This window comes from Prionailurus bengalensis, chromosome B1, assembly GCF_016509475.1.
Source record: "Prionailurus bengalensis isolate Pbe53 chromosome B1, Fcat_Pben_1.1_paternal_pri, whole genome shotgun sequence".
Lineage (NCBI taxonomy): Eukaryota > Metazoa > Chordata > Mammalia > Carnivora > Felidae > Prionailurus > Prionailurus bengalensis.
Genome location: NC_057344.1, coordinates 156,984,093 through 157,128,271, shown reverse-complemented (window position 1 = coordinate 157,128,271; position 144,179 = coordinate 156,984,093). Strand labels below are relative to the sequence as shown.

The window sequence follows — 144,179 nt, the reverse complement described above, 5'->3', positions numbered from 1 at the left end:
TGGGACAAATGTGAGGACTGAGGTGGTAATGATGTTGTCCCAATTACCAAAGTACTGGAATGCAAATAAGAATTCAACAAATAGGACCTGGAATGGTTCAGGAAATCCAATCTGTGTTCATGGAGTACCAGGCCATGGAGAATGGATCACTTGTAAAGATAGATGTAAAAGCTGCAGTGGAAGGAAAAAAAAAAAAAGCTGCAGTTCAAGAGAAGATTTAGAAATTCCTATTAACAAAGGCATGAAAGATGGCCAGAAGATAACATTCCATAGTGAAGGAGACCAAGAAGAAGCACTGGAACCAAGGGATATTATCATTATTTTAGACCGGATGGACCATGATGTTTTTATTGAGCAAGAAGACCTTTTCATGTGTATGGATATACAACTGGTTGAAACACTGTGTGACTTTCAAAAGCCAATATCTACTCTTGACAACTGAACCATCCTCACCACCTCTCATCCTGGTCAGACTTTCGAGTATGGAAACATCAAGGATATGCTAAATGAAGGAATGCCAATTTATCATAGACCATATGAAAAGGGTTACCTAATCATGCAATTTAAGGTAAACTTTCCTGAGAATAACTCTGTCTCCTGATAAACTCCCTTATCTGGAAAAACTCCTACTCGAGATGAAGGAAGTAAAAGAGATTGATGAAACGGAGAAGGTGGAACTGGTGAACTATGATCCAAATCAAGAAAGGAAGTGCCATCACAATGGAAAATCATATGAAGATGATGAACATCATTCTAGGGGTGGTGTTCAGTGTCAGACCTCTTAATGAGGCCAGTGAATACCACTGCTGGCATTTTATATGTAGTGGTGAATGAGTAAAGGATTATAATCATAGCTCACTATTTGTTATAATTTTCAATATTCAACTATAGTTTTTAAGTTAAATGAAGAAAAAACTCAAATATATAAGCTAAAAAATTTTAAAAATTAAAAATTAATAAACACATAAAGGAACTAATTGATCATGATACAATAATAGTAGATTTTAACACCCCACATACATCAATGGGCAGATCATCTAAACAGAACATCAACAAGAAAAAAATGGCTTTCATTGACACACTGGGAAGAATGGTTTTAACATATATATTCAGAAAATTCCATTCTAAAGAAGTAGAATAAACATTTTTTTTCAAATGGACATGGGCCACTCTCCAGAATAGATCACATAATAGTCCACAAAACAAATCTTGACAAATTTAAGTAAATAAAAATCATAACATGCATATTTTCTGACCACAACACTATGAAACTAGAACTCAACCACAAGAATGAATCTAGAAAGATCACAAATACATGGAGGTTAAATGGCATGCTACTAAACAATGAATGGGCCAACCAGGAAATAAAAGAAGATATAAGACAAATCAAAATGAAAACACAACACTCCAAAACCTCTGGGATACAGCAAAAGCAGTTCTAAGATGGAAGTTTATAGCAATGCAGGCCTACCACAAGAAACAAGAAAAAGCTCAAATAAACAACCTAACCTTACACCTAAAGGAACTAGAAAAAGAACAAAAAAAAAAAAACCTAAAAACACCAGAAGGAAGAAAATTATAAAGATTTGAGCAGAAATAAATGGTATAGAAACAAACAAAAAAGAAAACAACAACAACAAAAATAGGACAGATCAATGAAACTAGAAGCCATCTCTTTGAAACAAAATAAAACAAAAAATTTGATAAACCTCTACCCAGATTTATCAAGACAAAATATAGAAAGGACTCAAATGAGATAACACTGACGCCACATAAATACAATTATAATAGAATATTATGAAATACTATATGCCAACAAATTGAACAACCTAAAATAAATGGATAATGCCTGGAAAAATAGAAAATACCAAAACTGAAACAGGAAAAAATAAAAAATTTGAATAGACTGATTACCAGCAAGGAGATTGAATCAGTTATCAAAGCACTCCCAACAAACAAAAGTCCAGTATCAAATGACTTCACAGGTGAATTCTACTAAACATTTAAAGAAGAGTTAATACCTATTCTTCTCAAACTATTGGAAAAGAATAGAAAAGAGGGAACACTTTCAAATTCATTCTATGAGGCCAACAATATCCTGATACCAAAACCAGACAAAGATACCACTAAAAAAGTACAGGCTAGTATCCCTAATGAACACAGATACAAATATTCTGAACAGAATATTAGCAAACTGACTTGAACAATACATTGAAAAATAATTCACCATGATCAAGTGGGATTTATTCTTCTGTTATAGGGTGGTTCAGTATTTGAAAATCAATCAATGTGATATGTCACATCAATAAAAGAAAGGATAAGAACCATACGATCATTTCAATAGATGTAGAAAACGCTTCTGACAAAGTATAACATCCATTCATGATAAAAACCCTCAACAAAATAGACAGGTTTAGGCAGCTGAAGATGGCGGCGTAGGAGGACGCTGGGCTCACTGCGCGTCCTGCTGATCACTTAGATTCCACCTACACCTGCCTAAATAACCCAGAAAAACGCCAGAGGATTAGCAGAACGGAGTCTCCGGAGCCAAGCGCAGACGAGAGGCCCACGGAAGAGGGTAGGAAGGGCGGCGAGGCGGTGCGCGCTCCACGGACTGGCGGGAGGGAGCCGGGGCGGACAGGCGGCTCGCCGGCCAAGAGGAGCCCCCGAGTCTGGCTGGCAAAAGCGGAGGGGCCTGACGGACTGTGTTCCCACAACAAGCGCGACTTAGCGTCTGGGAGGTCATAAGTTAACAGCTCTGCTCGGAAAGCGGGAAGGCTGGAGGACAAAGGGAGGGAGAGCTGCTGAGCCCCCTGACAACAGAGCTCAGTTTGGTGGGGAACAAAGGCGCTCGCCAGCGCCATCTCCCCCGCCCATCCCCCAGCCAAAATCCCAAAGAGAACCAGTTCCTGCCAGGGAACTTGCTCGCTCCGCGCAAACACCCAACTCTGCGCTTCGGCGGAGCCAAACCTCCGGCAGCGGATCTGACTCCCTCCCGCTGCCACAGGGCCCCTCCTGAAGTGGATCACCTAAGGAGAAGCGATCTAAGCCTGCCCCTCCTGCCCCTGTGCACCTTGCCTACCCACCCCAGCTAATACGCCAGATCCCCAGCATCACAAGCCTGGCAGTGTGCAAGTAGCCCAGACAGGCCACGCCACCCCACAGTGAATCCCGCCCATAGGAGAGGGGAAGAGAAGGCACACACCAGTCTGACTGTGGCCCCAGCGATGGGCTGGGGGCAGACATCAGGTCTGACTGCAGCTCCGCCCACCAACTCCAGTTATACACCACAGCACAGGGGAAGTGCCCTGCAGGTCCTCACCACGCCAGGGACTATCCAAAATGACCAAGAGGAAGAATTCCCCTCAGAAGAATCTCCAGGAAATAACAACAGCTAATGAGCTGATCAAAAAGGATTTAAATAATATAACAGAAAGTGAATTTAGAATAATAGTCATAAAATTAATCGCTGGGCTTGAAAACAGGACAGCAGAGAATCTCTTGCTACAGAGATCAAGGGACTAAGGAACAGTCACGAGGAGCTGAAAAACGCTTTAAATGAAATGCATAACAAAATGGAAACCACCACAGCTCGGCTTGAAGAGGCAGAGGAGAGAATAGGTGAACTAGAAGATAAAGTTATGGAAAAAGAGGAAGCTGAGAAAAAGAGAGATAAAAAAATCCAGGAGTATGAGGGGAAAATTAGAGAACTAAGTGATACACTAAAAAGAAATAATATACGCATAATTGGTATCCCAGAGGAGGAAGAGAGAGGGAAAGGTGCTGAAGGGGTACTTGAAGAAATCATAGCTGAGAACTTCCCTGAACTGGGGAAGGAAAAAGGCATTGAAATCCAAGAGGCACAGAGAACTCCCTTCAGACGTAACTTGAATCGATCTTCTGCACGACATATCATAGTGAAACTGGCAAAATACAAGGATAAAGAGAAAATTCTGAAAGCAGCAAGGGGTAAACGTGCCCTCACATATAAAGGGAGACCTATAAGACTCGTGACTGATCTCTCTTTTGAAACTTGGCAGGCCAGAAAGAATTGGCACGAGATTTTCAGGGTGCTAGACAGAAAAAATATGCAGCCGAGAATCCTTTATCCAGCAAGTCTGTCATTTAGAATAGAAGGAGAGATAAAGGTCTTCCCAAACAAACAAAAACTGAAGGAATTTGTCACCACTAAACCAGCCCTACAAGAGATCCTAAGGGGGACCCTGTGAGACAAAGTATCAGAGACATCACTACAAGCATAAAACATACAGACATCACAATGACTCTAAACCCGTATCTTTCTATAATAACACTGAATGTAAATGGATTAAATGCGCCAACCAAAAGACATAGGGTATCAGAATGGATAAAAAAACAAGACCCATCTATTTGCTGTCTACAAGAGACTCATTTTAGACCTGAGGACACCTTTAGATTGAGAGTGAGGGGATGGAGAACTATTTATCATGCGACTGGAAGCCAAAAGAAAGCTGGAGTAGCCATACTTATATCAGACAAACTAGACTTTAAATTAAAGGCTGTAACAAGAGATGAAGAAGGGCATTATATAATAGTTACAGGGTCTATCCATCAGGAAGAGCTAACAATTATAAATGTCTATGCGCCGAATACCAGAGCCCCCAAATATATAAAACAATTACTCATAAACATAAGCAACCTTATTGATAAGAATGTGGTAATTGCAGGGGACTTTAACACCCCACTTACAGAAATGGATAGATCATCTAGACACATGGTCAATAAAGACACAAGGGCCCTGAATGAGACATTGGATCAGATGGACTTGACAGATATATTTAGAACTCTGCATCCCAAAGCAACAGAATATACTTTCTTCTCGAGTGCACATGGAACATTCTCCAAGATAGATCATATACTGGGTCACAAAACAGCCCTTCATAAGTTTACAAGAATTGAAATTATACCATGCATACTTTCAGACCACAATGCTATGAAGCTTGAAATCAACCACAGGAAAAAGTCTGGAAAACCTCCAAAAGCATGGAGGTTAAAGAACACCCTACTAACGAATGAGTGGGTCAACCAGGCAATTAGAGAAGAAATTAAAAAATATACGGAAACAAACGAAAATAAAAATACAACAATCCAAACGCTTTGGGACGCAGTGAAGGCAGTCCTGAGAGGAAAATACATTGCCATCCAGGCCTATCTCAAGAAACAAGAAAAATCCCAAATACAAATCTAACAGCACACCTAAAGGAAATAGAAGCAGAACAGCAAAGGCAGCCTAAACCCAGCAGAAGAAGAGAAATAATAAAGATCAGAGCAGAAATAAACAATATAGAATCTAAAAAAACTGTAGAGCAGATCAACGAAACCAAGAGTTGGTTTTTTGCAAAAATAAACAAAATTGACAAACCTCTAGCCAGGCTTCTCAAAAAGAAAAGGGAGATGACCCAAATAGATAAAATCATGAATGAAAATGGAATTATTACAACCAATCCCTCAGAGATACAAACAATTATCAGGGAATACTATGAAAAATTATATGCCAACAAACGGGAAAACCTGGAAGAAATGGACAAATTCCTGAACACCCACACTCTTCCAAAACTCAATCAGGAGGAAATAGAAAGCTTGAACAGACCCATAACCAGTGAAGAAATTGAATCGGTTATCAAAAATCTCCCAACAAATAAGAGTCCAGGACCAGATGGCTTCCCAGGGGAGTTCTACCAGACGTTTAAAGCAGAGATAATACCTATCCTTCTCAAGCTATTCCAAGAAATAGAAAGGGAAGGAAAACTTCCAGACTCATTCTATGAAGCCAGTATTACTTTGATTCCTAAACCAGACAGAGACCCAGTCAAAAAAGAGAACTACAGGCCAATATCCCTGATGAATATGGATGCAAAAATTCTCAAGAAGATACTAGCAAATCGAATTCAACGGCATATAAAAACAATTATTCACCATGATCAAGTGGGATTCATTCCTGGGATGCAGGGCTGGTTCAACATTCGCAAATCAATCAACGTGATACATCACATTAACAACAAAAAAGAGAAGAACCATATGATCCTGTCAATCGATGCAGAAAAGGCCTTTGACAAAATCCAGCACCCTTTCTTAATAAAAACCCTTGAGAAATTCGGGATAGAAGGAACATACTTAAAGATCATAAAAGCCATTTATGAAAAGCCCACAGCTAACATCATCCTCAACGGGGAAAAACTGAGAGCTTTTTCCCTGAGATCAGGAACACGACAGGGATGCCCACTCTCACCGTTGTTGTTTAACATAGTGCTGGAAATTCTAGCATCAGCAATCAGACAACAAAAGGAAATCAAAGGCATCAAAATTGGCAAAGATGAAGTCAAGCTTTCGCTTTTTGCAGATGACATGATATTATACATGGAAAATCCGATAGACTCCACCAAAAGTCTGCTAGAACTGATACATGAATTCAGCAAAGTTGCAGGATACAAAATCAATGTACAGAAATCAGTTGCATTCTTATACACTAACAATGAAGCAACAGAAAGACAAATAAAGAAACTGATCCCATTCACAATTGCACCAAGAAGCATAAAATACCTAGGAATAAATCTAACCAAAGATGTAAAGGATCTGTATGCTGAAAACTATAGAAAGCTTATGAAGGTAATTGAAGAAGATTTAAAGAAATGGAAAGACATTCCCTGCTCATGGATTGGAAGAATAAATATTGTCAAAATGTCAATACTACCCAAAGCTATCTACACATTCAATGCAATCCCAATCAAAATTGCACCAGCATTCTTCTTGAAACTAGAACAAGCAATCCTAAAATTCATATGGAACCACAAAAGGCCCCGAATAGCCAAAGAAATTTTGAACAAGAAGACCAAAGCAGGAGGCATCACAATCCCAGACTTTAGCCTCTACTACAAAGCTGTCATCATCAAGACAGCATGGTATTGGCATAAAACAGACACATAGAGCAATGGAATAGAATAGAAACCCCAGAACTAGACCCACAAACGTATGGCCAACTCATCTTTGACAAAGCAGGAAAGAACATCCAATGGAAAAAAGACAGTCTCTTTAACAAATGGTGCTGGGAGAACTGGACAGCAACATGCAGAAGGTTGAAACTAGACCACTTTCTCACACCATTCACAAAAATAAACTCAAAATGGATAAAGGACCTGAATGTGAGACAGGAAACCATCAAAACCTTAGAGGAGAAAGCAGGAAAAGACCTCTCTGACCTCAGCCGTAGCAATCTCTTACTCGACACATCCCCAAAGGCAAGGGAATTAAAAGCAAAAGTGAATTACTGGGACCTTATGAAGATAAAAAGCTTCTGCACAGCAAAGGAAACAACCAACAAAACTAAAAGGCAACCAACAGAATGGGAAAAGATATTTGCAAATGACACATCGGACAAAGGGCTAGTATCCAAAATCTATAAAGAGCTCACCAAACTCCACACCCGAAAAACAAATAACCCAGTGAAGAAATGGGCAGAAAACATGAATAGACACTTCTCTAAAGAAGACATCCGGATGGCCAACAGGCACATGAAAAGATGTTCAGCGTCGCTCCTTATCAGGGAAATACAAATCAAAACCACACTCAGGTATCACCTCACGCCAGTCAGAGTGGCCAAAATGAACAAATCAGGAGACTATAGATGCTGGAGAGGATGTGGAGAAACGGGAACCCTCTTGCACTGTTGGTGGGAATGCAAACTGGTGCAGCCACTCTGGAAAGCAGTGTGGAGGTTCCTCAGAAAATTAAAAATAGACCTACCCTATGACCCAGCAATAGCACTGCTAGGAATTTATCCAAGGGATACAGGAGTACTGATGCATAGGGCCACTTGTACCCCAATGTTCATAGCAGCACTCTCAACAATAGCCAAATTATGGAAAGAGCCTAAATAAATGTCCATCAACTGATGAATGGATAAAGAAATTGTGGTTTATATACACAATGGAATTCTACGTGGCAATGAGAAAGAATGAAATATGGCCTTTTGTAGCAACGTGGATGGAACTGGAGAGTGTGATGCTAAGTGAAATAAGCCATACAGAGAAAGACAGATACCATATGGTTTCACTCTTATGTGGATCCTGAGAAACTTAACAGGAACCCATGGGGGAGGGGAAGGAAAATGAAAAAAAAAAGAGGTTAGAATGGGAGACAGCCAAAGCATAAGAGACTGTTAAAAAGTGAGAACAAATTGAGGGTTGATGGGGGTGGGGTGGGGGGGAGGGTAGGTGATGGGTATTGAGGAGGGCACCTTTTGGGATGAGCACTGGGTGTTGTATGGAAACCAATCTGACAATAAATTTCATATATAAAAAAAATAGACAGGTTTAGAGGGAACATACCTTAACATTCTAAAATCCATATATGAAAAACCCTTAAGTAAAATAATCCTTAATGGGGAAAAACTGAGAGCATTTCCCCTAAAATCATAAATAAGACAAGGATGTCTATCCTCAACACTTTTATTCAACATAGTACTAGAAATCCTAGCCACAGCAATGAAACAACAAAAGGAAATAAAAAGCAACCAAATAAATAAATAAAAAGTAAAACTTTCACTATTTCCAGATGATATGATACTGTATATAGAAAACCCTAAAGACCCCACCAAAAAAACTGCTAGAACTGATAAATGAATTCAGTAAAGTTTCAGGATACAAAATTAATGTACAGTAATATGTTGCATTTCTATATACCAATAATGAAGTAGAAAGAGAAATTAAGAAAACAATCCCATTTATAATTAGACCCAAAATAACAAATCCCTAGGAAAAATCTAATCACAGAGGTGAAAGACCTCTACTTTGAAAACTATAGTATCTTGATGAAAGAAATTGAAGATGACACTAATGAATGGAGAGACATTCCATGTTTATGGATTGTAAGAATATTGTTAAAACGTCTGGGGCATCTGGGTGGCTCAGTCAGTTATGCGTGTGACTGGCTCAGGTCATGATCTCGCAGTTTGTGAGTTCGAGCCCCATGTCAGGCTCTCTGCTGACAGTTCAGAGCCTGGAGCCTGCTTTGGATTCTATGTCTCCCTCTCTCTCTCTCTGCCCCTCCCTCACTCACATTCTGTCTGTGTCTATCTCTCAAAAGTAAATAAACATTAAATTTTTAAAAAATGTCTATAGCACCCAAAGCAACCTACAGATTTAATGCAATCTTTAGCAAAATACCACCAGCATTTTTCACAGAGCTAGAATAAACAATCCTCAAATTTGTATGGAACCACAAAAGACCCTGAGTAGACACAGCTATCTTGAAAAAGAACAAAGCTGAAGGCATCACAATTCTGGACTTTAAGGTATATTACAAAGCTATAATAATCAAACAGTATGGTACTGGTAAGTACCCATAGTAAAGTATGTAAATAGAGTACTGGTAAGTACCCATAGTAAAACAAGTAAATAGACCCGTACATCAATAGAACAGAATATTAAAAAAGAAGTCCACAACTACAATGTCAATTAATCTTCAACAAAGCAGGAAAGAAATCCAATAGGAAAGAGACAGTCTCTTTAACAAATGTAATTTGGAAAACTCAACAGCAATATGCAAAAGAATGACACTTGACCACTTTCTCACACCATCACAAGAATAAACTCAAAATGGATTAAATACCTAAATGTGAGGCCTAACACCATAAAAGTCCTATAAGAGAACACAGGCAGTAATTTGACATTTGCTATAGTAACTTTTTTCTAGATATGTCTCTTGAAGCAAGGGAAACAAAAGAAAAAATAAAGTATTGGGACTATTTAAAAATAAAAAGCTTCTGCACAGGGAGGAAAACAATCAACAAAACTAAAGACAACTTATGGGAGAAGATATTTGCAAATAACATATCCTATGAAGAGTTAGTATCCAAAACATACAAAGAATTTATAAAGCTCAACACTCACTAAAAATGTGCAGAAGTCATGAACAGACATTTTTCTAAAGAAGACATCCAAATGGCCAACAGACACATGAAAAGATGCTCAAAATCACTTATCATAAGGAAAATGCAAATCAAAACCACAATGATATAGCACCTCACACCTGTCAGAATGGGTAAAATCAAGAAACCACAGGTGTTGATGAGGATATGGAGAAAAAGGAGTCATCTTACACTGTTGGTGGGAATGCAAACTGGTGCAGACACTCTGGAAAATGGTACTGAAGCTCCTCAGAAAATTACAAATACAACTACCTAATGATCCAGCAATACTACTACTGAGTATTTACCCAAAAATACAAAAACACTAATTTCAAGGGATATGTGCACCCTGTGTTTATAGCAACATTATCGACACTAGCCAAGAGTCTATTGACTGATGAATGGATAAAGAAGATGGGGTGTATGTATGTATGTGTGTGTGTGTGTGTGTGTGTGTGTGTGTATCTATAGGTAGGTGTGCAATATATATATATATATATATATATATATATATATATATATATTCCACTATATATACAATGGAATATTATCCAGCCATAAAAACAAAATCTTGCCATTTACAAAGACATAATGCTAGGTGTAAAAAGTCAGAGAAAGACAAATACCACATGATTTCACTCATATGTGGAACTTAAAAGAACAAAACAAATAGCAAAGGGGAAAAAAATAACAGAGTGAAAGAGACACAATTCAAGAATCACACTCTTATTTACTGAGAACTGATGTTTACCAGAGGGGAAGGGGGTAGGGTGATGGATTAAACAGGTGATGGGGAAAAAAAAAAAAAAAAAAGAAACAGGTGATGGGGATGAAGGAGTGCCCTTGTCATGATGAGTACAGGGTGTCGAATCACTGTATTGTATGCCTGGAACTAATAACACTAATAATATTCTATGTTAACTAAGTGGAATTAAAATAAAATCTTAAAAAACTAATCAACAAACTTAAAAAAAAATCATAGTATCCTTACGATGTGTGCCAAATATTTTAGAGAGCTGTTGAATCATTATATTTTACACCTGAAAACTAATTTAACACTATGTTAATTATGCTAGAATTTTAAAGGATAAATAAAAACTACAAAAACAGAACTTCACACTGGAAGAACTAGGTTAGAGCCACACAAGTTGTTTTCTCTGAATGACACTCTAAAGTCACTTTAGGTAGCAAATCATATAATGGACCTCTACACTGTTTCACCAGTGCTAACACTACCTGGACATTTCCTTGTACCAGTCGAGAGCAGAAGCCCCATTGGCTTCCTTTGGATGGGGTATGGAATGCTGATTCCAGTCTTCTTTCTGCCTATTTTCATACTAGAGAGGACTGTGTGATTAGAACTGGAAGTCAACTGGTAAAAATTATATTCATCTTTCTTTTTTTCCCCCTTATTCTATCTGCCCTGTCTATAGAGGAAAACAACTAGAAATTTCTCCTTTAATAAAGAGAAACTATAACAGTACTATTTTACCTAGTTTTAATTTGTAGACCCTGACAACTCTCATAAATTCCAATGATCACAGGAGAGGCAAACTTATTTCTTGAGCCTAAAAAGAAAAAACTATTAGTATTTCCCAGAATATGAAAGTATGTATATAATCTTTGATAATTCACAATTGGTATAAATAAAACTGTCCTCTTTCCTTTAATGGTAAAACTAAACATTCACATAAATATTCAAATGCAATGCATTACATATATTATACTAAATATGCACATTTTATAACACATATTTGACTGGTTGTACAATCAACACAGAAGACATAATGATACCTATACAAAAATAATACAGTTTTATTACAGTTGTAAATATAACTGTAGTAACTCTTAATTTTATGTCAAATTGGTTATCACTATTCTTTGTTTCTTTCTCAATACTATTATAAAAGTGACTGCTGTTTGAGAAACTGTTATTCAAAACACTGGTATAGAGCTTTTCTTGATTTCCTACCACAGAATCCACTGCCCACTCTATTTATTACCCGATAATTTTAGTAATAAATACACTAATGCAGATTAGTGTACCACATTGAAATTATAGATATGCCCTCAATACACTTTTTGACTGAATGCCAAATAGTTGAATGTTAAAATCAATATTTAGGGGAGGCCAACTAAAACCATCATAGAATGAAGTGATGAGACTTTAAAATTTTTTCAAATTTCCCTAAGTGATAATTATAATTTCACTCCTAACCATGTAAATTTCAATTCAAATAGTTTGAAATTTTAATTTGGAAAACTTCACTCACTTTCAGTGTGGTTGGTAGGTGTGCAATTGTTTTGGGGATAATTCTGTCAATGTAGTATACTGTTGATGATAATGTTTGCCACTAACTTTGAAAGTCTTTTATCATCTAGGTAGAGATTTATCAGCTCTTCAATTCCTGTAATTTCATCAAGTCAATTTCTCAAATTGGAGTTGTTTGCACTGCTTAAAGAAGATTCTGCCTATTTTCAGAAGACTTAAAAATGTCTTCACATATTATTTTATCAGGAATATTTTTGCTTAGCTGTTGTTTTACACTTACTGCCTGAGATAAAATTTCTTTTAATCTTGGATCTAAAAATATAGCAATGGAGAAATTTAATTGGTTTCAATATAACAAACCTCCAAATTCCCACATGCATCTCAGCTTTCATTCCATGCACATTAATTTAGCATGTTCTGTGAAGCAAACTTTTGGGACACTCCTTATAGCAGACAGAATGTAAGAAATACTTTTGGTCTCAAGTCACACTCATTTGGTTATTTCTTTAGCAGATTCCAACAAATAAACTATGTTCTCTATAAGCAAGCTGTCTTGAAAGTTGGCATTGTTATTGGCAGAGTATGGTGTTAAATCTTTAATTCACTCTTCGTTAAAAAATGTGATCACTTCTATTCCATCTTGTTTGAACATCTGATATCTGACAAAGCAGTTCCATCATCTATTTTATATCTTATAAATGTGTCTGGATTAAGTAGTGCTAAGTATTTTCCTGCTTAAGGGCAGTACTTTTGTTACATGAGAATGTGTTATAATTACTCTAACATACAATTGAAGAATGTGAAAAAATACTCATCATCTGTTTATTTACATGTCACTCCTAGGTTTTACCACATTTACTTCATTGTCAGTCACAGTTGTATGACATTTGTTTCACTGATTTTCCATTCGATAAATAGTTCATCAATCAGATTCACGCAGTTGTTAGCTATGTGAGACCTAAAAGTTTCTTACCAAGTAAACGAGAAGAATTAAATACTTCACAACTCAGCATAATAAAACTTAAAACATATGTATGGTTGTATCTTTATGTCTAAATTTGTTATTAGGAAAATAAGAAAAATACCAATTCAATAATATTTCTCACACTTTGTTGGTACATACAGCAGAATGTGAATCAAGAACTAGTGTTTCTGCACCAGTTTCAAAGATAGAGTTCTGTTACTTGGAATTTATAGCTTGGGTTAAACTAAAAATTCTTTGAAATTCATCCACAGAAAATGATTGACATTCTACTGCACTCAGTTCAATAAGATTTTGTTCAAAATATTTGACTTGATAGGCTTAAAAACATCAGAAAAAAATATTTCTAAATCACTTGTGGAAAAAGTTTCAAGTTTGATAAGTGAAAACAAAATATGTTTTTTAGTACATCATTTTTCTCTAATTTAAATTTTCTTCTTACTATCTTTTGTATCAGATGATTTATCATAGATGTTTTGGAATCTTTCTTCCTCACGATATTTTATAGTGGCATTCTGCTCTTAATTCATTTTCTCAACTTGTATAGAATTCCCAAAAAGGAATACTAAAGCCAAAGCAAAATTTTCATGCTTCCACAAATACATATTTATGCAAATACTCTCTCACTAGACTATGAGAATCATAAAGGGACTGCATTTTATTTCTCTCTCATTGTCAAGAATAGAGCATGATAGGCACTAAGCACTCAATGAACACTTGTTGACTAAAAAGATATATATGTTTAAAATGATACAGCATGATGTAATAGAAAAATATTACATTTGCTATATTTTTCCCTTTGCTAGTGTTGTGATATCGCACAATTTATTTAATATCTCCAAACAAATATTTCCTCATGTGCAGAATATTCCTGAAACTCCTTGAGTTGTTGTGATATTTTTAGTTATTTTAAAACACTAGCACAATTCTCGCCATCCAGGAGGTGCTCAATATGGCAACTAATAAGAAGGAAGGGGGAAAAAAATGAAGAATATTAATGTCTGCTTTATTAAAGAACTATTTGATGCCCAGTATATAAGCACATATTTAAGAATCTAATTTACTGAACAGAATTTATTAAGCTGAAACAAACAAACAAACAAAAACAGTATTCCTCCATTAAAATGAAAACTTTTTTCTTTGTCACAGGATAGCTCAGGATTACATATCAAACATCAGATATTTTCTAAGAAGTCTCTTGAAGTTTATCCATTTAACTCTTTGGTATCAAAAATTATCAAATCTCATGAACCCAAGACCTGTAAATGAGTGTTCTGCATTTGGGTCATGTTTCTGCCAAATTATTAGGAAAGCCCATAAATCATTATATTATCTCCTCACAGTCTCTCTTATTTATAATAATTAGTAGGGCTATTTCTTAGCTTGCAACAGCAAACTCAAAGGAATCTTTCCATTTATGTGAGTTCTGCAGTCTTCTAGATTTATCTGAGAAATGACTTTAATTACTCACATTCTTCATTTTTCCAATTCCCTTAAGTATTGCAAAAGGACATTAGAACGATGTTCCCAATATTAATATACCTATCACTCATTGCAATTTCCTCAGTCTTCATTTCTGGTACCAATCACTTTTTGTATAAATACTAATTAGATTCAGGTACAAAAAATATGCAAATATCTAAGTTAATGAGACCTGCTATACAAAGCCTCTAGTAAATATTTCCCTATTGATATTTCAGTGGGTGATTTTCCCACCAAATATATATGTAGCTCCAAATTATTTTGGGTGAAATTTAGGGCACTAGATCCCCAGTAATCTAACCCTATACAATTCAACAACCACTTTCAATTGTCAGCTATTTTAATTGCCTAATATTTATACAATCTAAACAATATGCTGATGTTGAGGATTGCTCAATTTTATTTTTTTATGAATTCTTTTAAAGTTTATTTTTTTATTTTGAGAGAGAAGGAGGGAGGGAGGGGCAGCGAGAGGGAGGGAGAGAAAGAGAGAAACAGGTTCCATGCTGCCAGCACAGAGCCAGACACAGGGCTCAAGCTCACAAAACTGTGAGATCACCACCTGAGCCAAAACCAAGAGTCTGTGACAGTTCACCAACTGAGCCACCCAGGTGCCTCAAGGATTGCTCAGTTTTAAAATGTCATTTGTTTCCTTAATGGTAGAGACAAATTAGCTCTCTTACAAACACTCCCTCAGTACTCTTCTTTGCATTCTTCAAATGTGTATATATAAATATCTACATAAATATATGACAAAATTATGTTAAATTGTTGGTTAATATTTACATTCTTTGACTATGGAAGTATTGATTGATATTTTGGTTAGGTAATATTTTCCCCATAATTCTGACACTGATGCTCTCTGTATTTCTAATTTCTAGATATAGCAGATGAGAATTTCTAGTATCAGGTTCATGATAATTTATATGAACCAGTTTTTTTTTCTTCCTGAAAACATTTAGAATCTTCTCCCCAGGCTCTACTTTCTACAATTCAAAAGATTTTTACCAATTTTCCATGATCTCATTTTCTAGAACTCTTAAAACTTGAACATATAATATTCTGAATTGATCATTTAATTTTTCTATCTTTTCTTGAATTTGTTTCTATTTCATCTAGTGCATTTTTATTCAAAACTAATGCATCTTCATTCAAAACTATTACTAAATGCTTGATTTTCACTATTTTTTTTCAAATTGCTCTTTCCTGTTTTGATTCTATTTTATAATGTGTAAGTCATTTATGGGTGAAAGTCTAATTCTCTATCTCCTCAAATGGATTTTTTTCTTTATATTCTGAAGTTCTTTTGCTGTCTCTGTTATCTATTTACTCTCCAGTTCCTTTAATGTGTATGTTTGTTTCTAAATAACTCACATCTAGAAAACATAAAGAATTCTTACAAATCAGTCAGGAAAAGAAAACACTAAATTAAAAGTGGGTGAAATACTTGAACAAAAACTTCCAAAAAGAATATTCCCAAATAGCTAATAATTATATGACTAGTGTTCAGTGTCAATCATGAGAGAAATGAAAAATAAAGTTTCTAAACCTCAGTGTGATACTCCTACACACTCCCAAATACCAAAAATTAAAGGTTGACAATAACAAGTGTTGATAAGAATGTGTAACCATATAAACTTGCAGTAGAATAGCTTCCATTTTGGACAGCCATGCCACACTTGACTAAAGCCTACAAGATGCTATTTAAAACTTTAATTTTTTTTTTGTCTACTTGTTTTATGTTGCAGGAATGGTGGTAGTCAGGCCCCTACTGCTAGTGTATATAATCACTTCTTTTTTGTAGTGTTAAGAGTTTTTACTTAACATGCTTTGATATGTCATTTAGCACACTGGCCACTAATATCTCCAGTATAGACTATTCCATTTATTATCATAAAATAACCCTCTTTGTGTTGTCGATTTCTTTCTTTCTCAAATACTTTATCAGATACAAATGTTGATCCTGTTGCTTTAAGCATGAATGTTTGCTTATTATTATTTTGTTCCTTTAAGTTTTCTATGTTCATTTGTTTATGTGTCTGTCATTTTTTAATGTTTATTTATTTTGAGAGGGGGAATGAACAGAGAGGGAGAGAGAATATCAAGCAGGCTCTACACTGAGACAAAATCAAGAGTCAGATGCTTAACTAACTGAGCCACGCAGGCACCCCTGTGTCTCATTCTTAACATAATCTGAACAGTCTTTTCCTTCAACCCCTTTATCTTTATTTTAAATACTCACTCAACTGCCAATTTAAGTATCCATTCACTAGCCTACCCACAAACACATAACCAAACAAAACATTGCTCTGGAGTCAGATCTCAGTGAGATCTTTAGACTACATTTCTTAATAAGAGATTACAATATCTTGTCCTTTTACTTTGTTTGTTTTCTGCTTTCTACTTAGAATCTTTTTTTTTCCAACAATTTGGAATAGGCAACTGGAATTGAACTAATTCTTTGGCTAGGAATTCAGAATATTTCATGATACTGCTTTCAGTCTTATTTCATCAAGCCAGAAGAATGGTACCAACATAACCAAAGTGAGACTGTTAAACATGGTACTTCACAAAGAGTGACTTTAGCGTCATGGAATCGTAAGTCATTCCTTTTTTCTCTCCCCTTTTTTTGTTAACAATTACATCCATAACTGAACAAAACTGCCTCAGCAAATTACACTAAGGGACTTAACAGTAGTCTTGCTCACCTGTGAATCTGAAAATAAATAAGACCTCAGTAAGGGCTGTGGACCCAAGGGAGTTGACAAACCTGCCCCACCCCTACTTGCAGCAATCAGGGGAAAAAAACCTGGACAGACACCCATAGGTGAAAGAGAAATTTTAGAAGTTCATATTGCCTGAGAAGAGATTCCAACATGACACTGGTGTGATGAAAAAAAAAAAAAGTCTAGATACAGAGGAGAGAGATGAACTCTCCAGAGCCACCCTTGCCCAGGGTGACATTTCAAGGACGAAGCTGTTTGGCAGGTAGCAGCAACCTCTCCCATAGAGGAGGTGGAAAGTGAATTGGTAACTGCTTGGTTATCCAAGTTGTGTGGATTGTGGCTGGGAAAAAAAAAAACATTTCTCTTTAGCAACACCCTGATTTCTGAAGAGCAACCACTGTAATTGGGGGATAGGAGAATAAAGAGAAAGAAGTAGAGAAAAGTATCAAAGGATATTAAAGGAACCCATTTTCTGCTGTCTGCTTCAAGACTTCAACAGGAAGTCTGCTCACAAACCTCTGGGAATGCCCCACTAGAAGATCTCCTCACCAGGTCTGTTGGCACCCCTAAAGTTCCACATAATAAATGCACATCTCCCTACACTCTGGGGACAGCTCCTTATGTATTCTACCCAATGCATTCAGGAGAGGGAGTGTTGGTAGACAGGGAGCTTATTCAGAAAATAAGCAATGATCAGTGGCCAAGGAAGAAGCCACAAACCTGAGCTATAGTGCTACCTTTTGGAATACAAAAGAAAGGATTCTTATAGCCAGCCTGATGAATTATAAGAAACAAAACAAAAGTTTATTCAAGAAAATATCTATTCCAGGGGCGCCTGGGTGGCTCAGTTGGTTGAGCATCCAACTTTGGCTCAGGTCATGACCTCACAGTGTGTGAGTTCGAGCCCCGCGTCAGGCTCTGTGCTGACAGCTCAGAGCCTGGAGCCTGCTTCGGATTCTGTGTCTCCCTCTCTCTCTGCCCCTCCCCTGCTCATGCTCTGTCTCTCTCTGTCTCAAAAATAAATAAGAACATTTTTTAAAATCTTTAAAAAAAAAAAGAAAATATCTATTTCAAATGCAAAAACCAGAGCACATAGTGACAAACAATATTTAAAAATCAAGAAAATATGGTATCACAAAAAGAATATGATAATTCAACATGGATCGCAAACACATACACAGACTAATAAAGAATTCAAAATAGTGGTTATGAAAAAAATTCAAAAAGCTACATGAAAACTCAGAAAAACAATTCAATGAAATCAGGAATAAAATTAATGAATAGAAACCATTCATTATCAAAGAGATTGAAATGGTAAGAAAGAGCCATATGGATACTGGAGCAGAAAAAAATCAATGAATGAAATGGAGAATGAGAAAGATTGCATCTGTATCAAGGCAGACCAGATGGAAGAAAGAATAAATGACTTGGAGTATAGGAATAAAGACAATTCAGTCAAAAGAAGAACGGGAACTAAGATTTTTAAAAGCCTATGAATACTATCAGATTCAATCAAAAAGAACATATCACAATAATTGGAATTCCAGAAAAAGAAGAGAGGGAGAAGACATAATTTAAAGAAATAATAGATAGTACATCCCAAATCTGGGGGAAGCACTTGTACATACAAGTCCTCTAAGCTAATAGAGCACCTCATTATTTTGATGCAAAAACATCTTCCCCAAGAGACATTACAATGAAACTGTCAAAAAATCAATTTTAAAGAAAGAATCTTAAAGGCAGCCAGGGGAAGAAAAAAAGAAAGTAACCTACAAAGGAACCCAATTAGTCTATCAGCAGATTTCTCCACAGAAACTCTACCCGCTAGGAGAGAGTAGAATGACATATTCAAAATGTTGAAAGATGTTGGTTTGCAAACTGGTTCCTGTACACAGAGGGAGAGACTTAAGAAATGCAAACCACTCCAGATTGGTAGGTGACAGATTTAATATGCAAGGAAACTTATGTGTCTTAGGTGTCTGCAAGATGAGTAGATCTGCACACCTGCCTACCAGAATCTTTTAAGTTTATATAGAAGCCTTAACTGAGTTCAGTCACATATACCATCTAGAGGGTCTCCAAACATAATGCTCTCTCAAGGGTGTGTCCTTGAAAAATGGTTCCCTCTGTGGGAACAGCGGGCAGAGCATACATTCTAAGGACAGGGGAGATAAGGAGCTTCCAATTGCCCAGGTCCAGCTCAGAGGTTAAGGAATAGTCACACCTTCTCAATTATTCCCTCCGATAGAGGAAAAAAAAGTTGCCAACACTGGACCTGCCTTGCAAGAAATGCTGAAAGGTGTTTTTTAAGCTGAAATGAAAAGACACTAATCACTGACACGTAAATATGTGAAAGTGCACAATAAGGTGAATAGACAGTCAAAAAACTGTAACACTATATTTGGATGGCATGTTAATTGCTCAACAATAGTATAAAAGTTAAAGAGTAGTAAAAATAACTATAGATAGTATAAATTATTAATGAATGTACAACATAAAATAGGTGAACTGTAACATAAATAATATAAAAGGGAGAAGTAAAAGGGTGGCATCTTTATAGCTGTTTGAAGATATGTTGCTACCAGACTAAAATGGACTGTTTTATCTATAAAATGTTTTATGCAATCCACAAGGTAACCAGAGAGCAAAAACTGAGAGTAGAGCCACAAAAGACAAAGAAACAAAGTAGAACACACCTCCACAAAAAATAACCAATTTACACAAGTAGGCAAAGACAGAGGAAAAAGAAACAATGGAAATACAAAATAATCAGAAATTAATAAGATGGCATTAGTAAGTCCTTACATATCAATAATTATTCTAAAGTAAATGTATTGAATTCACCAATCAAAAGGCACAGAGTAACTAGATGAATTAAGAAAAAAAAGGGCCCAATATATGCTACCTACAAGAGACTCATTTCAGCTTTAAAGACACACATAGTTTCTAAGTGAAGGAATAGAAGAAGATATTCCATGCAAATGGAACCAAAAGAGGTAGTCATACTTAAACAAAATAGACTTTACTAGACTTTACACCAAAAATAGCAGCAAGAGACAAAGGAGGTCATTACATAATGATAAATGAATCAATACATCAGGATATAATAACTGTTAATATATACATACCCAACATCAGAGCACGTAAGTGTATTAAGCAAATGCTAACAGATATAAAGGAAAAATAGACAATAAGAAGAAGAAGCGACCTCAGCAATGGATAGATCACCCAGCAAAACAACAAGGAAATGCTGGATTGAATCATACTTTAGACAAAATGGGCTTAGATATTTACAGAACATTCCATGCAACAGCAGCAAAATACACATTCTTTTTAAGGGCAAAAAAAATATTCTTTAGGATAGATTATATGATAGGATACAAAACAAGTCTTAGTAAATTTAAGAATATTGAATCAAACCAATAACTCATTATGAACACAACAGTATGAAACTAGAAATGAACAGCAAGAGAAAAGCTGGAAAATCTATAAATATGTGGAAACTGAACATTACACATCTGAAAAACCAATGGGTCAAATAAAAAATTTTAAAAAAATCAAATATCTGAAAAAGTGATGTTGTAAGAGTTTTGAGAGAAGAGTTTAAGCTATAAATGTTTATATTAAGAAATTAGAAAGATCCCAAATGAATACCCCAGCTTTACCCCTCAAGGAAGTGGGGGAGGTGGGGAGAACAATTTAAGTCCAAAGTTAGCAGAAAGAAGGAAATAATAAAGATCCAAATGGAAGTAAAGAGGGAGAAATAAGAAAAACAAAATAAAGTATCAATGAAACTACGGGCTGATTTTTCAAAAAGATAAAATTGATGATCCTTTAACAAACTAAAAAAAAAAGAAGAAGAAGAAGATTCAAACACATAAACTTGGAAATGAAAGAGGAGACATGCTGTAATGAGAAATCTATAGGATGATAAGAATCTACTGTGAATAATCATATGCCAACAAATTAGACATAAATTCCTAGAAATGCACGATATACCAAGATTACATCAGGAAGAGATAGAAAATCTGAACAGACCAATAATAAGTTAAAAGACTGAATTGGTAATTGAAACATCAGAGCCCAGAACTGCAGGGCCAGACAGCTTCACAACAGCTATCAAACATTTAAAGAAGAATTAACACTAATAATTTTCAAACTCTCCTCCCAAAATTGAAAAAGAAATACTTCCAAACTCATTCTATCAGACCAGCTTACCCTGATAACAAAGAAAGATAAGGACAGTATAAGAAAACTATAGACTAGTATTCTTGATGGATAGAGACATGAAAATTCTCAAAGTATTAGCAAACCCACACATTAAAAGGATTATATACTATGACCTCATGGAATTTATCCCTGGGATGCAAGGAGGATTCACATATAAAAAATTAATAAATGTGATACATCATATCAATAGAAAGATAAAAATCACATGATCATCTCAATAGGTACAAAAAATGCATGTAATAAAATACAACATCCTTTCATGATTAAAAAAAACAGGAACAAATTGGTTATTAGAAGGAACATAATTCAACATAATAAAAGCCATATATGACAAACCCACAGCATATACAATGGTAAAAAATTGAAAGCTTTTCCTCTGTGATCAGGTCCAAGACAAGGACTCCCACTCTCAACACTTTTATTCAGTACAGTACTAGAAAACTAGCTAGAGGAATTGGGGCAAAATTGTCATTATTTGAGGATAATATGACTTTTACATAGAAAATCCAAAGTCTAAGCCAAAACCTGGTAGATCTAATCGATGAATTTTATAGAGTTACAGTATATAAAATCAACATACAGAAATCATTTGCAATTCTCTATGTTAATAATATCTGAAAAAGGAACTTTTTTTTCATTATAGCATCAAAAACAATTAAATACTTAGGAATAAATTTAACCAAGAAAGAAAATGCTCTCTATGACAAAAACTACAAGATTTTTTGAAATAAATCAAAGACAACACAAACAAATGAAAGGACATTCCATGTTCATGTATCTAAAGAATTAATATTGTTAAAATGCTCATACTACCCAAAGCCATCTACAACTCAAACACGAATTCCAACAACATTCTTCACAGAGATAGAACAACCAATCCTCACATGGGTATGGAATAACCAAAGACCCTCAATACCCAAAGTAATTCTGAGAAAGAATAACAAACCAGAAGGCATCACACTTTCTAATTTCAAACTATGCCACAAAGCTATACTAATTAAAACAATATGGTACTGGCATAAAAATAGACATGTAAGTCAATGGAACAGAATAGAGATCCAGAATTAAACTCCCATATATAATGTCAACTAATATATGACAAGAGAGATAAGATCAACCAATGGGGAAAGGATAGTCTCTTCAACAAATGGTGCTGAGAAGACTAGCACATGCAGAAAATAAATTTGAATCCTTATCTTACACTACTCATAAAAATTAACTCAAAATGAATGAAAGACTTAAACATAAGATATGACACCATAAAATGCCTAGAAGCAAGCACAGAAAAGAGGCTCCTTGGCATTAGTCTTGGCAATCGTTTTTTTTGGATATGACACTAAAAGCACACACAACAAAAGCAAATATCAACAAATGGGACTACAATAAATAAAAAGCTTCTGCACATCAAAAGATATGATCAACATAATGAAATGGCAACCTATGAAGTGGGAGAAAATATTTGGAAACCATATATCAGTTAAGGGATTAATATCCAAAATATATAAAGAACTCATACAACTCAATAACATAAAACAAAAACAAAAACCTGATGAAAAAAATGGGCAGAAGACCTAAACATTTTTTTCCCCAAATGACCAACAGGTACATGAAAAGGTGCTCAAATTCACTAATCACCAGGAAAACGCCAATCAAAATCACAGTGAAACATTATGTTACACTGTTAGAATGGCTATACTCAAGATAGCATGAAGTGAGGATGGACAAAAAGGGAACTTTTTGCTTGTGCACTATGGGAATGTAAACTGGTACAGCCATTATGGAAAAAAATATGGAGATTCCTCAAAACATTAAGAAAAAAAAGAAACTATCATGCAATCTAGCAATTTCACTTCTGGTTATACATGAAAAGAAAATGAAAACAGGACATGAAAGGGATATATGCACCTTCTTTGTTGATTTCAGACTTATTCACCATAACCAAGATGTGGAAAAAACCTAAGGACCCATCACTGTGTGAATGGATAAAGAATTGTGCTATATATATCCACAATGGAATATTTTTTAGCCATGAGAATGGAGATCCAGCCATTTGTGCCAACATAGATGGATCCTGAAGACCTTATGAGAAGTGAGATGAGTGGAACAGAGAAAGACAAATACTATCTGATATTACTTATAAATGAGGCCTAAAAAAGCTAAACTTGTAAGAACAGAAATTGAAATGAGGTTACCAGGGTCTTGGGTGTGTGACAGAATTGGAGAGATGTTGCTTAAGGAAACGAACTTGCAATGAGTAAAGAAATTCTACAGACCTAATGCATTAGTAGTGAAAACAGACTACAATTTTGAATTATAATCATTAGACTTGCTGGGACTAAATCTCAATATTTCCAATGACTGAAAAGAAAAAAAATCAAGATGTGACTGAAATACTAATTATTGCTACATTAACAATCATATGACACTATGTAAATGTCTCAGGTCAACATGTTGTACACCTTAAATGTATACAAGGTCATACATCACATATATTTTAATTGAAACAAAAACAAAAACTTGGCACCTCAGCACAGGACAGAGCCCTTCTCTCATGTCACTTTTCTAGTGAAGGTAGTCAATCAAAACTGCAATGTTAAAACATCCCTGTGAAATAATAGTTTTCTATATCTAAAGGTGTTTTGTGAATATGTGTCAGAGATGGAAGATGATGCTCTTTTGTCCTTTTTTCCTACCTAGACAATGTCCTTTTATTCCTTATCCATGTTTGTTTATATTGATTTAGATTATAAAAATGCTGAAATAAATATTACATATATATTTTGCACATTTGTGTGAGCATTTCTATAGGATAATTTTGAGAAAATTGTGGGTGTTCCCTTCACCAGTTTTTTATACTAAAATTATACTAAAATTGGAAGGATATGGAGAAGATTAGCATGCCCCCACACAAACTCGTGAACTGTCTATATTTTTTTATAAGACATAAATTTTTAAAAAGAAAGAAAAAATTGTGGGTGATAGGGTATATATATATACTTAAGGCTTTTAATAGATTCAAACTGGCCTTTCATTTATCCTTTGAGGGTCCATGTAGGAGTATCACATTGAGGTGTTATTTTGAATTTATTTTGCTTTTACAATTCTGCAAAGCTTTCTTTTTACCTTTATCAATGACATAAAAAGTACTTTTTGTGTGTGTCTGATTTAATTTTATGAATTTACTTAATATTTGCCCTAATGTTTTTTGTTTGTTTTTCAATGACACAAAGACAAAAGAGAAAGAAAAAATCAACTACCAACTAGATTTGACATTACAAATAGAAGTTTGGATTTAATACACCTAGGGTGTCAGAATTAGAACCATATAATGCCCAGGCCCTACTCTCAATATTCTGATTCAGTTGTCTTGAAATGATGTCTAACCTTCAGTAGTTAAGTTCCCCAGGTAATTCTAATGTGAAACCTGCTCTAAAAATCACTGATCAGCTCATGCTCCATCTCTACTCTCCAAAGAAAAGTGGTATTCTTGATAATGATAAAGGATCTTTGAGAGACAAAAGAGCTACGTTTGAAAAAACTACTTGATAGAAGATATTGAACGAGTACTTTTAGATATTGGGCAAGTAATTTAAGCTTTTTTGGTCTCAATTTTTATCTATAAAATCTAAAATATATTCAATGCCCACCTCATTGTTTGGAGGTGTATATAAGGTAATTTGTATTATATTTTTGTTGTACTGATAGCTCTTAGTTATAGTCTATTCGTTAAATCATGTTTTTCTATTACTTCCCTAAGTATTGAGTACTTACTATATACCACATATTACTGATTATTAGAAAACAAAATGAGCCTAATGCCCTTTGAGAGCCTAGATTCTAGAGTTGGGGAAAAAATTAAAAATAAATAAATAAATAGATAACATAATGGTAGGTAGCATTAAGTGCCATGGAGAAAAAATAAGCAGTGGGAATAAAATTAAAAAGTGAGAGGGATTATCATTTTAGTTTGGATAATCAAAAAACTGTTGTGGAGGTAATATTTGTATAAAGACCTCAACAAGTTGAGGCAATAAGCCACTGGGATATCTGCATAGAATGTTTCATTCAGAGATGACAATGAAAAAGCCCTGAGGTGGATGTTGTTTCTGTTGTTTGGTTGGTTTTTGGTTTTGGTTTGGAGTTCTGGGTTTTCTTGTTTTGGTTTGTTTTTGAGATTAGCTAGTAAGCTAGGAACCTAATGTAGCCTGAAAAGGAATATTTACACTGCTTTTTATTAAAAGTAGAAAGAAATCACTGCAGGTCTTTGAAAAGTTGAATAATGTAAACCAACTTTCCTTTTTTTTTTTTTTTAAGTATTATGGGAGTGGTGTAAAGGGCAAGAGGGCATAGAGTTAGAAGTCTCTCACTGTGTTATTTTGACTAGAGTAATATTGGGGAAGGTACTGAGAAATAATTTCAAAGGTATATTCTGAAACGAGAATCAACTTGCTTTGCTATTGGATAAGATACATGGTTGAAAATAAAAAACCTGACAAATCCCAAATTTCCTAAAACTCCAAGTTTTATAATATACTAAGGAATAGACTTGATTTACATACTTATCCCAATGTTAAAATAGCCCATCAGATTCAGTCACATTACGCCTATTTTGCAAATTAGGAAAGATTTCAGAGAACTTTAGTTTTTGTGCATCACACAAAGCATGAGTTGTTTGTTTCATTTTGTGTTTACTCCACATTCTTGATATTATGAGGAGTGATAAAACTGTTACTGTATTTTAAATGTTATTTTCACTTTGCTGATACTGTTTTCAACCTCATTTTCAATGATGTCATGAGGTGGTAGTAAGAATGGGGAAACTCAAAACCAGGTGAGATTATAAACAGAAATTCAGATCCAAGAGGCATAAGAAGTAGACAGATAATGATCTGTACGTTGTTGTTTCTGAAGTGTACAGAGTGAGTTACGTGGTAAACTCTGAAAAGATAGGCTGGGGCCTCTGGGAGAGATTTGTCCACCATAATGAGAAACATAGACTTGGCCTTTGCACCAGTTATTCTCTCAAAACCAAAATCTTTTGTGGTATATATTAAGGTCAAAAGTCTTGAAATTGCTAACTGCTTGACAGACTAGGAGAAATCACAAAAAAAATGAGTTAATTATTTAAAACTATGTATATTACAACAAAAAAATCACTTTAGAACTTACCAAAACGAATCACAACTATTACAAATATTGCCATTTGTTGCCCAATTTAAGCTTCATTTTTTTTATCCTTGGATTGATATAATTTACTGAAGAAAAATTACCTTTCTTTGGTATTTCAAAGGTCAATAATTAATTGTTGTGGATTAATACATAAATTATAGTCCTTAAAAGTCTACCAGTTTCAACTTTTTTATGTTTAAACAGAGAATCTGTTTTAACTTTCCAGGAATCTGTCAAAACTTTGAGTATGGTTTAACTACCATGGTAACTGGCAACCGAGTCTGCTAATATAAGTCAAAAAGTTACAACTAGTTGCTTGAAGAAAATATTTGACTCTTTCCTCTCTTTCTCTGTATCTCCATAACTTTAAATTTTTCTGACAAGCAGCACATAATTTCTTTGGAGTGGATACTCCTTATATAAGGAAATCACAGTAAAGAACATGAAAATAGTTGACAACAATGACCAGATTTTCACACATTCCATCTATTTTAAGATTGTTGCTAAGTCTCAGCACACCTGTTTTTCCAGAGTATAAAGAAATAATTCACCATTCTCATGCTATTGATACACTGTACCACTCTCTTTTGCTGTCCAAATGAACTTAAGTCTTCCATGTCATGGGTTGGTATAATAGCAAACCTCTATTTTGGCCTCTGTGTGTTACACTTTATGAAATACTTTAGTGTTGTTTGCTTTGGTTTGGTCAGCTGTCTTCTACACTTAAAAAAAGGAATCGCAAAATAAGTGGTATTATTTATGACTTAAGAAGCTTGGCTTCTGGGATACTTATTAACATGAAAAAGTCAAGTCTGTTAACAAAGGAGAGAGTTAAAATAATTGTTCATTGTTCTGTTGTACACTGAAAGTTTTCCTCAGCTGATCACCTGTATCGCTATTATTTTAGCACAGTGTTATGGACTTGCAGCTAACTCCCCAGTTCTGATAAAGTCTGAGGCATTAGCCTATGCTAAAATATAAAGCTATTTCATATTTTAGGTGTTATTTTCATTCTTGTCATTTGATACTTTTAAGCTTTGTAATAGGTCGTATTGTCTCTCTCTCCTCCATTAACACCTCATTCCATGGAAGTTTTATTAGCTATTTTGAACCCAACTCATAATGGAATATGGAACACTGGAGTGTTATTGTTACAAAATGATCTCAAAGTGGCATCATGACATGCTCTAATCCATCTCTTGGGTTCTCTGGAAATGCCCCTAAGTGAAGGGGACTGGCAAAACCCCTCACAGCATATACAGGTACAAAAGAAGGATGTGTGAAGAAAGCATGACCTCTCTCCCAGGAACCAAAAGTTTATGAGGCTGAACCAGTATATGACAGAGATTATTATAAGATGAAACTAAAGAAATAAGCTGGAATCAGAGCTTGCAAGATCTAACAGTGCATACAAGGAAACCTCAGATGTCAGGATTTGGTCCTAGACCACTGCAATAAAGCAAATTACACAATAAAGTGAGTCAAATGAATTTTTTGGTTTCCCAGTAAATACAAAAGTTACATTTACACTATATTGTAGTCTATTAAATATGCAACAACAGCATTATGCCTAAAACACAATATACAAACATTATTTTAAAAACATACTTTATTGCTAAGAAAGGCTAACCATCATCTGAGCTTTTAGCAAGTTGTAATCTTTTTGCTGGTGGAGGACCTTGCCTCAACATCAATGGCCACTGAGTGATCAAAGTAGTAGTTGCTGAAGGCTGGAGTGGCTGTAGCTATTTCTTAAAATAAGACAATGAAGCTTGCCACATTGATTGATTATTTATTTAACAAATGATTTATCTGTAGCATGAGATGCTGTTCTTTCACCCATAGTAGAACTTCTGTGAAAATTGGAGTCAATCCTCTCAAACCCTGCCACTACTTTTATCATCCAAGTTTAGGGGATATATTAATCCTTCATTGTCATTTCAATAATCCTCACAGAATCTTCAGCAGGAACAGATTACATTTCAAGAAACCCCTTTCTTTGCTCATCCATGAGAAGCAACGCCTCATATGTTCAAGTTTTGTCATGAGTTTGCAGCTAGCTATTCAGTAACATCTTCAGGCTCTGCTTCTAATTCTAGTTATCTTGTTATTTTCACCACATCTGCAGTTACTTTTGTCACAGAACTCTCTAACCTCTCAAAGACATCCATGAGGGTTGGAATCAACTTCTTCCAAACTCCTGTTAATGTTGATATTTTTACCTTTTTTCTAGGAATTAAGAATGTTCTTAATGGCACCTAAAATGGTGAATCCTTTCCAGATGGTTTTCAATTTACTTTGGCCATATCCATCAGAGGAATAACTATCTATTGGAGTTATAGCTTCATGAAATACATTTCTTAAATTACAATATTTGAAAGTCAAAAGGACTCCTTGATCTACGGACTGCAAAATGGATGTTTTGTTAGGTATGAAACAACATTAATCTCGGTGTACCTCTCCACCAGAGTTCTTGAGTGCCCAGGTACATTGTCAACAGCTAGTAATATTTTGACAGACTTCTTGTTTTACCTGAGCAATAGGTCTCAACAGTGGGCTTAAAACATTCAGTAAACCATGTTGTAAAGAGATATGCTATCACTCAGGCTTTGTTGTTCCATTTATAGAGCACAGACAGAGGACATTCAGCATAATTCTTAAGGACCCCAGCATTTTTGGAATGGTAAGTGAGCACTGGCTTCAACTGCAGGTCACCAGCTGCATTAGCCCCTAACAAGACAGTCAGCCTTGAAGCCTTGAGAGTCCCTTGAAGCTTTGAAACCAGGAATTGACTTCTCTCTAGATATGAAAGTCCTAGATGGCATCTTCCAATAGAAGGCTATTTTGTTTACATTGAAAATCTGTTGTTTAGTAGAGCCACCTTGATTAGTTGCCTTAGCTAGATCTTCTGCACAACCTACTATACCTTCTACATCAGCATTTGTTGCTTGATCTCATACTTTTTTGTTAGGGAGGTGGATTTTTCCCTTAAACTTCATGAACCAACCTCTACTAGCTTCATACTTTTCTTCTGTAGTTTCTTCCTTAAGTCTCTCAGCCTTTATAAAATTGAAGAAAGTTAGGGCCTTGCTCTGGATTAGACTTTGGTTTAGGGAATGTTGTGACCGGCTTGATCTTCTGTCCAGATTCCCAAAATATTTTTTTCCATATCAAGAATATAGTTGTTTCACTTTCTTATCATACATGTGTCCACTGGAACAGCACTTTTCATTTCCTTCAAGAACTTTTCCTTTGCATTCACAACTTGGGTAAGTGCACAAAAGGCTAGGTTTTTGGCATTATCTTGTCTTTCAACGTGCCTTCCTCACTAAGCTTAATAATTTCTACATGTTGATTTAGAGTGAGAGATGTGTGGCTCCTTTCACTTGAACACTTAGGGACCACTGTAGGGTTTTTAATTAGTCTCACTTTAATATTGTTGTGCCTCAGGAATTACGGAGGCCTGAGGAGAAGGAATGAGATGTGGGAATAGCCAGTTGATGGAGCAATCAGAACACACCCCGTTGATTAATTTCACTGTTTTATATGGGTGCAGTTCATTGTACCCCAAAACAGTTAACATAGTAACATATAAGATCACCGATACAGCTCACCATAAAAATATAGTAACTATTAAAAAGTTTGAAATACTGTCTCTTTCCCTATAAAGAAAAAGAAACACTGCTCCCAATAAATTAGCAAGGAGGATAAAGAGAAAAAAAACACTGAGATATTGTGAGAACTAACAAAATGTGCCACAGAGACATGAAAGAGCAAATGCTATTGGAAAAATCATGCTAACACAGTTGCTCAATGCAGGGTCGGCACATAACTTCATTGTTTAAAAAAAACACAATATTTACAAAGCACAACAAAGTGAAACACAATAAAATGAGATATGCCTGTATTAAAGATTTTTGTATTATTCTCAGAATATCAGGAAGCCACCAAAAGATTTCAGACTGAGAGACACATGATCTCAGTTTAGTTTTGGAAATGTCATTTTGGTTTTAGTGTAATAGGACAAGAGTAGTTGTGAGACAGTAATAGTCCAAATGAATAGTAAATAAAGCCAGATTAGGCCATTTTTTGGACCAATATAAAGTTATTTCATAGCAATCAAAATCTTCCTACAGATTGAATTTTGAATCTACAGTCAAAAGAGCATCCTTTAACTTTAAGGACTTAGCATACACTAATATACAAATATAGGAAGTATAAGAGTTGTGGCTTAATAAATATATAGTTTTGTTCCAGGATAAAAAGTGTTCTAGAGATTACCTCACAACAGTGTGAATGTACTTGACACTACTTAACTGTATTTTTTTTTGAAAAAAAAGGTAAGATAGTAAATTTTATGTTATGTTTATTTTACCAGAATTAAAATTTTTTAATCAAAAAAGGGGAGATATTTGTGAGTCACTTAATTTACAAAACACTTCTATGCATTGCTTTTTATATTTGATCTTACAAAGAAGGTAATACTAGTCTCATTAACAGATTAAATACTGAAACTCAGAGCAGTTAAATAAATTGCCTGAAGTGAAGTAGATTTTTAAGTGGAAAAACTCCATTTTTTCCAGGATCTTTCATATATAATTATGTGTTGTTTCTACTATCATAAAAAAGTTCTGGAAACATTTTTTGGTTTGAGGAGAGGGTAGGGGAAGGTTTTACCATTGATTAAAAGTTAGAAAGCAAAAAAAAAAAAAAAAGGAAAGGAAAGGAAAGGAAAGGAAAGGAAAGAAGGAAGGAAGGAAGGAAGGAAGGAAGGAAGGAAGGAAGGAAGAAAGAAAGAAAGAAAGAAAGAAAGAAAGAAAGAAAAGATTAAAATGTTAAAATTCAGGTAAGAATGAATAATTGTAAGTCTGGGAGTCTTGAAAACAAATTCATCCATTTAAGGTCATACTTTTACATGTGCTCCTCCCTGCCTGATATAATATAATCCCATTAAAAAAATTTGTCTAGGAAGTGCCTGGGTGGCTCAGTTGGTTGAGTGTCTGACTTCAGCTCAGGTCATGATTTCACAGTTTGTGAGCTTGAGCCCCACTTCAGGCTCTGTGCTGACAGCACCATGCCTGGAGCCTGTTTCACAGATTCTGGGTCTCCCTCTCTATCTGACCCTCCTCTGCCCATGCTCTGTCTCTGTCTCTCTCTCAAAAATAAACATTAATTTTTTTAAAAAACAATGCCTAGTGCTGACCCCAATACCCAAACCAATCTTGAGAAAAAAGAACAAAGCTGGAGGCACCATGTCCCTTATTTCAAACTATATTACAAAGCCATAGTAATAAGAACAGTATGGTATTGGCATAAAAACAGCACATAGACCAATGGAATAGAATAGAGAGCCCAGCAATAATCCTATGTATATAGGATTAATTAATGACAAAGGAGACAAGAAGACACAATGGAAAAGGATAGTTTCTTCAGTAAACAGTGTTGGGAAAACTGGACAGCCATATGCAAAAGAATGAAACTGGAACAATTTTTTTCATCATACACAAAACTAACTCAAAATGGATTCAAGACTTGAGCATAAGACCTTAAACCATCAAACACATAGAATAAAACATAGGCAATAAGCTCTTTGACATAGGTCTTGGCAATAAATTTTTGGATTTAACACCAAAAGCAAAAGCAACAAAAGCAAAAGTAAGTAAGTGGGACTGCATCAAACTAAAAGGTGTCTGCACAGCAAAGGAATTGATCAACAAAATGAAAACACAACCTACTGAATGGGAGAACATGGTTGCAAATCATATACCTGATAAGGGGTTAAAATCTAAAACATACAAAAACTCATACAATTCAATAACAACCCAATTAAAAAATGGGCAGAAGTTCTGAATAGACATGTTTACAAAGAAGACATACTAATGGCCAACAGGTACATGAAAAAGTGCTCAACATCACTAATCATCTGAAAATGTTAATCAAAACCACAATGAGAGATCATCTCACACTTGTTAAAATAACTACTATCAAAAAGACGGGAAATAACAAGTATTGGTGAGAATGTGGAGAAAAGTGACCTCTCATACACTGGGAGTGGGAATGTAAATCGGTGCGGCCACCACAGAAAGCAAATGGCAGTTCCTCAAAAAATTAAACATAGAAGTACCATATCGTTCAGGAATTGCACTTCTAGGTATTTACCCAAAGAAAACAAAAACACTAATGCAAAAAGATACATGTACCACCAAGTTCACTGCAGCATCATTTATAATAGCCAAGGTATGGAAATAACCTAAGCATCCATTGATGAATGAATGGATATAGAAAACGTGTTTCACACACACACACAAACACACACAGTGGAATATTATTCAGCCATAAAAAATAACAAAATCTCGCTATTTGTGACAACATGGATGGATCTTGAGGGCATTATGTTACGTGAAATAAGTCAGACAGAGAAAAACCAATACTGTATGATTATCACTCATATGTGGAATTTTTAAATGACAACAACAAAAAGCTTGTTGATACAGTGAACAGATTGGTTATTGCCAGAAGTGGGGGCTCAATGGGTGAAGTAGGTCAAAAAATACAAAATTCCAGTTATAACATAGATAAATCCTGGAGATGTAACATAGAAAGAGTGGTGTCACATGGTGACAATAGTTAATACTGAATTGTGTATTTGAAAATTGCTAAAAGAGTATATCTTAGAAGTTTTCATCACAAGAAAAAAAATTGCAACATACTACATATAATGATATATGTTAGACTTATTGTGATGATCATTTTGCAAAATATACAACTATCAAATCAATATGGCATACACCTGAAATTAGCATATGTCAATTATGTTTTAATTAAGACAAAAAAAATACTTATTACTGAAGAAATACAAAATCACTTTCTTTATCATAAGGAAAATTATAAAGACTAGTGAAAGGAAAACAAATCAGTCTCAGGAAAAGAAGTAAAAAGCCTGTGGAAACAATGAACACCATTCAAATGAGAACAAACAGAGGCTAGATTTTCAGAGCTTGCTGTAGAAGAGAGTCAGCCACTGTCACTTACTTTTGACAGAGACTCAAATTCAGGGAAGAGAGTGGAAAAGCTTTAGAGTGACAAAAAGAAAAGAAAAAAGAATAAGGCTCAAGGTGTTTTGTGAATGAAAGTTGTTGGCATAGGAAACTTGATGAGGGCTACCTAGAAGTGGGGCATTGCATGTTCCTATGTGATTAGTTTGGGAGCATACACAGCTTTTTTTGGTTGATCCTGAGACACAAAAACTGGGGGAGATGTCAGTCACTAAGTCCTGAATATTCTGTCCTGTTTCAAAGGCTGTGATTTGGCTTCTTGGACTATGACATTATAGGTTCAAGTTCAACTGTCACATATGGTCTGTTGTATACTCATCCTCACAATCATATGGAAAATAGAGATTTCACATGAGAATAAATGTGAGAAAGTGAGCACACTACAAGTTTTTTATGTAGTGGGAAAAGTTTCAATAAGATCCAAATTCCAAGGTGACCTCAAAAGCCAATTGTGATGCCTATAATACCTAGAATATTTATAATTAAATAATGCTTTATTAAAACCAAAGTACACGGTCTTGGTCTAACAAGAAAAAAGGGAAAAAATAGTATCAGCAAGAAAATATATGGCTTTTATAAGTTATCCATATTTTATTAGAAGCAAGAATTCCAGCTTCCCATTCAAATGCCTGTCAAGTTCTCAATTTCTGACTACTAGAAATTCCCACTATTAATTTAAGGAATAAATCTTCAAGTGTACACGATTTACAAAAAAAAATATTATGTAAAAACTTAAGTTGAAATACATTCAATAGATTTCTAATATGAAGTTATTTTATGAAATATGTAGTCATTCAGTTGTCTCAAACCAACTTAGCTGCATTTTTCTTTACTGTTCAATGAGTCAATATATAATAAAAGTAGTTAAGAAACTTTTATAACTGTTATTGGAATATCATGTTAAAATCATTCCGGCTTAAGAATTAGTTTAAAGGAAACAATTTTTCTTTATATTCTCCATTCTTCCTCTATCCTGTTTTCCCTGTTCCTTCTCTCCAGTTACCTCTTTTTCTTTTCCTCTTTCATTTACTGCCTTTTATTTCTCACTTATTTCTTCTTTCTTTGCTTCTTTTATTCTATCATAGAAACATTTTCCTTCTTTGTAATTACATTGGTCATGCTTTTTATGTTCTGTATTTTCTGATGTTTTGACATCTTGGGCCCTTGCTGACACAAAGAAACTGACATTCTTGAGTCTAGTCAGTTTCTACAGCTAGCAATGGATTTGCCTGGGAGAGGGTCTTTCACTTGCAAATCAACAAGTCCAAAGCCTGTATCCTAACCATCTCATTTGTCTAGTTCTCACAGAGCTCCAATATTGAAGGACATTATCTCCCTGTCCTAATCACCTCAGGACAGGTGACAGACACCTAGAGACAGTCTTTATGCCTCAGAACCTGGTGAAATTATTCAAACTTGTCAATCCTAAACCTATTGACTTGTCTTCCCTTGCTTTTCCTGAAGAAACCACAAGAAAGGCCACTGTTACATCTTCTTCCTGCCCCTTCAGCCTCCTGCCTGACCCGGGTGTTTCCCCATGTGGTCCTGTATAGCATGGAGTGTCTTTCCTTTTGGTACCTGTGGGTAGCAAACTATCTCTTCAGTGGCAGTTGCCTCCTGATCTGTTGGCCAAATAATACCTGATTAATAACATCTACGTTTTAGAATTGTGGTATCTGATGTAAGAGGTGGCAGTAGATTGCTGAGTGAGTGGAAAAGAAGCTCACAATTTTTTATAGAATTTCTTTGAGTTCAAACAACTGATTGGTTTTCTGATGAATTCTCAAGCTGTGCATGTATATAGTCCTTAATGAGCACTAATGCCCTGACCTTGTTTGAAGAAAGCATTTTGAAGTGAATTTATGGTAGATAGAAAATTACACTTAAAGCATCTGGAGCACTTTTAATTTTCTTATACTCAGAAAATAATAGAGAATTACCAGACTTGCCCCTACAACTAGTTATGCATTTCTTCAGAAGAAATTGAATAGTCTCATTCTTCATAATAGCCAAGCTAGAGAAGTGCCCAAATAATTAAACCTCCTCCCTAAAAATGAAAAATTAAAGGCAAAGACATTTCACAAGAGACACATACACAAGAAAAGCATTCCGTAAGATTACCCAGAATAAACAGCATGTTAATAGAGACCATAAAGTTGGCTGGTGTCTAAAACCAGTATTCTCTAAACATTTTTGATGGCCTATATCCTCAGTACAAAATCTTAAGCACATATATAAACTTCTTTCAAAGTATAAGCGTATGTACCTCTGTCAACTGATAAACAATAGCGAGGCACATTTTTTTTTCTAGACCAACACAAATAGGATTTATTATGTTCTTTTTATACCTCAATGCATCACTTATGACAATTCCTCCAATGGACATACCTTTGTTTAGAGAATTTTTGTATAGGCAAATTATAGCTTGCTATCTAGTCCAGATTATTGAAATAACCTGCTTACCTTTGTCCCTCACTCTCCAGCCCCCCACCCCATCCTCCACTATCTTTCCTCACACAGCAGCCACAGTGATATTTTTGAAACATTAGTCAGTTTTTGTCCTCCTTTATAGATTCCTCCCAAATCTTCCAACTGTCAGAGTTTCAGTTTCCCAGATGTAGAGTGTAAGATGAGGTTTGGTATGCAAGTGATTTTGTAAGAAAAAATTCCTAGGGGAACTAATGAGGAAGTGTTCCCAGGGGAAACTGGGAGAACAGAACAGAAAAAGAGAGATACAGGCAAGGATGTGATCACAGGCTAAATCCCAGAGAGGGCTGAGGGTTGTTTCAACCTAATCTCAACAGAAAAACTCTGGAGAGGAAATTACCTCTCAGGGTTTCCTCAACTTGAAGCTGCACTCATGAATTACCTAATTATTGGCTGAGGGGTAATAGACATAAATTGTCAGATATTTCTCTGCTGTAGGGACAAGGCGGGCTCCAGCCAGTGAAAGGCATTCCTCCAAAAAGGAGTGGCAGGCACTGGCTCTTAGAAGAAAAGCATACTGAAGTTGAAATATGCCCAAAAATGGTCAGACAGATACCAGGGAATTTGAGACCAATATTTTCCATTATACTATTCTCACTTACAAAAGAATCCAAACTACTTACCATGGCTTATTGAGATTTAGCCCTATTTCTGCAACCTCATCTTATATGGCTCTCCTCCCCAACCCTCACCATAGCCAAACTAACCTACAGCCAAGTTTGATCCATATGGCTTTATTTCTGTTGCCTGAATTCTTTGACCCCCTTGTCCTAGACTGACTCTATTGTATGATTCTCATTTAAACTAAAATGGTTTCTTTTCACAGAGTCCTTTCTTTATCACTAGTTCCAAAGAAGTTTCCATACTCCCATACCCCACAGACTCCTGGTCATATGAATTTATTTTCTTTACAGCACTTACTGCAATCTGAAATTATCTTATTTGCCCTATTTCCCCTCATTGCAGTATTTCTCTTGTTCATTCTTTCATCCCCACCACCCAGAGCAATACCTGACATCTGGTAGGTGACCAATATATATACATTTTTTTTGATAGAGGGTTACACATGACTTACTTATACCTTGTTGTCTATACCTTCACCTCCTTGGATTCCTATCTTCTATTACTAGGGCGGTTCTTAGGAAATGGAGAGTGTCTAACCAAAAATTAATGAAGGAAAGAATTTAAGAAAAAGTTTCTCAGCATAAAATGAAGCAGCTATATAAGCTATCAGAATGCACTGCCATGTTGTTCAAACTGCCTGTTTGTGAATCTTAATTAATGAATCTTTGATTGATGTCACTGAGGTCCCTTCCCTTGAACTTCACAGCTTGGACAAATATAAGAAACAATTTCTGTTTACACAACCTGTATTCTAGAAGGCAGCAATATACCTGTACACAACAGGAAAAGAATACAGTCTGAGATTTATGATATATAAAATGGCACATGTGGATGTCAAAATTTAACACAGTATTTCACATGTACCAAGAAAAATATGCCTAATTTAGTTTGCCTATAATCTATGATTTTTATTCCCTGAGATTCCATTCACATGTATGAGGATACACTTTCACTCTGGATGTTTTTGGTTTAAAAGTTAATCCAATTCGGCATGCCTGGGTGGCTCAGTGAGTTAAGCGTCCAACTTCAGCTCAGGTCATGACCTCATGGTTTGCGAGTTTGAGCCCCGTGTTGGGCTCTGTGCTGACAGCTCAGAGCCTGGAGCCTGCTTCAGATTCTGCATCTCCCTCTCTCTGCCCCTCCCCTGCTCACACTCTGTCTCTCTCTCTCAAAAATAAATAAACATTAAAAAATTTTTTAACAAAAAAAAACTTAATCCAATTCAATAAGTTAGAGTCTATTTAATAATTTAAATAATTTAAATTCAAATCCATGATTTAAAGACTGCATTTAGATAATAGTCTTCTCACTAGAAAAACTGCTCAGTCGCTCAAGAATATCTCAACTATCTACCTCTTTCCCCAGATTTTGATAGAAATGTATGGAAGAAGGACATGTCTTATGTATATGTCTGACCTTAGGAGAGACTTAGGGCCCTTTGCAATCATATCCTCTGGCTTCATCCCAGGACAATGTCCCTATTCTATGCCTTGGCTACTTCTCAATAGATAAAGTATGCAGCACTAAAAAGTCTCTCCCTTTAATTTGGTCTACATTCTAAGGTATTCTTTAATTATAGGTAAAAGATACAAAGGTATAAATAGATAATTTTATAGAATATGTATAAGTCTATATTTATATATGAAATGGGATAATATTAATAAAATCATAAACAATATATTTAATAACATAAGTAAACGTAAATATAAATGCCTTAATAAAATCATAAATCATATTCTGTATTTTTTTCAATCTAATGTGCATAAGGAGTCAAAGTTATTTCATTTATATTACCATATATAATTTTTTCTCTCCTGTATTTTTCACACTCAGAATTCTAACATTGTACAACTGAAAAGAGTTTTGGAAATCAATATTTTAAACTCTTTATTTTACAAATGAAAAGCAAAGATACATAGCCAGGCTATGGGACTTTTTTCCCCAAGTCTCAGAAATCTGGGCGTTTTAATAGTAGAATCTGGGTCCCAATTCCCAGTATAATTTATTTTGCTGTATTCTACAATGTTAAGCATCAGAGTCCATGCATTTTCAAAACTGATCTTAAAATACAGGGAACATTACTTAAGTCACTCTCTGATTTCTCCTTGATATTTGACAGCCTTGACAACATCGTCTTTGATTTTATGCTGCTACACGTTACTGCATCTGCTCCGGTATTAGGTCATTTTTCTTGTTTTTAATGCTTCCTTTTCTTTTCTTCATTCTGAAATTTAACTAAAGGAACACCTAGTTCTCACCAAAGCCATTATCTGTTTTATAATATCTCTTTTTTCTCAGGACTTTCTCTATGAGTCATTGATTCTATCTTCTTAGTGGTTACCACTAAGTAGATGATTCACAAATCATCTTTTAAAAAATCTATTTCAACTTCCTCTTGTCATTTCCCACCTACACAAACTGAATTCCTTTCCAAGTAATCACATTCCTGTCAGTAGAGAGCAATTTTTCCACTATTTTAGTATCTGGTATACTCTAGTCACTAGCTTAACAGTGCATTCAGGATTAAAATTAATATCTCAACAGATATTTTGTGCCTGAGTTCTTACAGCTCTTTTTTTTTTCCTTCTGGTTCAAAGGAAGTAGGCATTTCTGGTTGGAGTGTGTGTGTGTGTGTGTGTGTGTGTGTGTGTAAAAGGCAGGGGCACTTGCAACTGTGAACAAATCTCACATGCTAACCACACTGGAAAGAATAGAAAAATTCCATTTTTATTATACCTGTTCATAAGCCTCCTTTTTTATGTAATTGTACTTTACATTATAAAGTCACATTCTCCTTTGCCACAGATATATGATCATATGACGTCCAAACTCAAAATTATGAATCACCAGCTTCTTAGAAAAATTAACAGGTAACTTCTATTTGGACTATACAGAGGTTGATCTGAGACTAGTAATTGAAGCTATGATATCATGTAGCTATTGAATTATGTATTTCTAGAGACTATTTTTAATGTTGAGTATTTTTTAATGTTGGAGAATATTTAATATTATGGGAAAAGCATAGAATAATATCTATAAGAAAACCTGAATGAAAATATACCAAAATTGTAATATACCAAAATATACCAAAATTGCAAGGATGTGGAAGCAGTAGGGGACTACAGTTTTCTTTTCTGATTCTCAAAACTTTTTTTGTTAAATGTTTATTTTTGAGAGAGAAAGAGAGAGAGAGACAGAGCACAAGCAGGGGTGGGGGGCAGAGAGAGAGGAAGACACAGAATCTGAAGTAGGTTCCAGGCTCTGAGCTGTCAGCACAGAGCCCGATGCGGTGCTCAAACTCACGAGCCATGAGATCATGACCTGAGCTGAAGTCCTATGCTTAACCAACTGAGCCACCCAGGTGCCCCAATTCTCAAAACATCTATCCATTTTCAGTTAAAAGAAATTATTACTCTTATTATCAGAAAAAAAATTTAAAAACAAATGAAAATACATGGTTAATATGATTTATTTTATTTATTTATTTATTTTATAATTTTAGGGATTTTATAAAAGAAATTGCATTATTGCATTAATCACACATTCTTTGTTCATTAACCTCTATTGGGAGTTCAAGAATTGTCTTTGGACTTATTTATTTGCACCATTTTATTCTGGCATATTATAAGTCTTCTGGAGTATATGCTTTTATGTATGGCTGCTTCATGTGTATTTGTATTCATTTATATACTTAGTGCTATGCTACAAAAATAAGTCAGTTTTTTACATGCTTCATTCAGAAATATGCTTTAAATATTTAGCATGTTGCTTTGTGTAAACCCTACCCTATCAGCTGCACATGGATTCCTATATCCCTGCATTCTGCCAACACTTTTTCACAGTTAACTCACTCTGTTTTGGACCTTATCAACTGCATTATTCTATTTTTTTCTAGGATTGGATATTATTTCCAGTTTTCAATATTACTAAACATTTTCTATACATATTTAGTAATTTGAAATACAATTAAAGGACATGCATTCTAGTATATTTGTAAATATTATCATATTCAGCATATACTTGATTTGCTATCAATCTTCCTTATCATAACAATTGAGATAACTGTGAACTGTCGGACAGAAGAAAAACCCAATTAACCAACAGTCATATATATGATCCTCCTTTCATTAATCTCTGACAAAGCAATCTTTCTGGATCATTTTCAGAATAACTTTGAGACATTTAATAATATGGTGCACTGCCCTCCCCTAACCATGTACTCCTCATCCCATTCATTTGGAAGAAACCCCACTGACTTAGTACTAGGCATCAGGAAGTGGAAACACATTTGTTTCTTTCCTAAAGTTTTTTTCCACATAAAATGATCATCCATTACAGAAACAGTCTCTAGCCACGTATATACTCACTTTTTCTCCAAATATCTGACCTATCTGATTACAGGACTTCAGAGAATTTGATAAACCTATAACATCTAGTTTCTCCATATCTGGGATCTGCGTGGCAGCAGAAGTCCTGCCCTTTGTCCTTCATCTCAATTGATCATTAAATTTGGTTAAATATGCTCTGATCATAGCATTAGTTTTTCAGTAGTAAAATATAGCTTCATTCTCAAATGAGTGCCATACTTTTCTTAATAAATAATAAAGAAGGGGACCTATAAGAATATCCTACCTACTTGTATTTTAGTAGATAAACAACTCAATGAAATGATTGGAAATCCAAACACTGAGGAAGTTCCTACAAAATCTGTGCTTGGGATTTTCGAGTTTAGAAATAATACTTGTTCAGAGGATCAATGAGAAACTGGATGATTGGAAAATCACAGTTTAATTCTCTCATTAGGTAAACAAAAAAAAAAGCAAAATAATTAAAGCATAAGAAACACCAATTGTTCTGAAAAAAGAGAGAAATTTCCTCCAGGGAAAAAAACAATCTCAGAAATATATTAAACAGATATAAATTGGAAAATGATCTGCTAGGCCAGGATAGAGAGATGCAAAAGGGAAAATGAAGTATAGCTGAATGTAACTGCTCTTGAAGAGAGGATCAGGAGAGAGAAATGTTGTTCTAAGTTGTGATCAACCAGGCAGTAAGGTTTTGGCCCCTAAATGTTAAAAATCACAGAAACACTAGAATGACTTACCAGACAAGATTCAGGATCCAGGGAAACACTGAAATTTGCCACCATTACATGCAGTTAAATTGGCTGAGATAAGAGTAACTAAAAACCTGCACCTAAGGATTGCTACAGGGATACAATGTGTTTGCAGAAAACTTGAGGAGATTTTAGAGACGACCAGAAAGATTACTATAATATGCTACAAGAATAACTGAGTGGGTTCTAAAGTGATTCCTTTACTAGTGGGTGAAGTACAGGATTACCTGTGCCCTGGACACATAACTGAAAAGTGTATTGAATTAGAATCCCAGTCAAAGGTAGAGAAAACTTTAAGCAGGGCCATTACTATCCCATAAGGCAAAATTGTGCAACTAAAATATGTTGCTCTGTGTTTCAGCTAGACAGTACCATATAAGGGCACACGGCTTTCTGATGGGGATGCCGACTGAATACCTCCTTTTGCAGCTCACCATGTAAAAAAATAAACATAACAGTTCTGAAATTAGCCATACCAAAAGGAAGTCAGGAAGAACTATAGTAAATAGAATTCAAGCTTGAAGTAGATGTTAGTTTGATGGGAAAATAGCTTACAGATAGGATTAACCAATTTAGGGTGAGTCAGAGAAACAAGACTTTTTGAGCAGTGGATATATTTCACAGGCCTATATTTCTCACTAAAAGAGACTTTAACAATCTAGAAAAGTATGTTAAAACAAACCAACATACAGTGAAGAAAATGTAAATCAAAAGTAGGCACACAATTCCAGTAAACAATATCCTTGCATGTGTTAAGAAAAGGAAAAGAATCAACCTAAGGAGCCGGTTAAGATGTTAAGAACAATCATTTGATCCTTCCTAAAGGAGTAGGGAAGTGGTTTTTAACACTGCACATACTCATGTACCTAGGGTACTTTAAATAATAATTAAGGCTCCTATGCTAGCTCAGATCTATTGTTTTAAAAACGGGAAGTGAGGCTTTTTTTTAAAGAGCTAGCCTACTGTTTTCCAAGGACAGAGTCCAGAGGCACCGGACTAGAGGCATATTCTACTACTGAATAATGGTATAGATTGGAATTCAAAACAAGGTCCACCTCATCCAAAGCTGGGAAAAGACAGTGTCTTGAGACATACATGATAAAGCTATTGTTCACTGCTGGGTCCTAGTGGAACACCTTTGGACGGATTAAGAGTTCTCTCAATTTAGGGATCTTCTGGGAGAAATTCCACAGCAGAAACAGTTATGAGTACTGGGGGCAAAGTTTTCTGGGAGGCAAGTTTCCCAGGCATAAGCAATTCCACAGCAAGAGACAATAACATTAGCCAAGTGGCAGAGGACAGAAAATGCCTCATGATGAGATAATAGAAAAGCTATGTCACCAGGCAGAACTCACACTAGGGAGTTGCACTAGGGAAACAGAGACATGGAGATTTAGGGGGAAATAAAAATTAGTCATCTTAAAATATTCTATATTGAAACCTATATAGGGTCTGGGGCAGATGACATTGCAAATGTCTTTTATTAGAGGGTAAAAATGATTCAAATGCCATTCTCTGAAAGAATCTAGTAGAAGTTATGTTGTACATTTTAAAACTAACCACACTACTGAAACAGGGCAGCAATACAAAATGAAAACAAGAACATCAAAAGCTGTTTTTCCTATTGATGATGCTATCACTTCTCCAGTCTTTGTGCATTGCTTATGAAATAAACCAGAAAAATGGCTTCCTGCTCGTTCAGATGGCCTTTCTCACTCTTTTTCTGCTTCTCACTCTTTTGTGAATGCTTGTTCCAGAAACTTAAAATACTGAAGGCCAGAATTCTGCCCTTCCTTCTCCTGTAAACCAGTCTTCTTCCCAATCTGTCAATGAACCACATCATGAACTGGTAAATCAGCAGATTTAAATTAACTTACATTTGTCTTCCTTCTCCAGGCTTTAAATTTCTTCTCTCATTTAAAAATGTAATAAAATCCTTCCCATGATATGAAATGTAGGATCTAAAAATTTAATCACGTAAAATGCTGGATCACATTTTTGCGAGGTTAATGAAATGACTGGGGTAAGCCTGTCTAGCTCACTGGTCAGGGAATCTGAGCCTGTGAAATCCAAAACCATGTAAGTCCTGCCTGCATTTTGGTGCCACCTGGTGGCAGTTGTCCACTCCAGCTTAAAATATGAATGGTGATAACTCTATCCTGTGACAGGCTGGCACTTCTGAGACAGAAGCAGTGATTCCAAGTAATGGACCTGATTGGTTGACCAAACCTGCAGGGATTGGGCCAGGAGAATAATGAGCATATAAGGATCCAACTTCTTAAGATGTAGGTGTTTGCCATTTCCCTGGTTGGCCTCACATCTTTCCTCTAGACAGAAAAGACTAGACTGCTCCCATTCAAGAATAGAGTTTGATCAAAAGATGGGAGCTAATCATTAATTCCACTATTTACAAACTTGGATTAATTAAGAGTGAACCATTAGAGAGTTCTTCTGTATTATGTTTCTGGTTCATGCCTTTTTCCAATTTTGCCTTTTAGCTTCTTTGTCAAGACAGGTCATACCTCTCCTAAGCAATCATAGCAAACTCTCAGCATGTTTTCCTGAGTCTTCAAGATTTAACTCAAATATAACTTTTTTCTAAATGTTTCCCAGTGTCCTTCCTCTGGATTTCTTTCATGCGCTTCCTTTTCTGCCTCCTTAGCATCCTGTATAAACATTTATGTAGGACATATAAGCCTCTCATAACTCATTGCTTAGTCATTTGCCCTCTTGATCTTGAGTTACTTTAGAATAATCTTGTAATCATTTGATTCCCAGCATTTACCACAGTGCCTAGAAAATTATGGACAATTATCTCAGTGTTACTTTAGATATTCCTCCATTTTACACATTCATAACATTACAGATCATTTCTTCATTGGCCCTCCAGTACTTGAAATATTTTACTCACGGCAGCAGAATCACAGCTTATTTGAGCATACACTGCAAGAATCTTTGTCAAAAACTTTAACATTTACACTGTTGATTTAATATAGAAGCTAAATATTAACTCCAGGATATTAATTTTAACATTACCACTGTCCAAATAAAGTAATCATACCCTTTAACTTTCCCTCTTCCTCCTTCTTCATCAGTGTCAGACAGTTATTACTCAACAAGTATTTTTTATGCATCTACTATGAGCAAGACATAGTCCTGGGCAATGTGAACGTCAAAAAAAATATGGTAGGAGCTCTTCTCATCCCCTTGGAACTAAAATGAAGTTAGATAAATGAAGTTTAAAATGTTGAGAATTATAATAACAAAAAACCATCATCTTTTAATAAGCAGAGTATGCACCAGGCATTATATTGTTTTATAACAACCTGACAAGGCATATAAACATTTCCTACTCCATCGTTTATCAAATAAGGGAGGCAGGAAGACACCCCAAATCTGTCCAAATGTATAGAGTAAATTAATGTAAAGCTAGTATTTGAATTGGAATTTTTAGATGGATGGCCACGCTCTTAACCTTGACATTACTTATTTACATGTTAAAAAAAAAAAACAAGCAGGGTAGAAAGTATTGATGTGGAAGATGAAAAAGAAAAATTTACCTTCAGGTAAACTATAGGAAAAGTTTCACAAAGGAAGTAGGATTCGAAATAGATACTGTAATCTATGGAGAGAGTAGTCGCAGAGTGAATTAAGAAAATGTGTCTGGGAAAGAGGTGACTAAATATTAAGCTTTATATTGCAAAATTCTAAAGGCAATTTTTCTTTTGTTTTAATAAAGCTCCATTGTTTTCCTTCTCAATATGGTATTCAAATTAATTTATTGTCCCAGTAAAGATTTTCAGTGCATAAGGGATTCATCTTTTTTTTTTAATGTTAATTTATTTCTGAGAGACAGAGAGACAGAGAGAGAGAGAGAGAGAGAGAGAGAGAGAGAATGCAAATTAGTCTCTGGACTCTGAGCTGTCAGCACAGAGCCCAACATGGGTCTTGAACTCACGAACCATGAAATCATGATCTGAGCCAAAGTCGCATACTTAACTGACTGAGCCACCCAGGCACCCCAAGGGATTCATCTTTTAACTAACATTTTGCCAGGAGCCTTTACGAAGGTAGGAAATAATTATTCTACATGAGGTCTAGTCTGTGATTATGAGGTAGACAATGTAACTATAGAGATCAAAAGTAATCATTTATACTAGTCACACTTTTACTACTCACTGAAAATTTGTATACAGAAACATCTGTGTTTCTGCATATTGTTTTTACTTTTAAGATCAGATAGTTTAAGAAGTAGTATGTGTCCTATTTTCAGTTAGAAAAATAGTGGAACTTTTTTATGGTCCTTAACATAACAGCTAGAAAAGTTTTCGGCTGCCTTTTCATTGTGCTAATAGGTCACACAGAGCAAAAGAATGACCAGGATAACAGAAGCCTGTATTAATTATAAGCCAACTGGAGAAGAAGTAGGAGTATTAGAGTCATCACATTTTGATATATACATGTGAGATCATTTGTTGCTCATAAAATATGCTTTACTGGGAAGGGGTATTAAGAGGAATAATTATGTCCCTTTTAAAAAAAACTTTCACAAAGACATCTCAAGGTTTCTTTTTTTTAAGATTTGCTGGATTAGAGAAATATTTTTCAAATGCAATGTCTAGTTAGTAGCAGTGACTGAAAAACAATTCAGGCAGAAACCACAGTTTTACTTTTTACATTCCAGTGTAATCGGTTTTGTCAACGCCATTTACCATTTGCCAGGCTGTGTTTTTACTCTCTGTAAGAACAAGGTGTCCATGACCTTTTACCAAAATGAGAAAACTTCTTTCTGCTTCCTTTGTAGTTTATCTACCCAAAACCTTCTAGCAGTCTACACAACTATATGGCTGAATCAAAGTTATTCTTCTTTTTTTTTTTTGGTCCATGAATCATTTTTCAAATGAAGTTATAGATTTGAAAGTACTCTGAAACTGAATGGTGATTGAGAAGTGTATGATACTGTTTTTACTATTATTTATATTATCTTCCTACTATACAAAGTTTCCTCCAAGATATCCAGTAATCATTGTTTCTCAAAAAATGTAACAAGAATTCTCCTGTTGAAATCTCTGTTCTGTTGGTTTTGCTTAGAAACATCTGTGTCTAAAATGAACATATTCTGCCATTTCATTTTGACCTCAAACATATCCCCCCCCAACACACACACAGCCAAATTGTGTGTGCAGGTCAAAGTTTCACCATGCCAACACAAGTTTTTTAAGTTATCATTTTCCTTGTCTTTCTACTTCTGTAAATACATTTAATAAAATATATTCACTGGAACATTAATTTCTCAGAATATTAATAGATATTATACTATAAAGGGTTCTCTGGTTTTAAAAATGTATTAAATTCAAGTAGTCATTTAAGTGTGGTAATTTTAATTTTAATGGCTATAATTTCTTTAAGTATTTTCTAGAGAAAATTTAGCATGAGAATAGCTTTAGAAGTACTTTCTCAATCTTTCCATTTTACAGATGACAAATCAGAAATTTATCTAGAGCCTTCACATAAATGTTGAAAGTCACAGTTTGTAGCAGAACCAAGACCTGAATCAAGACTTTTCTACTCATTCTGAAACTTTTTATATTAAAAGAATAATTTATATGTTTCACTCCAGACAATCTTAACATCATTAGTATGTTAGTATGTCAATGTATAACATACTGTATTATTCCAGGTTCTACAGAGAACAAGAATCAATAGAAGAGGGGCATGTGTGTGTGTGTGTGTGTGTGTGTGTGTGTGAGAGAGAGAGAGAGAGAGAGAGAGAGACAGAGACAGAGAGAGACAGAGAGAGAGACAGAGAGAGACAGAGAATGAGAGATATACAGAGAAGTAAAGAGCATGAGAATAAAGAATTCGTTCACATACTATAGATGCTGTGAAGACCCAAGATCCACAGTCAAAAGCTGGAGACCAAGAAGAACTGAGGGTGCAATTCCAATCAACTTCTGATTCCAAAACTCTGAAAACCAGGTATATCAATGGTGTAAGTTCTAGTCCAAAAGCCAACAGGTTTAAGACCTAAAAAGGGTCAGTTTCTCTGAGTCCAAAGGCAGCAGAAAAATCCATGTCCCCGCTCAGAAAGACTGCAGGAGTTCCCTTTTAGCTTTTTTGTTCCATTCAGGTTAGTTGGATGATAAGTGCCCAGTTAATTGGATGAGGCTCACCCACACTGAGGTGGGCTATCTGCTTTATTCAGGATACTTATTCCAACACTAATCATATCCAGACACATACTCACAGGTGCACACCGAATAGTGTTTGATCAAATGTCGGTGCATCCTATGGTTCAGTCAAGTTGACAAAGAAAACTAACCATCACACATCCTCAGGACTAAAATGGGGTGGACATATGAGTATTTTCTAAACATTTTTATGACAAATTCCATCTTTGTGAGGACCAATTCCCAAGACCAACATTCTAGTCAACATATTTGAAATTTGTTGCTCAAGACTTTAGAGTCCATTATTACACATCTCACTCCCTTCATAACCTTTGAAAGATTTGTTCTTCATTCCTTTTTGAATCAATATTTCCTCAGAAAGCAATAAAATTAGTAGAACCTATTATAATGGAGGGGCTTTCTCTTTTAAGTAACTATGGTAGATTATTGCAATAATGGCCTCAAATTTGTTCATATTTCTCTCTACCAATGCCCTCAGGAGGTCCCCTCACACACTGACACTAGATTTGGGCATGTTACTTTCTTTTACCAAATAAGCAAAAGCCAGGAGACACAAGAAAATACTTAAAAAGTGATTGAACATTGGGATTTTCCTTGTTTTTCTGATTTTGGAACCTTTCTGGGTGATACAGAGTATGCCCGTCTTATCCTACACCTAGGCTGATAGCTAGCCAACCCTCAGAGCTGTGACATCTAGGTGACCAGCAATTGACTGCAAATGCTTAAGTAAGCCTGGCCACAATCAGAAGAATAACCACCCAACTGAATCCAATCAGAATTGCTCACCTCCAAGGCAACCATGCTGTTTTAAGCCAGTAAGTCTTAAGGAGACTTTTTACCCTTTTTACCAAGAGTTTGGAACTAAAAGACATTGTTCTACCAAGTTCTGGCTATGTGACTCAGCTTCTGAAAATCTTGTTTCTCCGTCTTTAAAATTAAGACAAATTTTAAAAAATACTAAATAATGTTGCCTAATAAAGCACATCATGAATTTAGGGACTGTTTTGTAAGTCCTAAGTCCTATACATATCAGTTATTATTTTGTAACTCAGCTTCTGAAAACCTTGTGAGATTTTACCTGTTGTTATTATTAATTATCACAATGCTAGCTATCATTGGTATTATTTGTATGATGTCATTTGTTTCCAGTCAACCAGTCCTAAACAGTTATGTAGATTATTTGGTCCCTCCACCAGACCTATATAGACCTGGCCCCTAGAACAAGGCAAAAAAAAAAAAAAAAACAGTTAAGAATGGACATAAAACCAGAATTTGGTGTGCCTTGTCCAGTGAGCCCCTTATGTTGTTCACATGGATCTTTGTTCAACATCTTCAGCAAGCCCAGTAAATATAGAAATGTTTGCACACAATAAAGAACTCCAAGGACAGGCCCTGCCAGTCTCTCTACTACATGGGAGAAAGAGAGGCCAATATGAGCAATCTCTTGCCATATGGTATGAAGAGTGTCCTGCATATGTTGATTTTTCTCTGCTTCTGTTTCTTCATCTACTAAAGCAGGAAAACTATTGCATTGTATCATTGTGAGGAAGATATTAGCATCAATATAATGATGCATAAAACTAATTTGTCTCTAGGTTCCAACCTCCAATTCTTTCTTAGAATTCTAATTTTAAAATTACACTTTTAGGGGCACCTGAGTGGCTCAGTCAGTTGAGCATCCAAGTATTGATTTTGGCTTAGGTCATGATGCCAGGGTTGTGGGATCAGGCCTCATGTGGAGCTCCTTTGCTTAAGATTCTCTCTCTCTCTCTCTCTCTCTCCCTCCCTCCCTCCCTCTGTCCCTCCTTCCCTCCCTTCCTCCACCTCTCTCCTGTTCATGCTCTTTTCACTCTCTCTAAAAATAAAAAGTAAAAAAAAATTACATTTATATTATAGTGCACACTGGACACTAGGAAAAAGCATTAAGCCAATTTAACTTTTACTTTACTTTTTTAATTTACTGACACATCCATCTCAGAGAAGTTATTTACTGACATAGCTTTGGAAAAGTAGATTCTTTAAGATGCTGAGGTTGCCTCCAAAATGGATAATTGAACACTGACTGATTTCACTATCAAGATAGCCAGTATGGTAGTAGTAATGGAAACTCAAAGGTTGTAAATAGATTTCCAATATAGGATACCTCATTAAGCTTATTTTCTTTTTACATTACCTGACAACAAATGGAAAAAAAAATACTGATTTCCCTGGTTGCAAAATTAATCCAATTATTCTATAACAAGTCAATTTGCATATAAAAGAAGAAAGGGCTATGAAATGGAAAAGTTGTTTATATAGTGGATATTGTAGTATGAATTTAGATTGAAATTTAACACAGATTTTAAGGGAAGAAAATGTACATAAAATGTACATAAATCATTACTTACATACATAAAAACTATCCTGATCTTTTTTTAATTTTAGTTCCATTATAGATAACATATGGTGCTATGTTAGTTTCAGGTATACAATACAGTGATTAGAACAATTCTATATATTACTTAGTGTTCATCATGATAAATGTACTCTTAACCCCCCATCAACTATTTCACCCTTCTCCCTACCCACCTCCCCTCTGGTAACCACAGGTTCTTTCCCCTATAGCTAAGAGTCTGCTTTTTTGGTTTGTCACTTTTTTCTTTTCTTTTTTAAAATTCTGCATGTGGGTGAAATCATATTGCATTTGTCTTTCTCTCACAGACTTATTTCACTTACATTATAGTATCTAGGTTCATCCATGTTATTGCAAATGCCAAGATTTCATCCTTTTTTATGGCTGAATAAATGCTCCATTGTATATATACCATTTCTTTATTCATCTATTGGGCATTTGGGCTACTTATGTGATTTGACTATTGTAAACAATAATGCTGTAATAAATACATGGGGTGCAAAACTTTTTTTAATTAGTGTTTTCATTTCTTTGGATAAATACCCAGTAGTGGAATTACTGGATCATATGGTAATACAATTTTTAATTTTTTGAGGAACTTCCATACAGTGGCCGCAGTTTCGTGACAACCAATAGTGTACAAGAGTTAATTTTTCTCCACATTCCTACCAACAGCCACTGTTTCTTGTGTTTTTTATTTTATCCATTTTGACAGATGTAAAGTGTATCTCATTGTGGTTTTGATTTGCATTTTCCTGATTGTGGGTGATACTGAATCTTCATTTGTCTGTTGGCCATCTGTATGTCTTCTTTAGAAAAATGTCTGTTCATGTCTTCTTCCCATGTTTAAACTGAATTATTTGTTCTTTTTGTATTGGGTTGTAACCCTTTATTGCCTATGTCATTTGCAAATATCTTCTCCAATTCAATAGTTTCTCTTCTAATCTTATTAATTATTTCCTTTGCTGTGAAGATCTTTATTTTGATGTAGTCCCAACAGTTTAATTTTGCTTTTGTTTCCCTTGCCTCAGGAGGCATCTAGAAAAATGTTGCTATGGCTGATGTCAGAGAAATTACTGCCTGTGCAGTAATTCTAAGCCTTTTATGGTTTCAGTCCTCACATTTAGGTCTTTAACCGATTTTGAGTTCATTTTTGTGTATAGTTTAAGATAGTGGTCCAGTTTTATTCTTTTGCATGTTGCTGTGCAACATTCCAACACCATTTGTTGAACAGATTGCCTTTTTCCTATTATGTATTCTTGCCTCCTTTGTCAAAGATTAATTGTCCACATAATTGTGAGTTCATTTCTGGGCTTCCTATCCTTTTCCACTGATCTATACGTCTATTTTAGTGCCAGTACTGTATTGTTTTAATTACAACAGCTTTATAGCATATCTTGAAATCTGGGGTTGATACTTCCAGCTTTGTTCTTCTTTTTCATGATGTCTTTGGCTATTTGAGGTCTTTTGTAGTTCCACATAAGTTTTATGATTAGTTGTTATAGTTCTGTAAAAAAATGTTGTTGGAATTTGATAGGGATTACATTAAATCTGTAGTCTTCTTTAAGTAGTAGGACATTTAAAAAATATTTCTTCCAATTCATGAGCACTAAATATCTTCCCTTTTGTGTTGTTTTCAATTTCCTTCATTTTTGTTTTAGAGTTTTCACAGTATAGGTATGTCACCTCCTTGGTTAAGTTTAGTTCTAGGTATTTTATTTTTTATGCTATTGCAAATTGTATAGTCTTCATAATTTCCATTTCTTCTGTTTCATTATTATTGTATAGGAATGCAACAGATTTCTATGATTCATTTTCTTATTTTGTGACATCACTGAATTATCAGTTCTAGTAGTTTTTTGGTGAAGTCTTTATGATTGTCTATATATAGAATATATATTCTATATATAGTATTATGTCTGCAAATAGTAAAAGTTTAACTTCTTCCTTACCAATCTGAATGCCTTTTATCTATTTTTTCTTGTCTAATTGCTGTGGCTAGGACTTCTAGTATTTTGTTGAATAAAAGTGGTGAGAGTGGACACTCATGCCATGTTCCTGATCTTAGTGGAAAAGCACTGAGGTTTCCCCATTGAATATAATGTTAGCTGTCTGTTTTTCATATGTGGTCTTTATTATATTGAGGTATAGTCCCTCTAAAACTCCTTTGTTGAGCCTTTTCATCATGAATAAATATTGTACTTTGTCAAATGCTTTTTCTGAATCTATTGACATGATCACATGGTTTTTATCTTTTCTCTTGTTGATGTGATGTATCACATTGATTGATTCGTGAATATTGACCCACCATTGCATCCCAGGAATAAATCCCACTTGATAGTGGCAAATGAAATTTTTAATGTATTATTGGATTCTTTTCTGATATTTTGTTGTGGATATTTGCATTTATGTTCATCAGAGATATTGGCCTAGATCGCTTTTTTTGTAGCATCTTTATCTGGTTTTGGTACCAGGTTAATCTTTGCCTCATGGAATGAATGTGGAAGCTTTCCTTCCTCTTCTATTTTTTTTTTTAAATAGGAGTTTCAGGAGTATCAGTATTAAATCTTTAAATATTCAGTAGAATCCACCTGTGAAACTGTCTGGCCCTGGACTATTGTTTCTTGGGATTTTTTTTTGGTTACTGATTGAATTTCATTGCTGCTAATCAGTCTGTTCCAAAAGTCTACTTCCTGATTCAGTTTTAGGAGGTTATGTTTCCAGAAATTTAGCAATTTCAATATGTTGGCATAAAATTTTTCATAATATGCTCTTAAAGTCATTTGTGTTTCTGTGTTGTTTGTTGTTATTTCTCGCCTTTAATTTCTGATTTGAGTCTTTTTTTTAATGAGCCTGGCTAAAGGCTCATTAATTTAGTTGGTCTTTTCAATGAACCAGGTCCTGGTTTCATTGATCTGTTCTATTGGGTTTTTGTTTTTAGTTTCTATTTCATTAACTTTTTCTCTAATATTTAGTATTTTCTTCCTACCATTGGTTTTGATATTTGTTTATTCTTCTTTTTCTACCTTCTTTAGCTGCAAAGTTGGATTTTTTTGAGGGTTTTTTTTTTGTTTTGTTTTTCAGTTTTGGTATTTTGGGGTTTTTTTTGCTTCTTGTTAGGCTTGTATTGCTATAAACTTCCCTCTAAAACACCTTTTGCTACATCCCAAAGATTTGGGACCATTGGGTTTTAATTTTCATTGTCTTCACATAATTTTAGATTTCCTCTTTAATTTCTTGACTCATTCGTTGCTTAGTAGCATGTTATTTGACCTCCATGCATTTGTGCTCTTTCCAGATTCTTTTTTTTTGGGGGGGGGGGCATTGACTTCTATTTTTATATTGTTGTGGTCTGACAAGATGCATGATTTGTCTTCAATCTTTCTGAATTTGTTACAACTTGTTTTGTGGCCTAACGTGTGATCTACTCTGGAGAATGTTCCATGTGCACTTGAAATGAATGTGTATTCCACTGTTTTAGGCTAATGTTCTGAAAAATATCTGTTAGATATATCTGGTCCAATGTATCAAAGCCACTGTTTCCTTGTTGATTTTATGTTTGGAAATCTATATTTCTGTTTCCTTCCCTAGATTTGGGAAGTTTCCAGCTATTATTTCTTCAAAATTTCTGCCCCCTTTTCTTTTTCTTCTCCTTCTGGCATCCCTATAATGTAAATGTTATTATGCTTGATGGTGTCACTGAATTCTTTTAATCTATTTTCATTTTCTCTCATTATTGGCTTTCTGCTTTCCATTACTCTGTCCTCCAATAACTAATCTATTATTCTGCTTCCTCTAGTCTGTTTATTCCATCTAGTGTATTTTTAATTTCACTTATTTAGTTCTTTTTTAATGTTTTCTAAGCCTCACTGTGTTCCTTCACTCTTTTCTCAAGTCAATTATTTGTATGACCAATACTTTAAATTCTCTACCAGGCATATTACTTACTTCTGTTTCATTTAGCTTTATTCCTGTGATTTTTGTCCTGCTCATTCATTTGGAACTTATTTCTCAGTCTTGTTTTGTCTAATTCTTCATGTCTGTTTCTATGTGTTAGGAAAGTCAGCTTTGTCTCCTGTTTTTGAAAGTAGTAGCCTTCAGAATAAAAGGACGCATAGTGCCCTGCATTAAAATATTTCCTGTTCAGTGGAATCTGGAACTTCAGGGATATTTCTTCTATGTGTTGGAAGTGCCCTACTATTGTGGCTGAGCCACTTTTGCCTACAGTCCAGTTGTCTGCAATTGCTCTCTTTGCCTGTTGTGGGCAGGGTTGGATCCCTGTGTTAGTGAGGCAGTCTGGGGCCACCATGGGCTTGAGTTGAGTCAGACCAGGTGTTTGCCAGTGATTTGGCAACACCAAGTTACAAAGAGCTCTCTCTAGGCATCATGGTAAGCTTTTAATGGTGGGCAGGGTCTGCAGTCTGACCAGATGTCTGCCCCCAGCTCCCTGTTGGGCCAAAGTTAGACTGGTGTGTGTGTTTATCTTCTCCAAGGACAGGTGTCACTTTGGATTGGAGCTGGCCACTGTCAGAACTGCTTGCACATTGCCAGGCTTGTGGAACCACTTTCCATGGGCTCTAGCCAAGGGCATATTGGAATATTATATCCACTGAAGAAAACGGGGATGGCCTTGCAGTGTTACCAAAGTTTGGCAAATCTGCTGTGGGAAGGGATCTGGAGCTTCTTTACAGAACTCCTGCTACAGCTCTGGAGCAGGGGTTGGGGGGTGGGTAGTGCAGGAGAGTTGCAGCAGGTGTTGAGTGCAGTAACAGTAATGTCCACAAGGGTCTGCTGCAGGAAGAGACCTGCAGCCACCTGGTTAACCTTCTGCCATGGCTGACCACATGGAAAGGGCAGATCCACAGAAGCTCGCAAGAGCAGAGAATGCTGTAAGCAAGAGAGGTGTATAGTGTTGGTACTGACCTGGTTCCCACACATGTGTGTGTATCTAGGCTGTGGCATTGGAAGGGAAACGGTGCTACCAGCTCTTTTGGTGTTGGAGAAGTCTCCAAAAGATCCCCTCCCCTTCAACATATGCTCTGTGATTGGTTAAGAAAGCTCCTCCCCAGTGTGCCCTAGGAGTTTTTCAAACTGCTACTTCTATACTACATCTCTCTCGTGCTCTTGGTTGTGCTTTCTCTTTAAGGGTGGGAACTAAATTTTCCATGCCCTCCAGGTTCTCCCAGAGCCAAGTCTGCTGTTTCTTTTGAAAGTGAGAGAAAAAGAGAGAGAAGTCTTCTGATTTTTAGTGTTCCAGGTGTTAAGTCCCTGATTATAAGAACCCTCAAAATGAGGCCCCTCTGGTTGTCAAAACCAAATGTTATGGGATTCATTTTCCCCATGCCAGAGGTACCTGGAGTATGAGTCTGTTCCTCACCCCTCTCTCTATACCTGCCCCATCCCTCCTCCATTACTTTAAAAGATGTGTAAGAGAATCATTATTTTTGTTTATTGGATTTTCTCTATTAAGAAATTGGAAAGAGTATTTTTTAATGGAGCTAAATTATTTCAGATGAAGAGAAGAGTCAGATTTTTTCTTTTGCTGTTATTTGCATGAGGATTTCTATTTTTTCATTCATAGTCAATATTGGGTTCATGACTTTTATCATGTCCACAAAATGTTATTTATTGATGAAGTTAAATAGGAACATAGCATTAATATATAGCAAAAGAAATCACACTACAAAACTCAACATGTTATTATAGAAAATACTATATCTATCAATATTAAACTGTATCCACTAAACAAGAAGTTATCAAAGAGAATAAACAGTAAAACAAAAATAACATAAGCAAAAAAGTTTTTTTTTCTTACCAGATATCATGAATATCCAGTTACTCATAGGATTAATCATGTAAGAAGAGATAAGCCAGTAGAAAAAGAGGCTAACACAAGTGAAACCCAAATAATTCCACCAAAATCTAAATAAGGCCATGACACTGTAGTTTCCAGAGATGGAGAGTTAGAAAGGGACAGAAAATGATTCATCACAGGTACAGGAAGAGAAAAGAGCCAAATGAGTGTATTGACCATTTTAAGCAGGAAGGCAGTAAGGAAGAATATAGGGTACACTTTATTCAGAATTTGGTGGAGAAGCAATTTGCAACAAATGGAGAAGTCATAATCAAGGAATTTGACTTTGAGTGGAAAAGCTGGAAGATACTATGACAAATGGAGGTAGCAATTCTAAGGGGTCCCTTTTTAGGCATTTGGAGAGTCCTACGCTACAAAAGTTAAGAACCATAAAGAAAATGATAACAATGTGGGGGATGCAATTAGAAAAAAATTAAAATACAATTTAAGAAAATGACACAAGCAAGGGAATTCTTTGAGCAGAAAGAAAAGGCCATAACTAGAAGAAATTATGAAAGGAAAAAAATTCACAAGTAAAGCCAAACATATAGTGAAGGTAGTAGATTATCACTTATAAAGCCAGTATGTAGGTTAAAATACAAAAGTAGTAAAATCAATTATATCAAAAAATTCAGTCAAAAGATACACGAAATAAAAAGATGTAAAAAATGACACTATCAACAAAAAACATGGAAGAGAAACTGAAAATTTAGTGCTTTTAGAATGCGTTCAAACTTAAACAACTATCAACTTAATATAAACTCCTATACACATAAGATGTTACATATAAACCAGATAGTAACCACAAACCAAAACATAATAGTTACACACAAAAATAAAAAAAAAAACAGGAATTCACGCATATTACTAAAAAAGCCATCAAACCACAAGGAAAGAGAGCAAGAGAAGAAAGGGAGAGAAAAGAACTACAAAAACAAGCAGAAAACAATTAACAAAAATACAGTAAGTACATACCTATCCATATTACTTTAAATGTAAATAGACTAAATGCTCCTAATAAAAAATGTGAGGTAACTAAATGAATAAAAAATACCACCTATATGTTGCCTATAGGAAACTCACCTTAGGCCTAAAGACACATAGACTGAAAGCAAAGAGCTGGAAAAAACATATACTATGCAAATGGAAGTGAAAAAGCTGGGATAGCAATAGTTAATACCTGACAAAATAAATTTAAAAACAAAGACTGTATCAACAGACAAAAGGGCACTACATAAAGATAAAGAGATAAAACCAACAGGAGGACACAACAATAGTAAATATCTATGAACCCAACATAGAGGCACCAAAATACATAAAGCAAACATTAGCAGGCATAGATGGAGAAATTGACAATAATACAATACTAGTAGGGGACTTTAAAGCCCCACTGACATTAATGGATAGATAATCCAAGTAGAAAATCAACATGGAAATAGTGGCTTTGAACAACACATTAGACCAGCTGAGCCTATCAGGTATATATGTAACACTCCATCCCAGAACAGCAGAATACATATTCTTTTCAAGTACATATAGAACATTCTCCAGAATAGGTCACATGTTGGGCCATAAAACAAGTCTTAATAAACTTAAGAAGACTGAAAACATACAAGCATCTTTTCTGACCACAATGGTATAAAACTAGAAATCAATTATAAGAGAAAAGCTGAAAAGAAAACAAATACATGGAGGCTAAACAATATGCTTCTAAACAATGAATGGGTCATCTGAGTAATCAAAGGGGAAATAAAAAAAATGAATGGATAAAAATGAAAATGAAACACAATGCTCAAAAATCTTTGGGACAGAGCAAAATCATATCTAAAAGGGAAATTTATAACAATGCAAACCTACCTCCTCAGGAAACAAGAAAAATCTCAAATTAGCAACTTAAACTTATATGTAAAAGAGCTAGAAAAAAAGAACAAAGCCCAAAACTAGTACCAGGGAAGAATAAAGATTACAGCAGAAATAAAGGAAATAGAGACTAAAACAAGAATACAAAAGAACAATGAAACAAGGAGCTAGTTCTTTGAGAAGATAAATGAAATTTAAAAGCCTTCAGGCAAACCCATAAAAAAAAAAAAAAGACAGGACTCAAAATCAGAAATGAAGGCGGAGAATGAACAGCTGACACCACAGAATATAAAGAATTTTAAGAGAATATTATAAAAAATTATATGTCAACAAATTGAACAACCTAGAAGAACTTGTTAAACTCCTAGAAACACATAATATTCCAAAACTGAATCAGGAATAGAAAAATTGAACTGATCAATTAATAATGATGAAATTGAATCAGTAATTTAAAAACTCCCAACAAACAAAAATCCAGGACCAGATGGTTTCACAGGTGAATTCTACCAGGTATTTAAAAAGTTGATACTTATTCTCCTGAAACTATTCAAAAATAGAAGAAAAGTTTCCAAATTCATTCTATGATGCTGGCATCACCCTGATATCAAAATCAGATAAAGATCCTACAAAAAAAATTACAGGCCAATATCTCTCATAAACATAGATATAAAAATTCTCAACCAAATATTAGCAAATGGATCTGGCAATACATTTAAAAAAATCATTCACCACAATCAAAGAGGATTTATTCCAGGGATACAAGTGTGGCAGTGTTCACAAATGAATCAATGTGATGCATCACATTAACAAGGGAAGGATAAAAACCATATAATCATCTCAATAGATGTACAAAAATCATTTGACAAAATACATCCATGCATGATAAAAAAAAACTCTCAGTAAAGTGGGTTTAGAGGGAACATAATAAACATGATAAAGGCTGTATATAAAATTCCATAGCTAACATCATACTCGGTGGTAAAAAACTGTTTCCTCTAAGATAAAGAATAAGACAAGGATGTCCACTCACTGCTTTTATTCAACATAGTACTGGAAGTTCTGCTGCAGCAATTAGACAAGAAAAAGAACTAAAAAGCATCCAAATTGATAAGGAAGATGGTAAACTGTCACAATATAGAAAATCCTAAAGACTCCACCAAAAAACTATTTATTAGAACTGATAAATACATTTAATAAAGTCAGAAGATACAAAATTAATATACAGAAATCCATTGCATTTCTATACATTCATAACAAAGTTGCAGAAAGAAATTAAGAAAACAACCTAATTTACATTTGCACCAGAGATAATAAAATACTTAGGAATAAGCTTAACCAATGAAGTGAAAGACCTATATTCTGAAAGTTATAAAACACACATGAAAGAAATTGATGATGACATAAATAAATGGAAGGATATTCTATGTTCATGGATTGGAAGAATCAATATTGTTAAAATGTCCATACTACTCAAAGCAATCTACAGATTCAATGCAAGCTCTATTAAAACACCAAAAGCATTTTTCACAGACCTAGAACAATACTAAAATCTGTATGAAACCACAATAGACCCTCAATAGCCAAAGCAAACTTGAAAAAGAATAACAAAGCTGGAGGTATCACAATCCCAGATTTCAAGATATACTACAAAACTGTGGTAATCAACAGTATGGCACTGGCATAAAAATGAACACATAGATCAACAGAAGAAGATACAGAGCCCAGAAATAAACCCACACTTATGTGGTCAGTCTATAACAAAAAAGGCAATGGGGAAAAGATCATCTCTCCAACAAATAGTGTTGGGAACATTGTACAGCAACATGCCAAAGAATGAAACTGGACTACTGCCTTACACCATATACAAAAATAAATTCAAAATGGATTAAAGACCTAGATGTGCAGCCTGAAACTACAAAACTCCTATAAGAAATATAGGCAGTAATCTCTTTGTCATAGGCTGTAGCAAAAATAAACTATTGGGACCACACACACACACACACACACACACACACACACACACACACTTTGCACAGCAAAGGAAACCATCAACAGAATGAACAGAATGATAAGGCACCCTACTGAATGGGAGAAGACATTTGCAAATGATAAATCTGATAAGAGGCTATTATCCAAATACAGAAAGACTATTCAACACACACACACACACACACACACACACACACACACACACACCCATAAAAAGTCTATTAAAATTGGGCAAAGAACCTGAATAGATATTTTTCCAAAAAGACAGACAAATGACCAACAAACATATGAAAAGATGTTCAACATAATGAATTACCATGGAAATGCATATCAGAACAATAATTATCACCTCATACTTATCAGAATAGCTAGAATCAAAAGGGCAAGAAATAACAAGTGTTGGCAAGAATGTGGAGAAAATGGAATCCTAATGTACTGTTGGTGGTAATGTAAATTGGTGCAGTCACTGTGGTAAATGGTATAAAGGTTCCTCAAAAAATTAAAAGTAGAAATACCATATGATCCATTGATGCCAGTACTGGGTACTATTGTGTACCAAAAGAAAACAAAAGCACTAATCCAAAAAGATATATGCACCCCTATCTTTACTGTAGTATGATTTACAATAGCCAAGATATGGAAGCTACCTATTAATTTTGCATATATGATATTTCCATCTGATTAATCTTGTAGTGTTCAGCTTTCATTCTCACTACTGTCTCTGATGTTCTTTGCCATTTTACTTATCAATAATTTAGAATTTTTCTTCTTTATCAATTTGATCTTCCCTCAACATATTAATCAGTATTTTATATGGTCATTGGATACATATAGCACAGTCATATTTCCTTTTCCTAAAATCAGAATTAGGAAAATAAACATTCAGAAGCATACCAGCTCTTATAAGCAATCGCTACCTATCTACCACCATCTGGTGTCAAAACCGATAAATATTTCTGAGTTTCATGGATGCTTGCATGTTTTGTTTGGCTGGAGTACCACACCAAAACCACACTTGGCTGAAGGTGTTAACACACCCGCTAGAGACTGACTCACTGTATTCTCCCAAAATTCATAGGTTGAAAATCTAATCCTGAGGTAATAGTATTCAGGATATAGGGCTTTGGGGGGTGATTAGATCAGAAGGGTGGAGATCTTAAAGATGGGATTAGTGATCTAATCAAAGAGGTCCCAGATAACCCCTTGCCCCCTCCACCATGTGAGCTCATGGCAAGAAATGGTAATCTGAGACCCAGATGATGGTCTTCACATGAAAGTGATCATGCTGGCACTTAGCATGCTTGGTCTTCCAGACTCCAGAACTGTGCGAAATAAATTTCAGTTGTTTAAAAGCCACCTAGTCTGTGGTATTCTGTTCTAGCAGCCCAAACGGACTGACATAATACTTAAGAATATTATTAATGGATAAATCAAGTCGACACATTTTTTTTATTTTTGTGTAAGTTATAACTATAGTATGAAAATGAACCTTAATTTCATTAATGAATGAATGGGACTTAATTCTATTAATTCTAAATTCTGAGTATGTTTCCACTAGGCTGTTAAAAAATACCAAAATATTTTGATATTGTCCTTCTTTCAGTTTTTGTATTTGGTTCTTATTGCTATGTAACAGATTACCACAAACAGAGGTACAAAATAACATGCATTAATTACCCATGGTTCAAAAGTCAGGGGTCAGCTAGCTGGGACCTCTGCTCAGGGTCTCACTGGTTGAAATCAAGATGTCAGCTATCCTTATGTTTTCCTTTAAGGATATTCATTCTCTTCTAATCTTACTGGTTGTTGTCAGATTTCAGTTAATTGTAATTATAGAACTTGAATCTCTATTTTCTTCTGGATAACCACTCTGTCTTACAGACCACCTTCAATTTCTTGCATGCAGCCATCTCAATAAGCAGTTCACAGTATGGATTTCCCCTCTTCAAGGTCAGCAGAAGAAACCTCTTCTGCTTCTAATCTTTCTGACCCCTTTTAATGGCTCATATGATTAAATTAAGCTGAACCAGGATAATCTCTCATTTGATTAGCTCAAAATCACTGATTAGGAACCTTAATTACATCTTTAAAATCCCTCTGCTATATAATATAACATAATCACAGGAGTGATATCTCATCATAGCACAAGTCCCTCTTAAAGGAAGAGATGTGATGCAAGGTACGTATACCAGCTTGGTGGAATCTTGGGGGCTAATTTAGGATTCTCCCTACCAGTGCTTTAATCTGGATGTTTTGAAATGCTTTAAAGCATATTTATTTATTTTGAGAGAGAAAGAGCACATGTGCACACAAATAAGAAGGGGAGGGACACAGAGAGAGGAGAAAGAGAATCCCAAGCAGCCTCCATGCTGTCATCACAGAGCCTGATGCGGGGCTCGATCTCATGAATCATGAGACCATGACCTGAGCCAAAACCAAGATTCAGATGCTTAACCGACTGAGCCACGGAGGCACCCAGTGGATATTTTGAAATTTTAACTTGGATGTTTATTATAACTATTAAGCCACACAAATGCTCATAGTTTCAAGAACAAACATTTATCTTCTAACTCGTACTCAGAAATTGCCACCTATACTGATCACATATGATTTAATTGGCTGAAGCAATAAAAGATGGCTATTTTCTGAGTATATAAATAAAATTATTAGCATTTTGTTCAATTGTCTAAGCTACAGATGTTTATATTGAGAGTCTGGTTAAGCATCTGGCTACATAAATCTTTTGAAGAAAAATATGAGACTGCAGATTTTAGTTCTGACAATGTAAAAAGATTGAAATTTCTGACATGTAAAAAGACTGTCATTTCTTATAATAAAAATCTGAATAAACTCAAAGTCAATGACTTTTTTATCCTATCAGAGAACTGAGGTCTCAGGGAAACTTGTCACCCCAAAAGCTGGCTAGGAAAATACAGAGTTACAACTGAGATGTGCTTAACTAGAACAGAAGATGCTGGAGCCACAGATTGGTAGGAACACGTAAATGGCTATTCAATGAACTGCTGGAGGCTGAACATGAGACTAGCATGTGAGAGAGACAGTCCTGGACACTGAAGTCTTAGGGAGCTCTTCACCATTTCTTAGGTTTTATCTGCAGATTCAGTTCTAGGATCTAACAGTGAAGTGTCAAGAAAGATCCCCTAGTGGCTCTGGAAAGAGAAGAAAAGACTAATTAGGAAACATACTCAGAGCATTTTCCTTAACGAATACCTACTCTACAGGGAAAATGTATGAGGACCTTATCTTGGGTGGGGAAAGAGAACTCATCCTCTCCATTACCTGTAAGCTCCCCTATCTCACCAAAGGAGTAGGAGTGTGGGGGTGGGGGTGGCAGATAATGTATACTGGAGAAACACTTGTGAAGTTCACGTGAATCTAGAGACACAAACCCACTAAATAAATGAGGTTTAATCAGAAAATTATAGGACACTTTCCTTCCCCAACACCATACCACAACACCAATGGGGTTATATTAAAATAACACAGGATTACCACTTATCCAACTACCAGATAAGCCCTTTTCCAAATAATTCCAAAGTCAAGAGCAAAGACAAAAAAAAGAAATACAAAGCCTCTGACACCTACACCTACAGTAAATATTGAACACAGCCCAACTCCTGGCCAGGTTAACATAAAACTGCATGCTATATACGTGCTTACTTCAGTTTTAAATTTTGTGATTTATCCAGATTTAAATTTCGTGATTTACATTCACCAAGATAGAGCATATTTTGGACAATAAACAACCAAACATAAAATTAAAAATTAAAATTAAATAATTAATTCATTAATACTAAAATTTGGAAGAATAGAAATCATACCAGGTATGTTCTCAGGAAATTGTCCAAATATTTGGAAATCAAAGAAAGCATGGATCAAAAAAGCAGTCTGTAGGGAAATTCAGAATAGTGTGAGCTAAATGATGATGAAAATACAACCTATCAAAATTTGTGGAATGCAGTGAAAGCTGTGCTTGGAAGAAAATATATAGCATTAAATGCATGTATTAGAAAACAAGAAAGATCTAAAATCTGTGACCTAAGATTTCATCTTAGAAAACTAGATAACACAGAGCAATTAGCTTAAAGGAGGTTGAAAAAAGAAAAATGTCAGCAGAGAAAAATCGATGGAATTGAAAACAAAAAATAGAGCAAACCAACAAAACTAAAAACTAATTATCTGATAAACAAATTGATAAACCTCTTGCCCGGCCAAGCAAAACAGTGAGAAGAGAGTAAGAGAAGTTCCAATATCAGAAATGAAGATGATACAATCATACAATAATTCAGCAATAAACAAAGAAAGGATTTTTCAAGCCACTAAAAGACACAGATGAATTGTAAACACATATTGCTAAATGGAAGAAGCCCGTCTGAACATCTTAAATATTGGGTGATTCCAATTATATGAATTCTGGAAATGGCCTTAACTAAAAAGATGGTAAATATATCAGTTGATGGCATTTGTTTAAATTGATTTAAAAAGCTGGGGAAACTTATTTTTTAGGAGAATAAAGCTATTCTGTCTGGTACCGTAATGATGGATATGTAACATTATGAATTTGTCAAAACCCATAAAATATTATAGCACAAAGAGTAAACCTACATGTATATAAACTTTTAAAAAGTTGTTCAGGAGACTACAGGACCCCATGATGGAAATTAGTATATGACAAACCAAATTCACTATATTATAAATGTATGAAACACCTTCACAGAAAGGGATGGTAAGAAAAGTTGCTGACCAAATTTTGAAAATCAGTAAAATATGTAAAATAAAGGTAAAAGGAACTGTACATAGCACTGAATTATAGTTGATAGAGTTGTTTTCTACAGAGGTATGGGTTAACAATTCTGATACCTCTATACATGTATAGTAGTATGTAATAATTAACTAGATGCATAGAATATGGTGAGAGTGAGGTTTCCCACTGACTACTGGAGTGAAAGATTACAAACAAGCAAGGGGAGAAGACTAGAAAGCTCCGCGTGGTAATTGATTAGAGTTGGAGATACTGATATGAACTTCAGTTTAGTATTTATTAATATGTATCAATAGATATTTATAGATGTGTATTATTACATGCGTGAATATATTTCCTTGTTCTCTCAGCTGAGAGGGCCTGGAATCAGCAGCACTCCAGTAGCAATAAGCACAGCTAGCACCCAGATCTTGGTTTCTAATACCATTCTGCAATAAAAGGTACAAAGTCTTCTTGGAAGATGGATGGTTTTAGGGCTGGGTCAGGAAATATATAAATACAGCCTAAAACATCTTGTAGTGCCAGGGAATAAGAAATTACTAAATTAAAAAAGAAAATAAAAAAGAATAATGGGAGTATGTCAAAGAGACACAAAAGCCAAGTAATTAAAAGAGCTCCCAATGGTCAAAACTATAACAATTTGAATGACAAAATTAAGTAGTATTAGATTATAATAAAAGTATAAAATAATTGTCCATGAGTATATACTGATATAGATGACTAAATAAATAAATTTAGAAGAATTCTAAATAATTTATGCAGTTACTTTGCTCTCTAAGACATGGAGTGTAACTCCCCACTCCTTAACTGTGGAGGCAGTGAATAGCTTCTTCCTCCTAGAAAACACAGTATGAAATGGAGGTGAAAGTACCTGTGCGGTGGAGAAACCTGACAAGCACTACACAGCTAAGTGATCAAGGTTATCACCAATGATGCCACATTGATACTACACACACTTTGTGATGTGATGAAAATAGCATTTTATCTCTGTGGGCTTCCACCCACAAATGCATAACCCCAGTCTGATCATGAGATAAGCATAAGAAAATTTCAACTGATTCTACAAAATACCAATTAGTACTGTACGTCTCGAAAGTATAAGGGTCAACAAAAACAAGGAACATCTGAGACTGTCATAGCCAAGAGGAGCCTTATGCAAAATAATTACTAAAAGTAATAGGATATTCTGAATGAAACACTGGGATCAAAAAAGAAGAAAGGCAGTGTTAGGCAGTTAGGCATGAGGGAGGAGGGATAAAGCAGATTCTCATCACATCCTCAGAGTCACCTCTAACGGCTAACAGAACAGGAAAGGCCTAGCCACAGAACTGGCTCAAAAGCCACAAGGGGCCTTCTAAGAGCTGAGCATGCACACAAAAGGTGCAACTTGCCCTTAAGGTCAAAGCAAAAGCCCATTAGAAACTCATAAATATACAATACAAAAATAAATACAACTGTAACAGACTGCATCATAGGTAGGCACATGCGCAGAAGCCAAAATGTTACACAACCACCAGCTGTCAGTCAAAACTGTCAATCAGAGCCAAATTTACACATGCAGAAAGCAGGCTTAAAAGGAAGCAGCTAAAGCTTCTTGGAGCCACTGTCACTCTTGCTCCAGCATTGGCTCACTTTCTGTCTTGAAAGGGTACGACACTTTTCTACTCAATACACCATTTCCCCATACTGGTCTTGTGTCTCCAATTCTTTGCTACCTCTGGGACAAGAACTTAGCAACCTGGGAGGAAGGGGGGAAGGGAGTGAGTGAGGGAGGGAGGGAGGGAGGGAGGAAGGAAGGAAGGTAGGCAGGCAGGGAGAAAAGGGAGAGATAGAGGAAGAATGAAAACAAGGTAGGTAGTAAAGATATATGGGTAAAGTATGGACTTAATTAATGTATAAACATTAATTCATTAATTGTAACTAATATACCTTAAGATGTTAATAGTAGAAGAAACTCAGTAAGAGGCATGTAGGTATACTCTATACTATCTTCACAATTTTTCTTAAACTTTAAAATGTTTTAAAATTTAAAACTTTTTAAAATGAAAAATATAAAGAATTATCGACTGCTTGTACCACCCCACCCTCTAAATTCATATATTGAAGCCCCTACCTCCCAATGTGATTGGGTCTTTATGGAGGTAGGTAAGGTTAAAAGAAGTCATAAGGGTGTGGCACTAATCTCATGGGACTGGTATTCTTATAAGGAGAGGAATAGACACCAGAACTCTCTTCCTCTCCCTCTCTCCAAATGCACACAGAGGAAGGGTCATGTGAAGACACAACAAGAAGGCAGCCATCTATAAGCCAGAAAGAGAGGTCTGTCTAGAAAATGATCTGCCAACCCCTTGATCTGGGACTTCCGACCTCTAAAACAATGAGAAAATAAATTTCTTTTTTTTTTCCTTATGTTCATTTTATTTATTTGAGAGAGAGAGAAAAAGAGTATGTGAGTGTGCACAGGTGGGTGGAGGGCACAGAGAGAAGGAGAGCAATAGACTTCCAAGCAGCTCCTCCTGGCTAGCATGAGCCCAACGTGGGGCTCCATCTCACAAATCTTGAGATCATGACCTGAGCCGCTACTAAGAGTCAGATTTTCAACCGATTGAGCCACCAGATGCTCCAGAAAATAAATTTCTCTTGTCTTAGTCTACTCAACCTGTGATTTTTATTATGGCTGCCCAAGCAGATACATACACAGTCATTTGCAGTGATATCAATTTAAGTACAGTAAGTTTGGAAAGAGATGCCAAAGAAAACTTAGAGGACTAGAGGAAATATTCATTAAATATAAATATATTTGAGTTTATTAATGGATATGCTATTTGATATACAACATAAAATAAAGTAAAATGCATGTGCCTGTTGTCAGAAAACTGATTTTTCATTATGAATAAGCTTAGCATTCAAAGAAAAAACGTTGTGCTTAGGCAGCAGTCCAAACAAACTCACCCACACTCTAGTGTTTGTGGGTTTTTAGCAATTCGAGGTGATAGGGGTTGTATTTAATATATTGCTCCATTCAAACAAGGCATGTTATTTTTTAAAATAAAATAACTGAAGTTAGCAATAACATGAGCCAACCTTTGTAATTAACCTTTGTAATCTACTTAATTTGGAGATCAAATTATTACCCCACTTGTGATTTAGTGATTTTTTTTCAAAGTAGGGAATATTTCTATGTGTCTGTACCTTTGGATAAGCCTCTCATCCTCCTGCTATTTTGATCTGGATGAATACTCTTAAAAGAGTATATGAAGTAAATATAGTCTCACCACCACCACTGCCACCATCATTATGCATTTAATTCACAATTCTCATTTATGAGCAGTTACACCCTAGTGAGAGCAATAGCCAAAATTGTAAAGTTATACTAAATTAATATGTAATAGTTTTGCTGACTGCAAATTCAAATAATGATGCTTGGAGGTATAGTGACTGTCCTTATTAAAAATATTAAATGCCTGCCCTCCTTTTTTGACTTAATTCAACAGAATTATCAAAATAATTTTCCATCACTTTAGAGAATATATTTCAGGAAGAATTTCCACCCACTCCAGAATCAACATTATTTGGAGGGTTTGCAATCGGAGTTTTAATTATAGCTCTTCTCAAAGAAGAATGAAATTACATAAAAAGTTCATTTGACTAGGAACAATATAAAGCCATTAACTCATTGGACTCTGCTCACTGAAGGCATGATTCTTAATAATCTTAGTTAAATATCAGCATTCTTTTATTAAATATAATATCCAATAATTGGGGCTTGGAACACTAAAATTATTCATAAAATATGTACACTTCTGAAAAAGTAGATTACAGTTCACCATTTTATGTCCGGGCTGATACTTTTCTGAACTAGAACATAAGTTCTTTGGTGGAAGGGATCTTTGTTTTATCCACTACTCTATCCTTAGCCCTTGAAAAGCACTGACATACAATAGCCATTCAGTAAATACTTGCTTAAAAAATTAATGTGACCATTATGAATTTTATACACAAAAAAATAAACTTGAAAATTATATATTTTTTTCATCTGACTAGACATTTTTCTAAAGAAGACATAAATTGCCAACAGTTACATGAAAGTTGCTCAACATTACTAATCATTAGGGAAATGCAAATATAAACCAGAATAAGATACCCCCTAGAATGGCCATTAACAAAAATATAAGAAATAACAAGTTTTGGCAAGGATATGGAGAAAAGGAAACCCTTGTGCACTGTGGGTAGGTATGTAAGTGGGTATAGCCATTGTGGAAAATAGTTTGGAGGTTCCTCAAATAACTAAAAATAGAACTACCATATGACCCAGGAATGTCTGGGTGGCTCAGTTGGTTAAGCATCCGACTCTTGGTTTTGGCCCAGGTCATGGTCTCATGTTTCATGAGTTTGAGTCCCCCATTGGGCTCTGCCCTGACAGTGTGGAGCCTATTTGGGATTCTCTCTCTCCCTCTCTCTCTCTCTCTCTGTGTCACTCTCTGCCCCTCTTCCACTTGTGCTGTCTCTGTCCCTCTCAAAATAAATAAATAAACTTAAAAAAAAGTACCATATGACCCAGAAATCCTACTCCTGATTATTTATCCAAAGAAAATAAAAATAAAGACACTAACTCAAAAAGATATCTGCCCTCCCACAATGTGTTCATTGCAGCACTGTTTACAATAGTGAAGACATGGAAACAACCAAAGTGTCTACTGATGTATTGATGGATGGATGGATGGATGGATGGATGGATAAAGAAGATGTGATATATGTATATGTATATGAATGTGTATATTTTCATATATACACATGTATATTTATTTATAAGATTGTATATATGTATACACACACACACATATAATACTATTCAGCTATATAAAGGAAGAAAATCCTGCCATTGTGACAACACAGATCAATTTTCAGGTTACTATTCTAACTGAAATAAGTCTGACAAAGAACAAATATACTCTAACCTCATTTATATGTGGAATATTAAAAAAAAATATCCAACTCACTGAAACAGAGAACAGATTGGTGGTTGCCAGAGGCGGGGGTATAAAATGTTAAGTTTTTTTCCATTTCATTTTTTTCATTTTCATTTCAATATCTTGAAAAAAATTCCATAACACAGATAGTATAGATCCGTATTATTTTGTAGCCACTAAAGGTAAAATTGTAAGCTAGATCAAAAACAAGGCTAGGCTCAGATCATAGTTTGTCTGTCTTATTATGTTCTTTGAAAATCACTTATAAACTGGGAACCACTTTTCTAAGATATACAAAAATCAAAGGTAGGCAAACAGTACAATGAACAATCTAGAAATTTACCATATGAAGATTTAGCTCAACTTAAATTGTTGAAGGATTGTCATGTAGCAGTGAATATGACTTACTCTTTGTTGCTCCAGAGGGTATAACCAATTTTAGAGGCAATTTTGAAATCAATATATGGAATATTTAACAGCAATAGCTGTAGATTTATAGAGTACCCACTGGTAGAGGAAGAGTCCCTCATACTGGATTTAATCAAGATATGTTTGACAAGGATGCTTGATAGAGACTTGATAAATATTCATGAAAAACATTTGTAGCCCTAAAAGCCCATGAGACTACATTTCTTTCCACATATATACAAAAACCATCTACTTTGCTACTCTAGAGTCAGAAAAGCACTATACTTTGTATGAGATATCTCAAGTTGAAGTATTTACTCTGCATATTAATTTTGAGATACTGGATTAGTATTGCATCTGGAAAGGTTTATACATTCTTTGGAGAATAGTGAGTGAAAATTAAAATATATAAATTCTAAAACAGGATATAAATTTTACATATAATAAAATGAACTATTTATTAAGCATCTATGTACAATTTTACCTTATTTTCCAAATATTTAGTATGGCTACTTGAGACCAGGTAACAAACTGATCTCAAGAGATACAGCGATGAACAAGTACAGTACAACCCTCATAGATCCAACAGATTGTCATGTGTCCTCCATGATCCAGTCAATCTAGTAACTAGTATACAGAACACTAAGGTTCATAGCATGTAATAACTTGCGACTACATAGCTATCTGGTAGAACAGCCAGATTAAAACCAGGTTGACAGGGGTACCTGGGTGGCTCAGTCAGTTAAGCATCTGTATCTTGATGTCAACTCAAGTCATGATCTCATAGTTTGTGGGTTTGACCGCATGTCAGGTCAGACTCTGCATGACAGTCCAGAGCCTGCTTGAGATTCTCTCTCTCTCTCTCTCTCTCTCTCTCTCTCTCTGCTCCTCCCTGACTCTCCCTCTCTCTCAAAATAAACTTAAAGAAATAAAATTTTGAATCAGGTAGATATAGTTTCAAAGCCCCTCTATGTAAAATTTTTCCAAAAATTCCAAAAGTATATATATTTTCATTTTTTTAATTTTCACATAATTAATATTATATAGGAAATTATTTCTATCACTACCTCTATTAAAAAGATAATAAACTTTAACTTCTTGGGAGTTACTATTTTTTTCCCATTATCACTACAAGTCTTTTTACAAGGTTAGTATTTAGTCAGGAAAGTTTTGTTTAAAAGCTCCATAGTCTTAAGGTGCCTGGGTGGCTCAGTTGGTTAAGCATCTGACTCTTGATTTCTGCTCAGGTCATGATCTCATGGTTTGTCAGTTCAAGCCCCACATAGAGCTCTGAGCTGACAGCATGGAGCCTGATTGGGATTCTCTGTCTCCTTCTCTCTCTTCCCTGCCCTCTGTCTCTCAAAAATAAATAAATAAATGTTTACAAATAAAAAATAAAAAAAAAATAAAAGTTCCACAGTCTTGCCATTATATTTAGAAGCATGATTGTCAATTTTTCATGAAACAAGGACTTACAAGTCTGTCATAACCTCATCCTGGCTTATGAATTATCTCCATTTTTAATGGGGAAAATTATTATAACCAGTTAATTGAGTAGGCTGAACTCAGTAGTGTGTAGTCAGGAAACAGCTTTTTTTTTCCTGGAAAGATAATATGCACATAGAAAAGTAAATGTATTGTGTGTGTACAACTCAGTGAATTTTCTGACTGTCAAGGACTGCTTTGCCAAGTAAAAAAAAAAAAAAACTTAATATTACTTAATATTACCAAAAAGAGCTCCTTTTATCCCCTGCCAGCCACAATACCCCCGCTCTTAACGATAGCTGCTAGTCTCACTTTTAACAACATAGAGGTATTTCACCCTGGATTTGTATGTTATACAGCTCAAACCATGTAGTATGTATTCTTTTATCTCTGTCTTGTTTTGCTCAACTTTGTGTCTGTAAGATTCATTTCATTGTGATACCACAGTTTTTCTTTTTTTTTCTATCCTACTGTCTATGGATATTTGCCTAGTTTGTTTTTGCTGATTACAAATTTTGTTGATAGAAAACATGTATCACACTGTTAATATTTCAATTATATTGTGTTATGCCTAATAGATGTCTGGTTCTGAGAATATGTATATGTTTACTTTTGAGAAATATTACCAGATAGTTTTTCAGTGTGGACATAGCCATATCCACTCCCACTAGCAATGCAAGACTTTGGGCATTCTAAATCTCAACAAACACTTGGTATTTACCACCTTATTTTTTTTTAACTTTAGGCAGTCTGATGGGTGTAGAGTAGTATCATATGTCATGTTTATATCCATGACAACTGATCAAGATGAACATGTTCTCATGTGTTTATTGGCCATTTGTATAACATTTATTGTGAGGTGAATAGTCAAGTTTTTGTCCATTTTTTCTACAGGATTTTCAGAACATAGAGTCTCAGGATTTTTGATGATGGAATCTTAATACATGGTACTTGAAATCCAATAAAATATAAATTCCACAACAACAATATTCATTTTTTCTGTTTCCCTCACTACTGGATTCCCAGTTCCTAGACTAGTACTTCTGTTATTAGATTTTCAGTAAATACCGAATAAGTTAGTTAATATAAAAACTTTAATCATATACTTCTGTTGCCATATGTAGTTTAATACATTAAGTTAGGAATTAAATGTAGGAATAAATCTTAAGTTTTAGTCCTTTAAAGAGTTGGCTTTTATTAAAATCAATTGATTATCCAGAAGATGGAACAGGCATATGGTAAGTATATTATTTGTTTTCTATCCACATAGAAAACCTCCAGGGATCCATTTATATTTCCTATCAAGAAGCCCAACTCTATAATTTTCTTCCTCTTTAGAAAACACCTTTGTCTTCAACTTGTATATAATTGTCATATTCAATCACAGGATTAATCACAACAGTATTCTCCCTCCAGCTCTAGCTGCCTTTTCAGTACAAGAGGTACAAAAGAAACATAGCTTCTCTCAGTGCAACACATCAGAGGAAGCTAGAAATCCAATTTCCTGACTCCCAGTTCAGTTTTCTGTCTATTACAAATATAATACCACTGAGTGAACTTCAGCTACTTTATCTACAGAAAGTTCTAACAGTCATAGTCACACATCAACATGTGCACAGTCTTCTTCAAATTCAAAAGGCAAAAACAAAAGAGAACAAGGGAAAAACAAAACAGTTGTAAGGAATGTATTTGAGTGAGGATTTGATTTATAAACTTTCAGTTTAATTTGCTCTTGAACTCTGAATATCCAGTATTTGTGGTATTGTCACTCAAAGTTACCAGGGTGTTTGACTCAGAAAAGACAAAAATAAACAGAACTTCTGGTTAGAAATAAGACACTAGGCACAGTAATAAATAAAGGCAATGCCTGGGGTAAAGGATATAATTGTGGATTCACACACACAACTATACATAAAAATATATAGACATCATATATAATAGCGATAATACCTTTTGAAACACATAATTAATAAATCAGAAACTAAGTCTTCCACTGGCAAATTTTTTCATCTAATAGCAAAATTAGAAATACTAAATCATCAAACCTCATCAAATATTACTGTATAATAAGTATGTTGCATTGAGTTATACTGAAATTATAGAGAACACTGAACAGTATCCAGATATTGCTGACATTACTCACATAAATATTATAAAATAAAATAGCACACCAAGAATAGAAAAAGTCATTTTCATTTAAAAGAATTTTTTTAAGTTGATAGGCCGTGCCATCATTGCTTTTTTTGTTGACTGGTGTGAACTGAAAGCAGGGGTATAACAGAAAACCAGGGAAATCACTGGTAACAGGTTCTAAATTCCTTCTCCCATCACAATATCAACTACACTAAAGAATGGCCAATGATAAATATCAGGACAGAATACTTCTTTTATAATACTCATTTTTAAAAAGAATATTTTTTAAATGCAGAAATACAAAAGTGATAGAAGCAGTGCTCTATCATTTTTTTCTGACTTTTGAATTCTATGTTGGCTTAGAAAATAGAAAAGTTCTCAAAAATAGCTTAAAACGCTTCAAAATAAATCAACAAATATTAACTTAAAATATTTTAATGTATACTTGAGTAAATTGTCTAAAAGCTAATTCATAGGATTTTCTGAAGCAAAACTTCTATAATCTGGTCACATTTACAGTATTTATTGTATTGGCAATATAAGATAATTTGATTTCTGGGATATCAAAAATCAATGTGTAGGGAAAATGGTATCAAATTCATTATTGATGTCTTTCAAGATTCACAGTACAATAAACCAGATAGGACCACAACAAATGAAAAACAAAAGTCCTGTTATGTACTATACAACCAAGAATATGAATAACTTGGTTTTAGGTCCAGAGAAGAGAAAAATGAAAAAAGAGAAAAATGTCTATCAAATAAGTGCCAATCATGAATCCCATTTTGACTTCACTCTGACATTTTTAATGTTATAATTTACCATGGTTTATAGTTTAAATTATAAACTATATTCTAAATTACAAATTAATCTACATTTGTCAGGCTCATGTGCAAATACTCCTTATAATTATACATTATTTATATTGTTTCTATAACTAGTGTTGCATAAAACCAACTTGAATTCAAATAGACTCAATATAAGAAATATTCAAAGATTTACTATACATCAACAATAATGTGGAAAGATGTAATGGAAAGATTATTACATAATAGCTTGCTTCCAATTCTACAGAGAGTTACAACCTAAAAACTCCATTTCCTAGACCACACGAAGCTGAAGTTTTGGATGCAAAATATATTTCGCTAATTAACTGCATTTCTGTCAGATTTGGAAGACAAATGAAGCAGAAGCCCTCTTCCAGGTGTTCCTTCTGATTGCAAGCAACATCAGTAACATGAGTATTGAGAGACAGTTTTAGTGGCCATATTCCACACCTAGTGGCCAAACTTTATAGGGAAGAGGCAATTGTAGACAAAGTAGTAGCATTTTCCTGATCTATGGGTTGCAGGCATGGAGTGTTCTTGAAATCAGGTGGCCCCCGATTCTCACTCCTCCAGCCTTTCCAATCATGCTCTAAGCAATTTTCTGTATAAAATTCCTAATAATTGGGGAAATATGGCAGAGTAGGAGGACCCCTAAGCTCACTCCATCCCGTGTTTACAATTAGGTGTCACTCACATCCACATCAGTAAACTGGAAAGGGATCCAAAGACTTGCAGAACTCTACAACTAAATGTAAAGAAGCCACATTGGAGAAGTTAGGAAGGACAGAAACTGTTGTCACTTGCCCACAGCTAGGGGGAAATCCCCCTAACATTTGGCCTTGAAAACCAGAAGGGCTGACTTCTGGGGGTTTGTACAATCAATGGGACTTGGAGCTGGAGCTTTAAAAATCAGCTCACTCTGCCTAGGCAAGCCCTGAGGGCAAATGATAGACAGGTTATAGCCCTTAAAAAGACAACAACCTGAGGATAAGCAACACAGGAGGGACATCTAGCACAGGGCAACAAAAGGGATCTGTTCATACTGATTTCTGAGCATGTCGGTGTGTTCAGTCTCCTCTGGGAACAAAGGGGCCAGCAGGTGCCATTTTCCTCCCCTGCCTCCCAGCATAAATACAGAGCCACTGTGGGAGGTGATGCTGCACAAACACTTGCTACCTAAACTGCTAGCAGTGAACCACACCCACTAGTTCTTCTGAGGATTCACCAACTCCAAGCCTGCTGGCCTTGGCTCTGGGCTCAGCTCAATTTTTGTTAAGGCGGGGCAAGCCCAACCCAGTCACCTCCACAAGCTGTGCCTGAAACCACTGCACTTCAAAGGACTTGCCTAGGACTAGTGGTTCAGTGCAAATTCTATCACTGTTGCCCTTCCCCCAAGCCCTTCTGCTGTCACACCCCCTCAGAGCCAGCCTGCCTAGATCTTAATGTTATAGAAAGCAGTACAGCCCACAACAAGCAAAGAGTCAGTGCAGATGTCTAAACTGAAAGGAAAAGTGACTCAAACACAATAGCAGGATGCAGGCAACACACATAGGAACTCTCCTTAAGTGCCAGGTCCTGGTAAACGGGGGACACTGCACTGCAGGGCACTACAGGACTTCAGAAAGTCACTATTTTCAAAAGCAGAAGACATAGTGGACTTTCCTGACACACAGACACAGACACAGCAAGGCATACAAAATGAGGAGACAGAGGAATACATGTCCCAAATAAAAGAACATGACAAAAATCACAGCAGATCTAATCAAAACAGAAATAAATAATATGGCTGATACAGAATTAAAAGTAATCATCATAAAAGATACACACTGGACTTCAGAAGAGGGTGGAGGACAAAAGTGAGTTGGTTGACAGAGATAAAAAGTAACGTATCAGAGATAAAGAATTCAATAAATCTGGGGTGTCTGGGTGGTTTAGTCAGTTAAGTGTCCAACTTCAGCTCAGGTCATGATCTCACAGTTCATGAGTTGGAGCCCCACGTCAGGCTCTGTGCTGACAGCCTCAGAGCCTGGAGCCTGCTTCAACATTCTGTGTCTCCCTTTTTCTCTGCCCCTTCCCTGTTTGTGCTGTCTGTCTGTCTCTCTCTCTCTCTCAAAAATAAATAAACATTAAAAACAAGAATTCAATAAGTGAAATTTAAAATACAATAGATGGAATAGACAGTAGGCTACAGGAAGCAGAGGAACATATTAATGACCTGGAGGCTAGAATAATGGGAAGCAATCGAGCAAAACAGACGACAAAGACTGCCTAATGAGAACAGATTTAGAGAATTCAGTGACTCCATCAAGCATAATAGCATTTGTGTTATAGGGATCTCAAAAGGAGAAGAGACAGATGGGGGGCGGGGGGACAAAATGTATTTGAAGACATAATAGCTGAAAACTTCCTGAATCTGGACAGGGAAGCAGAGATACAGATTAAGGAGGCATAGAGATGCCCCAAAAATTCAACCCAAAGAGGTCCACAATGAGACACCTAGTAAGTGGCAAGAAATAGTGAGAAAGAAATAATGTTAAAGGTTATAAGAGAAAAGAAGGCAGTTCTATACAAAGCAAAGCCCATAAGTCTATTAGCTGATTTTTCAGCAGAAACTTTGCAGGCAAGAAGTGCTGAAAGGAAAAATTCTGCAGCCAAGAATACTTCACCCAATAAGGCAATCATTCAGAATAGAAGGACCAATAAGACTTTTCCAGAAAAACAAAAGTAAAAAGAATTGATCAACACTAAACAAATCCTAAAAGAAATGTTAAGCAGGACTCTTATGAATGGAAAACAAAAACTATAAGAAAAATAGGAAACATGAAATAAAAAAAATACTAAATATCTAAAACATGGAGGGGAGAGGATAAAGAACTTGTTTCAAAAACAAGCAACCATCAGCTTAATATAGACTGTGATATGCAGATGTTATATATAAACTGAATGGTAACCACAAATCAAAAAACAGTGATAGATATGCAAAAATACAAAGGAAGGAACCCAAGTATATTACTACAGAAAGCCTACAAACCATGAAAGAGAAAAAGAGAAGAAAATATCAGAGGAAAAACTACAAAAACAACCACAAAACATGCAACAAAGTGGCAATAAATACATATGTATCAATAATTACTTTGAATGTAAATGGAATAAAAGTTCCAAGCAAAAGCCCCAAGGGGACAGAGTGGGGGGAAAAAAACAAAACACCAAAACCAAAAAAAATCTATATACTGCCTATACGTGACTCATTTCAGACCTAAAGATACACAGATTGAAAGTGTGGGGATTTTTATTAAATGACAGTGAAAAGAGCGCTGGGCTAGGCATAATTACATCAGAGGAAATAGACTTTCAAACAAAGACCATAATAAGACAAAGGAAGACACTTAAAGGGGAACAATACAACAAGAAGATACAATTGTAAATATATATGCACCCAGCATGGCAGCACCCAAAAACATAAAACAGTTAATAACAAAATAAGGGAACTAATTGATAATAAATACTAAAGGACATTAACACCCCACTTTTATTGATGAATATATCATCTAAACAGAAAATAAATAAGAAAACAGTGGCTTTGAATTACACACTGAACTAGATGGATTTAACAGACATATTCAGAACATTCCATCTTAAAACAGAATACACATTTTTTTCAAGTGCACATGGAACACTCTCCAAAATAGATCACATGTTAGGCCACAAAACAAGCCTCAACAAATTCAAAATACCAAAGTCATACCATGAATCTTTTCTGACTACAACACGAGGAAATTAGAAAATCAGCCACAAGAAAAAATCTGGAAAGACCAACAAATACATGGAGGTTAAACCACATGCTACTAAACAACGATGAGTCAACCAAGAAATTAAAGAAGGAATCAAAAAATACACGGAAACAAATGAAAATGAAAACACAATGGTCCCAAACCTTTCAGATGCAGCAAAAGCAGTTTTAAGAGTAAATTTTATATTAATACAGCCCTACCTCAAGAAGCAAGAACAATCTCCAACTACCTAACCACACATCTAAAGGAGCTAGAAAAAGAAAAACAAAACCTGAACCCAGCAGAAGGAAGAAAATAATTAAGATTAGAGCACAAATAAAACAAATAGAAACTGAAACAAACAAAACAAAAAACAATAGAGAGGAGCCTCAGTGGCTCAGTTGGTTGGGCCTCCAACTTCAACCTAGGTCATGATCTTGCTGTTCTGGAGTTCGAGCCCTACGTCAGGCTCTGTGCTAACAGCTCAGAGCCTGGACCTTGTTTCAGATTCTGTTTCTCCCTCTTTCTCTCTGCCCATCCCTCACTCATGCTCTGTCTCACTGTCTCAAAAATAAACATTAAAAAAAAATTTTAATACAAAAGATCAATGAAACCAGGAGTTGGTTCTTTGAAAAGGTCAACAAAATTGAAAAATCTCTACCCTCACTCACAAAAAGAGAGAGAAAGAGAGAGGGAAAGAAGTTCAACAAAATCACCAATGAAAGAGGAGAAATCACAATTGACACCACAGAAACACAACTGTAAGAGAATAATATGAAAACTATGCCACAAAATAGACAACCCAAAAGAAATGCATAAATTCATAGAAACATGTAACCTACCAAAATTGAAGCAAAAAGAAATAGAAAATGTGAACAGACTGCTTACTACCAAGGATACTGAATCAATAATCAAAAAACTCTCAACAAACAAAACTCCAGAACAAGATGGCTTCACAGGCCAATTCTAACAAACATTTAAAGAAGAGTTAACACCTATTCTACTCCAACTATTCCAAAAAATAGAAGAGAAAGGAAAACTTCCAAATTTATTCTGAGGCAAGTATCACCATGTAAACAAACCCAAGTAAATGCACCACACACACAAAGGAGAGAGCTACAAGCCAATATCTTTGATGACTATAGATGCAAATATCCTTGAGAAAACACTAGCAAACAGAATCCAACAATACATTTTAAAAAAATCATTTACTACAATCAAGTAGATTTTACTTCTGGGATGCAAGTGTGGTTCAATATCTGCAAATCAATTAATGTGATACATCACATCAGTAAGAGAAATGATTAAAAAATATGACCGTCTAATAGATACAGAAAAAAAAAAACATTTGACAGTGTACAACACCCATTCATCTAGAACCATCAACAAAGTAGACTTAGAGGGAATATGCCTCAATATAACTAAGGCCGTGCATGAAAAACTCAGGGTGAACATAATATTGAATGGGGAAAAACTGAGAGCTTTCCTCCTAAGGTCAGGAACAAGACAAGGATATCCACTATACCTCTTTTATTTAACAGTACTAGAAGTCCTAGCCACTGCAATTAAGCAACAAAAATAAGTAAAATGCATTGAAATTGGTAAGGAAGAAGTAAAACTTTCACAATTTGCAGATGATGCATGGTACAATATGTAGAAAACCCAGAAGACTCCACCAAAAAGTGATTAGAACTAATAAATGAACTCACTAAAGTCGCAGGATATAAAATCACTGGGCAAAAATCTGTTGCATTTCTATACACTAATAATGTAGCAGCAGAAAGAGAAATTAAGATAGCAATCCCATTTACAGTTGCACCAAAAATAATAAGATACCTAGGAATAAACCTAACCAAAGAGGTGAAAGATCTATACTCTCAAAACTATAAAACACTGATAAAAAGAAATTCAGCATGACACAAAGAAATGGAAAGACATTCCATGCTCATGGATGGGAAGAAATAGTATTATTAAAATGTCTATACTACCCAAAGCAATCTACACATTTAATGCAATCCCTATTAAAATATCAATAGCATTTTTCACAGAATTAGAACAATCTTAAAATGTACATGGAACGACAAAAGACCCTAAACAGCAGAAGCAAACTTGAAAAAGAAAAGCAAAGCTGGAGGCATCACAATTCCATACTTCAAGTTATAGCACAAAGCTGTAGTAATTAAAGCAGTATAGTACTGGCACAAAAATAGATTCAGTAGAAAAGAATAGAAAATCCAGAAATAAACCTACATTTATATCCCCAATTAACCTTTGACAAAGCAGGAAAAAAAAATATCCAGAGGAAAAAGACACTCTCTTCAACAAATGAAGTTGGGAAAACTGGACAGTTACTTACAAAAGAATGAAGATCACTTTGTCTCACCATAAACGAAAATAAATTCAAAATGACGTAAAGATCTCAATGTGAGACCTAAAACCATAAAAATCCTAGAAGAGAGGATAGGCAGTAATTTTTCTAGCATTGATCATAGCAACATTTTTTCTAGATATGCCTCCTGAGGCAAGGAAATAATAGCAAAAGTAAATTATTGGGATTGCATAAAAATAACAAGCTTCTGTACAGTGAAAGAAATAATAAAATTAAAGGACAACCTACATAATGGGAGAAGATATTTGCAAATGACATACCTGATAAAGGGTATTTATATATATATATAAAATGTAGTATATATTTATAAAATATTTATATATATGGTTGTATATATATAAATGTTGTATATATATAGTATATATACAAATAGTATATATATATAAAATATAACATATAGTATATATATATATATATATATATATATATATATATAAACAAAAAGTGATACAACACCCCAAAACCAAATAATCCAATTAAAATTGGATAGAAGAAATGAATAGACATTTCTACAAAGAAGACATACAGATGGCCAACAGACACATGAGAAGATACTCAACATCACTCATCATCAGGAAAATGCAAATCAAAATTGCAATGAGATATCACTTCCCACCTGTCAAATGGGTAAAATCAACAACACAAGAAACAAAAATTCATCTAAAATGTTTATTGAATAAACATTTATCTATTTAAATACTTTCTAGAAGTAAATGCATCAGAATAGCAGTTGACTGCAGCATTAGGAGTGCTAACTTTATTTACTTTAAACTTTTCTGTATTTTCTGTAAGAGCATACATTGATTCACAATCTAAAAATATAAATAATTTAATCTGTAGGTTAGATATTTTTTGTTTCCCACATTGGAAACAAAGACAGTCTCACGCCTAAAAACAAACAGCTTTGATATGGACTAAGGGGTATTAGAAGCAGAATTAGTGAAGTATCATCACATACACAGTTTAAAAATATTTTGACTGGGCATGATCATTTTTGCTTAAATCATATGACTGGTGTGGAAAAAAACCATTAAATATTTAGAATCTGTCATATTGTACATAATAGGATAAGAATATCAAGTTGAAGGTAAATTTTAAGTTATATACCTTTGATTAATATAAAGTAGATTTAGTCACTTTTGATCAGCAATGCACCTACCCATGCCAGTTCTCTTTCCCGATTTACATCCCAAGCCCCAGGCAGTAGGAACACGTAATGACATTTATATTTCCTAGTACCTGATACTTAATTTTCTCAGCCATAAAATAGAGATTGTAATGTCATCCCTATATTTTTTTTCACCACAAGGTTCAAGATGGACTAAAACATAAGGCAGTGGCAGCAAGAAGAAAACTGAGGAATTTACAATAACAAGACAGTCCATGCCAGATTAAATATTCAATTTACTTTTATAGTGTCCATGAGTTTAAGTCTGAGTATTTATTGAGATGCCTTTGAATACAAGTAACAAATTAAACCCGCACTTTAAGAAGGAAATGTATTGGCTGTGAAACAGAATTTTTCGCTTCAGTGGAAATTTCAGGCGGGCTTGATCCTGGGATGACACAAAGAATGTCAACAAAATCCCAATCCTCTAATTTTTCAGCCCTACTTCATCTGTGTTATTTCCATTCTCAGGCTAATTCTTACATCTAATTGTTTAGAATTTTTGTCTATTTTGTTCATTTCTGTATCCCACATGCCTGTGTTAGGCACATGGTGGATGTTGAATATTTGTTAAATTATATGAAGGAGATGTGGCTATTGTAACCCTAGCTTCTCATCCTCCCAGCTTCAATTCCGCAGAAAACAGTTTGTCAACATTTATTGGTAGCCCCAGTCTCAATCTTATGAGTTTCCTTATGAGTTTCAAACCAAACACGGTGATTCCCTCACCAGGCATGGGCAGAGGCCAACTCCAAAAGGTAACTGACCTACCTCAATCAAGGATAGAGAAATGGCAACTACCCCCAATGAAAATTAAAGTATTGTTACCAAAAGAATGTGGTATCGGGAGACAAGATGGCGGCATAGGAGGACGCTGGGCTCACCACGCGTCCTGCTGATCACTTAGATTCCACCTACACCTGCCTAAATAACCCAGAAAACCGCCAGAGGATTAGCAGAACAGAGTCACCGGAGCCAAGCGCAGACGAGAGGCCCACGGAAGAGGGTAGGAAGGGCGGCGAGGCGGTGCGCACTCCACGGACTGGCAGGAGGGAGCCGGGGCGGAGGGGCGGCTCCCCGGCCAAGCAGAGCCCCCGAGTCTGGCTTGCAAAAGCGGAGGGGCCCGGGCGGACTGTGTTCCCACAGCAGGCGCGACTTAGCGTCTGGGAGGACATAAGTTAGCAGCTCTGCTCGGAAGGCTGGAGGACAAAAGGAGGGAGAGCTGCTGAGCCCCCGGAGGACAGAGCTCAATTTGGCAGGGAACAAAGGCGCTCCCCAGCGCCATTTCCCCCGCCCATCCCCCAGCCAAAATCCCAAAGGGAACCAGTTCCAGCCAGGGAACTTGCTCGCTCCAAGCAAACACCCAACTCTGTGCTTCGGCGGAGCCAAACTTCCGGCAGCAGATCTGACTCCCTCCCACTGCCACAGGGCCCCTCCTGAAGTGGATCACCTAAGGAGAAGCGAGCTAAGCCTGCCCATCCTGCCCCTGTGCACCTTGCCTACCCACCCCAGCTAATACGCCAGATCCCCAGCATCACAAGCCTGGAAGTGTGCAAGTAGCCCAGACAGGCCACGCCACCCCACAGTGAATCCCGCCCCTAGGAGAGGGGAAGAGAAGGCACACACCAGTGACTGTGGCCCCAGCGGTGGGCTGGGGGCAGACATCGGGTCTGACTGCGGCCCCGCCCACCAACTCCAGTTATACACCACAGCACAGGGGAAGTGCCCTGCAGGTCCTCACCACGCCAGGGACTATCCAAAATGACCAAGCAGAAGAATTCCCCTCAGAAGAATCTCCAGGAAATAACAGCTAATGAGCTGATCAAAAAGGATTTAAATAATATAACAGAAAGTGAATTTACAATAATAGTCATAAAATTAATCGCTGGGCTTGAGAACAGTATACAGGACAGCAGAGAATCACTTGCTACAGAGATCAAGGGCCTAAGGAACAGTCACGAGGAGCTGAAAAACGCTTTAAATGAAATGCAAAACAAAATGGAAACCACCACGGCTCGGATTGAAGAGGCAGAGGAGAGAATAGGTGACCTAGAAGATAAAGTTATGGAAAAAGAGGAGGCTGAGAAAAAGAGAGATAAAAAAATCCAGGAGTATGAGGGGGAAATTAGAGAACTAAGTGATACACTAAAAAGAAATAATATACGCATAATTGGTATCCCAGAGGAGGAAGAGAGAGGGAAAGGTGCTGAAGGGGTACTTGAAGAAATCATAGCTGAGAACTTCCCTGAACTGGGGAAGGAAAAAGGTATTGAAATCCAAGAGGCACAGAGAACTCCCTTCAGATGTAACTTGAATCGATCTTCTGCACAACATATCATAGTGAAACTGGCAAAATACAAGGATAAAGAGAAAATTCTGAAGGCAGCAAGGGGTAAACGTGCCCTCACATATAAAGGGAGACCTATAAGACTCGTGACAGATCTCTCTTTTGAAACTTGGCAGGCCAGAAAGAATTGATACGAGATTTTCAGGGTGCTAGACAGAAAAAATATGCAGCCAAGAATCCTTTATCCAGCAAGTCTGTCATTTAGAATAGAAGGAGAGATAAAGGTCTTCACAAACAAACAAAATTGAAGGAATTTGTCACCACTAAACCAGTCCTACAAGAGATCCTAAGGGGGACCCTGTGAGACAAAGTCCCAGAGGCATCACTACAAGCATAAAACATACAGACATCACAATGACTCTAAACCCGTATCTTTCTATAATAACACTGAACGTAAATGGATTAAATGCGCCAACCAAAAGACATAGGGTATCAGAATGGATAAAAAAACAAGACCCATCTATTTGCTGTCTACAAGAGACTCATTTTAGACCTGAGGACACCTTTAGATTGAGAGTGAGGGGATGGAGAACTATTTATCATGCGACTGGAAGCCAAAAGAAAGCTGGAGTACCCATACTTATATCAGACAAACTAGACTTTAAATTAAAGGCTGTAACAAGAGATGAAGAAGGACATTATATAATAGTTACAGGGTCTATCCATCAGGAAGAGCTAACAATTATAAATGTCTATGCGCCAAATACCGGAGCCCCCAAATATATAAAACCATTACTCATAAACATAAGCAACCTTATTGATAAGAATGTGGTAATTGCAGGGGACTTTAACACCCCACTTACAGAAATGGATAGATCATCTAGACACACGGTCAATAAAGAAACAAGGGCCCTGAATGAGACACTGGATCAGATGGACTTGACAGATATATTTAGAACTCTGCATCCCAAAGCAACAGAATATACTTTCTTCTCGAGTGCACATGCAACATTCTCCGAGATAGATCATATACTGGGTCACAAAACAGCCCTTCATAAGTTTACAAGAATTGAAATTATACCATGCTTACTTTCAGACCACAATGCTATGAAGCTTGAAATCAACCACAGAAAAAAGTCTGGAAAACCTCCAAAAGCATGGAGGTTAAAGAACACCCTACTAACGAATGAGTGGGTCAACCAGGCAACTAGAGAAGAAATTAAAAAATATATGGAAACAAACGAAAATGAAAATACAACAATCCAAACGCTTTGGGACACAGCGAAGGCAGTCCTGAGAGGAAAATACATTGCAATCCAGGCCTATCTCAAGAAACAAGAAAAATCCCAAATACAAAATCTAACAGCACACCTAAAGGAACTAGAAGCAGAACAGCAAAGGCAGCCTAAACCCAGCAGAAGAAGAGAAATAATAAAGATCAGAGCAGAAATAAACAATATAGAATCTAAAAAAAAGTGTAGAGCAGATCAACGAAACCAAGAGTTGGTTTTTTGAAAAAATAAACAAAATTGACAAACCTCTAGCCAGTCTTCTCAAAAAGAAAAGGGAGATGACCCAAATAGATAAAATCATGAATGAAAATGGAATGATTACAACCAATCCCTCAGAGATACAAACAATTATCAGGGAATACTATGAAAACTTATATGCCAACAAATTGGACAAGCTGGAAGAAATGGACAAATTCCTGAACACCCACACTCTTCCAAAACTCAATCAGGAGGAAATAGACAGCTTGAACAGACCCATAAGCAGCGAAGAAATTGAATCGGTTATCAAAAATCTCCCAACAAATAAGAGTCCAGGACCAGATGGCTTCCCAGGGGAGTTCTACCAGACGTTTAAAGCAGAGATCATACCTATCCTTCTCAAGCTATTCCAAGAAATAGAAAGGGAAGGAAAACTCCCAGACTCATTCTATGAAGCCAGTATTACTTTGATTCCTAAACCAGACAGAGACCCAGTAAAAAAAGAGAACTACAGGCCAATATCCCTGATGAATATGGATGTAAAAATTCTCAATAAGATACTAGCAAATCGAATTCAACAGCATATAAAAAGAATTATTCACCATGATCAAGTGGGATTCATTCCTGGGATGCAGGGCTGGTTCAACATTCGCATATCAATCAACGTGATACATCACATTAACAAAAAAAAGAAGAAGAACCATATGATCCTGTCAATCGATGCAGAAAAGGCATTTGACAAAATCCAGCACCCTTTCTTAATAAAAACCCTTGAGAAAGTCGGGATAGAAGGAACATACTTAAAGATCATAAAAGCCATTTATGAAAAGCCCACAGCTAACATCATCCTCAACGGGGAAAAACTGAGAGCTTTTTCCCTGAGATCAGGAACACGACAGGGATGCCCACTCTCACCGCTGCTGTTTAACATAGTGCTAGAAGTTCTAGCATCAGCAATCAGACAACAAAAGGAAATCAAAGGCATCAAAATTGGCAAAGATGAAGTCAAGCTTTCGCTTTTTGCAGATGACATGATATTATACATGGAAAATCCAATAGACTCCAGCAAAAGTCTGCTAGAACTGATACAGGAATTCAGCAAAGTTGCAGGATACAAAATCAATGTACAGAAATCAGTTGCATTCTTACACACTAACAATGAAGCAACAGAAAGACAAATAAAGAAACTGATCCCATTCACAATTGCACCAAGAAGCATAAAATACCTAGGAATAAATCTAACCAAAGATGTAAAGGATCTGTATGCTGAAAACTATAGAAAGCTTATGAAGGTAACTGAAGAAGATTTAAAAAAATGGAAAGACATTCCCTGCTCATGGATTGGAAAAATAAATATTGTCAAAATGTCAATACTACCCAAAGCTATCTACACATTCAATGCAATCCCAATCAAAATTGCACCAGCATTCTTCTTGAAACTAGACCAAGCAATCCTAAAATTCATATGGAACCACAAAAGGCCCCGAATAGCCAAATGAATTTTTAAGAAGACCAAAGCAGGAGGCATCACAATCCCAGACTTTAGCCTCTACTACAAAGCTGTCATCATCAAGACAGCATGGTATTGGCACAAAAACAGACACATAGACCAATGGAATAGAATAGAAACCCCAGAACTAGACCCACAAATGTATGGCCAACTCATCTTTGACAAAGCAGGAAAGAACATCCAATGGAAAAAAGACAGCCTCTTTAACAAATGGTGCTGGGAGAACTGGACAGCAACATGCAGAAGGTGGAAACTAGACCACTTTCTCACACCATTCACAAAAATAAACTCAAAATGGATAAAGGACCTGAATGTGAGACAGGAAACCATCAAAACCTTAGAGGAGAAAGCAGGAAAAGACCTCTCTGACCTCAGCCGTAGCAATCTCTTACTTGACACATCCCCAAAGGCAAGGGAATTAAAAGCAAAAGTGAATTACTGGGACCTTATGAAGATAAAAAGCTTCTGCACAGCAAAGTAAATAACCAACAAAACTAAAAGGCAACCAACGGAATGGGAAAAGATATTTGCAAATGACATATCGGACAAAGGGCTAGTATCCAAAATCTATAAAGAGCTCACCAAACTCCACACCCGAAAAACAAACAACCCAGTGAAGAAATGGGCAGAAAACATGAATAGACACTTCTCTAAAGAAGACATCTGGATGGCCAACAGGCACATGAAAAGATGCTCAACGTCGCTCCTCATCAGGGAAATACAAATCAAAACCACACTCAGGTATCACCTCACGCCAGTCAGAGTGGCCAAAATGAACAAATCAGGAGACTCCTACCCTATGGCCTGGCAATAGCACTGCTAGGAATTTATCCAAGGGATACAGGAGTACTGATGCATAGGGCCACTTGTACCCCAATGTTCATAGCAGCACTCTCAACAATAGCCAAATTATGGAAAGAGCCTAAATGTCCATCAACTGATGAATGGATAAAGAAATTGTGGTTTATATACACAATGGAGTACTATGTGGCAATGAGAAAAAATGAAATATGGCCTTTTGTAGCAACGTGGATGGAACTGGAGAGTGTGATGCTAAGTGAAATAAGCCATACAGAGAAAGACAGATACCATATGGTTTCACTCTTATGTGGATCCTGAGAAACTCAACAGAAACCCATTGAGGAGGGGAAGGAAAAAAAAAAAAAGAGGTTAGAGTGGGAGACAGCCAAAGCATAAGAGACTGTTAAAAACTGAGAACTGAGGGTTGATGGGGGGTGGGAGGCAGGGGAGGGTGGGTGATGGGTATTGAGGAGGGCACCTTTTGGGATAAGCACTGGGTGTTGTATGGAAACCAATTTGTCAATAAATTTCATATTAAAAAAAAAAGAATGTGGTATCATTGTTAGGAACTCAAAAGTTGGCAGTTACTACTTTATCTCTGTGTTAATAAAAACACCCATACATACACCCAATGCTAATATTTAAGTTATGCCTATCAAGCAATAAATACACTTCCCTCAATTAATAAAGGAAAGACTTAAGAAACATCCCATAAATCAATCCATATTAATGCTCTGCAAAATGCCTTGGGTTTGGTTGATTGAGCCAAGAGACTCTAAGTTTGCAGGTGGCCACTCAAAGTGAAATCAATACATGCTTTTCTTGGTAGAGGGGATCACACAGAATAGAGCATAAAACTGATGCAAACTAAAAAAGTGATGACCTGTGAAGACACATTGGTTACCTGTGTATTAAAAAGTAAAAAGAAATTATAAGAATGGATGACCCCACTCACTAAAGGCCTTCCCATTACAATTTTACCTTCAGTATCCTTCAATGGATTGGTAAAAATGCTTTTTGAACTGGTTTCAAGGCACAAATCCATTGATTTACTCAGAGGCTCAGCTATCAATACAATGTCTCCAAGATGTCTGGTACACCAGGCACCGCCAGGCAGTATTTTAAATCAAGCATTGGTAAACTGCCTTTATATTTATTGTAGACTTTTATCTATTAAGAATGATATGAAATAATGAAATATGAAATTGCCTATTGCCTAATATTTCCACATATGTTGATAATGAGACTCAATATGATACTATAAACCATTCTATAATTGTCTTTTTAAAAGTATTTTCTACATGTTTTTCATGTATATCCTTAAATTTTTTCTTTAGGATAGCTCAAATAAACCATTTCCCTATTTTGTATATGTAGAAAGTGAAATGTGAATACCAATATTTCAAACTTGAGTCTTAGACAGGATAAGTTACTTAAAAACTTACATTGCATTAATTCAACTAATATCTATGTAGTTTAATCTCCTGAAGGCAGTATGCATAGTGGTTTACTAAAGGCAGCATGGCATGGCATATGGACTCAGATCAAATGCTTGCTTTACCACATTCTAGCTATGTGACCCCGGTAAAGGTTTTTGTTTGTTTGTTTGTTAGTAAAAAAAAACACAAAAAACAATCTGTTTAAGTCTCTTCAACTCTAAGAGATAGGAGAAGACCTACATTTATGAGGCTTTTGTAAGTAAGTTAATATATGTAAGTCACTTAGGAAAAATGGTCTGGCATAGAAGTATTCTACAAATATTGGCTAATATTACTATATATAAGGTGCTACACAATCCAACATGATAGGGATCAGTAGCTGAACATCCAAATTATTTGGAGTATAAACATAGGAGCCCTTTTCTGTTAACTGTAGACATGTAATTCAGCTACAGCTAGGGGAATCTAAGTGATGTCTGCCAGGCCTAGAAAAACTTCCTTACAATCCATTCCCAGTCTCCCTGCTGGTTGGCTGGAGTGTTAGTGCCAGAGTTAGCCTTGGAAGGAACTTGGTGAAAACTGCGGAATCTTTGACAGCCCAGCTTCCCGAATGTGTAGAGCAGAGCTGCCCAGCTAACCCATCCACTTGCCCAGGACTTTCCCAAGCATGATATTAATTTCCTATTGAGTAGTACTCTTTTGGGGATTTTTTTTACGGTACCCTATGCTTTTCTAATTAATATAGGTAGTAATAAATAAAAAGATCAATAAGACACATTTTTGGGTTAAAAGAACTTTTAAACTTACGGAAATGCAAGCACACACACACAATTTTAAAGCTCAATGTTGTAAAAAGTTTCTATGAGAAAAAAATATCTTCAATTAAAGGAACTCAGGGTATCTAGGAAGACAAGCAATAACATGGAGTTGGGAGATCTTTGAATATTTCTTGCAATTGTACCTTCTGAAGTTTGGCTTCAAGGAAGGGTGGAATCATGACAAATTGCAGCTTCTCAGGCTTAGGGAACAGCGGGAACAAAGAGGCAAGGTGAGGAAATGTCAAATATTTTAGGAGAAAACAGCAAAGACTAAATTTGCCTGCAGTGACAGAATGAGCTCCTAAGGATGAAAAGGTAGCTGGTATTAGATTTTTAAAAGATCTTTAGCTCCATGTATAGTCACGATTGATTTGATATGGAATTGAGAACACCTGAAGTTATGAAAGCAGAAAAGAGTAATTATAGGTATAATTAAGGAAGATCTTATAAACCTTCTGATGTGAGTCTTGATTCACTTTCTGTTTTATACTCCATAATTCAGCAATATCTCGCTACTTGAATATTTCCAACTTTCGCTACTTCACATCTCTATATCTTCCCATATGTTGCTCCCTTACTTGCAGTACCACCTAGCTTAGATGTTCTCTTCTTCAGGAAAACTCACCTAACTTTCTCAAGGTTAAATATTTCACTACTGAGGGGCTGCACCATGTATAGGTGTCTGGCACATAATTGGTGCCCAATAACTAGATGTTTAATGAATACACTTCTACAGATTGCCTCACACTCTGTATCTTTATTACAATAAACTCATGGAATACTCTTATTTTTAATCTTATTTATTTTGAGAGAGTGTGTGTGCAGGAGTGGGGGAGGCGCAGACATAGAGGGAGAAAGAGAACCCCAAGCAGGCTGTCAGCATAGAACCCGATGTGGGGTTAAATCTCATGAACTGTGAAATCATAACCTGAGCTGAAATCAAGACTCAGACGCTTAACTGACTGAGCCACCCAAGCACCCCTCATAGAATACTTTTATTCTATCTCATCCAGCTTGTATCACCAACATTTAGCACACCGTCTGGCACATATTACAACCTTGATAATGTCTGTAGAACTAAATTGATATGTGATGAGGATTAATGTGTTGAGAAAATAGAAGTAGGAAAATTTTTAAATGTACCTAATTCTCATTCTAAGCACCATAAGTTTTTTTTCAAACTCATTGTTGACGTTATTAGAGCAACAAAAAAAGCGGCACATTACCGAATTAGTAGCTAATGCAATATAAATGAGTTTGGGATGCCACAGGCCATTTTAAAAGCATGATGTTCTTTGGATTGATGCTTTTAAATAGTGGTAAGACTAAAGTTTATGTACTCTCAGCAAACAGTGGTATCACAGCAAAATAGATAGAGACACCAAAAGCTCTATTGTATATATAACACTAAATCCAAGGTGGATTTAATTTTTAAGTTTAGTAGAATATTAATATAACTTAAGTTCTGACTTAAGGTGTGGTGATATTACAAAGTTGTGGAGATTTATGAACCAGACTTGGAAAAAATTTTGTGAGGAATGCAGCTAAATTGATTAGCTTTTCTCTCTGGCCACTAGTATTCTAGTTATAAATATCAGTTTGGTTGGCTTTTTTCTTTAAAAAAAAAACGTAAGTTAGTTTTTTCTAATTGGTGAGTTGAACTTAATAGAATTGTTATAACTCGATTGTTTAAATAATAAATTTTAGTGTTAGTATAGATAGAAACTACAAAATATACATGATACAAAATCCTTTGTTCTTAGGTGTAAAACTTCCATGCATAAACCATTAGAGAACTGTCAAATTTTTCTCTTGCCATTTTACTTAACTTGGCTGATCGTATCCTTATAATAGAAATGACATGCTAATTTTAAAGACATTTAAATCTATGTAATTACAAAATACACAGTCCTTAAAATACTCAGACTTCATCATGTATGCTTATATAACTCTAACATTACGTTTATTTTATTATTGACCTGTGGAAATTCTGTTAAATATCATGGTTGTATACGATTGCCTGGAAATGGTTTCTACGCTGGATCAAAGCAAGTTTGTACATTTTCTCAACTTTTGAAAAAAGCAAAACAGTTTTCACACAGATCATCATAGAATAGGTTTCTTCTATTCGTAAAGGTTATGCCATCTGTGATTATATCTTGTGTTGAACTATTAAGTATTTCTTCAAGTATCAATAATTAAGATTGAATAAAGGTGCTCATTTATTGCCTTAACTGTTTGTTTCTGTTTACATTTTCTGGTTTTAATATTCTTAGTCTACATAATGATAAAATACAATAAAATATGATTTTTATGAATAGACTATAGAGAGATTCTACACTGAGAGGCAGGTAAAATGATTAAAAGCACCACCTCTGGTTCCAGTAGAACTGGTTGTAATTTCTGCTGTGTTATACGACCTTGGATAAGCTACTAATCCTCTACAACTAGTTTTTTTCATCCAGTATGAGAAAAATAATAGCTCTTGCCTTCTAGCATTATCATAAAGATTAAAGGAGTGAATGGGAATGCAAACTGGTACAGCCACTCTGCAAAAAAGTATGGAGGTTCCTCAAAAAATTAAAAAATAGAACTACCCTACGACCCAGCAATTGAACTACTAGGTATTTATCCAAGGGATACAGGTATGCTGTTTCAAAGGGGCACATGCACCCCAGTGTTTATAGCAGCACTATCAACAATAGCCAAAGTATGGAAAGAGCCCAAATGTCCATCGATGGATGAATGGATAAAGAAGATGTGGTATATATATATATATATATATATATATATATATATATATACACACACACAATGGAGTATTACTCAGTAATCAAAAAGAATGAAATCTTGCCATTCACAACTACGTGGATGGAACTAGAGGGTATTATGCTAAGTGAAACTAGTCAGACAAAGACAAATATCATATGACTTCACTCATAGGAGGACTTTAAGATACAAAACAGATGAACATAAGGGAATGGAAGCAAAAATAATATAAAAACAGGGAGGGGGACAAAACATAAGAGACTCTTAAATATAGAGAATAAACAAAGGGTTACTGAAGGGGTTGTGGGAGGGGGGATGGGCTATACGGGTAAGGGGCATTAAGGAATCTACCCCTGAAATCATTGCTGCACTATATGCTAACTAATGTAGATGTAAATTTAAAAAATATATAAATTAAATTTAAAAAAATAAAGGAGTGCATAATACACAAAACTCTTAAAGGCAAAGCACCACAAAGGTATTTGCTATTAGAATATACAGCAGTCTTTTCTTAGTTGAGATAGTAGAATGAGTGGCAAGTTTGCATTAGAGAAAATATAAATCTCTGATTACCAAAAAGGTATGTAATTTATTTAAAGCATTGAGTCAAAACCACTACAAATTTTATTTCATTTAGGTCTTTAATACTCCCTACAAATTTTTCTTCTAGGTGTCTCTCCTATGCATTCTTAGTAGATACCCCTATATTACTTATACCTCAACTTACTTTACAAAGTAATTCAAGGATATCAGCCAAGAACTCTTTCAACTTCCTTCCAGGCCAACAAAGTTATTAGGATCTATACTTTCTCTGTCTTTCCCAACATAGTCTTTCAGTGAGAGACTATTCACCAGCTGTGTTCTTGGTTTTGCCATCACTTGCCTTATTAGAGACCATGCAATAACAATCATCAATTCTGTACTGAAATAAATCTCATTGGAGGTCTATATATACCTAAAGTTTAGCATATCCAAAATTGAATTTGATTGTTAATCCTAGAAGGTCATTTCTAGGATTTCTCCCACTTCCCAGTGAATTCACTGAGAATTTCCTTTCTCAGTGAATGAGACCAGCATCTATCCAGGTACCCAAACTTGACCCTGTAGTCATCCTTGAATCCTTCCACTAATTCAGCACATTTGTAAAATTTATTTTTGATTAAATATTTTTTAATGTTTATTTACTTTCAAGAGACAGGGAGAGACAGAGCGTGAGCAGGGGAAGGTGCAGAGAGAGAGAGAGAGAGAGAGAGAGAGAGAGAGAGAGAGACAGAATCTGAATCAGTCTCCAGGCTCCGAGCTGTCTGCACAGAGCCTGATGTGGGGCTCAAAGCCATTAACCATGGGATCATGACCTGAGCCAAAGTCAGATGCTCAACTGACTGAACTATCCAGGTGCCCTCATTTGTAAAATTTAAAACCAAGTTATCATTTTTGCTTTAGATCCACTCTTTATCAATTTCCTTAAAATTACACTTGTTTATCTACCATCATCTATGTTCTTGTGTTTGAATACCCGAAACATCCTTCTACCAGGATGTCCTACCTCTAGATGAGGTATTCAAAACAAAACAAAACAAAAACAAAACAAAAGAAGATAATTAAAATACCACTCTCTGGCAAGTGGGGAGTTGGAACCAGCTCCTACCAATTCAGGAGAACCAATGGTTATCTCTCAGGGGTTTTTTTTTTTTGTCTTGTTTTTGTTTTTTTCATGAATTTTCAAACCATTGATAGCTTGAAATTGACCAGAAATAGAGCAAGTATTTGTACCACAGAAATTAACAAACACTTCAGTTGATTTACCAGCACATGGCAGGTCTTCACTCTGAAGCAAAACTAATACCTTGAAAGCATAACCTGATGCTGTCATTGTCACACTAAAATTCCATTAGTGAACGCGTCACCTTCTTACACAGTGGTGGTAATGGAGCAATAGACTTAGCGACCTCCACATCTTTGCCATTTTTCTTCTCGACAAACTGTTCTGGCCCTGTCAGCAAACTTAATGCCCTTGTGCCTGTCCCAGCTCAATAGACTCACCACCCTCAAAATCTTTTAATGGTCTATCACCTGCATCTCCCTGTCACATATATACTTCTCCTCCAATGCCCTTTTGCCCCAAATATTGGGACGTGTTGCCATGTCTGGACTTTGGTCCCAGATATGCTTTGTAATCTATGCTATCTGCCCCTCCATCCCTTCTACCATATCTAGGAACCCAGTTGCTATAGGGTGAGTTTAAAAATCTGACATTTCTCTGATTATGTTAATCACTGGAGACAAAGGAGGCACTGGGCCATCATCACCTGCCATCAGGAGCCAGGAAATAAAAAATATATCTCACACCCTGGGAAAATGTAAGTTTTACTATACTTTTTACAGAGCTATAGCTAGAGTATGATTGTTTGGAATGCTTGGATATGCTAGGGGCAGGGGTATATCACAAGATCAAATAGCTACAGCAGCAAATTCTGGTTCATTTGCTCATCTTCACCACAAACATGAACAATAAACAAGGTCAAATTATAAAAAACTACTGAAGGGTATAAAAAAGACCTAAGCAGAATCACCTAAAAGATAAAGAAAGAAAACTTAAGACCTTTCTACAGTAACATCAGTCCTGATTCCTGTGCTGACTAGGGATCTGATGATAGAGGTGAGAATCTTTGCTGATGGCCAACCATTCTGTCATAAATGACTATGAGACATGCGTGTCAGCATGTGACCTGAAGATCACTTTCTAGTACTTGACCATCAGTATTGGCAACTTTACTTCAATGATGGATGCTCCATGATTCTAACCCATTCTTGTCATACACCTAGTTGTATCACAAAAAAAAAAAAAAAAAAAAAAAAAACCGGCAACAATGGACTAAGTCCTGCCAGCTTACTAGCTCCTATGTACAGGCTAAACTCTTACTCTCTAAGAGTTGATACCTTGATACCCTGAGGGCAAATTATTTTTGAGCCTATGTCTGATATCCAGGGCATGAAGGGAAACCTGACATTTTGTGATGTTCCTCTCTTAAGTAATCACAGTTGAGTAAAATTTACATGTCATAATAAAGCATTAAAATGTGGTCCATAAATGCTTATTTCTGAAAACAAACTATAAACTACATGAGGGAAGAGATTTTATCTGTTTTAGTCACTACTATATCCTCATCACCTAAAAGAATATTTGACATGTTCTAGAGACTTAACAAATATTTGTTAATTTAATGACTACATGGCAGTATGAATGTGTTGTTAGAGGAATCCAGAGGAGGAAGTTGATAGTTATGTTTCAAAAGTGCCAGGCACTGCTCTATCCCTCAGAATGCAGAGTAAGTAATGGTTCTGCCTTTAGGCCACTATCTTTCTGGATGAGGCCAGAAAACTGAACAAAACCTTGGTTTTCTCTTCCTCTGAACATGCAATGTAGAATTCAAGTGTCTGTTTCCAATAAATGCTTTAAGCAAAGGAAAAGCTCTAGGTGGACCCAAATCCCTTGTTTGAAATAGAGATAGTCTAGGTATTCTGGATTATACTTATACCTAAGAAATGCATCATGCCTGTTGGAAGGACCCAGGTATTGGAGCTGGTGATGAAGCTCAGTGTGGAGTTCATTGCAGGAAGGTAGAAAGTGGTAGCACTCTAGCTTGGTTCATGATCCATGATCCATGATTCAGGCATGTATGTTGTGAATACAGACACAGTTGGGGAACTCTAGACTTAACAGGCCACCTTGCCTCTTGGGTGTCTGGGTGGCTCAGTTGGTTAAGCATCCGACTCTTGATTTCAGCTTAAACTCATGAACCGTGAAATCATGACCTGAGTTCCACACAAGTGTCTACACTGACAGTGTGGTGCCTGCTTGGGATTCTCTGTCTCCCTCTCTCTCTGCCCCTCCCCACCTCAAAAATAGATAAATAAACATTTTTTTAAAGGCCACCTTCCCTCTTATAATTTTCCAGCAGAATGGTTGGAAGAAGGTCAAGAGCAATGTGGAGATAAAACGTAACTGGATAAAATTTTACAGGGACCTCATATAGCCTATAGAAAGAGCCACTCTATAATAAAGAAAAAAAGGCCAAATTCACTTTCCTGTTAGTGACTCATTCTCTGAAACTGGAACTGTAACCTAGATTTGAAGATGATGAGGCTTCTGAGCACTGGTGTTCATGTTCTTATGGTTCTCTGGCCATGGGATCCTATATCCTCAGGCCATCTGAATTTAAAATATAGGAAGCGGCACTTGGGTGGCTCAGTTGGCTGAGAGCCCGACTCTTGATTTTGGCTCACATCATGATCTCACGGTTCATGAGTTCGAGCCTCACTGAATTCAGAGCCTGCTTGAGATTCTCTGTCCCCATCCTCCCACCCCTTCCCTACTTGTGCTATCTCTGTCTCTCTCAAAATAAAAAAATAAAAAGATGGGACATCAACTCATAGATCTATTTTAAATGAGTTAAACGCTAAATATTCCCTGATATTGATTGTGCATATAATGAAGACTAATAATAAATATTATTTATTGAGTCTGCCATTCTATTTTTGATGTAACCAGGTGTGTGACAACAGTGAGTTAAAATTAGAGAGCAATTGTCACTGAAGTAAAGCTACTAACAGCAAAGGTCAAGTACTAGAACTTGATCTTAATGGCATCAGCTGAAATGCATGTCTCAAATGACTTATAAAGACCTCCTAAGCTTTCGAGCTTCTCATCTCAGTCAATATGATTGATCATCTAATTTGCTTTCAATAATCCCATAAAATTATGTCAAAATTTTACAACTGAAAAGATTACAAAGCAGAAGATTGGCTGAAAAGTTGATTTCAAGAAGGAGAAATAAGAAATAATTAGTAAAGAATAGGCAAAATGTATGATGATTCATCATGAATTGCAAATGACCTTTACACATGCCTAAATTATCAATGTTAAAAACCAAATCCTGTGACTAGAAACATTTATTTTCAATCAAAATGCCATTTTAGACCTACTGCCAAGTTAACCAATATGCTTTTGGCCAAATTATTTTTTTTTTCAACGTTTTTTTTTTTTGTTTTTTTTTTTTTATTTTTGGGACAGAGAGAGACAGAGCATGAATGGGGGAGGGGCAGAGAGAGAGGGAGACACAGAATCGGAAACAGGCTCCAGGCTCCGAGCCATCAGCCCAGAGCCTGACGCGGGGCTCGAACTCCCGGACCGCGAGATCGTGACCTGGCTGTAGTCGGACGCTTAACCGACTGCGCCACCCAGGCGCCCCAGGCCAAATTATTTTTAGCTGAGTCACCAGGTGCTAGTAGACAAGCAATTACAACATGTTAGGGAATACAATGAGAGCTGGGTAAGTTGAAGATGATCTGGAAGCACATCACCCAATCTGGTTGGCAGATTTAATGGGTCAAAGGAGGCATCCCAGAGTAAGAAACCAGAGAGACAAATAGGAGTAAATAAGGTGCAAGTAGAGAAGGAAGGAAGGAAGGAAGGAAGGAAGGAAGGAAGGAAGGAAGGAAGGAAGGAAGGAAGGAAGGAAGAAGAGGAAGAAGAGGGAGGGGGAGGAGGAGGAAGAGGAGGAGAAGATACTACATGTATAACACTCTAGACTGATAGAAGAAAGCACACTCAGAATACAGAAGAGAGAGAACAAGAAATCCCTTGTCAGCAAATACCACAATATGTGCTATGTATCAGGCACATTATAAATATTTGTGCATTATCTTCTTTATATGTATCTTGCATCATGATTATGTATTATTTTTGCACTGGAAAAAAAAACCCACAAACATTGAAAGGAAATATTGACAGTTTTTAAATAAACCTTCTGGGGCTCCAAATTACCAGTTTTGTCCAATTAGGTGACTGGGGATGTTCATTTTCACCCAACTAACCAATTCAAGCACATTGGTCTATCTACCAATGTCCTATTATAATTCTAAACTGTTGTTCTTATTGCCTAGCAGACTGTAAGCTCTTTGAAGAGAGGTGTCTGACTAACCATGGTCTTATCAGTACCTAGCATAGTACCTGTAGTGCACTGTACATATTTCACAAATAACTCTGGACTGAATAAGTAAATGCTGTTTCCAACACTTGTGTACTTAGTTTAGAATTCCCTTGTTGATTTATAAATTTACACATCCCATGCCTTTTGACTATTTTCACTTGGATGTCTCATACCCCTCAACACAAAATTTCAAAGCAGGTCCCTTTTTCTATGCTTGGTGAGTAAAGGGTACCATTACCACTGAGGTCATTAACTTTTGATTACCTTAGATTTGTTCCCTCTCAATTGCTGAATCCTTTCATTAATTACTAAGACCCATAGATTCTCACTTTCTAACTCCTTTGAAATCATTTCACCTTTGCTATTTCTCCTGTCATTCTCTGGGTTCTTATCCCTTACAAACTGGATTATAGTCCTATCCTTTTAACTCCACTAACTTCCATCTCATTGTTACTACAGTGATATTTCCAGAAGGTAAATTTGATTAGTTTTTACCCTTTTTAAAATCCTTTAGTATCACTGGGATACCTTTTAGGATAAATTTTAGACTCTAAGGTAGTCCCTCTAATAATCTTTTACATTAAGAAAATGCAGTTTTAGAAGGCATCTATAGCCCCTGAAGGAATTTGTAAATACTTCCCAAATTTTGCTATAAAGTAGGAGATATCTAATATATATATATAAAATATATATATTAGATATCTCTGATATCATGAGTTATCTCCTAAAAATAAAATGTAGGGTAATTGTCTTCATGATTCAAACATTATCAGCAGATCCACTCCCTGTGATAGCTATTCATAAAACCAATAAATTTTTCATATGGTTTTTGCTCATGCTTCTTTTTTTCCTGTGCTTATTTTGACATTCCCAGATAAATATATAGCCCTTTTGGCCTAGGTAACATCACACATCAGCATTCTATTTAGCTCTAAAATCACAGATATTTAAGAAGGGTTAATAATAACCCTTAGTGTATTTTTTCCCCAAGAGTCCTGTCTCTTTTCTTTCACTAATTTCCAAAAAGTTTTCCTGCATCATTAAGAGTTTTAGTTGCAGAAGACAGTTCGTATTCTTGTCTTGTTTGTTCTATATTATACTTGTTCATGTCTCTTAACTGCAAGCTCTCTGGGGCAGCAAGCTGTTATTTGTCTAGGACTGGTCCACCATGTACATTTCCTATCTTAAACTGTCAGTAATAACCACCTGGTAGCTATAATGTGAAAGAATAGTATGAACAGAGCTACAAAGCAAATCATGATTCAGGATGTGACAATCATCTTGGGCACTCACATTTGCATCAAAATGGTACAAAGTCCAGCTCTCCTTATTTAAAATAGTCAGCGCATCTATTTATTTCTTCATGCTATGCTATATAAGTTTTTTTTCCTATTATATGCCAAAATCTTATGTGATTAAGCCTCAATTTTGACATAATACCAGTTAATTTCGTTCAACTTCTGTCATTTTTCCCCCTCTATGGACATTATATTATAGATGTTTCTTTTCTAATGCAATCAAAATTTATTGCTGAGCATCTCATTTTCAACTGACTCAAAGGCTAAATTTTCATCTAATTTTTTAAATTACATTTTATTCTTATGCCTTTTCTTGCACAAACTTAAGCAGAGGGAGATTTCTAGTAGAATGCCTACAACTACAACTACAAACAAATGCCCTTTAAATAAAGCTGTATCCACAGCACTCTCAACAATAGCCAAATTGTGGAAAAAGCCTAAATGTCCATCAACTGATGAATGGATAAAGAATTTGTGGTGTATATACACAATGGAGTACTACGTGGCAATGAGAAAGAATGAAATATGGCCCTTTGTAGCAACGTGGATGGAACTGGAGAGTGTTATGCTAAGTGAAATAAGCCATACAGAGAAAGACAGATACCGTATGTTTTCACACTTATGTGGATCCTGAGAAACTTAACAGAAACCCATGAGGGAGGGGAAGGAAAAAAAAAGAAAAAAAAGAAGTTAGAGTGGGAGAGAGAGCCAAAGCATAAGAGACTCTTAAAAACTGAGAACAAACTGAGGGTTGATGGGGGGTGGGAGGGAGTGGAGGGTAGGTGATGGGCATTGAAGAGGGCATCTTTTGGGATGAGCACTGGGTGTTGTATGGAAACTAATTTGACAATAAATTTCATACAATAAAAAAATGAGATAAAAATCAATCAATCAATAAAGCTATATCCAGACCCCAGCTGACTACCCACAAAAACAAAATACTATGGAGTTTTATAAATAATTGTCTAAGTAATATACAGCAGCAGAGCTTTCCATTGTGTCTAACCATATATTGGTAGATTGCAAAAAAGAAATGTTCGCAAATTCCTCTATCCCTCTATGCACACATTTTTGCAATGTGACATTGCTACATCAGGAGATGACTTCTATCTCTACACCTGTTGCATCTGCATTTGGCCATATGACTCACTCTAACTGATTAGACATTGGCAAGCAGAATGTAAGAAGATACTTAAAAATCACTTTTGCCTTATGGCTTGCTCCCTCTGGCTGTTGGGAACCTTTTCATCACCGTGTGATAAAGCCCCAGGCCAGTATAATTGAGCACAAGGAAAGACATGAAGCAGAAGCAAGTTAAGGCTCCCTGGACCTACCAAGTGCCAGCATGGAAATCAATCATCCTACACTCTTCAGCACCAATCAAGCTACCGGTTGAGCACAGATATCAACAATGTTAATCCATACCAGAATAATTACCTAGAAGCTGACCCAGAGAACTGTGAGTAAATGAAATGGTGGTTGTTTTAAGTTTGGGGCTAGTTTGTTACGTAACAGTACATAGCCAATAAAATAGCCATTTGCTCTTTGTATTATGGACAGGTAGAAAAGACAATGGTGCAATTTACAGCTGCAAATTAATAGGCTATATCTTGTTTCTTCCCAGAGGAAGTAATTACCCTTTAACTTCCTTTACTCTTTCCTACGTTTGCTTGTTTTATTCTCCTTAACCTGCAAAAATTACTATCCAAAATCCCAAACCACTCAAGAAAGCCCAATGATGCTAAGGGAAAGTTCAGAAACTAGAAAAGAGAGTTGATACATACACATTTTAATTGCTATCATTTTCATTGATCCACTACTGAAATCTGATCATAATATATATTACATATATATATACATAATATTATATATGTATATATATATATATATATATTTCTAGGACATTTAAAAGTAAAAGTGGTTTGTAGTGTCATATTAATTTTAAACAATATCATTATAAAAAAGTAACTGGCTATCTCAGAAAGTTATAAAATAATGTACCAATATAAAAAGTTATATTTACAGAGCCTTGTAATTTAAAACCATTCTAGCTTGGGTAGTCAAATAAATATTGGAAAATGAGGAGTCAAGAATTCAAAGAAAAATGGCCAAATCATTGTTCATTTGATTATATTTTCTTGTGCCAGGTAATATTTCATGGACCTCTAAGTCTTATATCTAGTCAATAAATATGAATTATTATAAACCATGCTGTAAACTATGTACATTTTATATACTGGCATTTATTATTATTATAATTTCTTACAGTCATAAGCTCCAAGATGGAGAAAGGTCTTAAAAAAAAGTCAGGAAGTTGTCCAAAGTCCTAAAGTGAATCTCAAATAAAATAATCAAAATCACATTCTTAGTTTGTTTTTGTTCAAGGTATCCGATTCTAAGTATGCTTTATGTATAAAGAACTAGAATAGTCTTTAGTTGCAAGAAATTATCTAGTATCTTTTTTCCCCAAAGAGGAAATTATTCATTGGTAACAATGGATTACAATCCTTCAATGAGCTTTCATTCAGTTCTGGGTAGAGACACACCAGAAAATAAATATTCATATATAACTGTTTATTATTAACATTTGTTTTCAATTTGAGAGAGAGAGAGAGAGAGAGAGAGAGAGAGAGCGCTCAAACAGGGGGGAGAGAGAGGGGGAGCGAGAGGGAAAATTTTAAGCAGGCTCCATGCTGAGTGCACAGCCAGATGCGGGGCCAATCCCACAACCCTGGGATCATGACCTGAGCCAAAATCAAGAGTTGGATGCTCAACTGACTGAGCCACCCAAGCGCCCTGATACTTCTATCCAAAAGGGTTTTCTTTCTTTTTTTTAATGTTTATTTTATTATTTTTTGAGAGAGAGAGACAGAAACAGAGTGTGAGCAGGGGAGAGTCAGAGAGAGAAGGAGACACAGAATCCGAAGCAGGCTTCAGATTCCGCACAGGCTTCAGCACAGAGCCTGACACGGAGCTCAAACCCACAAACCATGAGATCATGACCTGAGCCGAAATCGGAAGCTTAACCGACTGAGCCACCCAGTTGCCCCTCTGTTTGTTTTTTCATTCTTGTATTTGTGATAGGATAGGAACCAGCCTGCCTTGGGCCAGATGATGGCATTAAGAAAAAAAGATGGACCTAGAGAACACTGGCAAATCAAGAATGGCAGAACGACCTTACTGGTGATAGGGGAGACCTTTGATTATAATTTGGATTTGCCCCCAGGCTAATAGTTAAAAAATAAAATCAAGAAAAAAAAAAAGAAGAGGAAGAAGAAGCAGCAGCAGCCTGAAAGCCCCGCTGTCATGGTCTCCTTTTACATGATAGATTCCCTGGTCTTCAAGGACTGCATTGATGCCTGAACTTGGAGTTTTCCTCAGGAGGAATTAAGGCAATCAGCACAGAGGCTCTCCCACACTTCAATGTTGACCTCTCTTACTTTTTGCCTGTTTAGTGGTTAATCAAAATGAAAGAGAACTTCAACCAAGTATAAGGTGTCATTCTAAGGAGTCTTCTAACCTGGACTCACCATCCTCACCTCGCAAAATATATTTCATAGGCTACTTTACAGCTACTTTGCAATATCTTCAATCAGTTGGGCTTCAGGCTTCCTAGCATCTGTTTCCATGACATGACTATGACCAAGGCAAGCATATTAATAGCATCATCTGATCTTGAAATATACCCAAAATCAGTTATGCTTTTTTAAACAATAATTTACAACCCTTACATATACTTACTATTTTCTATGTCTATGGAAATTAACTGGCACTGCAATATAATGTATTATTTATATCGCTCCTAGAATTTAAGCTTCCTGGTGCTTTAGATTATAGTAATTTACAAAATTGTCTTCTCTTATATCGCATGACCAATAAGTCATCACAATCCTTCTCTTAAACTTATTAATGTGAAAAAAGAAACAGGATAGTAAGAAGTCCTGAGACCTGTGAGAACCAGACTAGGAGAGAAATGTCTACCTTTTGCTCTAAAATTTGCTGTCTGCCAAGACTGGAGTTGAGTACTCGTTTTGTATGAAAAACTTAAAGATTATGAAATTTATATGGAAAATAGCCATATGTAAGAACAAACATTAACAACAATGATTTGGTTTGTTTGTTTAACGGCCAGTGCCTGAGATATACTAGAAAACTTGTACATGATGAAGACAGTATAAAACTAAATCAGGGACATAGGATAATCTACTTATTTCAAGTAAGCTCTAGATTTAGCTCCTATTTTTTTTTTCCTGGCAGCCAAGGCAATAAGGAAAATACAGTAAATATAGATTATCTTGTGGGACAAATGGGAATATCCAACTGCATTTTGAAAGCAAATACATTCTTTGCACTCAAGTCTATGCAGCACCCACGCTTGCTTCCTAATATAACATTATCATAATGAGTAAGATTTTCAGATAGGATTTTGTAACAGATATAAAATCATTTTTCAAAAGGCCACATCTTCTAATAAGTACTGGTATAAAATATCCAGGACATGGAATGAAATGATACCTCAAGAAGGCCTTTGTATGAGTAACTCAAATAATATCCAGGTATTTTAATTTATCATGCCCTAAATAAATACAAGGGGTGTGTTTAGAAGAACTACTTAGAGAGAATGACATAGTTGATCTGTTCTTTATATTCTCGCTTTCAGATTTCACATGTTTGCACAAAGATTTTGGCAAGCACTAAATTACATGACTCAAGGTCCAATTTTCTATTTCTATAGAATTCTATCATGAAAAATGGTTACAAGAGTCATATCTTATATTTTCATAGCTCTTTAAATTTTATGAAACACTTTATAGCATCTCATCCAAAAAAAAAAACCTTAGATTACAGACATTTTTAAAAATCTTTTTATGTTTATTTTTTTTTTGAGAGAGAGAGACAGAGTGCGAGTGGTGGGGAGGGGCAGAGAGAGAGGGAGACACAGAATCAGAATCAGGCTCCAGGCTCTGAGCTGTCAGCACAGAGCCCGATGCGGGGCTCAAACTCACAAACCCTGAGATCATAACCTGAGCCGAAGTCGGACGCTTAACCAACTGAGCCACCCAGGCATTCCAGATTACAGACATTTTTATTTTCCATTTTACGCTGGGAAAACTGAAGCTTTAATAAAGGTGGAATGTCCAAGATCAATTTATTTCCTTAACTGATGTTAGCAGTCTATTTACTGCCTTTTTATTTTTTTTCTTATTCTAGGCATGGTGTTTGCAGTGGGGATATATTAATAAATGATGACAAGATAGATGTGGTCTCTAAGCTGGGCCCTCCACACAAATCTCTTTCATCATCCACATTATCTGAATTCCCTCTGTAAGGACCAACACAACCTGCATCTTTAGGCCATGCTCAAACTTCTATAGAGAGGTCTGAAATATAGCACCAAGGAACATTTACTGAAAGTTTGTCTCTACTTTTTTTATCTAAGATTTAATTATTTGTCAGTTGTAAGAATCAATCTTGTTGTTCACCTAATTTCTTCACATCATTGTGAATGTGAAAAGCATAATCTTTAGAGGTAGATCCTTATGCTCAAGTATGAGGTGAACCACTCTTACCAACTTTCAAGAGTAGGAGAGTATCCCTTCATATACCCGAGATTCAATGACCTCATCAATAAAAAGCATTTATTAATAATATCTGTCTCAAAGGATTTTCACAATCAGGTTTAATACATTTAAAACACTTAAAACATTGGACACACAATAAATGTTCATTAAAACGAAATGCTTATTATCACATTAGCCTCTGTCTGCATCATAGCAACACATGGGAGTCTTGGCTCGTGTCAAAATTGAATTTTCTCCAACTCAGCTTAATTACTCAAAATCTAGTCTGCTCAGATGATGAAACACTTCTTCTCACCCCCACACCAGGATTATGCTAGTGGCCTGCCTTCAGCCACCTGTAGTGAAGCTCTTGGTTATGGGAGGAGGCTGAGGATATAAGGTCTTCTGTCATCAGTTGTCTCTGTTCATGAATGCCTCTGACTCTGAGATGTCCCCTGCCACCATCCCTCTTTTGGGCTTTGCTACCTCTCTATTTTAGCACCCACAGATTTCCATTCGCTCCCCTTCCATTTTTTTGCTACCCAGAATGAGGCTTTTTTCTAGACAAGAAAAATATCCATCTCATAATGCTAGTTGTAAATCCTCTTCTCACTTTGGGGTTGAATTATTTGGAGAAAAAACATCATGGAGACCACTATTTTCCCCTTTCTTCACCCATCTCCAAAATAAAGGAAAGAAGGAAAACACATCCTGTAAAGCCTCAAAATATTATTGGATCTCATAATCCTGGTTCTTCAATGTCGGAGACCCAGTGGCCAAGTGTACCACTCTCTGTGGGTGCTCCACCTCCATTTAAAAAATGTCAATTCCCGACTCTCTGCCATACCATCTGCCTGCCTATGTCAGGAGCACTGCACCCCACTTACCTCTGCAAAGTCTGACTCCGAGCAGATATGCTGTGAAGGATTTCTCAGGCTTGACCACAGGCAATCAGGAGGGCATCACCTGGCAGTGCTCCTGGGGAAGATGCCCCCACAGACTTGTGCACCGCCGGTGCACCGCGGTCTCTGGAGCTGCATCTGAGGTCTCAGCTAACCCACCCTGGGCGGCCCACCCTTCCGCAGCGCCGCATCCCTAACCCAGGAGCGCCCCTCACAGGCCTTTTATAGGGACCTTCAGCGGAGGCCTCCCCAGGTGCCTCCACTGAGACCTCCTTATGGGGAAGGGAGTACCTTGAAGCACTTTTCTCCACTCTCAGTGCTTTCCTCCACTCTCAGTGCTTTCCTCCACTCTCAGTGCTTTCCTTCACTCTCGTGCTCCGTTAGTCCTTCTCTCTCCCTCCGCTCAGCCCACGGGTCCATTAAATGGCAGGAGACTTTTGTACAGGGTCCGTCGGGAGAGAGGCGATCCCCACCTTGGGTGCTGATCCACATACTCCCTATCTGGCAACAGTCTATGAGAAAAGGTAAAACACTGTAGGAGCCAGCACTCTCTCCTGTTCAGCCTCTTGCTTATACTATCACATTAAGTGATTAAAGGTGTGGCTGTAACTTTCACTTTGGCTAGTAGCCTTAATCAACTACTCTGATACCTGGCAGCTTGGCTCTCTCCAGTTAAGCCCAACTCTCGACAACTCCCATGCTGAGAGCAGGTCTGGGCTTCTGTGACTACATTCCCTGGACCTACGGTCTTTCTACTTCATTTAAATTCTTTACACCTGTCACTATGTCTATGGCCTCTTCTCCATTTCCTGTATATAAATCTGAATTTCAGTCCCAGGATGGTTTGCCCTTCTCCTCTGAAGATGCCACGGACTTCACCAGTGCTGCCATGAGACTACAATATGTGGGAGAATAAGCAAGGGTTTCTCTTCCGATTCTACCAGTTTCATCTATATAAAAGTATATATGCTTTAGATATCATAAAATTCCTTTACGTTTTGAAAACATAGAAAAAATTATATGGGCCGATTATCTGTAGGTAATAACACTTGTTTGTTTCCCTCCAAGGAATTTCTCATGTAGTTTGTTGTGTTGAAATTTACATTTGCTTTGGAATCAGAGCAATGTCAATTCTGATCTCAGCTCTTCCACCTCCTAGACTAATTTCCCTGAGTCTCAATTTTCCTAAATGTAAAAATGATTAATATCCCTTCCATAGGATTACTAAAAGAATAAAGATAAATAAAAATAAATAAAACCAGTAACATACGTAATGTACCTAGGAATGCACTTAGCCCCGAGTATACACTCAACAAATGTTACTAACATTTCTTTCCTTAAATGATGAGTAAACAAATACGTCTAAGAGAGATGATTAGAATTTTTGTATGAAGAGAGGAAGTTTCATTAATTTATTGTCTTAAAAAAATAACTTGTTGATCGATTGATTTTTGATGGCACTCTATCCTGGAGTGTCCATAATGGTGAATTAAGTATAAATAAACTCTCAAATGTCCTTTTGAATTAACATTCTAGATAGATTATTTTTCACTGATGCTCATGCTCATTTGGGTGTTGAAGAATAACTGCCTAATTTTTTTTATTTTTTAGAATTTCCTTTCTGATTCTAACATGGTTACCACTATAGCTACACTTTAAGTGAACTTTAGTTCTTCATAGTAGGGTATGTCATTAGGACACAGTGGGATCCATGCCTTTCTATATACTATCATATGCAAAAATAGTTTTGGTTCTTTTAGTAGTTATGTCAGGATCTTCAGATATGAATTAAAGGACAGAGTAAGGAGTCACCCAGTTCCATATCATATTAAAGCATAAAGTCTCAAAGACTTCTTTCCTATTCTGAAACTTGACAGTATTATGATATTTGATTTGAAGACTAATTGAACCCTTAGCCAGCATTATAAAGCTTGACCAAAACACAGGCCCATTTTATGGAATTGATGAAATGTCAATAAATATTCTTATCTGCTCGTTATTGAGATGAGAGAGTATGATAGTCATACTTAGTAGAGTTCCACCAACGATATACTTGCAATCAACAATTCAATAAACTTCTTTTTTCAGTTCATTTATTTATTTTCAGAGAGAGAGAGAGAGAGGAGGGACAGAGAGAGAGGGAGAGGGAAAATTCCAAGCAGTCTCCAAGCTGTCAGTACACAGCCTGATGCGGAGCTCAAACTCATGAACGGTGAGATGGTGAGCTAAGCCGAAATCAAGAGTCAGATGCTTAACTGACTGAGCCACCCAGGTGCCCACAATTTAATAAATTTCTTAATAAAAATAACTTGCTAAGCAAAATGATATTTTAATGGGTATGTATTAAAATGGCTCTAGAAGTTAATGTAATGTCAGATATCTTTTAACAGTTAACCCCACACCAGGCCTTCAGCTCCAGGGAGAAAATGGGCTTTCTACAATTACTGTTCTTTGGGTCACACTTCTTTCTTTTATTTTTTCAACAATAGGCACAGCAAAGACTTCCAGTAATTATTGAAGTTTAAGTAAAACCACATTCCCCGTTTTGCTTCTCAAACCCTTCCAATACTTTTACAACATATTCCTTGTGATAATTTTTTCTCTGTTTGAATTTGTGCATTTGTTTCCGTTTTTCTATCTGGACAATAACAGATGTATTTGTGGTAGTTGGTGGGTGATATATACCATCACATCATCTATCTCTAACATAAAAGGATTGTATCCAAGGGATTAGGAATATTTATTTATGTTTATTAATGTAAAATTAAATGATTTTAATCTTGTTGGTTTACAAAGTAATTCTCCAAATATTACCTTATTTTTATACTGTTTTTATATTGTTTGAAGGATATGGCAATAAGTAATATTTACAAATACATACATTGACATGTGTGACCCTCAAGAGATTAATTGACATGTGATGTGATCACACTGCTAATTCATTTATGGAATAACTATGGCATCAAGCACTTTCCACCACCAGACATGGGATGCTGCCCCTGGTATCACAGCATATCTGTAACTGGGAACAGGTGGCTTTCTGTCCATGACCAGGTTGAATGCTCCACTTTCCCTGCCCCCTTTACCAAACCCTGAGTGCTGGTAAAAAGTCGCATATTCATGCTTCAGCTGACAAGGCTTGTAAGGTCTTGCTTAGGTTCTATGTTGCAGGTAGATTCTACCCAACTAAGGCCAATAAAGTAGAAAAATCTCTAAACCTAAGAAGGGGGTTCATATGCTTAATTGAAAAAAAATGGGGGAAGGAAGGGAGAGAGGGAAGGAGAGAGGGAGAAGGGAAGGGAAGGGAAGGGAAGGGAAGGGAAGGGAAGGGAAGGGAAGGGAAGGGAAGGGAAGGGAAGGGGAGGGAAGAAGTGGACAAATGTTCTCTATAGTTAATACCAAAGCCTGTTTTTTTTTTTATTTGAAGATGAAAAGATGAGTAATGGGGCACCTGGGTGGCTCAGTGACTCTTGATTTTGGCTCAGGTCATGATCTCACGGTTTGTGGGTTTGAGCCCCACATCAGGCTTCATGCTGTCAGGGAAGATTCTTGGGACTGGGATTGGGATTCTTTCTCCCTTTCTCTCTGCCCCTCTCTCACTCATGGGCACATGCACACACATGCTCATACTCTCTCTCCCAAAATAAATAAAGTTGAAAGAAAGAAAGAAAGAAAGAAAGAAAGAAAGAAAGAAAGAAAGAAAGAAAGAAAGAAAAGATGAATAATACATCATTACTAGAGTAACAGCAAGCATTTGGGGGTAGGGATGGTACATTACTCATCTTTTACATTACCAAACAATATAATCCTAGGACCAGCACGTAGTTAGGGATTTCCTATAGAATTCATATCTAAGTTCTGTTATTCTGCATGTGAATAAACGGTAAACAGATTAAACTGTATTTATCTTCTTTCTTTTTTCTTAGCATCTAACTCTATTCAGTTTTCCCATGTTTCTAGATTCTAATAAAAAAGAGCTGACGGGGCTTTCGGTGGCTCAATTAAGCATCTGACTCTTGATTTCGTCTCAGGTCATGATCTCACAGTTCATGAGTTCAAGCTCCATGTCAGATTCTGTGCTGACAGCTCAGAGCCTGGAGCCTGCTTGGGATTCTCTCTCTCTCCACCCATCCTTTGCTCTCCCTCCCTCTCTCTCTTTCAAAATAAATAAACTTAAAAAATAAAAAGAGCTGATATAGTGACTCAAAATAGAAAACCTTTTTTTTTCCCCTCTATCATATAATAACCAGTAAACTAAATGTCTCAGGTGTAATCGTTGGGTAATATAGTATTCTTGCCTGGAAGATTGTTCCTTCGTGTCACCAATTCAGTCCAGTTGAGTTTTACTGCACATAAACAGGACTTAAAACCTCTCTCTTCTTTCATTCTCTTTTTTCATCTTTTCTCCCAATATATGAAATGGATAAGGAGTATTTTACACAAAATATTAGTCTAGAAAGATGTCTGATTTAGTTACAAACACAGCAGGGGCTAAAATACGAACAAGTACTCTCTAACAGTCATCACCGTTGAAGTCTGTACATTATTTTAATTATGTTATTTGTACTCTATCACACCTGATTTCCTTATTCAGAAACTGCCATCTCAATATGTTTAGAACCTACAAAATCTATTTTCTTTTCCCTAAATTACATTTCATTTTTGTAGTAACCATATAAACATAATGCTACTACTAATATAACTCTTTTATTATATTAATTAGACTTGCTTGTGAATATCTTATGCAATTAAAAACTCTAATATTATAAAAAAATAATTTTTCCACTAAAAAGGACTTTTTTAAATAGCATTGGCTTTGGAAATAATTCCTAATTACATATTTTGTTGTATGGCTTTTTAAAACCAGTTTCATTTAATAGTAATATATGTGGTGGTTGTATTAATCATAATATATATAACAAAATAAATCTCTTAGGTTTTTAAATATATAATCTGAAACTGACTTATTTAAGGTCATATTCCATTCTGTCTAATCGATTCTAGTCCTGTTTCTAGTTATCTCACAATACACACTTACCAAAAAGAGAAGAATATAAATACAGCAAGAGAGAAAAGAAAAGAAAATGGAGTAAAGAAAATAAATTGTATAGTCCTACTGTTACATAGAGAGCTATTTAACCTCAGAACCTTCACGCCCCCTGGCTAGATTTCTCCAAGAGACAACATCTTGAAAACTAATTCCATTTCCTTAGAACTCTCTAAAAGCTTCAATTAAATTGTGTACATACTCAGAAGCTGAACCAAAGGTCACCTACCCAAGCAAACAGGGAAAACACATAATTGTAAAACATTCAATAAATGTGTTTTAAACAACTGCAGAATGTGCCAGGTTAACTTCCAAATTATATAGTAGAGTGAGGGTCTAGCCTAGAAAACCAGCACATATTTTGTTTCCCTCCTTCAACCTCATCCTTTCCAGTCGAGCCTACATTTCTCAATCATTAAAAAATTCCCGTCACTAATGTGCTTCTTTAAAGTCCAATGAATTATGTCCATTAGCTTCATCTAGATAAGCTCATTAATGAATATATTATCATTATAATTGGCCCTGGACTCCTGAAACAAACAAAATAAGTGAAACATTGAATCTTTAACTACCTCATGTTCTATATTGTGCTTGGATTGCTGAAATATGTACCTTTTCATAATCAAACAAAAACTCATTTCAACAAAGTCAGGAAGAAGAAATAATAAATAGATAGGGAGAAAAAATAATAATCTCTTTTCACAGCAATTGTTTCTACAAAATTTGGAAGATCAGAGAGCTGTCACTTCCTTTAACATTATTTGCAATATTTTTGTAGTCAAGCCTACTACTTATCTACCTTGTTAGTGAAGTATGTGTTTTTCCAAAGCCATGGCAATAAAGACAAAACGTAACTATAATGCATCACATTGTAGACCTACAGTTTTATCATCTCACAACGTGTGACAATAGAATAGAGCTTATATTTTAGAAAGTTAATTTTTCAAGTTGCATAAGTATGGGCAGTTTTACAAGCAAATATTATACACTTCTCATTGTCTAATAATTAGGGGGAAAATGGAAGAAAATGTTTTAGGAAGGAGATTTAAGCAAAATTGTAAAAATAATTATAAAAGCCTTAATATGAAAATGAGAGATCACGTTGTCCTAAATAGATATGCTCAGTTTCTCTGAAGATCTCTGAAGGCCTGTGGCCTTCTGTCTGTTAAAGAGTAAAGGATTACACTAGATAATGAACTGGCATGGACTGCTTGTTTCCTTTTATGAAATCAATCCAGAAAAGCTACCGGAGCCAGAGAAGAACTTTGACTTAAACTAGGAATTAAAAGGAACAACAACAAAACAACAAAACTCCAGCAACAATAGAAATGACAGCCTCCTGGGGAGACAGACCATTTTCTTCCACTGGTAGGTGCTAGACGCAGGAAGAATGAGGGTCAGCGGGCCAACCCAGAGGCAAAGGCAACCATCCATGTCAGGAAGTGGGAAGCAGAGTTTTACATTCCGTTTTTACCTCTCTCCAGCACAGACTTTAGAAAGTCATACTGGGCCCTTTCAATCAGACCAACCAACAGTAGCATTCCAGACATTAGCACAGAAGTCCATGGGAGGATTATCAGGTGAGCACAAGTCCTGCTCCATACTGAGACAAGAAGTTGAAGGATTGACCAGAAAAACATGAAAATTCATTCCTCCACTACTTCCTTTTCAAATATCCAGTATGATTAGATTACAGCTTGGAGACAATACTCCCACAAAGCTGCTTCTTAGTAAGGATTTATAATGATACCTCACTCAAGACAATTTTTGGCAGGGTGTGGCTTTGGAGTCAGCCACTCTGGCACTCGGTGTTCAGTTTTCCCTAAACTCCTTGTGACCAACACAGATAACTCTTGACTTTAGTCCTTCCTAATACACATTGCAGACAGTGTGGCTGATAATTCTCCCTAGAAGGGCATGAAGCCACAGGGCAAAGTAACTGGACACTTGAGCTACATGACTACCTTAAATATGAAGTAACTTACTAGGAAACATATCACTCCGAACAGAGTTACTGAAATGGGCACACAAGGTATTTAAAATAATACATTTGTACATAAGTAAAGATGGGAGCAAATGTAAATCAGAAATAAATCGCAATCATGAATCAAAAAGAAGAAAAATGGAGTAAAACAAATGAGACAATATAGTGCATAAGTAGTAAGATGCAATCTGCTGAAGAACAAATTAGTGAGTCAGAAGATCAGATGCATGAACTCTCCTAAAGGTAGCAGGAAGGGATAAAGAGACATGGAAGGTATACACAGAGAGGTAGAGATGCTAATATCAGATAACAGGAGCCCCAGAAAATTAAAAGCATAAAAAAAGACAAGTGAATGATGAAAGATCACAAATCTAAGTGATCTATCCATTGACAAAGGGGATAGATAATGTAAAAGGTGAAAACACTAAAGCCCATAGAAAGTGATCACGTAAAAAGTGCAAGGATCAAAGAATGTCAATGTCAGTGGATACAAGGAGACAGTATAATATTCCTCAAATAGTAAAGGAAAATAGTATTGAGCCAATAATTTGATAGCTACCTTAATTATAATTTAAATGGGTGGCATAATTGCAGTAACAAAAATCTCTGAATTAGAAGGCCTTAGAAAAGGTGCCATACAGAGACCTGAACTGGAAACACTTGGGAAATAAAACTCAAAAAATAAGAAAACTTAGAAGACTGGTATTTGAACCTCAGACAGCATGCTTATAAAGTCCTATTCTTTTCACTCTACCATAATGACTCTATATTGATAGTAATATTATCTATTTTAAATGTATTTTTATTTAAAGCATGGTACAGAAGTTTTTAAGTTCTTAGGAGGAATTACATGATTATTTAAAATTTGATCCACTTAAATGACCTCGTTGTATATTAATTAGAACACCTTTCACTAAACTGATATGATTATAACATTATGATCCTGGTATAAGTAAGTGTGTGTCTGAGAATGAATGGGAGACCCCCCAAATAATTGGGGGAGCAGCTAATTTTCCAATTGAACTGACCAGAACATTTGTGTAGCCCTTATCATGTGCAAGATATTATGGTGTATATAATGTGACTGAGGGGACATGATGGTTTTGATGGCATAGTCATAAAAAAGATAGGTTTTTTACCTCTTATTTGTCAGCCCACATAAGTCCTATTTGTTCATCACCAAAATACATCCTAACTACAACCACGCCTTACAACTCCACTGGCACCATTTTGTTCCCTTATCACTGCTTCTATGGTAGTAATCTAATGCTTTTCTGTACATCTACGCATGTTTTCCATCTGTATATTTTTCCTGCAATCAGCTTGAGTGATCATTTTAACACTTTGCTCAGATGGCAGCATTCTCCTACTCAGTCTTCTCCAGTGGCTTTCCATACATTAAAATAAGCATGTTTTACATACATAGCACTGTTCTAAGTGCCAACGTGCACTAATTCATTTGTTCCTGAAACATACTTAAGATCCTGATAAATAAATTAAGGCATAGAAATATTAAGCTTCATACCCAAAGTTATCTAACCAGTAAGAGGCAGTAACTTTGAAATTCATGGTCTTTCCTTCTACTTCAGTTCTATCCAAACTGGCTGACTGATTAATGCATTCTCCTCCACTATCCTGTTACTGCTGCTCTCTTAACATTAGACTCCAACTCTTTGCTGGACACATGGATGCTTCACATAAAAAACACACTTCCAGCCTCTCATGGGGCTAGTTATGGCTATGTGCCTATGTTATGGCTGAAAGATATAAAAATAATTGTTCTGAGGAAGCTAAATGAGAAACTTCCTTACCAGATGTCAAGAAGGTACCTTTGACTCTTCTTTTCTATCTCCTTATCCTTTCTGATTGTTGGGATGCAGACATACTTGGACAGTCATCTTGGAGCTGGTGGAAGAGACCTGTACTTTAAGAATTAAGGAGAAAGTCAGAAAGGACCTGGCTCCCTGATCATAACCAGCCCTGGATATTCTACCTCCAGACTTCTCTTACTTGAGGCAAAAATGAACTCTATCTTGCCTATGCACCATTATTTATTTGGTTTTTTTGGTCACATGTGGCCAAAACAATCATAACTAAAGAAATTCAAGTGGAAATGTTGAGTATTTAAGTTAGATGTAAGAGGAGTTGAATCCATTTACATTAGATATGAGCTAGCTGTGTAGCACTGAGATATAAATAGCACATAGATTTGTCATGAAATGGATGAATATTTAGAATCCATACAGACATCATTATGATATTTCTTAAACCAATGAAATAAATACACGGATGAGATTATCATGTACAAGGTATATGAAAGATCAGGATGTTTGCATTATGTTTTCAATTTCTCAGGTATCAAAGCTAATAATAATAAAATATATACTCAAGACTTAGTATATGCTGGGTGGGTACTTTTACACATATCGTAGGGATTGATTTCTTTGATATTCACAACAACCCAATGAGTTAGGTATTACTTTTATCTCCATTTGAGGAAGGAAACTGAGGTTCAGAGAGGTGAATAACCAAAAACTAAAGCATTTATAAGCATTGGAAGTGCAGCTGAGGCCCAGCCCCCTGATGGTGTGTACATACAGGCTTGATGCCTCTGTCAGAGAATGCATAATTCTGGTTTATCATGATTACTTGTTCAGTGTTGGTTTTTCTTTAGGTTGTCATCTTCTCCAAGCTAAGAGATAAGCCTTATGCAGCAGTAACATCAGAGCCAGTAATGTGCCTTGCACTCAGGAGTCACTGAGTAAATGACTTTGAGTGAGCAATGGGGTTAATTGAGGCAAGTATCTCAATTCTCACTTTCTTAACACAACCAAAGCAATGGGTTCTAAAGCCATTTCTATTTTTAATATTAAACACCTTTCCAACATTTACATTGTGTTTGTTTGTTTGTTTGCTTGTTTGTTTTAGGCCATAGTAAATCTATTCGTTACCATCAGTGAACTAACAAGTGACTCATGTACTACACTGCTTGACACAATCAAAAATTATCTTGGGGTTTTCATTTAAGAACATAAATCTATGTACATTAAGCATTAAAGTCTGATTTCAATTAAAGCATGCAACTTGAGTATGAGATAGTGTAGAGGAAAAGTTTGCTCCAATGAAAACCCTGTCAGTAGTATTTCTATGATGCTGATTACTTTTAAAATGTTAGAGTAGCCTTTAGAAGATCATACATTCAGTTCTGGTTTTGTGGACTTGTATGACATTGGCTTTCTTCTTCTTCTGAATCCATTTATTTTTTTGTTCTGCTTCATGTGGAGGCCACTTCATTAATCCAGCCAAGATCCAAAAGATGCTGGGATTTTTACTCATTTTTGCCCATTTATTCAGCTTTACACCCTCTTCCATGCATATAGCCACAGCGTCACACAGCTAGATTTTTGGAGATGCCAGTAAATTGCACAGTTGCTTCATAGTAAATAAGAGGCCACATACCACACTCATCACTTCCCCCTCTGCCTTTGTTCAAGAGTTGCATATGTGGAAGCAAAAACAGCCGGTCTGTGTTGTCAAAAGTCAAATGCTTTCAAGCAGTTGCCCTGGCTCAATTCCTACCTCCTAGCAGATGTATGAATATTATCCCAGCCCTCCATTACAAATCAGAAGCTGCATACTGCCAAACAGAGCCAACAAATTCCAAACCGAATTCTAGAAACTGAAGAATGAAAGACTCACAAAATTAAAATAAGTCCAAAATAGGGTTCCCAGCGAGATGGTCGAAGCCTTATCAAGGTTCACCAAACTCATTCCACATATAAACACCACTAACCAGTGCCAGGGGCTAGGGACACACTAGTGGAATAAAAAGGCCTCCCATGACCCTTTCAGAAAATCCTAATAAAGTCCTCATGACCTCCATTTGCCAAAACAGAAGCATGATGAATAAATGCAAAGCACTATATACACTTAGACTGGCAACATTTTCAAATTTGAGCACTAAAGAAAGAAGAAGAAGAAGAAGAAGAAGAAGAAGAAGAAGAAGAAATGGTGGTGTCTGTGTGCCTTAGTTAAGCGTTTGACTTGGTTTCTCCTCAGGTCATGATCTCACAGTAGTGGGATCGAGCCCCTCATCAGGCTCTTCACGGGACCTGGAGCCTGCTTGGGATTTTCTCTCTCCCTCTCTCTTTGCCTCCCCTCCCCCTCAAAGAAATAAACATTTAAAAAGGCAAAATGAAAAGAAATGGTTCACACGGCAAGATTTCCATTTTCCTCCTGTAATGAGTTGTTGAAACTTGTGAGATCCCCAGATAAAAGACATTTTATTTCATTCAGGCCTGGACTCTTTTTTTTTTTTTTAACTTTTCTCCATTTGGATATGGAATATACACCACCAAACCTCCACTGGTATCATCACACACATACTTGAGATTCCCCAAGAGGACCCCTTCCTAAAGTTTTCTTGGCAGATCCATACCTAGCCTATAGTAGCAGAAATTCTGTTAATGCAGGCTCTCTCCCAAAACTACTGTCTTGATGCAGTACTCACTACAGTTACAAAGTCTTCACCAGCCTCTGAAAAATCAAAATCATGACGTATAGACAAAGTGAGCCTGGGTCACATCTGGAGAAAACAAAACTAGAGGAAGGGACCTCTTACTAAGCACCTACAATGCACCAGCACCATCCTAAGCATTTTACATTCTATTAAGTAATTTAATCCTCTGACCAATGTCTTAATATAGTTGTTATTATTATTGACTTCTTTTTTTTCACAGATGAGGAAACTGAGTCCCAGAAAATTTAAGCTAACGCCTAAGATCACAGCAAGTCGTGAGTGGTATGTCCGGAATCAAATGCAGGCAGTCTCATTCCAGAGCTGAGTCTTTTCACTACTACCTATGCTACCTCTCTTTAGTAATGACAGCTAACATTAGTTAAGCACTTTCTAGGTCTTTCCTAAGTGCTTTGCAGAAGTGGGATCATAAGCAGCCATCTCTCTTCAAGCCATCTCTCATCTGCTCAGCAGACTGAGAAAGACACTTCCTGGAAAGTCAAGTCATGTTAAAGTGGTGGAAACTGCTGCAGACACCAATGTATCTTTGCAGGATGGACTTTAGCAATAGAAAGGCAAAAATATAGGGGAGCTGTATTAAAAAGGTATCTTTGGTTTGTATCACCCAAACTTTCAGTTAACCATGTCCCTTACAAAGCTAAGAAAAATAGTACTAGATTGATATTTCAATTTACTATGATTTACTATTTTGTTAATAACTGCTTTATACTACTTGGCAACCCCTTCTTGTATGCCCAGTTTAATATTTAAATATGAAAAGAAAACTACTTTGGGCCATCTGAAGGAAAATTTAATCTGAATGCAACGTGGTTCCTGTTCATTGCTTTTTAAACTGAGTTTATTCAAAAATGATTTCAATCATTGAGTTCAGAACTTTGATTAAGTTATAATTGGAATGAGGCTATGGATAAGAAATGTCAACACAGGGAAAGAGAGGTATGTCCATAACTAAAGATGTAGCAGGATTAAAAATTGCTCTTAAGGAAAGAAAATGGTTTTCATTGTTTTCACTATATTAAACACATAGTAGAAACTTGCTGAGTCCACGACACTAGGAAAGTTGAGAATGAGAACAAGACAGGAGATGAAATTGTTCTGCATGAGAAATAATAGCAATGTGAGGATTTGAATTTGGTAGCCTAGTGGAAATAGCAAAGGATATCAGGTTAGAGAAAGAGGCCCAAGGAGATGGTGAGAAGCTGAGGTCTAATGAAGCAAGAAATTCCCTATGGCATAGAAGAGATGATAAATTTTCAGGTTAGTGGTTTCTATTTGAATTTGAAATTTTCTTCTTCCTTGGGCTCTAATTACCCTTTGCTACCCCTTTGGTAAGTGTTGGTAATATGCAATAACCTTGTGTAATGATTTAGGAAAATGAAGGGAGAAATCAAGCTGTCTGGGTCTGGCATGATAGCAGCTGCAGAAGTTTAGAGTGATGATGAGAAAATGGTGAAGACATGAGACACCTGGGTGGCTCAGGTCATGATCTCCTGGTTTGTGAGTTTGAGCCCCACGTTGGGCTTGCTGCTGTCAGCGCAGAGCAGGCTTCGAATCCTTGGTCTCCCTCTCTGTCTCTGCCCCCCCCCCTCTTTCTCTATCAAAAATAAATAAACTTAAAAAATAAAAAGAAAGAAAATAAAATGGTGAAGCTGGATGAAGCGTCCTGTAAGTGGAGCATTGTAAGCCCTGTGAAAGTGACTGGAGACATAAAGGTGGCCCCAGAGACTCAGCTCAAGCTCAAATAATCTGTCTGAGAGTCAAATAAGAAAGGAAGAAAGGAAGGGAGGGAAGAAAGAAGGGAGAAAGGAGGAAAAAAAGGAAGAGAGAAAGTTATTTTGCCTAGGAAATTTTAATTACTTTCACAAAGGGGCTACAAAGAATGATACACACTCCCCTAACTCATGTCCATCCCCATGAATAAATATAGAAAGCACCTAAAAAACACCTGCAACTCACAGAGCAAATGATTCCCACAGTAGTTACTGCATCAGAACAGAGACCTAGATCTCAAGCTAGAAATACAATAATCACATTATCATATTTTCTCTAATAAAAACAGTGACCTCAATCTACTGGTTTTATTCAAAACAGAGTGGAAACAATTATTACATTAGGCCTATAATTGTTTACTTTTGTCTGCCAGTAACAAAGCATCATGTACATGAAGGAAACAAAACACATTTTAAACAGAGTTGACACTTTTAAACTCTGGCTGTGCACCAGCTTTCATTTAGTGACCAGGATCCCCAAAATCACATGCATACATAGAGTAACAAGAATATATTTTTGAACTGATGGTGGGGACCTTTTACGCATGTTAGATAAAATAGAGTCATACAGTGCAAACTATTTCTATCTAGGAGATAAGAAGTACACAGTGTTATATTTATGAAGTCATGAAACTAGGGGATATAGACAAAAATCCAGCTTTAAATCATTGATAGTAAAAAAGAAAAGGAAAAAAAAAGAAATAAAAGCAAAAGAAAAAGAAAAAAGAAGGAAAGGAAAAGAAAGGATGAAGGAAAGAGCTTATTATCTGTAAATGTTTATTTTTCAGGGCTCATAGCGAGGTAAGGCATAGACCAAAATAATACATAAAACTACTATGCCATAACAAACAGACTTTTTCAACTCTATGTATATATTAAAATTGAATATCTTAGACTTCACCCACACCCCAGATGGATGGTGTTTAAGTCTGTTCAGGCTGTTATAACAAAAATATTACAGACTGGTGGCTTAAACAGCAGACGTTTATTTCTCACAGCTCTGGAAGCTGGAAAATCTGGGATCAAGGTGCCAGCAGGTTCCATGTTTGGTCACTTCTGGTTCACAGATAGCTCTCTGCTGCTGCGTCCTCACATGGAAGCAGAGGCAAGAGAGCTGTCTGGGGTCTCTTTTATAAGGTCCTAAATCCATTCGGGAGGGTTCCACTGTCATGACCTAATGACCTCCAAAAGGCCGTGGCTCCTAGTACAATCACAGTGAAAGTCAATATTTCAACATATGAATTTTGGAAGGACACAAACATTCAATTTATAACAGATGATGACACATAAATAGACATGAAGTTGTCAGTCAGTTTCTAGTGAAGGAACACACAGCTGAGTCAAAGGCCGACCTACTGGGGATAGTGTGACTGCCCATCGCACGGAGGTAAAACTGATTATGTCTGTAATTTAGCAAGGAACCAGGCCTTTCCTAACTCAGTGAAAACACAAGCCATTCGGCGGATATTATTTTTCTTGGAATTTCATGTTATTTAAAAATGAGGAATTATCTCCAGTCCTGTGTCCTCGCCCCTCCATTACTGTAGTGACCGAATGTCACTGCACACTCAATTGCTGAATCTTGAAGAGAGTGTTGAGTACTCATTTCATCAGGAAGACACATAGACACTTTCTTTTCTGGGCTTCAAATATCACATGCTAGCAGTTTTGGATTCATCAACCCTGTTTATAAAACCTATGTCTCACACCTCTCTGTACACATGGTAATTTGGAAATGAGGCATTAGTTCATAATAACTTAAATTTTGTTTTACAAATCCATAACCAAAAATGCTAATGCTGCAGACCTTGTCTCTTCTTCTGTTATATTCAGGACCAGTAATGTATAGCCACTTGGAATAAAGATTTGGTAGTTTTTTGTATTAAGTTGAACATAGACTATCTGATAACACAGACATTCTACTTCTAGATTTTTTACCCACAGAAATAAAATATACGTGCAGTTCCCCAACGACTTGTTCACAATAATTATAGTAGCTTTATCCCCTATTCCAAAAAGTGTCAACAACCCAATACTATGTGCTACATTCATACAAGAGAGTGCTACTGTAGAATAAAAATAAGCAATTCACGGAGAGACACATTAATAATTTTGCAGAAAAAAAGCCATACCCAAATGAGTACATACCATATGACTCAATTTATATGAAGCCCTTCAGCAGGAAAACTTAATCTATGATAAAAAAAACATACGAAGAGTATATGTCTCAGGGGATGGGTTGTATTTGGAGAGGTAAGAGAACTTTCTGAGTAATGACTTTTGTTGATTACCTACCTTCTTCCCAATAACATATTGTGGTTTTTATTTTTATTTGCTTACTTAACTTACATTCTTACTTACTTATTGTTATCTCTCTCATTCCTAATTCCAGAGCGCGATCTCAGTAATTGTTGAAATGGTAACTCAAGCAGACCAAACATGACTAAAAGAGGGAATTATAATCCATGCTTGGGCAAGCACCTTCTCTCTTGACCTTCCACTGGACACAAATAAATAAACATTGCCATAGATACTTCCAGCAGCTGTTTTAAGACTATGATGGGAACCAACATAAAAATGAAGTCCACAAGTAGGATGATAGCACAGAGATGTAGAAAGAACTTGGATTTTTGGTCACAGCCCTAACCATTAACTCAGCCAATTCTGGAGACTGCCCTAGTCTGTACTTCTTCACATTGGAACCTTTACATATTCTAAACTGTAGAGCAATTTGAGTGAGATATTGGCATATTCATGCCAAAGCATGCTAAATGGAATGGCTCCATTTTTCATTTGCGATTCTTGTTAAATTATTTCACTAAAAATATTCTAGAACCTGGGTTTGATATTTTATTTTGCCTCATGCAAGATTTCCTCAACTTCGAGGAAATTTACACACTCCAGAATTTTCAATTATGGCCTGACCCAGCCAATCTCTAGCAAAGAAAGGGGGGAAATTTATCTCTATAATCCCAAAATAGCTTCTAAATGCAGTTTTCCTGGCCTATGTAAATGATATCTCCATACTTCCATTTGCTCCTGCCAAAATCTCTGGAAATATCTTTGACTTTCTTTTATATCCTCACAAACAACCCGTCAGGACATCCTTCCAGGCCTGCCTTCATAATATTTCCATACTATTGTTATGTAGATGAATGTTCTTATCCTTAGGGGAGATACACTGAAGTATTTAGGAGTGGCATTTGTGTTTTTCTGTAAAATACTTTTAACTGAGTTGGGCTAAAAAAGAAAACAGTTGAATGTGTATAAATGTATACATACATACTTACATATATTCATAAATGGTTGGCTGGATTTATGACCTGGTTTGTCTGACCTTGAAGCCATTATGCTAAATACTTAATAGAGAGCTTTCCTGGTTTAGGTGAGATATAATGAGGTTAAGAATTAAAGTAATAGAACTATGACTGGAAAGGAGAGGATTGATTTATCATTGGAAAATTTTGAAGAATAGTTAGATATGGAAATAAAAGACAAGTTAATGTTAAAGTTAGTCTTAATGTTTTAAATCAGAATAATTATAACATTGTTGGCAGAGATCACAAAAGTGGAAGGATTAAGAGCATGGGGGTGAGGTTGATAATGATTTAAAACATGTTTCTCAAAATATTCATTCCCAATGAAGTGAAATATAAATTACATCAGGGCATTTGGAGAGAAAAGGTGAGATTGAAGAAATGGATGAGAATAGTTTGAGATATATTAATAAGTTATATAAAGAAAGATATAAAATATAAAATCACTATTGCTCAGATAATGTACCTGTGCTTATGTGAAAAGGAAAACCACAAATTTCTTCTCTGAAAGATTATTTGTAAGATGTACGACCTTACAAATGGCATGAATAGAACAAATGATCAATATAGTATTTGTGGTTGATGATGATGCTTTTTTTGAAGAAATATCTATATCCAATATTTAGGACAAAGCTTTACATTTTTTCTCCCAAGAAGTCTAAATTATAGCCATAATTTCTGGGCAATAGATCTGTAGTGATTAGGCTTAAATGTTTTAGATTTACAAAGTTAATGTATTGCTCAGCTACAGTGCTGGGTCATATTCCCTTGGCCATAGGGAGTGAGAATGTACACCAAATGCTGTTTCTACATACACTGGTGTCAATGTGCCCTTCTTAGTCAAATGTGACATACATTCTGGCTCTTGAACTTGCTTGCCCAGTCCATCTGCCATGATGGCAATGTGCCCATTCACAAGATGCTCTGCCAGGTTTATCTGGACAAAGGTGTAGCCAAGGAGAGGTTAGAAAGGGAGTTTGTTTCACATGCAAATGGCCATACAAAGGGGAAAAAAATGTGCCTGATCTCTGAAGGCTCTACATCTGAATTATGAACACTAAAATCATTTCACACCTCTTGATCAGGATAAATTCTCACCTTCAAAAGGAAGATCCAGTTTGTTCTTCAAAGTGTTAATCCCAGTCTCTTTATTTAAACTGTAGGAACTAACTGCTAACCCTTCAGCACATCATTTTGGACTTTAAGAACAGTAAGTCCTTGTAAGAGGACTTACTATAAAAACTGTATAATAACATACTATATATAATAACTTACTATAATAATAACTATAATAAAATAAAAGTTATGTAAAATTAGGATTTTTGTAGAAGAGTAACAGAAAACTCAATAATCACAGTCTTCTTGACAGTGGAAAGAGACAGTGTTTAAATTGGGCATTCTACAATCTTTAGCTTGCTCCTTTTGCTATTTATAATTGTGTTGGTTCCTCACTTTATTTTTCTATCGTATGAGGTCATAGGGACTCCACCACCATAAATAGGTCACACAATTTCCAATGAAAGAATAACATTCACTTGAATAATGTTTTACTGAAAAATCTAGTTGTCTGAGAGATAATAATCATCCCCTTTTCTATCAGGAAAAAAAGAGGTTATTTATGGTATTTGGATATAATAATTATGTAGGTGGCCAGTTACCGGAAATAAGTCATTCTTGCTGGCTTTTCTATGTTTCTATGTTTTCAGTATTACATTCTATAAATTTAGTTGACTAAATAGCTACCGATTTCTGCCAAATTATAGGTTTTACTTATTTAACCATTCTTATTTAACTATTATTTTACTGGTGACTATAAAACTCACCAGAAGCTCTTAGTGCACCATTCAGAACCACAGAAAATGCACCTTCCACATTCTTACTAGCTGGCTTCTTTTCATCTTTCAGAGAACCTCTTCTGACTTAAATGGCTTCTTTTATTATATTATTACATCTTACTGATTTTCTTCAGAGCACTAATTATTATTCAAGCATATATTCATTTGTTTATTTACTTGTTAATTATATCTCTTGCAATAGATTTTAGCTTCCATATCTAGGGTTGATATCTATTTTAATTCACCAGTTTATATGCAGCATCTAACCCAGTGTCTTATGCTCAATAATTATTTCAAATGAATACACATATGAATAAATATGATCTTATATTAAGAAACGTTAATGAGGCTTCTGTCTTTCATTGTTCAAAATTGCTGTATTACTTCAGGATTCTTAGTTGCAGACAACAAAGTCCACTCTAGCTGACTTATGCAAAAGAGCCCTTATTATAGCCTCTTACTAACTCAAAGAACTTTGGAAAAGTCCGGGGAACTGAACTTGATGCTAAACAGTCAAAATGACCCAACTAGAAGATATGCCTAACACTATCACCAGAGATGTCACTGATGCTACCATCTGCTGTTTGACAGTCATGAAAACCAAATGTTCATACATTCACATAGCAGAATCTTCTTAACAGGCCTTAATAAAAGGCCTCCAAGACAATTCTCATAAAAAGAAACAACTAGCCTTTGTCCCAGATGTTTATTCTTGCCTTCCTTCTCTCATATATGTGTATCTATTTGGTGGAAGACAGTCTCATTGGAATCCTGACACATTGAAATCTAATAAATATGGTATTTGTTTATTTTTTTAGACTCTAGTTTAAAGGAAGGTATGCTATTAGAGAGACAACATAGATTGAGGAAGCCAATCTACAATATTTTCCACAATCTCTGTGTTTTGGTACAGAAGAGAAGAGGGTGTAATGCAATCAGAGAAGGGAAAGAAAGCCAATGCAGCTGAGGCACACTAGGGTGACTGAGTACGTAAATTCTCACTAAATTCTCTTCTAAATTCTCACTAAATTCTTCTCACTAAATTCTCACCACAGTCCTGTAAATCAGGCAATCAACTATTTAAACCCACTTATTTGACTCTAGAACTGAATACCTAAAAATTTACCTATATTTCTTTTATTGTTACCACTGACTTGAACAACATGAACACTTAGCAATTATTTCCATGTTATATAAAAATGTAGAGACAAATAAATGTCTCGGGACATTAATAACTTAAAAAAAATTCCAATAGTAGAACTCTTTTCCAGGCCCTTAGTTGTCCTTTATTTTAGGATCTAAATTTTTAAATCCCCATTATTATCCATTTGTAACCCCTGAGTAGTCTCACATGATTCCAGAAAATGAGCTGTCAATGTTAGTTCGTCTTGTGGGAAATAGTCCAAAAGTATCCTGTTGGTCTACTTAAACTCAGTCATGCATAATTTACTGGATAATCACTGGTGTCCTAATCAATATCTCTATCTACCTACTCACTAATCCAGTTCAAGAACTATGTGATTTAACATGCAACAGACTCAAGACTAGCCCTTGGCAAAATTGAAATCTGTCTGTGGTACCTTCACTTTTCTCTTTACCAACTATCTTTCCCCAAACTCAGACTATTGTTCTTATATAACTTAAAGAAAAGGAAAAAAAAGGACTTCAAAGGGATTTTTTTCAAGTCCTCTCTCTCAGAGTGAGGAAATCAAGGCTTAGAAAGAGTAAGTAACTGGCTTAAAGCCCTTAAATTAAACAATGACAAGGTCAAAGCTAAAACCTAATTTAGGGCCTTCTGATTCCACATTCCATAACACTGCTGATGGTCCTACTCTAAAATGTTCCTAGGATTGTCTGTGAATCCTGGCAGGCTTCATGATACAAGTTACTAGTTTAAAAAAAAAAAAAAACACTCTGCCAGTGGGGTGATGGGATAAGTAAATTTCTATCCATTCCATTCAGTTCCAGCTAAAGAAATACACATTTGTCTTTAAGCAGCCAGGAATACTAAAAAAAATCACTGAGTTTCTAGTCTAGTTCTGGAACTCACCAGCTCTTATCTTGGGCAAGTAATTTCATCTCTCTGGGCCTTAAAAGCAAATTATTTATAAAACAAGATGTTGTAATTGATGGCCTCTAAATTCTCTCCCAGCTTAAGAAATTCACTAAAGAGTAGCCTGCTGCTGTATTCACTACAAATGTGACCTTAGGCCAATGATGGCAAATTCACATGTTAGGTACAACAGCCATTTATCCCATACTATCCCAAGACAGTATTAGTTAATGCCTGTCATATCCATGTAATCAAACACTTTCACTCTCAAAATTACTTTGGTTTTAAAGACAAATTTAATCACTTTATACATACATGTAGGAAAGATCAATGCTGGGTCAGACTGAAATATTTACATATCAGTCAGAGTGCTGATAATAATAACAACGATTTCTTTTTTTTTATTTTTAATGTTTATTCCATTTTTGAGAGAGAGAGAGAGAGAGAGCGCATGAGCAGGGGAGGGGCAGATAGAGAGAGGGACACAGAATCCAAAGCAGGCTCCAGCCTTTGAGCTGTCAGCACAGAGCCCAATGCGGGGCTTAAACTCACAAACCAGGAGATCATGACCTGAGCCGAAGTGGGATGCTTAACCGACTGAGCTACCTAGGTGCTCCTAACAACAATTTCTACACTTACAAGAACAAGCATGATGTCTTGGAACCTTTTTCTACATTATTTCATGTTATTGCTAAGAGGATGATCTCTTGAGTCAGATCGCTGGATTGACTTACTAACTACCTAAGTTACCAAAAATCTGTTTCCTTACCTAAATAAATACAGACAGTGACAGAGCAGAGGTCTTGTTATAGGATCTAAATTAGAAATTCAGAGCAAGTGCTTCAAATAGTGCTGGTAAATAGAACTTATCAATATACATTAGGTATTATTATTCCCAAACAAATACATGAGGCAGATCACACCAGACCTATTTTTACAGACTCTCATCTAAGCTTTCTGAAAGGTTTAAAATCTTACCTAAGAGGTGACGTATTTTCCTTCATTCAACTTTCTAATGAGCTCAGCTCTTTCTTCTCATGGGCTTATAGATTACACTCTCATCGCCTCAATCACTCTTTCTGTCATTTTCCAAATGGCTGCCTCCATTACAATTTAGAGTCTTAGTTTAAATGCCCCTTCTTCAGAGAAGTACTTTCTGATCCATCAATACCATCTGAGCTACAAAACCCAAGTCCTATTACTTTCTGTTACATTGCTCTATTCTTCTTTTTCACAGCATGGATCTCAATGTTCAGTTATTTTATTTGATAGGTTGCCAGTTGGTACACATTTTCTCCACTAGACTAGACACTCAAGAAAGTCGAGAATCTAGTCAATCTTTTTCATTATGGTACACCAAATATTAAAACACAGTACCTGGAGCATAATAAGCACTTTAATAGTTTTTTTTAATTTAATGCTTATTTATTTTTAAGAGAGAGAGAGAGAGAGGAGTAGAGAGGAGATAGAGAATTCCAAGCAGGCTCTGTGCTGTCAGTGCAGAGCCCAACACAGGGCTCGATCTCACAAACTGTGAGATCATGACCTGAGCTGAAATCAAGAGTCGGACGCTTAACTCACTGAGCCACCCATGCGCCCCAGCACTTTAATGAATTTTTAAAAGGAGTTTGGGTGTGCGTTTGTTCAGTGAATAGACAAATTGTAAGTGCCTAATTCAGGATTTACATCTACGTCTACTCATCTCACATTCTGTCCACACTATGCAACATGCTTTGGCAGCTCCTTCCTTATATCGCACCTCTATGTTAGTTGATTAACTCAGGAAATCTTGTGGGAACATTAGAAAACCACTAGAAATAAGCTTGCTACTATATTCCTTAAAACACAATTCCTGGGGCACCTGAGTGGCTCAGTTAGTCCTCTGACTCTTGTTTTGGCTCAGGTCATCAACTCACAGTTTGTGTGTTCGAGCCCCATGTCAAGCTCTGTACTGACAGTATGCAATCTGCTTGGGATTCTCTGTCTCCCTCTCTCTCTGCCCCTCCCCTGCTCACTCTCTGTCTCTCTCTCTCTCTCTCTCTCTCTCTCAAAATAAATAATAAACATTTAAAAAAAACCCACACAATTCCTAGTTAATCCTCTAGTCTGTCTACAGATAGGACAAGAAATAGTTGTATTAGGTTTAGCCTCGTGAAGATAGGTTTAGCCTCGTGAAGATACCATTTTGTAGCTCAGTATCAGTTAAATAATTTCTAGCCCAGGAGAATTATTCATCCATTTATAAAGATGTGTCTTCTTGGGATTCAATTTTCCACTATATACATAGCTAATATGGTTAGGAAAAGAAAATGATTTAGAGGCAAAGAAAGAACTAAGAAATAAGAACAAAAGGAAATTCTGCAAAGGTGGGTATTTATCACAAGTATCTGGGAATAAACGAAAGAAATTAATTTTTACTAAATCTTACTTGAGATTTTACATCTGTGCAAATGATATTATGAATTATAATTTTCCTTTGTTTTATTCTGATTTGTTTAGGTTAGGTTAAGAGATAATGTCTGTATTAATATTGCATTGATATAATTCAAGAATCATTACTATATGAAAGATAAAATGAACTAAGGCAATTATATCTGAATAAACAATATTTAATGACCAAAAATAAGTAATATGTGAGATGGTCATGATTTTACCTCTTTTTAGCAAAAGTTACTTTTGTTCCTTTATTTTTTTAGTAGGCAGTTGGCAACCTAGTTTCATGGTCTCCCAGGGACTGGGTTCTTTAAGTAAAGATTAAATTAGATACCGCAGCTGATTCCAGTGTTTAAGAAAATTTATCTCTACATTTTCCCTAATTTTCTACATCATACTTAGTTTAGATCTTAGCATCTTGAATGCTGTACATTTTATATTTTAAACAGATAATTGAATAAAATTGCAACTAAGAATTAATTAACTCTTTGAAATGATCTCTCTCCTTCCTGTTCTTCCATGAATCATACACTGGAAGAAACATCCTTTGCAGGATGGGAAGATGAGCAGGAGAGACTGTTCAGTCAGTTTTCGCATTAACAGACAGGCCAGTTGAAATTACTTCCCAGACTTGATTTGGCCTGCAGCCAGATGGTTGATACTGTTAATAGAGAAAACATCTGTTTACCCTAATGTGTTAGTTTACTGTGCTTGGAGGCCATCAACATGAGCTGCTGTGCACAGGTCTTATGAAAGGAGTGAATAATTTTTTTTTCATTTGGAAGTCAATAACACATAGAGGAATCTTGTTTTATAGTCCCCATATTAGGCCATGCTCAGACCCTGAAGATAAAGAATTACCGATAAACCCGGGACTCCACAGTTTGCTCATTAATTCCAAATAAGTATTTCCCCTCTTTCAGTCCTGAGTGAAATCAGAAGACTTTATATTCTTATGCAGTTAAAATAAAGCAATTAATAAGAAAAACATAGACATTACACATGATTAATCAGCAAATTCAACAAAATCACCTATTATTTAATTTTTCTGTAATTGCATTAGAACAGCAGCCTGGACTTTTTTTGCATCTAAAACAGAAATGCCTAATTTAAATATTTACAGAGGTCTCCTTAAACTCACTGATGGTACCAGTAAGTCATCACTGTGAATTGATGCCTCACTCCCAACTGTATAAATGTGTGAGAAAAAAAGACAAGGAATTAGAGTATCTCTTCAAAAATTTGGAAATACCATGTTCCACGAAGTTCTTATGAAGGTCATAATGTGACCAAACTCCTGCAGTATCTTAGATAATTATGCAAACCTTCATAAATAATTATTAGTTATTGAAGTACAAGGAAAACAAGTTTGAGTTTATATGGAGAAGGTCATCACTTAAATGTAGACTGTCTCATTGCTTTGTGGGATAGGTTAATGAAAAATGTACTTGCTCACCACAGCAAGAATCAGGGCATGAACTAAAGTCATAAAACTTTTATGGAACCTGTCCACAGATACCACATTGCTGTCTTTGCCTTTCCTCTTTGCAGTACACTTGATAGAAAAAAAGCTAAGTGCGGTACCAACATTTCAAAAGGATTGCTCAAACTTCAGTTATTTTGCTTTGGAGCTGAAGCAAAGAGTCCTTCTGACGGTTTTACTGACTGCAGGTTTGGTGGGAGGTAAAGCCACGCTTCATGTAGTGTTGCAAGTATGAAGTATAAATCAGGTTTCATAAATATGCCCATTTGGTGTACTCAATTGACTGTAAAATAATTATGCTCTGCTGTGTAATTGTTGTGCTGTGGAAGAAAGCAGGACTTCTAAACATTTAACGGAAAATGATTATGCGACCTGAATTAAGGCTGTATTTTCTCCCACCATCTTCTGGATAGCAACAAAAGCATTTTGTAACAACTTCATCCAAAATCTACAGGATGCAAGGCTACCTAGGTATTAGTTGTTGTTTTTCTTTGTGTCTTTTAATAATTGTTTCTGGGTATCTATTTGTCCTCTTGTCCTACAATTTTAGATCCAGGACATAACTGTAGCACATTTTAGTGAAAGTATCAGAAATTTCTCTTACTTTAGCAGCATTTTACTGACCAACCAAAGGGTGAGATGCAAGGTAAGGGGAGAAAATATTTAGAGAAGCTAAAATATTTTGTTTAGTCCTATTGTTCTGCTTTAAAAAAAAAAAAAACACCTTACACTGGAAACTTGGCAGTTTATGTTTCAAAGTTTATGTTTCACCTGGGAAACTCTGGACATATTAAGAGTACAAACATTTCACATACACCTTGAAATGTAGGTCCAATGATATGGGTAGCATCCATCTACCATTCATGGCATAGACTAACAGAACTATTTAGGCTCTGTGCCCTTTGTTATGTCTATCAAACTAAGGAAAAAAAATTATATTAGAAAGTAAGTGAGGATTTTAAATTGTAAAATATTCAGCTCTGTGCTCTTCTCTGTTTATAAGATCAATAAGTATCCATTGTATAAAACATACGGCAAGTTACCCACAGTCTTATTGTTAATACTTCTATTTGCCAAATGTACACTTAAATATGAAAATATTTTTCCCATGTCAAATCGTCAAGTTCTGAACATGTGCCAGTCAGTATGTGGTCATGTTTCTCAGTACACTGAGCAATGGTCTGGAAGTGAACCAGGGGGTAGCATGTCCTAGTTTATAAATGCTATAGTCTGGGTATATTAAAGTCCCTTTAGAAACATTATTTCATTCTTTGGCCTTTCATACCTAAATTTGCTATATGTTTTTATATTTTTCACATGAATCTAGAATCATGAATCATTTTTCACATGAATCTAGAAGTAAACTAGAAAAATAGCAACGTGTGACCTATTCTGTCCATCACTGTTAGTTTCCTTTAAAAAAAAAAATAGGATTCTCCCCAGCTTAAGTTTATCAATTCTATTTTGTGATCTCTATTACAACATGTTACCAGTTGCAACCAATCTAATATACAAATCTCAGGACTTCCACATTTATTTGTTCCATATACGGAAAACCTATTTCATAATCTTTTTCTTATTGACCTTAAATTTTGCAGTAGCTGAGGAACTTTGGCATGTCTAGGGTGAAGCCAGTATTTTCATGTCTAGGTTTCTTCAAAGACCATCACAATCTATGGGATGGTACTTTGAAGTTTATCATTTTTCTAGTCGGCCTTTGAGTTCTTCAGGGGCCAAGCGTTTAATATTTCTTTAATCTGGAGCCAAAATGACTTCCTGCTCCAGTGCTGGCCTCAATTATGGTGCTAAAAAATTATCTTCTCTTAATTAAAGGAATCACAGTGCTGTCTTAGAGCACAGAACATTACTTTCCAAGGGGGGATGACCATCTTCAGGTAAACGTAAAATACTTTGTTTTTATATCATTTCTGGCCAGATTTTTGAAATAAGGATAATTCCTGGGCATTTAATATGTAAATAACATAGTAAATATCTAGAAATAATCTAATTAAAAAGACAGAGGCTAAAGATTCAAAATAGGATGGAGTCAACATATCAGTTCTAAAAGTAATAATTTACTTAAATTGTGCGTTTTTCTGAAAAAGAAGATAACACTAGACTATATTTCAGGAAAGTTGATTAGAATTACTTGGTGATAATGCAACATTGCTCCCTCATTTAGACATCATTCAAAAATTTATAGAATGCTTACAATATGCAAAGTATTATCTGGTTGAATGACCAATTTTCCTCATATATTATTCCCTTAGGTGAAATACTTGTCTTTGGAGGGAACTTCCTTCTTATAATCTCAGTTCTTCAGAAAAGTTCTATTCAGTATTTCTGTTGGAGCAGCACTCTCCAAGGAAATTTCTGTGATAATAGAAATGCTCTATAATCTATGCTGTTCCATATAGTAACTACTGGCACATGTAGCTATTATGCATTTGAAATGTGGTTAGTACAGCTAAAGAACAGAATGTTTACTTTTGTTAATTATAATTTAAATTTAAATAGTCACAGGTAGCTAGTACTGTACTGAATAGTGCAGACATCCATACAAATTCTCAACATATCATGCAGGCATGATCATTAAGAAAAGTCGATAAAAATATTTTTGTGTGTGCCTACAAGAGATCCATTTTAGACCTAAAGACACCTGCAGATTGAAAGTGAGAGGATGGAGAAACATGCATCATGCAAATGAACAGCAAAAGAAAACCAGAGTAGCAATACTTGACATTGGACAAAATAGACTTTAAAACAAAGACTGTAACAAGAGACAAAAGAAGGGTACTATATAATAATAAAGGGGACAATCCAACAAGAAAATACAGCAAGTGTAAATATTTATGCACCCAACATACAAGCACCCAAATACATAAATCAGTTAATAACAAACATAAAGGAATAACAGATAATAAATAATAATAGGGGACTTTAACACTCTACTTACATCAATGGACAGATGAACTAAACAGAACATTAACAAGGAAGCAATGGCTTTGAATGACACACTGGAACAGATGGGTTTAACAGATACATTCAGAACATTCCATCCTAAAACAGCAAAATACACATTCTTTTCAAGTGGATATGGAACATTCTCCAGAATAGATCACATACTAGTCCACAAAACAAACTTTGACGAATTCAAGTAGATCAAAATCATACCATGCATATTTTCTGACCACAACATTATGAAACTAGAAGTCAACCACAAGGACAATTCTGAAAAAACTACAAATACATGGAGCTTAAATAACATGCTACTAAACGATGAATGGGTCAACCAGGAATAAAGGAAGAAATGAAAAAGTACATGGAAACAAATGAAAATGAAAACAAAATAGTCTAAAACCTCTGAGATGCAACAAAAGTGGTTCTAAGAAGGAAGTTTATAGGAATACAGACCTACTCAAGAATCAAGAACAATCTCAAATAAACAATCTAAACTTATACCTAAAGGACCTAGAGAAAGAACAACAAACAAAACCTAACACCAGTAGAAGGAAGGAAATAATAAAGATTAGAGTAGAAGTAAATGATATAGAAACTAAAAAATAATAGAACAGATCAATGAAACCAGGAGCTGGTTCTTTGAAAAAATCAACAAAATTGATATATCTTTACCCAGACTTATCAAGATGAAAAGAAAAAGGACTCAAACAAAATAAAAGAGAGGAGAAATGACAACCAACATCATAGAAGTACAAACAATTATAAGACAATAATATGAACTATGTCAACAGATTGGACAACCTACAAGAAATAGATAAATTATTAGAAACATATAAACTACCAAAACAGAAACAGGAAGAAATAGAAAATTTGAACAGACTGGTTACCAGCCAAGGAGACTGAATCAGTAATCAAAAAACTCACAACAAACAAAAGTCCTGGCCCAGATGGCTTCACAGGAAAATTCTACCAAACACTTAAAGAAGAGTTAATAACTTTTCTTCTCAAACTATTGCAAAAAATAAAAAAGAAAGGAAAACTTCCAAATCCATTCTATGAGGCCAATGTTACCTCAATACCAAAACCAGATAGAGACACCACTAAAAAAGAAACTACAGGCCAATATCCCTGATGAACATAGATTTGAAAATTCTCAATAAAATACTAGCAAATCAAATTTTACAATACATTAAAAAAAATTATCACCACGATCAAGTGGCATTTATTCCTGGGTTTCAAGGGTGGTTCCACATCCATAAATCAATCAATGCAATACATCACATCAGTAAGAGGAAGGATAAGGACCACATAATCATTTCAATAGATGCAGAAAAAGCATTTTATGAAGTACAATATCCATTCATAATAAAAACCCTCAACAAAACAGGGTTAGAAGGAACTTACTTCAACATAATAACGCCCATCTATGAAAAAGCAACGGTTAACATCATCCTTAATGGAGAAAATCTGAGAGCTTTCCCCTAAGGTCAGGAACAAGACCAGGATGACCAGGATGACCAACATAGTACTAGAAGTACCAGCCACAGCCATCAGACAACAAAAAGAAATAAAAGGAATCCAAATCAGTAAGGAAAAAGTAAAACTTTCACAATTTGCAGATGACATAATACTACATATAGACAACAAAGACTCCACCAAAAAACTGCTGGAACTGATAAACTCAGTAAAGTTGCAGAATACAAAATCAATGCACAGAAATCTGTTGCATTTCTATACACTAATAATGAAGCAGCAGAAAGAGAAATTAAGGAAACAATCACATTTACAATTGTACCCAAAATAACAAAATTAACAAAATATCTAGGAATAAACCTAACCAAAGATGTGAAAGATCTGTACTTTGAAAACTATAAAACACTGATGAAAGAAATTCAAGACAACACAAAGAAATGCAAAGACATGCCATGCTCATGGATTGAAAGAACAAATATTGTTAAAATGTCTATACTCCCCAAAGCAATGTACATATTTAATGTTATCCCTATCGAAATACCAACAGCATTTTTCACAGAGCTAGAACAAAAAACCCTAAAATACGCATGGAACTGCAAAAGACTCTGAATAGACAAAGTGATCTTAAAAAACAAAAAAAGAAAAGAAAAACTCAAGGCATCACAGTTCTGGACTTTGAGTTATATTACAAACCTGTAGTAATCAAAATAGAGTACTGGCAAAAAAATAGGCATATGGATCAATATAATAGAATAGAACATCCAGAAAGAAACCTCCAATTATTTGGTCAATAATCTTTGACAAAGTAGGAAAGAATATCCAATGGGAAAAATGCAGTATCTTAAACAAGTGGTATTGAGAACACTGGACGGCTACATGCAAAAGAATGAAATTAGACCACTTTCTTACACCATACGCAAAATAAACCCAAATGGATTAAAGACCTAAATGTGAGAAAGGAAGCCATAAAAATCCTAGAAGAGAACACAGAGTAACTTCTTTGACATCAGCCATAGCAACCTCTTTCTAGATATGTCTCCCAAGTAGGGAAACAAAAACGAAAAGCAAATTCTGGAACTACATCAAAGCAAAACGCTTCTGCAGGCCAAGGGAAACAATCAACAAAGGTAAAAGGCAATGCCTACAGAATGGGAGAAGATATGCTCAAGTGACATATCTAGTAAAGGGTTAGTATCAAAAATATATAAAGAACTTATAAAACTCAACATCCCTCCAAAAACTAATCCAAGTAAAAAATAGACAAACAACATGAACAGATATTTCTCAAAGAAGATACCCAGAATATTAACTCACCAGCAACCCTCCAGTCATTTCTAATGATGAGGGTAATGGATGTGAAGTCCTCCCTGCTCTTTCAGTGCTCCCTACTCTATGTACACATTCTTTGATGTTCCAGGGAAATCATAATTATAGACATGTGTGATATCGTGGACATTGAGACCTCAAGATGTCAAATCTGAAGCAATCAATATTCTTACTCTACCTGTTTTAAACTTTTCTAATGTTCTCTCTTGGCCATCTGTTTTCTGTCGCCGTGAAGGGACTCCCACCAATCCATGTCACAGAATTGGGTCACTTGATGAGCAAACTTTTCTGCTGACAAACATTATGACTTTGTCCTTGGGAGACAAGTTTTCTAAAAACGCTTGGATATGAGATCATTTCTCTTCTTCTGTGGTGACAATTACGTTTTGTTTCATGGTACTTATAGCAACAAGATCCAAAGTACCAACATATACAATCATTGGCTCTTTCAAATAAAATTGTGCAAGTCCACGGACAGCATATGACCACGTCGCACTTGTCATAATAGTCTGCCTGTCTGGTGCACATCTAATAAAATTGTCAAATCCCATGGGGGTCAAATCCCATGTCTAGCTTCTTGTCGACTTCATCTAATACCAAGTAGGTTATGCTTCTGAGATTGGAACAGTTACTCATTTGTAAATCATTCAGTCTTCCAGGAGTTACAATAATATCTACTCCTTTTCTCAGTTATTGTATTTTTCCATTTCTGTCTCCACCACCATATATACAAACACTTTTAAGGCCTTTATATGAATACATAGAACATTCTGCTTCTACGTGAAGACCTAATTGCCTAGTGGGTGTAAGAACTAACATTCTGGGTCCGTTCTTTTTTTCTCTAATTATGGGCTGTAAATCAAGATGGATAATCCAGGCACTAAGTAGGACAGTCTTCCCTGTTCCAGTTTGGGCTAATCCTATAAGATCTTTTCCTTGTAGAACTATTGGCCATGCCTGCATTGAAAAACATCCTCAAATTTACAAGTAGGACTGGGTATATGACACTTCTGACCATCTTTCAAGTCATCACACATTATATCAAAATTTTCTTTCCTCCAAGTGTCTACTTGCACTTGGACGCTGAACTTGTTGTTTCTGACTCCATGTAAAGTTTTTCTTAACTGGAGGTAAATCTTCCCATTCCCTCCCTCCATTTCAAAGCATTTTCTCCAATTTGATCCCAATCAGTGAATAGCTGATTCTCTGTAACATTACTATCTGTCCTTACATGTCTTCCCACAGAAGGTTGGAATGCAACGATATCAATTCTGGGCTTTGCATTGTAATTTTAGTGTTTTTTTTTTTTTTTAAGAAAATTATCTGTCACTGTTTTGGCTTCTTCTTCATTGCCTTGCTGCCAAAAATTTTGACCTGTGCATGGGGATAATCTTTGATTATCTGTATTTTCCTGTTTGTTGTACTTTGGAGGTCTTTTTTTTTTAAGAGGCTTTTTTTTTTTTAATGTTCATTTACTTTTGAGAAAAAGAGAGACAGAGCGCGGCGCGTGGGTGGCTCAGTCAGTTGAGCATCCGATTTCTGCTCAGGTCATGATCTCACGGTTTGTGGGTTCAAGTCCCATGTCAAGCTCTGTGCTGACAGCTCAGAGCCTGGAGCCTGCTTGGGATTCTTTCTCTCCCTCTCTCTCTCTGCTCCTCCGCTGCTTTCTCTCTCTCTCTCTCTCTCTCTCTCTCTCTCTCTCTCTCAAAAATAAATAAACTTTGGGGCGCCTGGGTGGCGCAGTCGGTTACTTAAGTGTCCGACTTCAGCCAGGTCACGATCTCGCGGTCCGGGAGTTCGAGCCCCGCGTCAGGCTCAGGGCTGATGGCTCAGAGCCTGGAGCCTGTTTCGGATTCTGTGTCTCCCTCTCTCTCTGCCCCTCCCCCGTTCATGCTCTGTCTCTCTCTGTCCCAAAAATAAATAAACGTTGAAAAAAAAATTAAAAAAATAAATAAATAAATAAATAAATAAATAAACTTTAAAAAAGAGAGAGGGAAAGACAGAACGCAAGCAGGATGGGGGCAGACAGCGGGGGAGGCACAGAATCTGAAGCGGGCTCCAGGCTCTGAGCTGTCAGCACAGAGCCCAGTGCGGGGCAGTAACTCACGAACTCATGAACTGTGAGATCACGACCTCAGCTGAAGTAAGAGCTTCACCGGAGCCACCAAGGCACCCCTGGAGGTCTCTGATTTTTGACGCACTACGACCAATGACAGCGCTGACCCACACGTGCTTCAATCCAAAGCGGAGCGGCGGTTTGCAGGGGTTCCTCTAGCCGCCACCTCTGTCGCCCCTAGGGGCCCCCCAGACCTCATCAGTTTGGATCCTCCGCAGGCCTCCTTTCCAGAGCCTGGGGCACCGCCAAGCTTGGACGCGAAGCAACGACCCAGGAGGAGGCTGGGGCGCCTACTTTTTGCCTTGACCTGAACCGGATACCCGAGCAAGATCTGGCTCCTCCGATGTCGCTCCCTTTGACTCTGCAACACTCCACCGAGTCCTGGCGGGTACGTCCCAGCAGGAGCTGCTGACGGAGCCCGCCCGATGCTCTCTCAGATAACATTTTAATTCAGAAACGCAGACGACTCATTCATTACGCTTGGGTGTATTTTCATAACATAAAAAGAGATTTACTTGTGGCAAAATTTAAACAATATATGCTTAAGAGAAACTGTGCCTGAGAGAGACTGAAACATGGCTTATCAATGTAAAAAGTCAGTTTTTAATTGTTCTCCTCCACCTTTATTGAACATCAGATACAACCTCAGGGTCTTTGCACTGACTGTTTGCTACACTTTTATCTCCTTATCTCCTTCAAGCCTGCACCAATATTACCTTCTGAGTGAGGTCAACTCTAACCACCTTTTCAAGAGCTAATCTCACTCGTCCCTCAAAATTTTCAAATTCCCATATCCTGCTCCATTTTTCTCCACAAAATTTATTCCTTTCGAACATACTATAAAATTGATTCAATTTATTCATCTATTTTATTTTTGTGTCCTCTAAATAACCTCTAAATGAGATTCGTAAAAGCAAATAATCTGGGTCATTTTTTTTCTCACTGATGTATCACCAGCTCCAGGACATAACCAGGCAATTTGTAGCCCTTAATAAATAGTAGCTACTGTCCAAAAGACTTACTGAATTGTCTAATTCACTGATTGGGGGTATTGAACTTTTCTATAAAGGAACATAAAGTATATATCTTTACAGGATATACAGACTTTACAGGATGCATAGGCTTTCTGTTGCAAATTCTCCAAAAAATGTAAAAGCTTTCTTAGCTGGCAGACCATATAAAAACAGACTGTGGGTCAGATTTGGACCATGGGCCATAATTTGCCAAACTTTGGCCCAATTCGATGTAGAGACGCAACAGAAAAGGACCCACGAGATGATTAGCCCTAGAATTGTTTGTATTTGATATTGTGAACATTTTTGTGATTATATGTGTTGTGCCAACTTCCTTTAACTAAAACCGAAATACTATTGTGGCAAATTCAGTCAGAATGGCTGGAAAGCAATCTAACTTGGCAACCTGTATCCTTTTCATTCCCCAGTCCACCAGAACATTGTTATTCTGTCTCTTATAAAACATTACTATTAAAGTAGTGTTTAGTCCTTAGCTTTTTAATAGATCATGAACCCCACTTAAGAAACCAATAAAGGTTATGAACTTTTTTCTCACCACACGTATGCATATACCCATAATTTTGCACACTGATTTTAAGGGTTTATAAATTAAGCCCGTTTCTTAAGAATCTCTTCTCTTTTTAGATTTGTTGTCTCTGTGGCTCATAGTTGCTTTGTGTATTTAAAAGAATGTAAACATTTGCTTTAAATGGCCTTTCTTTCCAATTTATTATTAAATAGCATAGTAGAAAATGTCAAAGAACTGTAATCAAACATGGTACCTACTAACTCATCAAATACTTAAAAGCATATGTGACCTGAAATGATATATCAGGCAAATAATTCCCTCAGTAGTCAGGGTTTCATTTTAATGGGGAACCATTTTTTTGTCGTTGCTTTTATTTGTTTTTACCAATCAAGTCCATAGCATCTTTAGACTCCTCTAGGTTGATAAGATCCTCATTCTTTCATTTTGAGAGTTGAAAGTCTTAGTATAAACAAAAGCAAGAGCATAACAAGTGTCAATATTCTTTTGTTATTTTACTGGTGTCACCAAGAAGTCTAGGAACTGGACTTCTCTCTTCTCTAGTTTCCTAACTTGAACCATTACTACTTTCACAACAGCATATTCTATAAAAGAGGTGTGCAAAGATAGCCAGGTGACCAATCTCTGAGTTTTCAGTGTTGAATTCAGGTCTACATCCATAGATATCATCAGAGCCACAACACTCACTGTAGGTAAGGTACTGGCAGGCAGAGAGGGGCATGTAAACTGATTGGTTACTGATGATATTTAAGCATTGCTTTCCCCAAATAAATTACTTCGCAAAAAAAGTGTTTAAATAAAGTTGTTTGTAGTTATAACTCTAATAGTAATCCACTGCCATTTAGTGGGAATTCATGAGTGACCAGGAAAACGTGAACTTGCAGGGGGGACTGAAAGTCCTCCAGTGTAACTCCATGCGAACATGTTGGTCATGAGAATATCAGCCATCAAGTGTGTCTCTGCAAAAAACAATAAATGATGAGGGCCACTAATCTAGAGAAATTATCCTTCGTTATAGTATATATACACTCAGCGTCCTTATTAAGGAAAAATGCCACACATATTCACTAATGTTAATGGACATCCTGTTTAATAATTCCCAGAGATATAAGAAGTAATTTGACTGCTTAGGCTCAAAAATATATAAGCTAAAAATCATTCAGTTACCTGATTAATCACAGTCTATTTACTGAGGCTTTGAGGGAGGAAATGAAGATAAAGTTGTGGCAAAGCACAGCCAAGATTAACAATGTCAAGGTCAAATTCACATGTGTTGCTTGGAAATAACAGAAGTTACAATAAGAAGAAAAACTATAAGAGAACTAGGATAATGATAATCTATAAACAGATTTAAATAGGAATGGATTGCTGTCAGAAAGAAAGAGAAAGAAAGAAAGAAAGAAAGAAAGAAAGAAAGAGAGGAAGACAACTGATTTACGTATTTGATGATTCATAAATCCCATTGCCCTTTGTGAAAACATCTCTTAGTCTTCTTTTGTCACATTTTTAGATAAAGAAAAAAAGAAAATATATCCCATTAGCCAAATACTAGATAACATTAACAGATCAGAGTTTGAGATCCATAGCAGTCACAGAAGGGCCCAATAAATTATGGGTAGGGTGACTCTAAACAAGCTATCTCTTCTCTCTTCCAAATATAATAAATTTTTTAAGATCAGAGTGTTTATCACATGAAGTTAATAAAGTAGAAAATGACACTATTTACCTTCATCAAATAATATGTCAAGAATTTACAGCTCAGCTCCTTGGAAATCTGTCTTTTTTAGCCTGGTGTTTTGTGTAACATTTTAATAGCTGGAAGCAAACGGGGAACATAAAGCCTGTGAGGCCAAGAAAAGTTTTTAAAACAATATTTACATTATTTACTGATTTCTTGTGAAATATTATTTTTACATTTAATGTTATAAAAATTACACATACTATTGAGCAATTGGAAGTGGAAGAGTTGCATGATAAATAACTAGCTAAACCACCAAAAGAAGAGAGAATTGGCAAGATAATGTCAGGAATAAGAGTTGTCATTACTCCAGATCTGTCGACAGATTACTGCATGTCCCCAAGAATACCAGGCTAAAGGTCATAGCTCAAAGAATGACAGTTTTTCTGAGCATAAAAGGAGAGAATTTGCCATTCCAGATCATATTAATGATCCATTTAGTCTAGCATCCTTTCTATGGAAGTGGTCATTTGCTTGTTTGTTTGTTTTAAAGGAGACAGGGGAGAGGAAGAGAATTCTTCCAACCCCATTTTTCCATTGTCCTAGAGGAATGGATTCTATCTAAACTCAGTAAGAGAAACATGAATTAACTGCTCCTACCATGAGTTGGGAGCTATCCCTTGTTTTATCTGGCATTGTTGCTTACAGCAACAACATAAAACAAACACAAAAACAAACAAACTTAATCTCTCTTAGTATTATATCAAATCATATAATTATATAATGTTGAACAAATTTTTTTTTTAATTTTTTTTAAGGTTTCTTTATTTTTGAAAGAGAGACAGAGCATGAACGGGGGAGGGTCAGAGAGAGAGGGAGACACAGAATCTGAAACAGGCTCCAGACTCTGAGCCCTCAGCACATAGCCCGACGCGGGGCTCGAACTCAGGGACCGTGAGATCATGAGATCATGGCCTGAGCCGAAGTCAGCCGCTTAACCGACTGAGCCACCCAGGTGCCCCAAATGTTGAACAAATTTTAAAAACTCTTACAGTTCACAAATATTTTAAATCATTCTTTAGAAATTATGTGGCATTTTTAAAGTTTATTTATTTATTTTGAGAGAGAGAGTAGGGGAGGGGCAGAGAAAGAGGGAGAGAGAGAGAATCCCAGGCAAGCTCTGTTCTACCAGTGCAGTACTATCCAATGCAAGGCTCGAACTCATGAACCATGAGTTCATGACCTGAGCTGAAGTTGGACACTTACCTGACTGAGCCACCCAGGTGCCCCAATAAATTTTTAAGCTTCAGTCTTTTTTGTTGTTAATCCTCATTACCAGTTTGAGTGGTAAATGCTTTTCTTTTTTTTTTTTTTTTTTGTTTTTTTTTTTTTTAATTTTTTTTTTCAACGTTTTTTATTTTATTTTTGGGACAG

General features: G+C 35.9%; 3 pseudogenes; 2 read left to right on the top strand and 1 right to left on the bottom strand.

Moving 5' to 3' along the window:
- LOC122478859 overlaps positions 1 to 785 on the top strand; it is a 1,178-nt pseudogene extending 393 nt beyond the window's left edge.
- Positions 786 to 24,481: 23,696 nt separating this feature from the next.
- LOC122479271 lies at positions 24,482 to 24,570 on the top strand (annotated as a pseudogene).
- A 30,737-nt stretch (positions 24,571 to 55,307) lies between these two features.
- Positions 55,308 to 139,951, bottom strand: LOC122469353 (annotated as a pseudogene).
- Between the last annotated feature and the right edge of the window lie 4,228 nt (positions 139,952 to 144,179).